We start from the raw sequence: 127468 nt of genomic DNA on the forward strand, positions 1-127468 counted from the left end.
ATTAGAAAGCCCTAATCTGAGTCAAATATGAACAGACAAAAATGCCCCTCTTTATCAAGGGGGATAAAATTTTTAGTGGGGGTATTTTGGGTATTTACAGAAGCAAAACAAGTTGGGTGTTCACAATTCCCATTTGGATTGCAGACTCCAATGAGGTGGAGATAAGAGTTGTTTATCAAAGAATCAGGTTGATTGATCATAATATTCTTGATCAAGTTACAGTGGGAGGGGATTTCCTTAATTTCATAAATCGGTTGAAGGGAAGTCTCCCTCTTTCTTGGCGGTTTACAAAATGGGTTGATGAGATTTTGGATCGTGTAGAGGGATCCTCCATATCTTTCCATCACGTGAGAAGATTAACGACCAGTGAGGCAGATTGGCTAGCGAGTGAAGGGAGCCTTTAGGGCGACATTGGAAATGTCTGATTTCCTCCTTCCTTGATATGTGTTGTCTTGTATACTTTGTTTTTCTTTTCTATTTTTTGATTGTGGGTTGATCATCTCGGGCTAATCCCCTGGTTCTCTTTTCATTATAATATAATTTGTTTTCATTCAAAAAAACTTGACTTATAGGTGACGTGGGGGTGATAAAAAGTTACGTAAGTGCTCTTATTAAGTTTATAAATTAAATTATGGAAATCAGAGTAGCTCCTTTTCAACTAGGCTGGTATAAACCTGACGCACTTGCACAATCAGGGTGTGGAGGTCTCAATTCTTATCGAAACAACATCCCACCACACCAACATCCTAAACTACAACCATGCATACAATAGAACAAAATTGAATAAATGAAAACGTGTATTTTTTTTTCTGAGTTTTTATTTCATTTTTCTACTTTGACATTCATCAATTATATTAATTACAACTAGCATGGTAGGCCTCATATTCAATCAAAATTGCCATGTTGGGGTGGAACATTGTTGGCTTAGGCAAAATGGGAAAGATTCTATGGGGGCCCTTGTTCCTTTCGCAAGTCATTTGGGAGATTTGGCTTGAAAGAAATGCTCGAATTTTTTAGGAAAAATGTTCTTCCTTCTACCTTCTAGCTTGGAAGATCAAATACAATGTGACTATGTGGGCTAGTCATCATCTAGATTTTTGGGGTTACTCCGTTGAGTGCATTCTTAGGAATTGGAAGATGATCTCATCAGGCACCGTCACAAAGAAAAAGGCATCAGCTTTTTGGAAACGTCCTTCCCCCAATACTCTTAAACTCAATGTCGATGGTTGCTCCTTTGGCAACCCTGGCGAACAAGGAAATGGAGGCATGTTTAGAGATTACAATGGCGTCATCCTTCTTGTGTTTTCAGGTCTGATTGGTTCAATAGATTCCATGGAGGCTGAGGTTCGGGTTATCCACCTTGGCATGCGCATATTTAGGGAACAAATGGAAGGTAAAATAGAGGTGGAAAGCGATTCGTCTAATGTTATTTCTTGAGTTCAAGGTAAGAGTGTAGGTCCTTGGAGATTAGCTAACTTTTTGGATGAAATCTCTACATTGCATGAAGATGGATTTATATCTTTTGTCCATATTCCTAGAAGTGCCAACGATCTTGCAGATTGATTGGCCAAATCAGGGGCCTTACAGGATTCCTTGTATGTTGGGCAATGTTTGCCCGCTGACGTGAACCTGTAATCTCCTGTGTCTAATAGTAGAGTTATCTTTTACTAAAAAAAACCATGGTAGGGCCCACCTACCCAAATACTTATTGACGCAGGGAGCGTGAGAGGCAGTAACACAAGATGAAGATCAACACAAGAAGTAAACTCGTGGGGGTTTGAAAACCCATGCCATGGTTTGGAGAAAAGCTCCAATATAACAGATGACAGGAGCGAAGCTCCTTCACCCATGTGAACGAGCCAATGCTCTTAACAAAAGATATCCCAAAAATAAACTTTATTCAAATCTATCTTTTTTTCCTCATGCCATTACATTATATAAAAAGCCAAAATCTAAGAATAACAATCCTAAATTCTTGCCTAACTATTATTCTCAATCTTTTAACTAAAGCAAGACAAATAAAAAGAAAAAACATGACTAAAACTTTCCTAAAATAGTAATCCCATAATATAACTATACCATATCCTAAAACTGCCTATAACTTAGCCAAATCAACTCCAAATAGCGTAATCTTGGGCTCTTTAAGTAGGTAATCGAAAAACTTTTCTAAAAACACCAAAATCATGCTAAAAGAACAAGATTTGACGTCCCAAAAAAATACCACAAATAAAATGACGAAAATAAGAATTTAAAAATAAAAGATTTGATCCACGTCGCACGTTCTGCATCACTTATCGAGGTCCGAAATCAGAGATAGTTAGCTCGTTGAAAGAATAAGTGCTACCACCTGTCGAAGATTGATCCGATAGGAGGACTCTCCCTGGAGTGAAATTTGGAGGTTGTGCAGGTTGTGGAAGTGAAATGGATTCACTTCCTAACATGAGAACAACAAATGATATGGTGGGTCTATCTGCTGCATTTTCCTGGACACATAACAAGTTAATATGGATGCATCTTATCACTTCACTTGTTGAACATGATTCCATCAGCAATGGATCAATCAACTCCAAGCTTTTGCCTTCACTCCAAAGCCTCCATGCCTAATTATGTAAAATTGGAACAAAATGTTTTAAACCCATATTCTTTAAATAAAAAAATGGTGCATAAAACTTAATTTAAGAGAGAACATACGTATACAAGAAGGCTTTGACGATATTCTGTGAGAAACAAACGACTATTCCTTTTCCCGCTTACTATCTCTAGCAAGAGAACTCCGAAGCTGAAAACATCGGACTTCACAGAAAATAAGCCCTCCATAGAATATTCTGGAGCCATATATCCACTGTTGGAATTCAAAAAAACAAAAGAAAGAAGATTAGAAGCGCCAGAAATAGAAACTAATTGCCTCTTTGGAAAGCAGTTAACTAGATCATTCCTAAAACCATTACAATCATTATTTGCAAATAATCATATTTATGCCAAAACCATTTGCATATAAGACCGCATTCAAATAATTCATAGCAAGACAAATTTTCATTTGTGTAGATGCTCTTTTGTTCAAAAGGGAAACAAATGCAACCTTTATGAGAAAAGATTAATGTCCAATTGCAATTTTTCCATAGCCCAACATGTAATCATTATTTGAGAATAATCATATTTATGCCAAAACTATTTGCAAGACAAATTTCAATTAAGTAGACGCTCTTTTGTTCAAAAGAAAAAAAAATGAAACCTTCACGAGAAAAGATTGATGTCCAATTGCAGTTTTCTCTATAGCCCAATATGTATTTGTCATTGTTGAATATAATCTTATTGCTTTTATTTCTACACATAATAATAACGCACTTACATTGTTCCAACAACTCTTATGGTATTATCTGGACTAAATTGATTTCCTCTGAAAACCCTGGCCATTCCAAAATCAGATATTTTTGGATTCATCTCATGGTCCAACAAGATATTTTTTTTTGAAAAGGGCAACAGATTATATATATATATATATATATGTAAAAACAGAACCGAGGTGGTCCTGAAGGAACAAAGATAATACAAAGATAGCAGTACAATAATTCAAGGAGGTAGATAGTCAAAGCACTCAAACGCGGCCCGAAAGACTCCTTTCTTGGCAAGGGAGTCTGCTTCCGCATTGGCTGATCTCCTGACATGGCGAAAAACTATTGAGGAGCCCTTAGCCCTGTCCTCTATTTCCTCTAAGAGAGGCAAAAATCGCCAAGGGGGAGAAGCGTTACCCGAAAGCCAGCGAATAACATTTAAGGAATCCCCTTCGACGATAATTTTGTCGCACTCTAGACGAGGCATCGAGAGAAGCCCGCTATGAACGGCTCGTACCTCTGCCTCGTTTGAGTCTGCCACTCCGATAGGTCCCGAGTAGACCCAGAGGACTTCCCCTTTGTGGTTTCTACATAACCCCCCTACTCCTGCCATTCCTGGATTGCCGATAGACGATCCGTCAAAGTTAAGTTTCAGGGATCCCGGAGGAGGAGGAATCCAGGAGGGGAGGATTTTCACTTTGGTAGCCGATTCCAAGCATATGATTGACCATCCTTCCCAGAGGTCGAAAGCTGAAACAAAACGAAACAGAGGAAGGCTTCGAGCCCAGGATATGACCGCAGCTATCAACTGAATATAAATCCAATAGGGAGATCTAGCCTTCCCTTCAAAGATACGAGCATTCCTCTCTTTCCACAAGAACCACCATGAGGCCAGGAGACACATCTTCCACAGCGTTCTGCCTTTCCTTTTCCAAGGAGTCCAGGCCCAACTCTGAATGAATTCAGCCATAGAGTTGGAGGGGACCCAACTGATTCCAAAACGAGAAAAAATAAGACCCCAAATATGGCGAGCAACCTTACAGTGTATGAAAAGGTGGTCAATGGATTCCCCAGCGGATAAACATAGAGGACAGTGATCTACCAACCACATTCCTCGTTTCCTCAAAAAATCCATAGTTTGAATGCGGCCCCAGCTAACCGACCACCCAAAGAAAGCAACTCTCGGAGGGCAAGATTGTCTCCAAAACGAGGAGGACACATGCTCCACTGAAGAAGGGATCAGATGGTTATAAAAAGATTTGACTGAAAATATCCCCGAAGGATTCCAAATCCAAATCCGACGATCTACGCCCGAAGACTTGATGAAGCAAGAATCCAATAAGGAGAGGAGGGCGTTGTAAGAGTTTAACTCCCTAACAAAGAAGTCTCTGCGAAACTTAAGAGACCAAGCCACCTTCCCATGTTCCCTTACAAAACATTCCGACACCCAGACCTCTTTCTGAGATGAAACGATGAATAAGTCAGGAAACATCACTTGAAGAGGATCGTCCGAACACCAAGGATCCTGCCAGAACCGAATCTGATCCCCCCTATATACTCTGAATCGGACGCCAGGAGCAAATAACGACTTCAACTTCAAGATGTCCCTCCAAGCCGTGAGACCTTTGAGTTTAAAATTATCAACAGAGTCCCAATGCCCATGATCTGAACCATACTTACTTCCAATGACCCGGACCCACAAAGAGGATTGTTCTTCGCCAAATCTCCACAGCCACTTGCCCATAAGGGCCTGGTTAAAACTCTGAACCCTCCTGATACCCAAACCTCCATTTTTAGTAGGCAAGCAGACCATACTCCATTTAATCAGGGAGACCCCCTTGGAAGACCCTGATCCGCCCCACAGGAAGCGTCTCTGAATTTGTTCGATGCGTTTAGCAACCGAGGCGGGACATTGAAAAAGAGATAGAAAATATATCGGCATATTGGATAGAACGGCCTTTATAAGCACCAATCTACCTCCTTTGGAAACCAACCGGCGCTTCCAGGTGGCCAAACGTCGCTCAATCCTTTGAATAATAGGAGCCCATAGGTTGTGTTTCGGTCGACCCACACCAAGAGGAAGACCCAGATAGGTTGCTGGAAAGACATCTAAATCACACCCCATAATTCCGGCGAAAAAGGATGCATCGTTCTCAGAAACGTTGATCGCGAACAACCGAGATTTTGCGAAATTAGATCTTTGACCCGAAACCATCTCATAACAACGAAGCATAGCTTTAAGGTTAAGAATCTGGGATATGACCGGAGAACAGAACAGAAGAGTGTCATCCGCAAACTGAAGAAGCGATACTTCCACCTTGCTCTCGCCAATAAGGAACCCTTGATATAGCCCCAACTCACTTCCTTTTTTCAGCAGTCTGCACAGTGATTCGGCCACAATCAGGAAAAGAAAAGGAGAGAGAGGATCGCCCTGCCGCAATCCTCTAGAAGATTTGAAGAATCCTTTTGCTGATCCGTTGATGAGGACAGAAAACCAGGCGGACGATAAGCAGTTCCGGATCCACCCTCTCCACCTTCCCCCAAAGCCCATACGACCCATGAGAAAATCTAATGCTGCCCAATCCACTCGGTCATATGCCTTCTCCATGTCAAGCTTGCATAGAATGCCGCCTTCCCCCTTCCTCCGATAATAGTCAATGGCTTCATTGGCTGTTAAAGAACAATCAAGAATTTGCCGGTTGCTTATGAAGGCACTTTGACAGACCGATATAATTGAAGGAAGAACCACTTTGATACGATCCGCCAGAACCTTTGCGAGGACTTTGTAAAGGCTGCCCACCAAGCTAATCGGGCGAAAATCCGAGCTTTTTGTTGCTCCTTCAATTTTTGGAATGAGGACAAGAAAAGTTGCACCTGTCCCTTTGTCAAGGATGGCTCCCTCAAAAAATTCTATGAAGAATCGAAGAATATCCGATTTTACTGTTTCCCAGCAAGTTTGAAAGAAAGCCAAACAAAAACCATCGGGTCCAGGGGCTTTATCTTTTGCCAGAGAAAATAGTGCTGATCGGATTTCCACCTCAGAGAAAGGGATTTCCAATCCGGCTGAGGCTTCCAGGCTTAAGCTAGCAAAACAAATGTCTTGAGGAATTGGGCGTAACATCCCATCAGCTGAGTATAAAGATCTGTAGAATTCAATAATTTCTTCAATAATTCGCTCCTTGTCAGATACAATCTCCCCCTCCACTTCTAAGGATTCAATTCTGTTCCTTCTTCTGCGAGCACTAGCCATGGCATGGAAGAAGGCTGTGTTTTTATCTCCCTCCAACAACCACTTGACTCGAGATCTTTGGCGCCAAGAGATTTCTTTAAGCATCAACAACTCTTTATGCTCTTGAATTAATCTTCCTTGTTGCTCATAATCCTCCGCCGAGGCCAAACCACTCTCTGCCAATGTATTTATCTCCATCAATCTGTCCTCAAGAATCCTCTTCCTGCCTTGGTCCACTTCTTTCTGCTCCTTATCCCACTCTTTTAATTTCCCCTTAATGAAGCGTAATTTTTTGCCTATAACTACGTCCCCTGGACCTTCAAAGACGCTTTCAGACCACCATCGGACTAAGAGAGCCTCCATTTGGGGATTTTCCAGCCAAGCTAATTCAAATCTGAAGGGGGGCGGGCCCCAGAACTCCATTTTAGGAGACAAAAGGAGAGGGCAATGGTCGGAAACTGAATGGGGTAAAGCCTGCTGATAGACTTCAGAAAGAATTGCCAACCAGTCACCCGAGAGAAGAAATCGGTCAAGCCGACTCCGGTTCGAACCTCTGGCCCAGGTGAAAGAGGAGCCACCCAAAGGTAAATCTGCGAGCTCGTTGATTGCGATGAAATCAGCGAAAGATCTCATGCCCGCAGTGACTCGCTGACCCCCAAGTCGATCTCTTGATCCTAGAACTTCATTGAAATCCCCCCCGATACACCAAGGAGCGGAACATAGGCGACGCGTCTGATTTAATTCTTCCCAAAAAAGACACTTCTCAGAGGATGACAAAGGACCATAGACACCTGAGAAGAACCAGACTGAATTATCATTGCATTTACGGAAAGCAACGGAGAGAGAGAAAACTCCACGCCAAACATCTGTGCTGGCCCACAAGACTGAATCCCAAGCCACCAAGATGCCCCCTGAAGCTCCTTTGGATGCTAAGAAAGCAAAATTCCAGTCAGTATTGAACCCCATGCTTCTCATATCTATGTTACGGATTTGCTCCATCTTTGTTTCCTGGAGACAAACAACCTCAGGGCGCCGATGTTTAACTAATGCTTTGATTTGAATTCTTTTCTCCAGAGAGCCCAAGCCGTTTATATTCCAGGATAAAATCTTCATTAACAACTATATTCCGATGAATTCCTCCCCGCCCTGATACCAGACTTTCTTCCTTTTTTCTGGGATGTGAGACCTTTGCTATGCGATCCAGAATCATAATTGATATCCGATTGAAGTCTCACCAATTCGCGCTCCGTGCGTTTCAGGTTTACTTCGGATATGGAGACTGGAGATGACACTCCAGCGACCTCTCGTAGTTCTGCCTCCTTTATGCTAGACCTATATTCCTCAACGGGACCCGGAAATATTAGACCCAGATGAGAACTAATGTGCATGGTATGATCCACCATCAATTCAAGCACCTGTTGGGAAGAAACCAAGCCCGAGTCATTCCGTGGAGGGACATAAGATAGTTCTGAGTCACAAGGCAGGAGCTGAAAATCCGCCTTGCTACACCATCTCAGTGGACAAAGATGGGAGAAACTTCCAAGCGATACCCTGACGAGCGAGCGAAAAGACCACTCCCTAACTTCACCAGAGAATAAATGCTTTATACCTCCCAAACCACTATAATCAATGATCACCTTCCTTTGCCCCACCCGGCACTGAATGAAGAAACGGTCATCACGAGAGATAAGGATACATCTACTCTTGTGACTTTGCAGACTATGCCCCCACACCCGGTTGTCACCGAGCTCCTCCTCAGTCTCAGAATACGTGAGAGTAGCGCCCATTGTGCTTGAGTCGTGGATGAGGCTCTCCTCCTGGTTCCCAGGACTCGCCAGTGGAGAAGCCCAAAGGTCCTCTGAAGCAACTTCTCTTTCAGAAAATTCCATTGGACCCGAATCGGGCACGTAGATTACATCTACTCGAGGAGAGTCGCTGTGGTGCGGAGGGGATAAGGCTGAGATAATATCTTCAAAGCTGTTGACCTTAGAGTAAGGAGTAGCTGTTGCTGATGAGTCTTGAATAGGACCAGCTCCACTGGACCACCTGTATGCATGTGAGGGACCCTCTTTTTGAAATTCAGCATTTTTGCCAGGTGAGATGCTGCTAACCGGTGCCGCTTTCTGCGCACAATAGGCTGAATGTGAAGGAATCTCCGACTCCACCAACCCGACGACCCCAGCATTTATCTCCGGCACCGACAGCAATGATGAGGTTTCATTGATGGCATTGAAGACATCATAGATTGCAGTTATGGGATGGTGAACTACTTCAGCTTCACTTACCCCTTCAGTAGGAATATTTAAAGGAAGACCCAACTCTTCTTCGGAAACCATCTGCCCAGCCGGAGAAGGAGAGGAGATTTTTGCAAAGTCGTCGTCAACTCTTTCCCGGGAGGCTAGAATCCAACGAATTGTGCCATCGATAGAGCTTTGGAGAGATAGTTCACTTCCGGGGCGTCCTTCAGACATGATCAGCATCCTACCCACTTCATATCCGAAACCCGCATAACACGACAAATCTACCTCCACCACCTGGCCTATTTTCCTCCCTATACGCTGAAAATTATCGGCGCACCATGCTTCAGGCGGAACTCCTTCTATTTTCCACCAGGAAGGCTTCCCCGCCTTAGGAAATTTTGTATCCCACTTCTGTAGATCTTCCAGAGGAGAATGGGATGGAGAGCACCAATCTCTGATTAAGTGGGATCGATTAGCGCCCGCTGGGATGGAAATTTGGATTTCTAAAGGAGCAATTTTATACACCACAGCTTTAGTCCTGCTATTGCGAGAGAGCCAGTCTTCCAGCGCATCCAGATCACCATCCCACCCTTCCTTCATCTTCCCCCATAAGCCTAAGTCTGCATTACTAATAGACTTAAGGGGGACTACTTCAAGGTTGAAAGCTACACCTTCCGAAGTTGCAGGAAGCAACGGCTCCATTCTAACATTCTCTGCTTGAGGCGCTGTTGGTTTAGGAACAAGCCCCCTCCTCACCATCGGATCCGCTGACTGTTCTTGGTGCCCTGGAAAATTGAAGTCCGAACTGGACCAGACTTTATGACACTTCCAACATCTAACCCTCCTTCGAAAATTCCTGAAAGCACATCTGCAACATCTCCAATCTCCCAGTTCTCTATTCTTTCTTTTGTGGAAGGCACTCTCCATTCGTCTTCCCTTCTTGCTTCGGACGGGTAGCCACTCCTCCTCTTCATATCGGTGAGGCCAATTTCTCTGCCCAACTGCCGGCTCAGAGCCAAACTTCTTCCAACCTCCTACAGAATCGCCCAAAAGGCCTGCTTCGGGGTTGATCCGCCGGACCCCAAGAGGGATCAAATTCGCCCCACTGGCCCATCTAGGGCGATCTCCCCCAACACCTCTCACCCCGACGGAGGTCATAATTGTCACGGAATCCTCCTCCGCTCTGCAAAATGTGCCGACCACCGAGCCGTGAGAATCCACCGGATTCTGGATCGGAAACCCACGCGGAGACCGAGATGGAGGAAGACACCGAATCTGAAGGAGCTGAAGAAGAAGAGGTAGAGGATACAGATGAGAAGAAGATCCCTCTCCCTGCAAAATTATCCTTGTGCGAGAATCTTTCTGTAGATGGCGACCAGATTTAATGTCGTGAGGTCCACCTGGCCGGGTGCATAGTTACTTGTATGCTGTGACTATCGTCCAGCATACGAACTATGTCCGTTTTACACACAAGGTGTCCAGGTGTTGAGATACTAACGGTGCGGTGGCACTAGAAGGCGGGTATAGCCCTCACGGCTCCTACTTATAGTATCTCTCCGAGAGTAACTTGTATTGATTGATTCCTGAATGACCGTCGACAATCCGTGGTGCAATCGGCTGAGATTGGTGATGATGAATGGGCTATATAAAGACCGAAAATGGAAGAGATTATATGGGTTTACGCTATGCCCCTTCGCAATATAGTTCGCATAGACGTTTCTTCAAACACCCGGTGGGCATCACTGCTGGAATGTCCCTGTTCCCAAACTCCAAAAGGGCAAGAAATAAAGCTATCCTTCAAAAACCCCCAAAACCCATCTCAACCGATCTGGTGTTGCAATTGAAATATCTTTGAGCGGAGAAAACTGAACATTCTGTACATCTCCTTTTGGGGCTTCAAGAAACTATCTAGAGAAGAAGGGTACTTCTTTTTTCAAGAAACTATCTAGAGAAGAAGGGTACTTCTTTTTTCGGATAAGATTGTGCCATCGTATTTCTCAATATTCAACCCAATTGGAGTCAGATCTTCCTTCCACTGCAACCAGATCTCCCTTTTCACAAATCGATCATCATCGTCACTGGTTCTGCTGTGAGAAACGGGAACTAGAAGAAACGCAGATCGATGCCCCTGAAACGGCAGCCATTAAAGATCTGATAAAATTCGAAACCCTAAAACAGATCTGGAGAGAGCTGAGGCTCCCACTTCTATATGGAAGAAGAGATGAATCGTCCACAACAACTTTCGTCAAAGTCGCCACTAGACCTCCATAATTAAGGAGGCCGAAAGGTGCAAACCCAGTTCGTTATTGGGTTCTAAACGCACCAAGACCTTGAAGGTTGTGGAGAACACTTGCTCTTGTGATCGAACTTTGCGCATGTATCCTCTTCTAGATACTGCAATCTGAAAAGTCCAAATTGCTTCAAGGTTCCCTGTTTCTTGGATCTTTCTCTTTCCTCTTACCTTTGTTCTTGGATAAAATACTGCCACGATGAAATTGGGGAAAAGTAGACAAGATAATTTCAAGATAAAATCATACTGCCACAACTGCAAATGTGAGAAAATCCCCAGAGACCCAAATATTAAAAACCCAAAAAACCCAGAGCATTTGCGTCTAAGCCATAGAAGCTCTTTTCAAAAGAAGTCGAAAGCAGGTTGGTCCAACAAGATATTGCTAGCTTTCAAATCTCTGTGAATGATTCTGATTCGAGAATCCTCATGAAGATAGAGAAGGCCCCGTGAAATTCCGACTATAATGTGAAGACGTCTTGTCCAGTCTAGTTGCGCACGTTTGCTTTGATCTGGGATGATAAAAAAAACAAACTTTGTGCGTTAGGTTATGCTTGTAGGGTCTCATATGTTCAAACGGTCCATCTTGATGAAAAATAAAATAAATAAATAACATGTAAGATACCCAAAATTGTCATGTGAATGAATTCTGTCTAAGAGACATTGGATTGTTATAAATTTGTAATATTTTAATAGGCAGTATTGTCCATCTAAATACTTTCACTAACCATAGAGGAAGCCATCAAGGCTGGTGTTGGGCATGTATTCATAGACGAGAATCATTTCTTCTGTTTCCATGCAGCAACCCAAGAGCCTCACTAGATTCCTGTGTTGGAGTTTTGCAATTAATTTAACCTCATTGTTGAACTCCCCCATACCTTGCTCCGAACCTCTCGAAAGTCTTTTCACTGCTACTTCATTCCCATCCGGTAGAATACCCTGACAGATTTTTCATACAAAATTAGGCCTATTTTTGCAAGGGTATATTTAACCGACCCAGATTAGAAAATCTCATTACCTTATAAACAGGGCCAAATCCACCTTGTCCCAGCTTATAGTCATCTGAGAAGTTATTGGTAGCTTGTTGTATGATACTGAAATCGATCAATGGCAGTTCTTGAGATTCGTTATCATTTTCTCCAAATCCATTTACCTCTAAGAAGTTAGTGCTAGTCGAAGGGCCAAAATTTTGGAATATAACTCCATGGTCACTTTCTAATGTACCTGGATGAGCAACGAAAGAATTTACTCAACGTCTTAGCAGCATCACTAATGGCTGAAAAGGAAGACAGGGGTTTACCTTCTCTTTCTCTGTGTGGTCTCCTCTGGCATAGATAGTAGACGCAAGAAGTTAACAACATAGCCCCAACAAATTCTGCTACTACACTGGAGTAGATTACAGCTCTCGATGGTTTCGTTTCTTTACCTGCATTTAGAAGTAAATATTTTTAATTTTGAGTTAAAATGCGGAGTCACGGTCCATTAATATGTAAAATTAATTTAACTAGTTAGACTGTGTACATAAGCCATATTTGTGTGCGTGTGGATGGAAATTGAAGTATTACTAAGCTACGTAGGTGTTGTGTAGATGTCTTGTGTTCTAGCAGTGATTCATAGTGCTGACAGGCAAATGTGGACTACGTAGATGATGGTCAACCCTAAGAGATTGGCTCGCTGAAGATGCAGAGGATAGCGCCCTGCTGGAGTTTCCAGAGTAGTGCCTGGAAGAAAATTTTAACATTAGGATTGTACTAGGGGTATTTTAGTTATTCTTGATGTAGTGGCATCAGTATGTATAAGTTGCATATTAGAATTACAGGTAATAGAGTTTTGACTTAGCTGAGAGAAATGGTACGAGAGTTTGCACTCCTAATATCAAAATAGTGAAAGTCTATTCTCCCGTGGACACACTATTGAATCACACAACTCTTATGTTTTTTTGCTTTGTATTTCTTGCATGCCATGTTATTAGAGATCTCTCATTCTACCACAAGATGATCTCAAGTAAGGAGTTCATTGTTTTCTAAAACTTTTCATAGAGACAAAAGGTTGTAGGAATGTTTTCATAGGGTTAATAGTGTTTTCTAAGGTGACTTTGTATTGTATTCACACCCCTATGATAACAAGAGACGTGCTAATATTAGTTTCTACAGGTTTTAGTGATCAAATCAATAGGATCCTATCACCAATGTATTATCATGTGGTCCCTTAGTCATGGACACCAACTTAGGATTGCACATGGCCAAATATTAATATAATTACACGACCCCAGTCTACTTATCAAGCATAGGGCCAGATAATACTAGAGATTTTATATGATGTGTGGCCGTGTAAATCTGTATTTTTGCAAATGTACGGTATGGGCCACATTATAGGATGATCCAAACCGTCCATTTGTTGGCCCACAACATAAATAGGTTGTGCCTCAAAAATCATTTCCATAGGATAATCATAACCCTCCGATCTATAGAAGTTTCTATAATGTGCAGTCCCTCTATAGATTGGAGTGTTAGGATCATCCTATTCCTATGGAGATGATTTTGGGGGCACAACCTATTTACGTTGTGACCCAACAAAGGATGGTTGCATCACCCTATGGTTTGGGCTGTATCGTACTTTTTGATTGTCCACACATCATATAAAACCTCAATGTTACTATAAGGTGCGTTCGGTGTGTTTTGTGTCCCACTACTGAATGGGATGCATCGCAAATCATAGCGTGACATGTATTTGGGCTCAAATTTTATTGGTTCATAAAAGGTGCACTAATCTACAAGCTTTTTCTTGAACTGTAAAGAAAGTGTACCAAGTTGAAAGATGAATAAAGGAAGCGAGGACTCACCTTGTGTAGATGTTGGATGGGGAGGGAAAATCTGCGGTGCAGAGGTGTTGTAGAACGGGAAGTTATCGTACCTGATGGTGCAACTTGCTGTATAATAACGATATGAGGTTCTCATGGCGCAGCAGTTCGAGAGATTGGTTGTTAGAATTCTCAAGCACTTTCGGCAGTCATCAGCACTGAGCTCCCTTGTGCACTGCACCAGACCATATCTCATCTCAGACTTGCTAATCCTAACTCTGTCTGCTGCAAACATCGATGTCCGATTTGGGGCCTTTTCTTGCAATTCTGTAAACAAAGTTAGTGGGTTGAAGTCTGCACTATCGGGTCGAGAGATATTGTTGAAGCTGGTCCTGACTAATCCTTTTTTAGTGCTATCCAAGACACCGGTGAAGCTTTGATTGGAGTAGCGCAACATGCACCCATCAAACCATATAATACCATTTGCCTTATTGGGGCAATTATATTTAATGTCATCTCTTGCAATTTGGAGGCAAATCAGGCAATTATCAGAGCTAACATCACCTCTGCAGAGAACAAGGCCGTAGACAAGGTCTGGGTTTTCACCCACAGAAAGAACGCTAAAACCCAAGGGAGGAGCCTTGGTGGTTATATCAGAAAGGAGTTGATTCAGGTTTGTAATAAATAATTGGGAGTCTTGAATTTCATGTCGACACTTGTACTCCAAATAAAGGGGATACGGTTTTGAGCCATTAAAGAAAGAGTATGCCTCGTACCTGATATTGCAACTTGCAGACAAATATCTCCAACCTTTGCTCCATAAGCAACACGACTCTATCTGATTGATCACTTCATTCAAGCATTTCCCGCAGTCATCACTGCTAAGATCTTTGGTGCACTGTGCAAGGCCGTATATACTCTGGCCAATACTCTGGACCCATGATGTGCTCGTCCCAAACATCGACGGCCAAGTTTGAACTTCTTTCGTAAGATTAGAGATAAAAGCTAGCGATATAATTGGGGAAGTTGTATTTTCACTGTTGTAAAGGAAGAACCCAGTACTTGTGTCGATGAGTCCGAAAAAGTTCCTATCAGAGTAGCGTAACTGGCAAGATTCATACCATACAATAGCTTGTTTTGAGTTTTGGCAATATGGAATGATGTCCTTGCTTGCAGTTTGGATGCATTTCTGGCATTTATCTGTGGTGATGTCTCCTTTGCAGAGGAAGAGGCCGTAGACGAGGTTGGGCTTTCCTCCCTTGGTGTCGTTGCCGTAGAATCTCAAAGCAGCTTTGGATGTTAGAGAAGAAAGGAGGTTATTGAGGTTTGTTTCAAACGTGCTTTGATTAGCGTAATCATCGCCTGTACAATTGAATTTGAAAGGATTGGCGCTAACGGTGGTAAGGAAAAGGAGCATGTATGATATGGAGAGGAGGCAATTGAAGGCTTTTGAATGGAAGCTATCCATATTGATTCTCTGATGGGTTCCACTAGAATGATAAGAGAATACGTACAAAGAGATGCTGCTTTTGATGTTCAATTAGAAAGAGATGGGAAACTGGTGGAGAAAATGCCTACTGTTTCAGTTGTGGGGATCTGTTGTTTGTTGTTTGTTTTTCTGATGTTTTTTGTTTTTGTCTTGATCTTATATATCTTCCAGGTCTTCCCCGTTCTTTCTTTCATCGTTAATTTCATGCATTGCAATTAAAAAAACGTGGTCGGACAAATATAACCTGAATAAAAAATAGATGCCACTTAATGGATTGTCCACACAAGAGGCCGGTAAAAGTTTAACCAAAATATAAAAAAAACACCACTCACTTTTCCCAAACCAGTTTGTCGACTTCAGCCACGGTAAGCGTTGCAATATTGTGGATGACTGGAGGCTGGAGCCATTAATGCAATCCAGCATGGAATGTTTTTAGCCTCTGGGCCCACACCAAATGGAAATCCTATTGCTTTAATCAAAACCCTGATTTGTTTGGTTGCCCGGGGTGGCTTGGAGAGTAGTAGAATATGAAGTCAAAAGAAGTCAAAAGGGAGGAAACAACCATTTTGATTTGTCTCGAATTACCTCGGAGAATAGTGTAAGCAGTGTTTGGTTACACGGCATATACTAGGGGAGTATTTAGGAGAATAACTAGGGGTGTCATTACCAATATCGGGAGAGATGAGAGAGAGAGAAGGAAGAGAGAAAGAGAGAGAGCACCATTCCCTAGAAAATTCAACCGAAAGTCATAAAGAGGGGACATGGAGTTAATATCATTAGCGAAGCAATTATTACACGTGAGACATCGAAAGGAGTAAAAGGGAAGTCAATGCTATTTTGGCAACCAAACAAGGAATTTGTCCTACATGGCAGCTATTCTCCAACAAAGTAAGGGTTAAGATTTTGAATTCAGTTCGATAAAAAAAGGTGCTTATTGTGAAACAACCAGTTACTCCAAAAGCTTAAGCTGTTGCAGAAGGGGTTATTTAATCTTTTATACTTTAACACTCCCCTTCACGTGTGGCCCCTCAATTAGGGAGGGTTGGCCTACACGTGGCACCTGTGGCCCCTCTTTTCGGTTGGCCATTAGATCGGTATGGATTTTTAATATCAAGGAAGTTTGAACTCAGGACCTTTGCTCTGATAGTTATTCCAAAAGCTTAAGCTGTTGGAGAAGGGGCTATTTATTTAATCTTTTATACTTTAGGGTTATTTAGTGTTACACGTTGAAGTCTTGAAAAAATTACGTGAAAATTCCATTTCTTGAAAAAATAGCATTTATAAGAGTTTTTTCACGAAGTGGCATTTTTTTTTTCAGGACGTCAACGTATAATAGTAAATAACCCCACATTGTAACACTTATTTGACACACATGCCATCTGTATAGGGGCCTGATTGGACTCAGGAGAGTGAAAAACAAACAGACCACAAGATGAACACCGAGATTTACATGGTTCGGCAGGCGAGAACACTATCTTCTTCTACGCGAAAATAATATAAGGATTACGATGGATTAACCCAAATTCACAAACATGGAACCCATTCCTTGCTACTTAAACCAAGACCATATGCAAGAGAACCTCGAGAAAAATCCATGAGAGAAAAACTGAGAAAACCCCCAAGAGGAAACTCTCTCTCTCTCTCTCTCTCTCTCTCTAACCTTGAGGTCACTTTCTCTAACCTTGAGGTAGCTGTCAGTCTGTCACACACTAAGGTAGCAGTCAGTCTCTCTAACCTTGAGGTCACTTTCTCTAACCTTGAGGTAGCTGTCAGTCTATCACACACTGAGGTAGCAGTCAGTCTCTCTAACCTTGAGGTCACTTTCTCTAACTTTTGTCTAAGTTTTCCAAAACTCTAAAAATATTGCTTTCTCCTTTTGCATTCTCTTCTTTTTTTTTCTTTTTTTTTTTTGGTAACATAGGGTGTTCCCACCCCCTTTGGAAGTAGGACTATTCCCTACAGATGCGTGCAATCGCCCATAAACCACGCGCATCAGGTAATCCCGGGTGGGATTCGATCACAAGTCTCCGGGAGCAAACCCGTGACTTATACCGAAGAGCCAACACCCTTTTGCATTCGGGGAGCAAACCCGTGACTTATACCGAAGAGCCAACACCCTTTTGCATTCTTACAACAGCCCACAATCCAAATTAAATTAAGAATGTTGGGGTAGTGGGAAACAACTTTGCCACCGATTTTGACAACGGTTTAATAAAAAAAAAAAAAAACCGTTCTTATCCAAAACACAAAATCATAAAAAAGTGCTTTCTCGTTTTGCCTTCATACCACAACCCACAATCCTAATTAAATTAGAAAATGGTGAGGGTGGGAAACAACTTTCCCTACAATTTTGACTTCAGTTTAATGAAAACAGGTATTCTAAATGCGTCCTTGAAGAAATGGGATGAAAGGGCGCCCCCACACAACCGTCCATTTCAGCCAATGGGGGCGCCCTTTCAGCCCATTTTTGAAACGGCGCCCTTGACTTTAGAATACCTCTAATAAAAATTTGTTCTTATTCAACACACATTTTTTGGGTAGTTACAAGGAGAGCGGAAGGAGAACTCCGTTTCTTTTGACGTAGGCAGAACAAATTTTATTTTCTGGTCATAGTCTAAAAATGGGTGTCAAAACATTTTACTTCCATTCTACATGGGCAGAAAGGGAGGCTAATGGAAATGGTTTCCTACCACCCTGCAGGTGGGAAATATCACAAATAATCAAATCCATTGAAAGATTCAATCCTTTTGCCAATCTATTTCTTCATTGTTGACCGTTGTGATTAGTTAGCAAAACCTGATTCACAAAAAAAAAAACCCAACCCATTTAAGAGTCCATTACTCGTGATCATAGCAAAACGTGATTCAGAAAATTAAAGAAAAAAAAAGACAGTCTCACTTTTGAGTAGATTTTGTACTTTTCATTTAATTCATCTCAGGTGGCTGTTCTAACTTGTAAAAGCTAGCCGCAAAATGCCTTTCCGCTGTGGTCCCTAGCAAATTCCTTTACAAAAACATAAGCTCACATTTTTTTTTGTAGGTTTTCTTGGTTTTTTACACAAAGGGACTTGGAAGCACCTTCAGTCTGTGTTTGGATTGCTCCTGTATATTCCGAATCTCCTTTAAATGGAGTAGTTAGAAAATAATTAAAATAAAATTTTAATTCAAAAAGTTTCTAATAAAAATTTCATTTAAATTTTAATTCAAATGGTTTCTAATAAAAATTTCATTATGGCCGGGTCAGGATCGAAATACCACCTCTTGGGGTGGGAAAGACTACGGCATTTGCCACCTCTAACTACGGCCCGGTGTCAATTCTGCCCTTGATTCCGTGCTTTTTTTCCCACTAAATGTCAGAATCGGTGGAGTTGGAATCTGATTCTGATTCCAATGCATGACTCCGACAATCCCACATCGGAAAAGTGTTACGATGTGGATGGGCTTATAAGGAAATGGGTTCCCTCCCCTTAACAGCTAGCTTTTAGAGGCGAGTTCTACCTTGTTTAGAGTCCCAACACAGCCGACTTGTAATACCAAGAGTTAGCAAAACACCATTTAAAATAGCATTTCTTTTTGCAAAAAAGTGGATTAATTTGTTGTTTGTCATGCCCGACCCGAGATCCAGATAGGGCATGCAATAATGCCACACACCTGCAAGGTGAACCTTACAAGTGTGTGCGGCATTCGATATCATATGCCACTTAGTCGTTCATCCAAAATAAAACTAGGCATATGTAAATGTGCTAAAGTCATTACATCAATAATAAGAGGAATGTGTAAATACCCGAATTCGCACTCCCTTTAAAATTCATCCCCCTTATGAATCGAGGGTAATTTTGTCATTAGAAGTTGGATTAGAATTAGGACTTCTCTAGAAAAGCCTATAAATATAACTTTAAGAGAGATTAAGTAACCCTAAACCATTTCTGAAGCCCTAAGAGAAGATCTACGTGAAGAAAGAGAGGAAGAGCATGATTTGGAATGAGAGAACGCAAATCGAGGTAAGATCTACATTCTACATAAGATTTAGCATGTTAAGAACACTAAAAACAAGGATTTAAAGTACTTAAAAAGTATGATTTGTGATCGATATGACTTAGAATAAGAACCCTTTGATTGATCTTAGATTCCTTAGGTTTGGTATCGCTCTTCGATCCACAACGAACCCAAGATCTGGTCGTTATGTCATAGAATTTTAGTTTTAGGAATCTTAACCTAAAAGATTATATTATGTTACAATAATTATTTGTACCGATTCGGAGGGTGGAATTGATTTAGATGGATTCCTCTCGTCGATACGAGTCCAACGGGTCTGACCATATGCGAATCGGAGCTAAAACGAAAAAGTTATGGTCCGTTGAAGTTTTGGTAAAATCGGGACGAATCTGAAATTTTTTTAGAAAACCAGTCCGATGAATAGTGTCAGGCGTCCGATGAATAGTGAACCGAGAACCCGAGAGTGTGATTTTCCTTCAGAAGTCTCAGAGACGCCCGAATGAATAGTGTCGGGTGTCCGATGAACAGTGTCGGACTTCCGAACCCAGTGAAAATTTTGTAGTATTTTTCTTAATTTTGGGAGGTTTTAACCACTGCTTTGGCCACTATCTTAGGCCTATTTATTGATATGAATGCCATTGTTTGGGATAGGTATTGTGCCCTAGAAATTGTTGAAGGGGTATATATTCGTCATTCGAGGTACGTAATTTCGTAATACTTTAATGCTGCGATTTACCTTTCGAACACTATGCCATTGTTGATTGTGAATCCCAAACTTTCTAAATCTTTAGAGCCATTGATAAACTTTAGACTAGACTTGGGTCTTGCATGCTAATTCCGTTATTGTTTGAAATCTATTGAATCTTATGGCAAAGAGACTTACATTGAATGCTTTTCCCAATATACAAAACTTTTGTGAAAACCCATTTGTGATTCCTTCACACTTACGAACTTTGACCACTGTGTGACCATCTACATTGGCAACCTTATAAAAAATTCATGTGAATTACTATCTTTGAATGTCGTATGAACTCTATTGAACCCTGTTATTTAGTACATATTTCAGATGGAATAATTTGAATTTGTAAAACCCCTTTCAATTCTCTAGTTATATGAATCCATTGTGGAAATTCATGTGAAATACTCATTTTGAACTTTGAACACCTTCTTTTGAACTGTGTGAACTTTGAACACCTATTGAGAGGCTTAGGTTATGTGAACTTAGAAAAGACCCTCGTTAGTGGGGCATATGCATTAGCCTATATGTGAACATAAGAACTGTGATCCCGCCAATGGGGGATAAACGTTGGCCCTGTCGACAGGTATGTGAACCTAGGAACTAGTTCCGACACCGTGGGTAGTCGGTGTAAGCAATAACTCGCTTTGTGGACTCGTGGGCAGTCGGGGTGAAAATAACTTGCTTTTTGGACTAAGCCGATGATCTCGGGGTGGTATCATACCTATAAGAGTTTCCCTTCTGTGACCCTCAGAACCAGTGACTCCCTTTGTTGTGACATTATGAGTAAGGGTGTCAATTTTGGCTCGGGCTTGAAAGCTTGCTCGAGCTCGGCTCGAATCCTTAACGAGCCGAGCCGAGCCGGCTGGCCAGGCTCGTTAAGCTTAACGAGCCGAGCCCGAGCTAGGCCAGGCTCAGCTCGGCTCGGCTCGTTAAGGCTCGTTAAGAATTTAATATATTTAAATATATATATTATATATTAATATATACACTAAAAGGGTTGTCCAGGAAGTGAAAGGAGGAGGCAAAATATGTCACTTCATTTTTGGAACCCCATTTGTTACTTGGATTACTTGGACCACCCCCCGTAGTGTAAAAAGAGTAGTCAAATTACACTAGATAGGGCTGTCCAGGGAAGATGAGGAGTGTGAACTTAATATAACCCGAGCTCGATAAGGCTCGCGAGCCTGACCGAGCCGAGACTAGCCGAGCGCGGTTCGAGCCCGAGCCGAGCCCGGTTCGAGCCCGAGCCGAGCCCAGTTCGAGCTTAACGAGCTGAGCCGAGCCTGGCCAAGCTCGGCTCGGCTTGGCTCGTTTACACCCCTAATTATGAGACATCTTTTACGAACTTTACTTCTTTCTCAAGAGAAAGGCAGAGGTATTGAGTGCTGTGCATGTCCTTGGTTGTGTTTTATCTGTAGACTCAGCTAGCTCGAACTACACAAGAAGACATATCATTATATTTGAAATGTAAAAAGCAGAGGATATTCATAAAAAAGAACAGTCATAACTTCAAGTAGGAAGGGAAAAAATCAATATAAAGCCAAGATTAGGGACCCATATAGGCGCATGTGAGACCCTAATCAGTACCATTTAAATTCTAGGATTTCTCTTAGAATGATTGCTTTTGACTCTCACGAGTTCTTCCTTATAAACAATCTGCTGCCATATGAGATATAGATCAGGAGAAAATACTCTGATAGTCCTTTTATAAGAGTTCTTTCAAAGGGAAAGGAATAAGTAGTGAGCTTTGATGTCTTTGGTTGTGTTTATAGGTAAATTCAGCTATGTAGAATTCCCAACGACAAAGTCAATCAGTTGTTCATAACATATAGTAGCTTCCTCTATTTAGAGATATGCTTTAAGATACATCTCATCTCAAAATACACTCTAATTCACACTTCATGAATCAAACAAAAAACAGGGGAAATTTCATGAAAAGTGTAGTAATTAGAACTTATATTAACAGATACGGAAAAAAAATGACTCAAAGAACAATGATAGATACAGAAGGATGAAGAATCAATGGTCAATAATGAAAATTGAAAAAAAGAATTGGCAAGATATCATGAACTTACAAGCAGTTGGAGAGGGAATCGTCATATTCACCTGGGACACCGGAGGATCTGAGTAATTGGCAGGGGATAACAGGAAGAACGGATAAAGCTCATACCTCACATAACAGCTCCCCCTTAGAATTCTCCCACCTTGTCTTTAATCCAACAAATCGGAATATCAGATATAGCAGCTTGCAAGCATATGTTGCAATCCTCTCTAGATAAATCTCTAGTACTTTGAACCAAACCATAAATTTTCTGAAATACTATATGTGTAACTTCCCCGGTGGCAAACATGCGCTTAGACGGATTGAACGCAGCTTGGGATGATTGATTGTTCAACAATTCGCCCACAAGCTTGTTAAACTGTTCTGGGTCAGATACATTATTTGGGTTCCATAGAAAATACTTATCCGAAGAATCTAAGTCCAGAGAAGAGAAGAAGTTTTTATTTGAGTAGTGCAGTAGGCAGTAATCATACCATATAATTGTGGTTTCTCTTTTGGGACATAGCTGCATAATTTCTCTGCTTGCTGTGTCAATACAATTCTGGCAATCATTGTTTGAGACATCATCCCTACAGAGTACAAGGCCATAAATCTGGTTGGGGTCTTCGCCGAAAGACGCATTATAGAAGCCATCAAGAGGACCATTAGTACTTAGAGAATGTAAGATGCTATTGAGGTTAGAATTGAATGTGCTGTTAGCTGTGTAGTTTGAAGTATCTGAACATACAGAGACGGGAGTTTGGTTGTTCACAGCACTGTGGACAAATGTAACAAAAGAAACTAAGGTAGTAAGAAATACAAAACTTTCTTCTTGTCCTAGAAAATGCATCATGTCTTGAATATCTGAAAAGGGAGGATAAGAGACTTGGAAGAGATGGTTAAAGTGGTTCTTGTTTCTGTATTTCTTGCACTGTTTGATTTTGTTGTTCGACTCTAATTCCAAGTGCCAATGAGATAACAAGACTGCATCTTCTTTTTTTAACAAAATGTTGTGACTATCACCAAATCTTGTGCATTTGTTGAAACGTTAAAACCAATCTCTTGCTTGTTTTGAGAAAAATAATTGGTTAAATTGATAGGACACATATAATTCCATTCCCCCATCAATGAGGAAGGGGACTGCAGACCTGCTATTTCACACTTCCCATAACACCTCCCATAACAGGCCCAATCCATATCATCGATTCCATAGAAGCTGACGTTAGTGCACTCCACCAAGGATTGGCCATTTTCATCAGGCAGATGGAGGGTAGTTTGGAAGTAGAAGGTGATCCCTCTAACTAAATTTTGTGGGCTAAAGGAATTTGTGGCGGGCCGTGGAGACTACCCAATCTAGTAGACGAGATTAAAGATTTGAGTTTGTATGATACTATCTTTTTTTTTCTCTCATTCCTAGAAGTGCCAAGGATTTGGCTGATTGTCTAGCCATATTAGGACCATCTGGTGCCTCATTTTATATGGGGGAATCTTTACCGACTTAAGTGCACTTGTAATCATTTCTACATTTCTTAATAAAATTGTTATCTTTTATCAAAAGAAAAGAGCACAAAACAAAACAAAAAGTTACCAACAATGCCATAGGCACAACTGTTGATGTAGAGAAAGATAATGGTCTCACTCTGTTCGGTACCTAACCAATACCCCAAAAGCTCGAGAGAGCTGATGGAATACGCCAGGTCCTCTAAACATGTCCCATACCAAGCTGGGTCCCACCTAGTCCCACACCCAGGCAGGCCCCCACTCAGAACCATAATGTCTGCATCGGCCATCCTTGGCGGCCTTCGCTGTGACGACTATTGGCCTTTTTTCCCAGTAGCCCTTTCCACATGTTGCCCCCTTTCGCAGCTGCCTACTCCACTCTGGCAGCTTTTAATTCGGCTTTTTATGAGATAGACCTTTTCAGGTAGTCCTCGTAGAAAACTGCTACAAGGGCTGCACCATTAGAGCCATGTCATTTGCTTCTACTGCTATCAGTGCCATTATAAATGAACTTAGGATGATGTGGCTCCAATGGTGCAGCCCTTGTAGCCGTTTTCTACGAGGGCTCCTGTGAGTTTAGCATCCCTCAACAAATTATTGTATTTCCTACAAGACTCTTTTTAACACAACCTTGTACAGTAGAGAACATACAAGGATATTCCTTTTTCTGAGACATCATAAATTTTGAATGAGAAATTCCAACACAATTAGATCCTAAACCAACTTCGTCTCCCTCCTCACCTCCATGCCCCCTTTTATAAATTTATGAAAGGGACCGTATACATGATATATAGTCAACATTAAGAAATCTATTGTGTCATCATTACATGATCGCTCATAAATCCAACTAGACATATTTGAATTTAAGTAAATTTACAAACCTCCACATGATTTTTTTTTTTAAAATACTCCTTATCCACAAAACTATAGAGGGTATAACTCAGTAATCGACATCTCATTTACGGACAATGGTGTTTCTTCTCTTTCAATTTGATGCATCTCCCTTAACTGCAAACCATTTGTGGCTCCAACCACCAACGTCGTTTCGCTACCGACGAAATATGCAGGTTGCATTGGTGATGAAAGTGTGATAGAGTAAATGCTCATCATGAGAACCACTGAAGACATGGTTGGTCTATCAGCTACATTTTCTTGAACACATAATAATGCAATGTGGATACATCTCATGATTTCATTTGTCGGAGAACACTCCCTCAAAGATGAATCTATCATCTCCAAAATCGTTCCATCATTCCAATGTCTCCATGCCTATGCCAATTCATAGATACATTCATCTGAATTTAGATACGCTTTTCGAAAATTTGTACCAATGCTTGGTGTTCAAATTCATGATATTACAAAATGAGATGCTAATTTTGAGGTCAACTATAGAATAGGAAATGAGAAAATTTCTACTTACATAGCTTGGAAGGTTCATAGCATTATCAGACTGATAGATACTAGTGCTCCTCTGACCAGTCACAATCTCCAAAACTAAAATGCCAAAGCTATACACATCTGATTTAACTGAAAATAGCCCTTGCATCACGTATTCTGGGGCCATGTATCCGCTGTGAGTTGGCATCAATAATACCATCTCAGTTTCAACTTTAGATAGCAACTTTTATGAATTTATTCATTTTGGATTCCATTTATTAATATTCAAGGGAATTAGAGAGTTATTATATTAGTTAATAAAATAAATAAGAAAGGGAATCGTGGTTCCAAAACATACAAAGTCCCAGCAACTCTGTTTGTATTTCCTTGAGTTTGGTCCAGCTCAAAAATCCTTGCCATGCCAAAATCAGAGATTTAGGCGTTCATCTCCTCATCTAGCAAAACATTGCTAGCTTTGAGATCCCGATGGATAATCCTAAGCCGAGAATCTTCATGAAGGTAAAGAAGGCCTCGAGCAATTCCTTCAATGATTTTGTAACGCCTTTGCCAATCCAGTTGCACCCTTTTAATAGGATCTGTACATATCCACATAAAAAGGTCATGTTAAGATGCAAATATGCTTAGCAAGTAATTCAGAAAACTGAAAGACACATAGATTGCAATTACATTTATCTGGTTTCCACTATTCACATTCTTGGGCAAAGGGAGAGTTCTTATTCCTACGGGACCATTGTTGTATCTCTAGCTTTCCCATAACTTTTACTAAAGTTCTTGTTTAACTAGCGAAAGAGAAAATAATAATAACAGGAAGGGGAAAAGTCATTATTTCTAACCAATCTCAGAGGTTTTTTAAGTAATTTATAAGATGCACAAGCCATAAAAAACTAGTTGTGTGGAAAAGGTTGAAAAGTCATGGGTTTCTTTGTGTTTTTTCCCGTCGAAATTAGAAGACGACAGTCACTGTGCACATGATTTCAATGCAACATGAGTGTGAAACAACCAATTACTCAAAAAGCTTAAGCCGTTGGAGAAGGCATTATTTAATCTTTTTTACTTTAACACTCCCCCTCACGTGTGGCCCCTCTTCTTTAGGATTGGCCTACACATGGCACATGTGGCTCCTCTTTTGGGCTGGCCATTACATGTGGATTTTTAATATCAATGAGTTTTGAACTCAGGACCTTTGCTCTGATACCATGTGAAACAACCAATTACTCCAAAAGCTTAAGCCGTTGGGGAAGGCATTATTTAATCTTTTATACTTCAACTCAACTCAACTCAACTCAACAAAGCCTTTGTCCCAAACTAGTTGGGGTCGGCTAAATGAATCCTTTAGAAAAAATTCATGAAGAAGGTAAAAGGAATCTACCCGGCTCTAATCGTGGTTCTAGTTGGGTTCTTCTACGTGGATCATTTTCTTCCATTCTATCATATCCAAGGTCATGTTCTCTGTTATGTTCCTAGCTATCAAGTCTTTCCTCACTGTTTCTACCCAAGTTGTTTTCGGTCTGCCCCTACTTCTTTTATACTTCAACGATGAGAAAGATATAATTTTAAAAAAACAGAGTAGGAGAGTTGTATGTGCAAAACAGGGCCGAACCAAATAGAAAGTTGTCAAAGCTTTTGTTGGGGACATATTCGTAGAGAAGTATCTTTTCTTCTCCTTCCACACAGCAACCCAACAACCTTACGAGATTCCTGTGTTGAAGCTTAGCTACTAATGCTACCTCGTTCATGAACTCTTCCACACCCTGCCTTGAACTCCTTGACAGCCTCTTGACAGCTATTTCCTGCCCATCCAACAACTTACCCTGCAAATTGATAAGAACCTACTGAGAAAAACGACAAAAAAAATATAAACCTCTAACCTTTATAAATTATAGTTTAAAAATCTGTTGTAGTTAATACCTTATAAAGAGAACCAAATCCACATCGTCCAAGCATATTAGCGACAGAGAAGTTGTCAGTGGCAGATATAATTACATCCAATGAAAACTGCAAGAACTCCACACTCCTAGTTTGATGCCCACCTACACGAAGTAAAAAAAATGGTAGAAATTCAATTCAAGATAATTTTCTTGGGAATGTTTCCATTTCTCCCATCACCTGAAATAAATAAAAGCCAACCTCCATGAAAACATTTTTTAGCGAATTAGAGGCCCGAAGGAGTAGTATCTTATCTTCTCAAATTCATGGAGGCATGAAATATTTCAATTATATATGACAAAAATTAGTTCTTAATTTGAAAAGTCATGTAAAACCATGCGTACATACCAATCAAACTTTTCTTTGCCTTCCTTCTTAGTAAATAACTGCAGATTAGCACCACCACAACAATAGGAATTGTGATAGCAACAATGGTTCGAGACGACTTTCGCTTGCTATCTGCACAACCAAGATATTTTTCTCATATTTAGTCATGTTTTCTTCCTGATAAAAAAATCTACCACAGATTAAAAAATCAATAAAAAGCTGAGCATGATATGATGATATGCTAGATATTAGTAAAATAAAAGATTAATGACGATCATATAAGACATTCATACAATTTACCCTATAGCTTCATGTTGATAATGAAAGCTTATGAGTTTTCCACCAATGAGGCATGTTCGAAATATTTCGAAAAGATAGAGAACCATGGTTTAAGAGGCATTATGGAAGAAGTTAAAGCACCGTTATTAATGAAACACATTCGTAATAATAGATAAATGCATCGTTTGAAGAAGTTTCGTGGTCATAATGGTTAAAGCTCAACACTAATGGCTCATCCACCATCAGCCGGAGGTGTGGTGTAGGTGGGTGCCCTTTAGGAACTCATTCTCTTAAGTTTTTTGATGGGGTATTGCCAAAAATTCAGATCTGTTTCTAATTCATTCCCTTAACTGTAAGGCCATTATCTATGGTCTTCAACTGCGTAATAGTCATTTCTCGCAATCACCAATCTGAATTTTCTCTCACCATTCTGAATTGAAACTGATTCATCATTTGTAGTAGATATTATCACAGTAAATCCTCAATTAACAGGGAAATCTGGATTTGGTGGGAAAGACCTGTGTGTGGTCTTTTTAAGCTTAACATCGACGGGGCGACAAAGGGAAACCCGGGAGAATCAGGAGGCGGCGGAGTCGTGCGCGACTCTAAAGCAAAAGTTATCTTTGCCTTCGCCTATTTCTATGGGATATCCACCAACATGGTGGCAGAAGCAAGGGCGCTCTTGGACGGTCTTAGGCTATGCAAAGCTTTCGGAATAGTAAACCTCATTGTAGAATCGGATAGCAAGGTGTTGATGGATCTCATTTCAAAGAAAGAGCTACCCGTGGTCCATCTCCTCTTTCTGGACGGAAATGATGTTACTCATGGATCAACTTTGCCTCTCCCATCAACACCAATTCAGAGAAGGAAATAAAGTTGCGGACGCTCTTGCAAATGAAGCTGTTATTACCAAATCGAACCGAATTTATCAAGGCTGGTCAGAAATGCCAACCACGGCCTGTGGGGCTGCAAGATGTGATGCCTTAGGTCTTCCAAATCTCCGGTTGAGGATGATCTAGGTGGTGGGCGGTATTAAGGGAATGTGTTGTTTTTGGTTTTTCCCCTATTGGTTTCTGATTTAGAGGCGAGTCGATTAGCCCTCTTCTTGTAATTTTGCAAATTCTATATAACATTTTGAGGTCCTCCCCGGGGCCGCATTCTGTTCCGGGTTTTTTTTTTTTTTTTTTAAATCCTTAATTCCTTCCTACTTGATACATTATTGGCGGGATACATCATATCCTCGACAAGCATGGATATAAATTTTATCATAGGCGAACAAGGTCACTTCTGCAAACACAAAAACACTGTCTCAATCCCATAGTCCAAATCATGTAATCTTTTATTAATCTGCTATCCTTTGGTATAGTGCAGAGCACAAAAACACTGTCTCAATCCCATAGTCCAAATCATGTCTCTTGAAGCAACCCACTGTTGCTTGAGAGTACTAAATCTGAATACAAGAGATTGTGAATATGGCTGCCGAAATCACTTGGTTGCAGTCCCTTCTCTTTGAACTTGGACCTCAGCTCCGACAATTGCCTATCCTATGGTGTGATAATATCGGAGCTTTGTATCGCACGAGGCATGTTGAAGTGAATTTCCACTTTGTTCATGACAAGGTGACGAGACAGGATCTCAACATGCTATTTACCACAGGTACTAAGCAAATTGCTAATGTTCTCACTAAATTACTTAGCCCAAAGAGCTTTCTTCTTTTAAGAGACAAGCTCACATTGTTGCCTGGACCACTTTGCTTGCAAGGGAGTGTGTAAAGGAATCGGTAATGGAGACCAAAGACCCTGAGACAACAACCTCAATTACAAGAGTTTCCCGAAAAAACCACAAGTGCTAAGCAAATTGCTAATGTTCTCACAAAATTATTTGGAGTCTATGTTGACCTGTGGTAGGTGTTTTGCCTAACTTGTATTTGGTGACCTCTGAGGCTGACATTAGGCTTCAGATGCCTATGAGTATTGCATCCAACTGCTCACTGATGTAACAAATCTCATTAAGATCCAACTATCACAGGCGTGCTAATCCTTATTGTCAGGGCCATGCGGCACTTGTGCAATGCCGTGACATTACTCTGAGTCAGTCCCACCAAAGTGACAGTCTTGAACCTAAGGCAAGAATTACATTTAGACTCTCACAATGAGACAAGGAGGGACACCAGTAATGGAAAGAATACTTGTATTTCTTTTAAGCAAGAATTCTTATAAGTTTTGAAGTTCAGAAATGATTTGCAAATGAGGATCTCACCATTATATATAGGTTCAATTGTCTTACATCAAATATGTTGATCATGCCATATTGAAATCATCCAAAGGTCAAGGACCATCTTAGAAACATCTCGATTAACTAAAACTCTGTATTTCTCTTTACCATGGTTCCACAAGAATACTCGAGGGACTTCTACATCAACACAAATATCTACATACTTACATGTCAACAGTTCACTAATATGTACACTATCCACACAAATATCTCTTACAAGACAAGATCAAGTGAGACCAATTCTCACTATGTGACAAGGCGCTCTTGTTTATACTGTCCTAGCAGCTGAAGCTTCTTTCTATTTGTCATTCTCATTCTTTTATGTCCAGAGTGCGACTGTTTATTTTATTGTTCCAATGTTTCCTGTCTGTATAGGTTATTTTTACGCGTAACTAAGAAAAGAGAACCAAGGAAAGTAGCATTCTTCTTCATACAATTTGCAACAAGCTTTTTCTAGAGTTCTGACACACATTTGTGTCTTGCTCTTATTGGGTTTTCTCCTCATTTACTTCCCTTCTCTTTTGTGTAACAAGTAGTACTATAGAATACAGATTAGGCTTTACATAGATTTGTTTAATTTACTATGCTACAGATTAGGCGCTACATAGATTTGATTAACTAAGGCAAACTTCTATGGTTGGGAGCTAGAGTTTTTGTGGCATGATATCAATTTTAGAGAGAAGTAGATGCATTAATATGCCCAACACAAGCAAATCACGGGTTCGAGCTACCCTGCTTTTATGAATTTAGGTTGCACAATTACAGGGTTTTACTATGTGTTTTGACTGGCATTGGCTGCCACATCATCTACTGGTAGTGTTTGGTTGCATGTTTTCTATTCATATTGCTAGGAGACTTCTTGCCTTCTCTCTCCCTTGTCTGCCCATGTGACATGATTTTTGCCCCCCTCCAAACTACTCAAAGAAAGATGGTTTGTTGCTAGTAGAATCTTAGGATTTAGCACTTTTCGCTCTTTTTCTCTTTTTTCCCTATAATGATAATGACACCCCTACTATCACTTATTTTGGTAATGACGTTGCACCAGGAAACTACTAGAGTTTACAACCAAACACTACGTACCACTATTCTACAAGGAGATAGCTACTACAATTCTAATTCAGCACTAATCTGCAAGGGAACTATGTGCAACCAAACCGACCCTAAGTTATTCCGAAAGATGATAATAGAAAATTTTCACCATTAACTTTCTTTTTTTTTTGGCTGGTTTGACCCAATGTTTCCGATTTAACCCGATTTCGCCGATTTCACTCAATTTCCATCTTGCCTTCTTATTCTTCTTTTTTCTTCTTCCTCCTCATTTTCTTCTTCCTCTTCCTCTTCCTCTTCCTCCTCCTCTTCAATCAGATGATGATGGTGTAGTGGTGTGATGAATACAGTTGCCGGCGGACATGGAAAAAAAAAAGGAAAAATAAGAGAAAGAGATATAGAGGGCAAAATGGGCTTTTGGACTACGCAGTGGATGTCCCAGCTCACACAGAGAGAGAGAGAGAGAGAGAGAGAGAGAGAGAGAGAGAGAGAGAGAGTACCGGTGGTATTTCGTGGTGCATCAAGGCGTGAGGCCTCATAGAAACGAGACACATCAAATCTCAAATAACAATTGGGCCCAACAACTCTTCCCCCTTCCTTTGCTTGGCAACAACTAGGAATTTGACCAATAGCATCTGTAGGCATCTCTGGCAATCAACTCCACTTAAATATTGGGCGCACTGCGCAAGCCCATATATGTTTTGCAACTCTGAAAATTTGACATCTTGAGTCGCAAACATGCGAGTGGAAGGATCAAATGCAGCTATGGAAGTCAGATTATCCATCATATTTCCCAACAATAGATTAAACTCATCTGGGTCAGCACTATTCTGTGTATTATTCAAGTAATAAGTCGGGGAATTGCTCGATGAGGGGTTGATAGTGAGGCTGGAGTAGCGTAACATACAGTTGTCATACCATACAATTGCAGTTTTCGTGTAGGGGCATACTTGTATGATATCTTGGCTTGCGGTGTCTACGCAACTTGGCACTCTGTAGGGGTAACGTCGCCTCTACAGAGGACAACAGCCTAGACTCTGTCTGGAATTTGCCTAATGGTTGTGTTGTAGAAACCTGTGCGCATTGTGTTAGAGGAGAGAGAAGGTAGGAGGCGGTTAAGGTTAGTCTGGTACGTGCTGTTAGATGTGTAATTACCTGTATGAAGGCAAGAATTGAAGAGAGGGGAGGTAGTCGTGTGGGGTGGGAGCATGAGTAGTAGTGAAGAAAGTAAGAGCAATTGAAGGGTCTTTGAAATGAGAAAGCACAACATTTTCTGGTGGGCACTTTGGCTATTCTTTTGAATGGTAAACAGAAATTTATCGGAAGAGGTAAATTATACAACATAGAACAAGCCCCTAAACAGAAGGAGATTGGAAGCAATTCTGAAGATGGAAATGAATGAAATTAGACAAACCAAAATTGTAAAAATCGAACATCCTCATCGAAATATCTTCTGTGGGAGGAGAACTAAAGCATAACATGAATAACTGAACTTGTTATTGGCAAACTAATCAAAGATAAAGTCACCTTCTCTGAAGATATGAGATGTTTCAGCAGTTATATCTTCTCTAAATGACATGAAGTTAAACAAATACTGATTGGGAACTTTGGCTTTAATGGGTATGGGCTTTTGAGAGAGAGGAATCGTGGCAGTAGCTTAGCCATGTATGGTAAACTGACTTTGGGGTGTTTGGAAGTCTTCAGTGGGAGGAGAGTCTTAAACTAATCAATGCACAAAGGTGTATGAAGATTTTTATTTTTTATTTTTTTGAAAAAGTAACAATTGATTAAATAAGAGAAGATTGCATATGCACTTCAGAGGATAGAGACTCCCCATTTGGCAAGTTGATATAAGCCAAATCGTTTGCACTTTTAGGAATAAGAGAAATACAACAAGCACCGTGCATACAAAAATCTTTGATCTCATCCAATAGATTAGCGAGTCTCTGTCTGATGTGTACAAGCCACACTGCATTTGTTCAAGTTTCTTGAGGTTTTGCCGTAGTGAAATTACATACAATGACAAAGCCAGTAATTATCTAAGAAAAAGAACAATAAAAGTGATACAGATGCAAGTGAGACATTCAAAAAGTGTGACATTTAATAGAGTAAAGGATGGGTGGTTTCAACGAGCCAGCATTGGCCGTCATTTTAGAAATGGGCGAGGGAGCACATTTTTGCTCCTGTGAAACTGATCAAGATGGTCTGGTCTACTAGGGCTGCACAACAAAACCGCTCAAACCGATAAACCGAACCGAATGGGATGGGTGGTTTCAACGAACCAGCATTGGCCGTCATTTTAGAAATGGGCGAGGGAGCACATTTTTGCTCCTGTGAAACTGATCAAGATGGTCTGGTCTACTAGGGCTGCACAACAAAACCGCTCAAACCAATAAACCGAACCGAACCGGGCCATTCGGTTCGGTTCGGTTTTTATATCTACTGGTTCGGTCGCGGTTACGATTTTCACAAAACCGATCCAATCGGTTCGGTTCACGGTTCAGAAAATATTAATCCACAAAATCGAACCGAACCAGCAATTAATATGAAAACCGAACCGAACTGAACCGGTTCAGATATCTCTTTTTAGTATTTTTTACCGTTCAACTTCAAACTTCAAACGGTTCGTCCATTATCCCCAAAATCAAATGGTCCAAAGTTGTCCATTATCCCCAAAATCAAACGGTTCGTCCAATATTAATCCATTATGTCTTTTTCTATTTATGACTGCCCATTACCTATAGGTAAAATACAAATAAACCGTGAACTGAACCAAACCGAACCGGTCAAAACCGGTTCGGTTTGGTTCGGTTCAACTGCCAATCGGTTCGGTTACGGTTTGGAAAATATCCAAACTGATGGGATCGGTTCAGTTTAAGAAATTCCCTTAAACCGAACCGGACCGAACCATGTGCAGCCCTATGGTCTACGGTCAAATTTATACGTAAATAAGGGTCCAAGATCCAATATTATTTTGGATCATCCCAAGGTCCGAAATTATTTTGGATCATTTGTAACCAAACGTAGTCCAAAAATCCAATGGGGCGCCATAGTTGCAATAGGAGAGTGCCGAAGTATCAAAATATACTTCATATTTTTCTTCTTTTTTGTTTATTCATGTGGGATATTTTCTTAAGATTACAAAATTTGAGATTCATGGTGGCCAGCATGTGGGCGCTACAACCCTTGATATTTGATCCAATCGGCAGATCACTTTTTAAGAGTCTGCTGGATCAAGGGGTACTTTTATGGTACCACGCACATTGGACTTCACAGTTGGGCACTGTATAATTTCTCACAAAATTTTACTCAAATTAAAGAGAGGAGTTCTAAAGTGAAGGGCACCCTTACAAAATAGGGATGAAAGGACGCCCCTATTGGTTGTAAATCACTAATGTCCATTTAATGGGATGAAAAGTCAAAGAACAACAACCAATGGGCTTCCCTTTCATCCCTATTTTTCAAGGGCGCCCTCACCTTAGAACTCCTCAATTAAAGAACAAACATTTCATTTTTCCTCTTTTCGTTTGAATGATGATGATCTTACCTCTAGACACCCAGGGGCGCTGTTATAAGGGGGGCGAATGCGTACTGTAGGGGGTGAAAATATCATCGCCCCTTTTTATCGGAAAAGGCATATGGGGTAGAAACTGATGGCTCCGTCAATTATCCGTATACTAAAAACGAATGGTGGCCGTTTCATCTTCATTAATGTTAGGTACCTTATCGATATGCCAAAAGCTCCAGAGCTGACGGAACGCGTTAGGCAAGGCCCTTTAAACCTATCCCATAGCTGGGTCCAGTACTGATGCAGGAGCATTTGGTCATTTGATCAAACACGTGAAGGTGCCTCTTTACGACTTCCTATTTGGAGAGGGCATTCTATTTACAACTTGCTATTTGGAGAGGACATGATATCTTGAAGCATTTATTGATGTTAAAAACAGCAACTGGACTGGAATATAATAAAAGAAAAGACAAGCCGCAAGGTTGCTAATTTGAAAAGGTCTCTTGGATTGGCAAGCTATGGCTCAAAACAGCAACTAATTGACTTGGCCAGATTATTTGCAGGGAGCATCTCCAATTTGTTATGAGGAATGCTAGCATCACGCGGTTAGAGAGCTGCTTGAAGTTACTGGCGTACCTATTGGTGATAAAATCGTCATGCTGGCATTCTTTAATTAAGTATATACTAGCTACGATTAAATAAGAATCCCTAGATATTCAGTTTTCCAATTTAATGAGATACCTCTAACGTGGGTATAACTGCACTTTTTTGGGGAAATGATATTTACGCCCCTTTTATCACAGGACACCCATTTGCCAGTGTACTTTGCAATCAAAGCCTCTGGATTTTTCTGACATAAAGTACATGAGCCCCTTTTTGCCGTGATACATTGACGCTGGGTGTCCTTGGTGATGAAAAGGGGCGTAAATATCACTTCCCCTTTTTTGGCTTTAATGTTTCTCATGGCTCTTTTCTTAGTTTACCAAAAACACCCTTACAACAGCCGTCAATATTACGCCCATCTGGGATTGAGCCTCTAGCTCAATGGTAAAGGCTTTGGCCTTCGACCTTGAGGTTGGAGGTTCGATCCAAGCTTACCTACCAAAAAAAAAAAAAAATTACACCCATCACCATCTCTCTCTCTTCTAATATCTTTCTGTGTGGTCACATTAATGCTCGAGGGCTTCTCTATCTTCATGAAGATTCTCGACTAAGGATTATTCATCGGGATTTGAAAGCCAGCAATATTTTGCTGGATGGGGACATGAATGCTAAAATTTCAGGCTTTGGTTTGGCAAAGCTTTTTGATGAAGATTAAGCCCACAATAGCACAAGTCGCATTGCTGGAACATAGTAAGTTAAAAATTGGAATGCCTTTCTCATTTTATTTTTAGACTAAAATCTAAAGTATCGCAACAACTAGAGGATCCCACAGTTCCTTAAGGCCATGTTTGACAACCATGAAAATTTATTCCACGGAATATTCATGCGCCCAATTATGTGAGAGGTTGGAGAAGGGAGGAAGAGAATTGAGTGGGTTGGGGTGGAGTGAGCATCCAACATTCATAAAAACTAGTGAAAAAATACCTATTTAAATTTGAATTTTTGTTTTTGGCTTTTTGGAGGTTTTCATCCTCCCCTTACTCCCACCCTCTCGAGTTTTTGAAAATAAACAGAAATTATATTGAAAAAAAGAGGGGGGACAAGATGTCCCAGTACATGGGTGTAATTAGCTATACAGCAAAGCTATGCCTGCAGAGAGGCCAAAGATTCAGAAAGGATTACATTAGTTGACACTAAGTTGACTCACTCTTTTGCCAACTTGTCTGCCGAGGAGTTTGCAGTTCTCCTTCGATGCGTAAGTATAGCACGAATGGTCCTGACAAGGTCCCGGATTTCATCTAGGATGTTATGTAATCCATGGCCCTCCACCGTTGTTAGTCGCCCAGGCTATGACATTGGAGGAGTCCCCCTCCACCACTAAAGGCCCCAAGTTGTTAGTCGCCCAGGCTATGACATTCATCTCTCACAATTGGCCCCACAAATATTCCATGGAAATTTTTTTTTGTCCTTACCGAACATGAAATCCCTCCAACCATATTTCGTTTTACATAATTCTATATAGATTAAAAATTTATCTTACTAGTACTTTTGAATTTAAAGAGGAAGCAAACATCATTTGATTGTTGACACCTTCAGTGGATATATGTCTCCTGAATACGTATATCATGGGCAGTTTTCAACCAGATCAGATGTATTTAGCTTTGGTGTTTTAGTTCGAGAGATCATAACTGGCCGAAGGAATGCTGGTTTCCTTGAGTCATGTGGGGCTACAAACCTTCTAAGCTATGTAAGTATGAATTTATGGATGGTATGTTTCTACGGATAATCTAATTATGTAGCTTTAGACAAAGATTTACAATTTTCATGGACCCAACAGACATCGCAACATTGGATGGAAGGAACTGTGTTAGACGCAGTGGATCGAACGCTTGGGGAACAACACCAGAGAGACAAGGTGTTTCCATGCATTCATATTGGATTACTATTTGTTCAAAAAAATGCAGCTCAAAGACCCACAATGTCGTCAGTTGTTCTCATGCTCAATAGAAACTCTATAACTCTTCCAACACCTTTGACGCCTGCATTTTGTGCTGAGAGCAGGGTGAGACCGGATATACTCTCAAGCGTGACTACAAGTGAATCTGATCAATCGGAATTACTAATCAGACCTCTAAGAGATACAAGATAAAAATATACAAGTGTAGGTTAGTAATTTGGATAATGGTTTAGTTTTCAATTTTGTTGAAGTTGTTGATCGTATAATGATAGTAGGTTGGAATTTTTGGTACATATAAACTCAAATTCAATGTATAATCTCAGAATGCTAAGATGTCATTAGCAATACCGCAAGAAACCAATTGTTGTAATCCGAATCACATGAAAGATGATCTGATAATTATTTATAATTTATTCTGAACACTGTAAATGAAATCAAACAAGTTTGATCACTTTTCTAGTTGAAGCACAGGTCAAAACTTGTTGTCCTTAGACAAAATCGACCCCACTCGAACAAATAGAAGATGCAAATGGGTTGATGACGGTTGATTCTAGGATAAAACAACTCATGTGCTGGTAATGTGCACTCACGAAACCAGTGGCCTAGCGAACATGCCTTATGTGCCTTGATTACTTGTAAGAACAAAGAAAGGGGATATGGAGAATGGCGAGAGAAAACAGTTCTAAAAAATCCTGTTCGAAGTGGGAATTAGCTCAGAGAGAGCTTTAGCCTGGATCAGTGTGCGAGACATCAGCATTTGGCTTTAGCTCAGAGGGAGCCAGTTTGATGATCCAGTAGTAGGGAAGAGGGCGTATTGGAAGTTGCCAAGGATCGCTCTATTCATGGCATTGTCTATTACTTTATTGTTGAGAACATATAGAAAGCTAGATAAATCTCTGCAGATTATAGATTTGTGGAGGACTTGCTTGTGTGTTAATTTGGCTTCAAATATCCTGCAATTTCATTCACATTAGATGTAGCTTGTAGCTGATGCAAAAGCACAGTTGATTGCGGTGGAGAATTTTCCTTCTCCATGGAAGTGCTTTAAGTATATGATTACCTTCTTGGAATGGTCCTTCAAGGGGTTTTCCCCGGAATCAATATCTCCAATGGATGGAACTCCAAATCCAAGAAGAGTTAGCACATTTAAAAATATTTGGTCGTTAGTTTCGGGCGAAAAAAATGGAAGTAAAATTTGTTTTATGCCCATTTTATGTCAAAAGAAACAGAGCAAAACAAGTGTTGTTGGCTCTGAGGCCTAAATCTGTGAGGGTGCTCGAAGTATATATTTTTCCCTGGATCACTTGCCAAGCCTTGATGGTGTGATGTGGGACGTGCCCCTTGTACCAAATAAGGTTGTACCATGTTATTGGCTAACCAATCAAAGATACAGTCACCTTCTCTGAAGAGAGATGTTTCAACAGTGAAACCTTCTCTAAAAGACATAAAATTAGACAAATTCAAAATGGGAACTTGGAAAAGGACGGAGTACCGGGCTCTGTGAGAGAGAGGAATCGTGGTAGTAACTTAGCCAATCTTGGTCAATGGACATTGGCGTGTTTAAAAGTCTTAAATGGGGGAAGAGTCTTTAGTTTAGACTAATCAATGCGTAACAGGCGACTGAATATCAAGGATGGATGACTAATCTAATCATCTCTATCTGCTATGATTGGTGAAGAAAAATAACAATAAGGGCCCGTTTGGATACCTCATATTGTATTTGGATTTGGAACTGAGTTTTGAATACAAAATGAATAGATCTGGCAGCTCATGTTGAGGGAGAGAGAGGGGGAAGAGGGTACTTCCTATTAGAGGGGAGAGGTTGAGAAGCAAAGAGGGTGAAGGAAACTGCCACATCTGTGGATTTCTAATTTCTTATTTGCACAGCTTATTTGGAAATCTGATTTTTTCACTGTCAGTTGCTAAATTGGAAATCCAAGCATTTGATTGGATCCAAATTACAATGCAAAAAGGGCTGCAGATGTGAGAAATCCAAATCAAAATCTTCTCTGCATCCAAACGGGCCCTAAAGGTGAGAGCTACGTAAGTGAAACGCGTTGAAAAGTGTGACATTTAATAGAGTTAAAGCTGGTTAGTTCCAATCTCACTCATTTGCGAAGAGGGCAAAGTGATAATGGAGCACATTTCTGCTCTGAAAAAAAAAGATTAATATGGTCTGGTCTACGGTCCACTTTATACTCAAATTCGGGTGCAAGTTGTTGACACTCTTCACCTAGGCTAACACAAATTTTGCTCCTACTTTTCATATTTTTCTTCTTATATTTTGAATCGTGGATGCTACATATTTATACGATATTTGCTAGGGACCATCGCAAAAAAGCATTTCATGGCTGGGCTGTTGCATGAGAGAGCAGCCACACAGGCTAACTTTTTGTCTAACGCATTTAATTCATCTGAGGTGGCTGCTCTCTCATGCAACAGCCCGGGCGCGAAATGCCTTCTGCAATGGTCCCTAGCAAATCCCTTTTTAGTGACACAGAAAACCCTGAAACTCTTCAACCCTCTTCTTTTCCGAAGTATCGATTAAAGAACTTATTGTATTTCCTACAAGACTCTTCGATAATACAACCTTGTAATAATGATACTCAAGAGAACATGCAACGACATTCCTCTTTCCAAGACATTCAAATTCCAACACAGTTGGACAATAAACCAACTCTTCATCCCCATTCTCACCTCCCCACCCCCTCTTATAAATATATGAAAGGAAATGCATACATGATATATATTCAGAATTACGATCTATATTGTGTCATCATTACATGATAGCCAATAAGTCCAATGAGACATATTTGAATTTAAGTAAATTCACTCCACATGATTTTAAATACTCCTTATCCACTAAACTATCGAGGGTATAACTCAGTAACTGACATCTCATTTACAGACAATGGCGTTTCTCCCCTTTCAGTTGTATCCGTCTCCGTTATCTGCGAACCATTTTTCGCTCCAAACACATCTGACGTAGTTCGACTACCAACAAAATATGCAGGTTGTATTGGTGATGAAAGAGTGAGAGAATAACTGCTTAGCATGAGAATCACTGAAGACATTGTTGGTCTATCAGCTACCTCTTCTTGAACACATAATAATGCAATGTGGATACATCTCATGATTTCATTTGTTGGAGCATGCTCCCTCAAAGATGGATCTATCATATCCAAAATCGTTCCATCATTCCATTGTCTCCATGCCTATGCCAATTCACAGATACATTCATCTGAATTTAGATCAGTTCTTCGAAAATTTGTATGAAAGACTGGTGTTCAAAATCATGAGAGAACTTACAAGATGAGATGCTAATTTTGAGTCCAACTATAGAATACGAAAAGAGAAAATTAGTACTTACATAGCTTGGGAGGTCCATAGCTTGATCAGACTGATAGATACTGGTGCTCTTCTGACCAGTCACAATCTCCAAAACTAAAATACCAAAGCTATACACATCTGATTTAACTGAAAATAGCCCTTGCATTGCGTATTCTGGGGCCATGTATCCACTGTAAGTTGGTAACAATAAAAAAAATCTCAGTTTCAGCTTTAAATTGATAATTTTGTGATCATATTCAAATTAGATTCCATTTGTTAATATTCAAGGGAGTTAGAGAGTTATTGAATCAGTTAATAAAATAAATAAGCAAGGGAATCGTGGTTCCAAAACATACAAGGTCCCAGCAATTCTGTTTGTATTTCCTTGAGTTTGGTCCACACCAAAAATCCTTGCCATGCCAAAATCAGAGATTTTGGCGTTCATATCCCCATCTAGCAAAATATTGCCGGCTTTGAGATCTCGATGAATAATCCTAAGCCGAGAATCTTCATGAAGGTAAAGAAGGCCTCGAGCAATCCCTTCAATGATTTTGTAACGTCTTTGCCAATCTAGTTGCTCCCTTTTAAGAGGATCTGTAAATTTCCACATAAAAGATCATGTTAAAATGCAAAATATGCTTACAAGTAATTCAAAAAACTGAAAGGTGCATGGGTTCAAAAGTCATGGGCATCATTTTTGTTTTATCGAAATTAGAGGATGTCAGTCAGTGCACACTTGATTTCAATTCAACATGAGAAAGAACAGAGTAGGAGAGTTGTTTGTGCAAACGGTGTCTAACCAAATAGAAAGTTGTCAAGGCTTTTATTTGGGACGTATTCGTAGATGAGTATCCTTTCTTCTCCTTCCACACAGAAACCCAACAACCTAACGAGATTCCTGTGCTGAAGCTTAGCAATTAATGCTACCTCGTTCCTGAACTCTTCCAAACCCTGCCCTGAATCCCTTGACAGCCTCTTGACAGCTATTTCTAGCCCATCCGTCAACTTGCCCTGCAAATTGATAAGAACCTACTGATAAAGAAATGACAAAAAATATGAACCTAAGTATCTAGCATTTACAAATTATAGTTTAATATGTACTGTAGTTATTACCTTATAAACAGAACCAAATCCACCTCGTCCAAGCATATTAGCGTCAGAGAAGTTGTTAGTGGCAGATATAATTATACTCAAGGGAAACTGCAAGGACTCAACACTCCTAGTTTCATGCTCACCTGCACGAAGTTAAAAAAAATGATAGAAATTCAATTCAAGATAATTTTCTAGGGACGTAAAGCTTTCCATTTCCAATTTCCTGAAATAAATAATAGGGCAACCTCCATAAAAGCATGTTTTAGGGAATAAGAAGCCCAAAGGAGTAGCATTTTATCTTCTCAAATTCATGGAGACATGAAATATATTGATTATATATTTCAAAGTGATGTAAAACGATGCCACTTACCAATTAAACTTTTCTTTGCCTTTCTTCTTAGTAAATAACAGCAGATTGTGCCAAGTAGCACCACCACAACAACTGTGGGAATGGTGATAGCAGCAATGGTTCGAGATGAGTTTTTCTTGCTATCTGCAAAAACAAGATATTTTCTCATAATTAGTCATGCTTTTTCTGGAAGATTTCTTAATTATGATGCTATTTGATTTAATCAATTACGATTTATGTAATTTTTATTGGGATGCTATCCTTTTGGCATAGTGGAGAGCACAAAAAACACAGGGAAGAAGATCGTCTTCAACATCAAACAATCACCATTAATCCAATTCTGAATGAAAACTCGAACTATATTCCAAAAAACTGAATTTGTGCTTGCTAAAATTCCATCTATAAACCTGAGACTCCAAAACCTTAACATATCCAAAATAGTAAAATTGCCAAAAATATTAAATAAATCCTGATTCACTTAAAACTTCCCAATTGACTGTAATTTACTTAATTATGCTCCCCTAAAAAAATCTAGGCTCAAAAGCTTCAAAATCAGCTAATATAAAAATTGGGATTTGACCACATAAGCATCCTTTTCATGTGATTGTATGGAGACAAAATGGATCTTCTTTCAATTAGGTGAATGATGGTGCTCATCGAGCAGGATTTAATGAGTACTTATGGACCCGATCCGATGGCTGGATCAAAATTTATGCCCATTTGAAGTTTTGGTCCTTTATTTTGCTCAAATTACTCAATGCCAATGAGAAGATCCTCTCCCACAACCATATGTGCATCAACATCCCAATCATTCTTAAAAAAAACACAACAAAAGAGCTTTGATTATGGCATGATGAGATCGGTTTGAAATGGACCTGTCTCAACCCTTGATGACAACATACAAAATTGTGACTAATCGAAAGACGAAAAGAAGAGAAAAGAGAGGGTGAAGGAAAAAGAAAAAAAGACGAGAGAGGGGAGATGAATGTCGAAAAGTCATGCGCAAGATCTCATTTTTCACCAGCTAGCCAATGCCTAACCTACATCCGTGAGGACAAGGTTGATTTCAAGGGGGGTGGAATGTTACGTGCCTAGATGAGTCTCACTTAAGGTAGAATAAACCAGTTTATATTTTGTGGAATTTTCTCTCTAGTTGTTTGGTATGGATAGTCTCACAAATAAGGGTAATCTAGATTGGCTTGGGTTTAGAGGAAGTGGTCAAGTGGGTTTTCTATAAATAACATGTAAGTAATCTTTTTCAAATTAATGAAGAAATTATCCTAGAAATTGTGTCTTCGAGCACAAAGGAGGACTGGCCCCTTCCTCAAAGTGGGTCAAGAGGCTGATATTCCCTTTAAGAAGATCAATCACGTTACAAATCGATTTGGGTTCATAACAATTAGTGTCAGAGCAGCATGATTCGGCCTCGTGCAAAAGCAAATCAGAAGAACAATGGATCAATGGGACGAGACTATGAGAGAGATCAAAAGACATCTAGTTTCTATGAATGCTAAGTTCAACAAGATAGCATTGTCGTTTAGCATGAAGTTAGAAGAACCTCTATGTCTGTAGAAGCTAAGTAAAGAGTTCATCGAGAGCACCGTCGAGAACGTCTACACGTTGAAAAAGAAAACATGAAACAAAAAGAGGGCGAAAGAAAAGATGAGAGAAAGAAATCAGATAGAAGAAAGAGTAAAGATAAAAGGCCACAAAAGAAAGGCGTCGATAATTATTAGCGTTGTCAATTCTGATATGGTTGTTGTCAAAACATCTGTCGTTTTACTCAAATTGGTCAATTGCATGGAGAAGATCCCCACCCAATACCCATTTGTGCATCAACATCCCAATCATTCCAAAGAAACACATCGAAAGTGCTTTGATGAACTTCATGATGAGATCGATTTGAAAATGGAATTGCCTCAACCCTTGATGACAACATACGAAATGATGACTAATCACAAGGTGAAAAGAAGAAGAGATAAGAAAAAGAAAAGGAGAAGAGAGAAGAATTTTGGAAAGTCCTCTAGAAGATCTCATTTTTCACCAATTGACTGGAATTGAATCCTCAACCTTGAAGACAAGTTGATTTTAAGGCGGGTGGAATGTTAAGTGTCTAGATGGGTCCACTTAGGGTAGAATAGATTACTTTACATTTTTTATAGCTTGTGAAATTTTCTCTCTAGTTGTTTGGTATGGATAGGAGTCTTAGAGATAAGGGTTATTTAGATTGGCTTGGGTAGGAGTTTTAGAGGGAGTGGTCAAGTGGGCTTTTTATAAACATGTAAGTAGTCTTTTTGAAATTAATGAAGAAATTACCCTAGAAATTGTGTCTTTAAGCATAAAGGAGGGCCGACCCTTCCGTCAAAGTGGGTCAAGAGGTTGATCTTCCCTCTAGGAAGATCAATCACGTTACGAACCGATTTGGGTTCGTAGCACATAATCATTCTAATTTTTAGGTCAAAATTCTTGCCTTAGTAGATAGAGAAGATTAGGAAAAGTCTTTCACGATATTCTCTTATTTTTATTTTTGTGGGTTATTGTTGAATGCTGATATATAACTATGGTAGAAATTTGTGCTAAAACGGCGATGCATAATCACTTTAGTTATTATTTTCTTTTCTTTTCTTTTTTTTGCTTCTTTCTTGGAGTGGGTCCCACTTGGTCTTTAAGTGGGGTGTGTATTTGTATATAGAAGCAAGAAAGGGTTGTAAAGAGTCTTAGAACTTGAGAGAGTGAGGCTTTGAGAAGAGTAGAGAGGAGGAGAAAGTCTAGGGCAAGAATAGGGGTTTCCTCTTGGGGCTCTAGGAAGGGCTTTTGTTGTGAAGCAAAAGCAAGGATCTCTACTTGGTTACTCAAGGTGTTGAGAAGAGAAGAGAGGAGAAAAAGGTTGGAGCAAAAATAGGGGTTTTGTCTTGGGCTCTTGGAAGGTTTTTTGTGATGAAGTAAAAAGGGTATTTCCTCATCTTCTTGTTTACTCAATGTGTGTTCTTCTTCCATTGTTCTTCTTCCCCATAGAGTTTTCTTATTTGCAAGAGAAGCATTGTATTGGAGGGTTTTCCAAAGGGCTTTTCCTCATACTCTGTGTAAAAATTTGAGGGTTGCTTCGGGGTTTCATAGAAGGTTGGAGAGAAGGATTTTATCAGTGGATTTTACCCGTGGAGGTAACATTGTACTATTGGTTCTAAATAGTGGATTTTTTGTGTTGCCTTGTCCATGGAGTAGCCCACTGTGGTGAACCACGTATATTCGTGTCTTCTTGTGATTGCTTGTGATTTCCCTTTGTGGTTGTGGTTTGTTGGCATGATTTTCTGCATCTTGCAGTGCAAGATATTGGGTATTTCTGTGTGTTCGCCGGTGGTAGATTGACGGGTGTTATTGGCGGTGGGTTTTGGCCCTCCCTAACAAATATTTTTTTAACCGGGTAGAACTCACTCCTAAAAGCTAGCCGTTAGAGAGAGGGTGCCCATTCCCTTATAGCCCATCCCCATCCATTTCACTTATCCGATGTGGGACTATTTGCTTTTGTGTGGAACCCCAATGATTTGTGCCCTACACAAGAACTATTTCTCTCTGGAGCGATCAGAATTTGTTTTCCAAAACCCAAGTTTCTTCTTGTTCAGTTCTTGGTTTCCCTTTCCCTTTCCTGAATCAATATGCTTGGATCAGTAGATTTCTGTCCAAGACTTGATTTATGTCTAGACTCCAGACTCCAGACACAGCTCTGGAAATTGAAATTGAAATGATTTATGTCCAATACTTAAATTTTAGGTGTTTACAATATGTTAATGTTGCATAGATGATAAATATATAGTGTTTAGATATTGTTTCCAGTAGTCTCTGTTATCTAGGCTGGTCAGATAGGGTTTAGACTTGGTGCTGATTACGAGATACTGTCCAGCAGTTTCTGTCCCTAATGCAACGCTTAATATTCTTTGGGAGGGGCCGGGAAAAATTCCTTTTGGTGGGATTTTCCTGCAAAATTCTTACACAGGTGGGGCGCCTTGTCCCCGTGTTTGTAATAAGATTACACTTATCAATAAAATTATTACCTTTCAAAAGAAAAATATCTGCTGTGTTTCTGTCTCTGAGGACTGTGTATTCTTTGTTGATCTCTTTAGTTTTTTTGCATGGATTTATTTACCTTTTTAAAGCCTTATTGAGTTTTGGGAATGATGGTGCTTGCCCTCAAGTTACAAAAGAATAAGAAGCCTTTTGAAAAAAAAAATTCCTCAAAATTATGCAGTGGATTCAGAGAGTGATACTCCCAGGTTCTTTTATCATAAACCTATAAGCAAAGAACCCAAGAATCTATCACTATTTAGGATGAATTTGAAAGCATCTACATGAATTCCTCTGCTTTGTTCCAGAGTTCCAAGGCCCAGCTGTCTGTACTGTATACAAGTATTCAAACTGAATGTAAGAGCAGACTATCTATACCTAATCCTGGCTGTTTCAGATTTGAATACAGCTGCAGAACTTTGCTGGAAAAAAAAGTCATGTCTCAATTGCAGAAGAGGTCTCTTGAGAGTTGATCAGATCTCTTGCAAAAACCAAAAAAAGAAAACACACAAAAAACTCTCCACAAGGGGAGTTCTTAAGTGACACAACCTTCTCCAACAGGGTAGTTCTTCTGTTCTCTCGATCGTGTTTCCAAAGTAGACTGCCGGTGGGTAATTTACTTAGTTCATAATCAAATTCCAGATATAGATTGAGGCTTCAATATCGATTCTTTCGATCAAGAACTTGCGGGATGTGAACCTGTCCAGATGAGTTTTTGTTTTTCAAATTATTTTATTATACTATTTAATAATCTTATGGCTACATACATGGTTATACTTTTTTAGGTTAGATTCATTAAGATCTATGCATCTCAATTTTGAGATTGAGTAAGACTTGGTTGAAAATCTACATGTTTGAAGGTCGGCAAATAGCGAGGCAGATAAGTTAGCTAGGAAGAGAGCTTCTAGGCCATCATTGGAAAAAATCTTTTTTTTTTTTGAAGAAAGCAACAGAATATATATTTATATATATGAATAAGCAGAACCGAGATGATCCTGTCGGAACAATGAGCAAATAAAATAGCAAGACAATGACTCAAGGGGGGAGATAGTCAAAACACTCCAATTCGGCCCGGGAAACACCACTCTTAGCCAGAGAGTCGGCTGCCACATTGGCCGATCTCCGGACATGCTGAAAGACCATGGAGTAGCCCTTTCCTCTATCCTCTATCTCCTCAAAGAAATGCACAAATCTCCAAGGGGGAGAAGCGTCTCCCGAAAGCCAGCGAATAACATTTACGGAATCGCCTTCGACTATCAGACTGTCACACTCCAAGCGAGGCATGGAAAGAATCCCACTGTGAACGGCTCGAACCTCCGCCTCAGACGAGTCGGCAAATCCAAGAGGCCCCGAATAGGCCCAAATGACTTCCCCTTTATGGTTCCGACATAACCCCCCCACTCCAGCCGCTCCTGGGTTACCGATAGAGGAACCGTCAAAATTGAGCTTCAGAGACCCCGGTGGCGGGGGGGGACCAGGAGGGTCGAGATTTCACTTTGGTAACCGATTCCATGCATATGGTTGACCACCCTTCCCAAAGGGCATACGCAGAAACAAACCGAAAAAGAGGAAGGGAACGGGCCCAGGAGATGACCGCTGCTACCACCTGTATATAAATCCAATATGGGGACCTGACCTTCCCTTCAAAGACCCGCGCATTCCGCTCTTTCCACAAGAACCAACCAGGAGGCTAAGAGACACATCTTCCACAAAATTCGACCTTTCCTCTTCCACGGAGCCCAGTCCCAACTCGTAATAAATTCGGCCATAGAATTGGAAGCAACCCAACTGACTCCAAATCTAGAAAAGAGATGACCCCAAATATATGAAGCAACCTGGCAATGTATAAATAAGTGGTCGATGGATTCCCCGGCGGATAGACATAGTGGGCAGTGATCCACCAGCCACATTCCTCTCTTCCGTAAGAAATCTATCGTCTGAATTCGTCCCCAGCTAACCGACCACCCAAAGAAAGCAACTCTTGGAGGGCATGCGAGGCGCCAAACCGCGGAGGACGCATGCTCCACTAGAGTGGGGATCAGATGGAGATAAAAAGATTTAACAGAGAAAATCCCCGACGGATTCCAAATCCAAATACGACGATCTAAGCCCGAAGACTTGATGAAGCAAGAGTCCAATAAGGAGATGAGGGCGCTGTAATCGCTTAACTCCCGAACAAAAAAGGCTCGACGGAACTTGGGAATCCACTCCACTTGCCCTTGGACCCGTTCGAAACATTCCGATACCCAAGCTTCTTTCTGAGAAGATACAATATATAAGTCAGGAAACAAAACTTGAAGAGAATGGGACGAACACCAAGGGTCCTGCCAAAACCGAATTCGATCCCCCCTATAGACTCTGAAGCGAACTCCAGGGGCAAAAAAGAACTTCAAACGCAATATGTCCCTCCATACTGTGATTCCTTTGATTTTGAAAGTATCAACGGAGTCCCAATTCCCAGGAGATGAACCATACTTACTGTCAATGACCCGAACCCACAAAGAGGAGTGTTCTTCTCCGTATCTCCACAACCACTTGCCCATAAGGGCCTGATTAAAGAGTTGAACTCTCCTGATACCCAAACCTCCGTTTTTAATTGGAGAGCAGACTAGACTCCATTTAAGAAGGGAGACCCCCTTGGAAGTCCTTGAATCACCCCACAGAAATCGTCTCTGAATTTGCTCTATGCGCTTAGCAACAGAAGCTGGACAATGAAAAAGGGATAGAAAATAAATAGGCATATTAGATAGAACAGCCTTTATAAGCACCAATCTACCTCCTTTGGAAACCAAACGGCGCTTCCATGTGGCCAATCGACGCTCAATCCTTTGTATAATAGGAGCCCATAGGTTGTGTCTCGGACGGCCCACCCCGAGAGGTAGACCCAAATAGGTAGCGGGAAAGACATCTAGACCGCACCCCATAATTCCGGCGAAGGATGAAGCCTCGCTCTCAGATACATTAATCGCATACAACCGAGATTTGCCAAAATTGGATCGTTGACCTGAGACCATCTCATAACACCGAAGCATGGCTTTAAGGTTGAGAAGCTGGGAGAGGACCGGTGAACAGAACAGGAGGGTATCATCCGCAAACTGAAGCAGCGAGACTTCCACCTTACTGGTCCCAATTAGGAATCCTCTATATAGCCCCATGTCACTACCCTTTTTCAGTATACTGCATAAGGATTCGGCCACTATCAAGAAAAGAAATGGAGAGAGAGGGTCGCCCTGCCGCAATCCTCTAGAGGATTTGAAGAATCCTTTTGCTGAACCATTGAGTAGAACAGAAAACCATGCAGATGATAAGCAATTCCGGATCCACCCTCTCCACCTTTCCCCAAAACCCATACGACCCATAAGATAATCTAAAGCGGCCCAATCCACTCGGTCATATGCTTTCTCCATATCAAGCTTACATAAGATGCCGCCTTCCCCTGACCGCCGGTAATAGTCAATTGCCTCATTTGCTGTTAAGGAACAATCAAGAATTTGACGCTTGCTTAGAAAAGCACTCTGATTTACCGAGATAATGGATGGAAGAACTACTTTGATACGGTCCGCCAGCACCTTCGCAAGTACCTTGTATAGGCTGCCCACCAAGCTAATCGGACGAAAATCTGATACTTTGGATGCTCCATCAATTTTGGGAATAAGGACTAGAAAAGTCGCCCCCGTCCCCTTGTCGAGAATAGCACCCTCAAAAAACTCTAGGAAGAAACGAATAAGATCCGATTTGACTGTGTCCCAACACGTCTGAAAGAAAGCCAAGCAGAATCCATCAGGACCAGGGGCTTTATCCTGAGCTAGAGAGAATAGAGCGATTCTGATTTCCTCCTCAGAGAATGGGATTTCCAATCCAGCAGAAGCTTCCAGACTCAAATTTGAGAAACAGATGTCTTGGGGTATTGGGCGAACAAGGCCGTCATCGGAGTACAAAGATCGGTAGAATGCAATAGTTTCCGCAATAATCCTCTCCCGGTCCGAGACAACAGCCCCTTCCACCTCTAAAGATTCAATTCGGTTCCTTCTTCTGCGAGCACTGGCTATGGCATGGAAGAAGGCTGTATTTTTATCCCCCTCCATCAACCACTTGACTCGGGATTTTTGCCGCCATGAGATTTCTTCAAGCCTTAACAACTCTTTATGTTCTTGGATGAGCCTTCCTTGTTGCTCAAAATCCTCCGCCGTTGCCGATCCGCGATCAGCCAATGAATGGATCTCCAACAATCGGTCCTCAAGGACCCTCTTCCTGCCGAGGGCAATCTCTTTCTGCTCCTTAGCCCATGCTTTTAATTTCCCTTTGATGAACCTTAATTTTTTGCCAATGACAACATCACTGGGTCCCGAGAAGGCACAGTCCGCCCACCATCGAACTAATTGAGCCTCCAAGAGGGGATTTTCCAGCCAAGCTAATTCAAATCGGAATGGAGGGGCGCCCCAGGACTCCATTTTAGGGGACAAAAGAAGAGGGCAATGATCGGAAACAGAATGGGGTAATGCCTGCTGGTAAACTTCTGAGATGCCTGTCAACCAGTCGCCCGATAAAAGAAACCTATCAAGGCGACTCCGGTTCGTACCTCTTGCCCATGTGAAAGATGCACCGCCCAACGGTAAATCGACTAGCTCGTTGTTTGCGATAAAATCAGCAAAATTTCTCATACCCACAGTAATGCGCTGACCCCCAATTCGATCTCGTGAATCTAGAACTTCATTGAAATCCCCCCCAATACACCAAGGAGCAGAACATAGGCCACGCCTCTGATTTAATTCTTCCCAAAAAGAACACTTGTCGGAAGCGGACAAAGGACCATAGACGCCTGTGAATAACCATTCTGATTGATCATTACATTTGAGGAAGGCTACAGATAGTGAGAAGACCCCTCGCCAAACATCCGAGCTGGCCCACAAGACTGTATCCCATGCCACCAAGATACCCCCTGAAGCTCCTTTGGATGCTACGAAAGCAAAATTCCAATCAGAGTTGAACCCCATGCTACTCATATCTATGGAACTGATTTGCTCCATCTTAGTTTCCTGTAGACACACCACCTCGGGTCGCCGGTGTTTAACTATTGCTTTTATTTGAATTCGTTTCTCCCGAGAGCCCAAACCATTGATATTCCAGGATAGAATCTTCATCAACAACTAGAGTGCGGTGAGATCCTCCCCTCCCCAACTCCATTTTTTCTTCCTTTTGTCTTACGCTTGAGACCACTGCTATGCGATCCAGAGTCATAATTGATATCTGAGTGGAGTCGTATCAATTCTCTCTCCGTACGTTTCAGATTTGCATCGGATATAGGAGCAGGAGATGACACTCCATCGACCTCCCTCAATTCTGCCGCCTTTATGTTGGATCGGTAATCTTCAGCCGGCCCCGGATAAACTAGGCCCAAGTGTGAGCTGAGAGACACTGTATGATCCACCATCAATTCAATCACCTGATGGATAGTAACTGGACCAGATTCAACCCGAGAAGAAGAGAGTGATGGGGCACAAAGCAGGGGCTGGAGGACTGCCTTGCTACACCATCTTGGAGAAGGAGGATGGGAGTAGTTGCCGAGTGAAACCTGGACTAGTGAACAAAAGGGCCGCCCTCTAGGGGTACAGTAGAATATAGAACGCATATCACCCCAGCAACGATTGTCAAATAGCACCATCCTTAGCCCCACCCGGCACTGAAGGGAAAAACAGTCTTCTCTAGGTAAAAAGAAACCTCTGCTGGTGGGATTTATTGTCTTAGGTCCTCTCAACTGGCTGACCCCAGTCTCCTCTGCTGTCACATAATAATAAGATCGATTGTTACCCGAGATACTGTTATTGGAAATAAGACTCTTCTGGGTAGAGCTCAAAACTGCCGAAGAGGAGGGGGTGATTGAGCCAGGACATACGTGATGAGGCTCGAAATCCCTCTCCCCTTCCTGGGACCCAAGATCCGCCAGCGAAGAATCCCATCTGACTTTATCGCCAACCCCTTGTGCATCAATTTCCTCGCGCTCCGAAGCGAGCACGAGACTGACACCCACTCGAGAGGAGTCTCTTTGATACGGAGAAGATAAGATAGATATAATATCTGCATAGCTGTTGACCTGGGAGTACGGAGAATCGGAATAGGGAAGTCCCTGAATAGGCCGATCGGAACTGTGCCACCTGAGTTCCTGTGTGGGACCCTCTGTTTGAATTTGAACATTTGCCTCAGAGTTAAGGTTGAGATCCGGCAACTCCTGCTGATCCCGAATAGAGGCGATTGGTGGGAGCGCAGATTCCACCATTCCGGGGTTGGCGACATTGAAGGCCGACTCTGAGAGGATCTCTGGGACGACAATGGATGCATTAACTGCATGCTGGACTTCATTGATGGACGGCATCATCTCATTGATATCACTCATGTTGTTAGTAATGAGATGATGATTTACCTCCTCCTCCTCAACCAGCATCCCATTTGAATCAATAGCTGATAAATTGACACAGTGCTTTTTTCCTTCGTCAATTTCCCGGGAGGCGAGAATCCAGCGAATGGTGCCATCGATAGAGCTCTGGATAGAGAGTTCATTTCCAGGGCGACCTCCAGTTACGATCTTCAACCTACCCACCCCATATCCGGAACCAGCATAGCATGAGACATCCACCTCCACCACTTGGCCTAATTTTTTACCGATGCGCCGAAAATTGTCTGCACACCAAGCATCAGGCGGAACGCCTTCTATTTTCCACCAGGACGATTTCCCCCCCTTAGGAAATTTTAGATCCCAATTTTGCAGGTCTGCCAAAGGAGAATCGAATGAAGAACTCCAGTCTCTGATCAAAATCGAACGATTAGCACCTGCAGGGATGGCAATGTGTAGTTCAAGAGGAGCAATTTTATACACCACTGCGTGACTCCCTTGTCTGCTATTCTGAACAAGCCATATCTCCAAGGCATCCAGATCACCATCCCAACCCTCCTTCATCTTCCCCCATAGCCCCAAGTCTGCATTACTGATAGATTTAAGGGGGACTACATCAATGCTGAAAGCTACCCCTTCTGAAGTCGCAGGAAGCAAAGCCTCCGATCTAACTGTCTCAGCAGGGAGCTCCTGTGGTTGAGGAGGAAGCGGACGACTCACCACCGAAGCCGCTCTCTGTAAGTGTCGACTGGGAAAATTGAAGTCCAAACTGGACCAAGCTTTGTGACATTTCAAGCAGCTGGCCCTCCTGCTAAAATTCCGAAAAGTACACCTGTGGCATCTCCAGTCTCCCAAAGCTCGACTTTGTCTTCGGTGGAAGGCATTCTCCAGACGTCTGTTCTTCCTGGTTCGGACGGGAATCCAAGCCGCCTCTTCAGCTTGGCGATTCCGGAGGCTCACCTCATCGGTAGGCCCAGACCGTAACGGATGCCCACAGGCCGTCCGGGCGCCCAAATGACTAGGTTCATGTTGGATTCGCCGAAATCCAAGCGGGGTTAAATTCGCCCCAGTTGCCCATCTAGAGTTCGCCCCCACTACACGGCTGATCCCGCCGGAGTTCATATAAAGCACCAAAGGTTCCACCACCCAGCAAAATGTGTCGTTCTCCCAATATTGTGAACGGATCCTTGACGGAACTCCGATCCCGGAATCTAAAGCAAATTCCGGAGATCCGCCCAGCGTCTTGAGTACTGCTGCCGTCTGGAAGTCGTCGGGGTCGGATCTCTGGTGCCGGATTCGGAAACAGGGACCGGATCGGGATGGAATCGATCCGCCGGTGAGCACCCGCCGGATTCCGTCGCCGGTGCTCGGAGTAACAAGGCTGGATCTCTCGGTAACCGGAATCCGATCCGATCTTGTGAAGCCGATTCAGATCTGAGAAGATGACCCGTTTCAGATCTGAGAAGATGACCCAGATCTGAGAAGAAGATGACCCAGATCTTGAGAAGGAGAAGAATCCGATCCGATCTTGAGAAGCCGAGTCAGATCTGAGAAGATGACCCGTTTCAGATCTGAGAAGATGACCCAGATCTGAGAAGAAGATGACCCAGATCTTGGTTCATGGCAATCTGTTCAGAGAAAGAAGGATAAGAAAGGGATTCAAGCATGTTCCAAGTCCTTAAGAAGAACCCCCAAAACCCTCTTTCATCTGAAAATAACAGGCCAAGATCCTTTTCGTTAAGCTACAAAAAGGAAAAAATCTTCAGGGCAGCTTCTTCATCTGATTTCATGGCAGAGAGAGGGTTTGAAAACCCATGGCTCGTGACTCAGTCCAGCTCGCTCTGTTCCAAAACCCATGGCAAGAAGAAGAGATACCTGCTACTCCGACCACATGGCAATAAAAAAAATCATTCTAAGCTGCTACCCCGACCACACACGCACGCAGAGAGAGAGAGAGAGAGAGCAGGTAATGTTGGATCTTCAATGGCTTCTTTTCCAACACTCTGTTTCCTTATTCAGAGGAGAGTCGAGCAGGCGGAGGTGAGCGGATCCCAGATGCCCTAGGGTTTTGATTTGCCAAAAACCCAACTATGTAGCAACGGGTATTGACGACGGATTCTATGGTAATAGGATAACTGAAACATTTTTGAAAACAATACACTTGTATAACAAAAACTTATCAATTTATTGGAAAAAATCTTTATTGCTTTTGGTTTGACATTGTTTTATTTAATTCTTTTTCTCTTCGGACTGCTTTGTCTTTTATCAGCTCGATGGCCAGGTTTCTGCCTATGTTCCTTTATTCATTAATTTAATTATTTGCCATTAAAAAAACTAATGGATATATGGAAGAAAGCTATCTATGAGAATTAAATAGAAAGAGAAGGAAAAATAAACACTTACTGGGAGGCTCTTGAGGAGGAGGAGGAGGAGATGGAGGAGGAGATGGTGGAGGAGGCATGGCTGGAGGAGGCGGTGGGGCTTCAACGAAACTATATGGATCGTACCTTATATTACAACTCACACTATAAATATTCCCTCCAGTTAGATTAGAACAACTACTCGGAATTGCACCGATCATTGTTTCAAGACACGAACCACAGTCTGTCTGTGACAAATCTCTTGTGCACTGTCCCATTCCATAAATGATTCCGAAGTCTCCCCATCTGGTATCCTCTGTGGCAAACTTAGAAGGGTCTGAAGAAGCAAGGGACGAAATATTTGTCATCAGACCCCCTAATCTCTCATTAAAAAGCTCTGGGTTGGAAGCATTCTCTATGCGACATATAGAAACCCTTAGCCCAGTAGAGAGTTGGGAGAGGAAAGGCTGGTCCGAGTAACGTAAGATACAGTTATAATAACGAACAGACACTTGTGTTCGGTTTGGACAGCGTTGGAGGTTCTGTACTGTTGCATTGGTGAGGCATTCCCGGCAAACATCGGCCGAAGCAGCAGACATGCATTGGGCAAAACCGTAGACCCGATTTGTGTCATTGCCCGAAGTGGTGTAGTAGAAGGAGCTGATGTTTTGAACACCGCCTGAAGCCAGAGAAGGGAGGAGGGCATTGAGATTTCTCTCGAACGGGCTTCCTGAACTATAATTGGAATTGGGAGAGCCACATTCAGTGACTATCTGATCTTCGGCTTTAATGGGGCTTTGAAGGAGGAATAACAGAAGGATAAAAAAAGAAAGTAAATCAATGGGTTTTGATACAAAAAGATGCATCGTATCCAAAGATGCCAGGTACTCAAAGCAGAACAATGTTTATGTGATGAAGGATGGGGAAAGCGCTTAATAGTAGAGAGATTGGAATATTCTAATCTGCCACCTTCGGAGGAAAAGGATAGTCAAAAGGAAACTTTCACTCCAGCTCTGCCAAGGTCTTCTGGTAGTGGCGTGCTTAGCAAATGATATTTCCACCCCTTACCTGAAAATGGGAAAGGAAGCAATGTCCTGACTTTATTACATGAAGAGATTGGAAAATTTAGAGGTGCAACCCGGGTCGAGTTGGGTCGGTTGAGGCCAACCCGAACCCGACCCAAGAAACCATTTATTCAACTTGAACCCGACCCTACCCGATTTTCCAACCCGATGAGGTTCAACCCGACCCGACCCAAGGAACCCTTTTTCCCAACCTAAATCTCAACCCAATGTGAGTTTTTAACTTTTCAAAAAAAATAATAAAAAAAAATGTCGAGTCAGCCCGAACCTGACCCAAACTTAACCCGGGTCGGCAAAACTCAACCTTTCTTCATATAGATAGATATAGGATCTATGGGGCAATTACTTAAAAGTACATTTTGTGAAGCCGACCCGAATTCAACATGAACCCACCCGACCTTTTTTCGGGTTGAACCCGACCCGAGCTGCACCCCTAAATGGAAATGCAGCCATTTGTTGGAAAAGAAAGATCAAGGTGGAAATGATGGAAAAGAGGGTGGAGATGTCATTTTACCCGCGAAACAAAAAGTTATATGTGTGGTAATACCAGCACGCATGTAAGAATTGTACACGCCAATTTCCGTATGGAATGCGCAGAGGACCAGGCCATGTTAATCAATTTTATTCAGAGCAGAAATGTGGTCCATTGTGGCGTTGCGGCAAATGATCGGGATTGAAACCAACCATATTAAATGTAAAACTTTTCAACGTGTTTAATCACTAGTTCATTTTCTTCATCATATAGAGATGATTATAGATTATTCATCCCCCCTTGATATCCAGTCGTCTGTTATGCATTGACTAGTCTAAACTAAATACTCTCTTCTCACACCGAAGACTTTTAAGCACGCCAAAGTCTCTTACCGTTGGTTCATTTTGCATTTTTTGTTGAAGTTGCCTCCTTGAAATTGGAGATTTTTATTTTCCTAAGGTCGGTTTAGTTGGCATATTTTGTATAAGTTGCCCTCCTAAATTTTGGGGTTTTTGTACTTTCTATCCATGTAGTTAGCATTTTTCTTAAAGTTACCCAAAGCAGAACATTGTGATGATGGAAGGGGAACGCGCTTAATGGTACAGAGATTGGAAAAATCTAATTTAGCACCCTCGGAGGATAAGGATGGTCGAAAGAGAACTTTGACTCCAGCTCTGCCAAGGTCTTCTGGTCCTGACGTGCTAAGCAAATGATATTTCCACCCCATTTCCTGAAGATGGGAAATGAAGCAATTTCCTGACTTTATTACATGAAAAGATTGGAAAATAATTAGGGGTGCAACTCGGCCGGGTTGACCCGAACCCGACCCGAGAGACCTTTTATTCGACCTGAACCCAACCCGACAAGGTTCAACCCGACCCGAGTAACCCTTTTTTCCCAACCCGAACCCGACCCGACCCGAGTTCAACCCCGACCCAAGTTTTTAATCTCACAAAAAAAATTTTAAAAAATGTTGGGTTTCACTCGGGACGGTTTGCCCAAGCCCTCAACCTGAACGCGACCCGAGATGCACCCCTATAATGGAAATGCAGCCATTTGTTGGAAAAGATCAACGATTTGCGGTGGAAATGATGGAAAAGAGGGCGGAAATATCATTTTACCCACGAAACAAAAATTGATATGTGTGGTAATACCAGCACCCATGTAAGAATTGTACACGAAGTAGACCAGACTATGTTAATCAATTTTTTTTTAGAGCAGAAATGTGGTCCATTGTGCAACTGACAGGGATTGAAACCAACCGACTTTAACTCTATTAAATGTTACACTTTTTTCAACGCCCTTCATCACTTGGGTCGCAATCACCTAGTTCGTTTTCTTCATCTATCACAGGAGATAGAGATGATTAGATTATTCATCCCCCCTTGATATCCGTCGTCTGTTACGCATTGGTTAATCTAAACTAAAGACTCTTCTCACACCGGAGACTTCTAAACACGCCAAAGTCTCTTACCGTTGGTTCAGTTTGCATTTTTCCTAAAGTTGCCTCCTTGAAATTGGAGATTTTTTCTTTCCCCTAGTCGGTTTAGTTAGCATATTTTGTAAAGTCTGCCCCCCTAAATTTTGGGGTTTTTGTTCTTTCCACCCGTATAGTTTGCATTTTTCTTCAAGTTACACACTAAAACTCTTGATTTTTTCTTTCCCACAAGTTGGTTGAGTTTGTAAGTCCTTCTCAACAAGCCTCAATCTCTATCTCTCATTGGTAATTCGGTGAGGAGGGCTAAGGGAATGACACATTAGCTAGATCGGTGATTATGAGATTTTATATGTTGTATGCATGAAAATTCAAGTATTTTTCAAAGAAGTACTTTGAACATCATAGGATGATCCAGACTGTTCATTTGTTGGGCCACAACTTAAATAGGCTGCACCCCATGAGTCATCTCCATAGGCTGAACCTAATCCTCCAATCTATAAAGGTTTTTATAACGAGCAACCAATCTACAATGGGATTGCTCGTTATAAAACCTTCTATACATAAAGCAGAGGGTAAGGTTCATCCTATGGAGTTGATTTACGTGGTGCAACCTATTTACATTCTTGCCCAACAAAAGAATGGTTTGGATCATCTTATGAAGTAAGCCCTATAGCCCTTTTTCTGTTGATTTACGCAGTGCAACCTATTTACATTCTGGCCCAACAAAAGAATGGTTTGGATCATCTTATGAAGTGAGCCCTATAGCCTTTTTTTTGTTGATTTACACAGTGCAACCTATTTACATTCTGGCCCAACAAAAGAATGGTTTGGATCATCTTATGAAGTGAGTGTAGCGGAATTGGGGCTCAAATCAGCCTTCCGCGGTGACCCGTTAACAATCCGAACACGGACGTGTGTTTCCGGTATTATGTACTAACACTAGGCAATGTATCTTAAGTAAATTTGCAAGAACAAAATAATAAAGCGCAAGCCAAACCACGACACAAGAACACCAAGATTTAACGTGGTTCACCACACGACGTGTGTGGCTACGTCCACGGGAGAAGACTTCAAAAGATTTCACTATGTGGAAAATAATTGGGTTACAAGAAGCACTCACCGGATTCCAAAAGCCCAAGCTGGATTACAAAAGAATTAATCTCTATGCCCTCTAGGATCCAAGCACCAATGCTCCCTAGAATAGCCTTGCTTCTTCTTCTTCCTCATCAAAGAGAGACCCCAAGAAACCACACCCTTAAACTTTTGTGAGTGCCTTAGAAAACCTACACATTCTATATTCTCTTTCTTCAAGTCGGATATGCCCTCTTTTCTTGGTTCACCAAGCCGTGAAGAACACCAACTCAACTCACGTTTTTTTTTTCTCGTTGGAGTATATCTCCACCGTTTTCCAGATTACCCATTGAAGATAGGATATCCGGTTTCAAGAGAACCCACTAGATGGGACTCTTAATAAGAATCGTGTGATTCTCAACCTCCTTGAGATATTCAAGGCAACTTCCAACATTCTCCACCTTGGCTTGAATTTGATTTCTTCACCATATGTAAAGATCTTTCATAACAAAGTCTTCTCAACCACACCCCAAGGGATGCTAGTTCGACCCAACATGTCGAATGTTAATTAAGTCCAAGCAATGATTGAACTTCTCCGTTGTCACAGGCTTAGTCAACATATCCGCAGCATTGTTCCTTGTATTGACCTTTTCCAAAAAAAATTCATCTCCTTCAATGACCTCTCGAATAAAATGGTACCTCACGTCTATGTGTTTTGTCCTCGCATGAAAAACCTAATTCTTTGCCAAGTCCAATGCACTTTGGTTGTCGCAAAACACACAAGTGTTTGGTTGCTCAACCCCAAACTCACTTACGAGTCCTCTCAGCCATATGGCTTCTTTCACTGCTTCCGTTGCTGCCATATACTCTGCATATATAGTAGACAAGGCTATAGTCGACTGTAAAGTGGACCTCCAATTGACAGATCCTCCAGCAAGCGTAAAAGCATTACTTGTAGTGGACCTTCTCTTGTCCAAATCTCCAGCATAATCGAAATCCACATAGCCCATAATATTTTCTTTTCCAACACTGCTCCTGTAAAACAAAATCCCAAGGGACGACGTACCCTTCAAATATCGAAGTATCCATTTGACTGCCTGCCAGTGTTCTTTTCCTGGGTCTACCATGTACCTACTAACAACGCCCACTGCCTATGCAATATCCGGTCTAGTACAGAGCATAGCTCATGCTGCCAACTACATTCACATATGGTACCCGAGACATGTACCTCCTTTCTTCATCTGTAGTAGGTGACAACTTAGAGGAAAGTTTTAAATGAGCCCCAAGAGGGGTAGCTACTGGCTTTGATTTATCCATCTCATACCTTGAGAGCATCTTCTCAATATACTTCTTTCGAGATAGCCACAACTTTCCTTTTTCCCTGTCTCGACGAATCTCCATACCCAAAATCTTCCTTGCAGTGCCTAGGTCCTTCATTTCAAACTCCTTGCTGAACCTGGCTTTCAACTTATTGATTTCCAACATACTTTTAGCAGCTATAAGCATGTCATCAACATATAAGATCAAAATAATGATAGAGTGATCACCAAGGTTTTTAAAATAAACACATGAGTCATACTCACTTCTGTAGAAACCATGCCCAATCATGAAAGTATCGAACCTCTTGTACCACTGCCTAGGAGATTGCTTCAAGCCATAGAATGACTTCTTCAACTTGCAAACATGGTCTTCTTTTCCTTCTACGTTGAAACCTTTCAGTTGATGCATGTAGATTTTATCTTCTAGATTCCCGTGCAAAAATGTTGTTTTCACATCAAGTTGCTCAAGTTCAAGATCAAATAGTGATGTCATGGCAAGTAATACTCTTATCGAAGTATGCTTCACTACTGGTGAAAATATCTCATTGTAGTCCACTTCTTCCTTCTGAGCATACCCTTTGCCACCAAACGTACTTTGTATTTTTCTCCACCATTTTTTGAGCTTCCTTCATTTTTTCTGTGAAGCCACTTGCACCAAATCGTTCTTTTGCCCTATGGTAACTCCACCAAATCTCAAGTCTGGTTCTTCTAAAGAGATTCCATTTCTTCATCCATTGCATCCTCCCAACACCTAGAGTTTTCGCATGCAACTACTTCTTGAAATGTACCTGGATCTCCACTTTCTGTTACCAATATAAAAGCCAACATATCCTCATAGCCATATCGTACATGTGCATTTGTTGATCCTGCTCAGTTAGTCTTGCTTCAGGAAATTCAACTTGAATATTTTCTTTTTGCACTTCTCTTGGAGTGTCAACCTCCACCTCTATGGTCTCACATGTGTCCTGTTTTCCTTCTTCACCAATCTGCTTATGTGACTTTAACAAAGAAGATTCATCGAAAATAACATCTCGACTAATGGTTAGCTTGTTAGAAAAAGGATCCGATACTTTAAATTCCTTGACCCCACTTGCATATCCAAGAAAGATACACTTTTTGGATTTTGGGTCAAGTTTAGAGCGTTGATCATTTTTAACATGAATATAAGCAGGACAACCAAATATTCTCAAAATAGAATAATCACTAGGTTTACTAGACCATACCTCTTCTAATCCATCATTGCTCAACATACTGCGAGCCCTCTCTAGAAGAGTAATGTTAAGTCGTTCTGCAACTTCATTCTACTGTGGAGTTTCAGATGTAGTAAAGTGGCGAACTATGCCTTCGGCCTTGCAGAACTCAATAAACTCAGACGACTTGTATTATCCTCCATTGTCTGTCCTCAAACACTTCACCTTCTTGCCAGTTTGCTTTTCAATCATGGTTTTCCATTGCTTGAATGTAGAAAACACCTCAGATTTTCTCTGTAGAAAGTAAAACCATACTTTTTTAGAGTAATCAACAACGAACATCACAAAATAGAGAGCACTGTCCTTTGAAGCAACATGGACTTGTCCCCACACATCTGAGTTCACATAGTCTAACTTGCCCTTGCTTCGATGAACTGAAGTTTTAAAACTCACCTTGCACTGCTTTCTGAATACGGAATGCTCATAGAAGTCTAACTTACAACTTTTAACACCCTTAAGTAGATTCCTTTTACTGAGCTTTCTCAAACCTTGCTGACTCATATGCCCCAACCGCATATGCCGTAGCTGTGTTAAGTCAGTCACACCATCTTCTTTTGTAGAAACGATTGCTCCACCTACAACTGTATTTTCCATCAACTCGTAAAGATTATTTTTGACCATCTTTGCCTTCATGACAACAAGAGAACCCTTTACAACCTCAGAGTTCTACCATTTCCAGCAAACCGACAACTACTGATATCTAAAGCTCCCAAAGAAATTAAATTTTTCTTCAGCTCTGGAACATGTCTAACTCCTGTCAAGGTTCAAATGGTTCCATCATACATCTTTATATTCACTGTACCCATCCCAACTGTCTTGCAAGAATTGTCATTCCTCATCAAAATCGAGCCACCATTCAATTGCTCATATGTAGAGAACCAATGTCTATGTGGGCACATATGAAAAGAACATCATGTATCAATGATCCATGCGTCATGATAACGATCAATACCTGATGATGCGATGAGCACCTTGTCGTAGTCTTCATCTGAGTTTTCCTCTGCCACACTTGCCTGGTCAGAAGCCTCTCCATGCTTCTTCTCCAAATCTTCCTTGTGTTTTCGGCAATCTTTCTTTATATCCCAATTTTATGGCAATGAAAACACTTATATCTTGCCTCTCCCTGCTTTGGATTTTGACCTAGACCTGCCTCGATTATTTTCATTCTCTTTTTCCAGTGGTCTACCTCTGGCAACCAAACCTTCTGCTTGCTTCTCACCCGTAGGTCTCTTTCTCATCTCATTAGAAAGTAAAGCAGCAGTAACCTCATCTAATTCTATGGTATCCTTACCATAGAGTAGTGATGTAACCAAATGTTCATACGATGGAGGTAGAGAACTCAACAAAATCAAGGCATTATCTCCGTCGTCAATTTTCACATCAATATTCGATAATTGACAAATAATCTTATTATAGGCATTCAAGTGATCCATCACTTCAGTCCATTCCTTCATCTTCAAGGTGTATAATTGTTGTTTCAAATACAACCTGGTTGTGAGAGACTTTGTCATGTATAAACTCTCAAGTTTCAACCACATATCCCCCGCAAATTTCTTATACATAACATGGTATTTGACATTGTTTCCCAATGACAAGCGAATAGAGCTCTTAGCCTTCAAATCCATGTCATCCCAATCACCATCTGACATATCTGCAGGTTTCTTCACCTTTCCTAACAGTGATTTCTGTAATCCTTGTTGAACCAACGGATCACGAACATTGATTTGCCACAAATTAAAACTATTTTTCCCGTCAAACCTTTCCACTTCAAACTTTGCGCTAGAAACAGTCACCACGATTATAGAACCAAAGCTTTGATATCACTTGTTGCGGAATTGGGGCTCAAATCAGCCCTCCACGGTGACCCGTTAACAATCCGAACACGAAAGTGTGTTTCCGGTATTACGTACTAACACTAGGCAATGTATCCGAGTAAATTTGTAAAAACAAAATAATAATGCGCAAGCCAAACCACAAGAAACACACACAAGAACACCAAGATTTAACGTGGTTCACCACACTATGTGTGTGGCTACGTCGAAGAAGACTTCAAAAGATTTCACTATGTGGAAAATAATTGGGTTACAAGAAGCACTCACCGGATTACAAATGCCCAAGCTTTATCCGGATTACAAAAGAATTAATCTCTATGCCCTCTAGGATCCAATCACCAATGCTCCCTAGAATAGCCTTGCTTCTTCTTCTTCCTCGTCAAAGAGAGACCCCAAGAAACCACACCCTTAAAATTTTGCAAGAGTGCCTTAGAAAACCCACACATTCTATATTCTCTTCCTTCAAGTTGGATATGCCCTCTTTTCTTGGTTCACCAAGCCGTGAAGAACTCCAACTCAACTCATGTTTTTTTTTCCTCGTTGGAGTATATCTTCACCGTTTTCCGGATTACCTATTGAAGATAGGATATCCGGTTTCAAGAGAACCCACTAGATGGGACTCTTAATAAGAATCGTGTGATTCTCAACCTCCTTGAGAAATTCAAGGCAAATTCCAACATTTGGTATCAAAGCAGGTCAATTGTTGGGGTTCCGCACAAAAGCAAATAGTCCCACATCGGAAAAGTGAAATGGATGGGGATGGGTTAAAAGGGAATGGGCACCCTCCCTCTAACAGCTAGCTTTTAGGGGTGAGTTCTATCCCGTTTGATTCCCTACAAGTTGTATCAGAGTCGGGGTGTGGTAACCCCGATTTGCCTCCGAGGGCGGGAATGTCCCTCGGGGAAGATCTCGGAAACCCCGGTGTAGTTATCTCGTGGTTCCCATGTTGCCGCAGCGTGGAGGGGCGAGATGATCCACGTTGCTTCCGCGTGGAGGGGGAGATTGTTGGGGTTCCACACAAAAGCAAATAGTCCCACATCGGAAAAGTGAAAACGGATGGGGATGGGGATGGGTTACAAGGGAATGCGCACCCTCCCTCTAACAGCTAGCTTTTAGGGGCGAGGTCTACCTGAGTTGATTCCCTACAGTGAGCCCCATAGCATATTTTTTTTGGAAAAATAGTGGACTTCACACACAACATATAAAATCTTGTTCAAAAGTAGAAAGCAATCTTTTTTTCCCCGCTGCGCGCCGCGCGGGGGGGGGGGGGGGGGGGGGGGGGGGGTGCAGTTAGAATCATCATGTGAAGCATGCCCATGCTACTTTTTGAAAAATACGATACAAAATCTCAAGAATTATTAGGATTTTTAAAACATAAAGTGACTTTCTTTTTGGGGCTTGAAATTTATTAAATCACTAGCATTCTTGACCGAGGTAAAATAGTGAGGTCCACCTAGCCGTGCCGTGTAAAATTGTGAGCCCCAACATGCATAGCATGTGATTTAAAATGGTTGGTCGCACCGCATCAAAACATTAGGTTTAAAACGGTGGGCTTCACCTTATGCATGAGTTTAAGTGGACCTTGGTGGGCCTCACCTTAACCATTAGCTATCCTCGTGGAGCAAATTTCTTGCTGAGCCCATACTTGAGTGCGTAGATTGTGGCGTGTACACTTCTTACATGGGTGCAGGTATTACCTATATCACTTTTTTCGTGGGTAAAACTATTACTAAGACGATAATTCCACCCACTTTCCATCATTTCCAGTTTCCACTACAAATCGTTTAGGCCCGTTTGGATACCTGATATTTTGTATTTGGATTTGTAATTGAGTTTTGAATACAAAACGAATAGATAAGCGAGCTCATGTTGAGGGAGACTGAGAGGGAAGGGAGTACTTCCTAGTAGAGGGGAGAGGTTGGGAGAGGTTGAGGAGCAAAGAGGCCAGAGGATTTCCAATTACTTATTTCTACAGCATATTTGGAAATTTGATTTTTTTTCACTTTTAGTCGCTGATTTGGAAATCTAAGGGTTTGATCCGGATCCAAATCACAAAGCAAAATGGGCTGCAAATGTGAGAAATCCAAATCAAAATCTTCTCGCATCCAAACGGGCCCTTATCGTTTCCAACAAATGGTTGCATTTGCTATCTTTTCCTGTAGGGGTGTAAATGGATATTCGGAAATTCGATTACTGTCCGCATCCGAATCCGTTTAAAGCGAATGTTATCGGAATCCGTTTCAAGCGGATATTATCCGAATTCGTTTATGAGATATCCGGCTCTTAGCGGATGCGAATCTGGTAAATGGTATATCCGATCCGTTTAACATCCGAATTCGAGAAGTAAATCTTTTTATTTATTATTAATAATATCATTAATGTTTATTTTTAGTAATGACACACTATCTTTTGTTTCTAAAAGAAAAGTGAATTTTCTTTTTAGAAAAAAAAACAAAAACAAAAATAGCCCAAACCCATTCCATCGTATACCAAAAAAAAAGGAAGAATCCAAAGACCACTACCAACTCTATCAACCATCCCCACCGCCTCTCTCTCTCTCTGCCTTTGTTTTAAAAGGAAGAAGAGGATCTCATATATTTTAGGGTTTGAGAGTTTATTTTTTGAAGAGAATGTAGAGGTCTAGTTTTAGGGTTTGGAAAATTCATGGAGTAAGAAGGAGAAAAAAGATAATGTGCTGCAATAAAATGTTCGAATTTACGGATAAATGGATATGGATAATATCCGAATTCGAACAATATCCGGTGGATACGAATTCGGTAATAGATATTATCCGTCGAATCCGAATCCGAATCCGAATTCGGATGGTGTATACTGTAATCGAATTTGGATATAGCCATATCCGCTCCGAATTCGATCCGTTTACACCCCTATTTTCCTGTAATAAAGTCATGCATTTGCTTCATTTCAGGACGAGACAAAACAACCTCAGGTGGAAATGATGGGAAAAGGGAGTGGAAATATCATTTGCTAAATAACAATAATAAGTCAAGTTGGTCAAACTGGGTGGAAGGGCCTAAATTTAAAAGCTCGAATTGAAGCGAATCACGACCAGACGACACGTTTTTAAGTGGAGTTGTCAAAGTTTTCGTTTGACTGTCGTTTTCTCCGTGGGTGTTACCAGAATTTTCCAATCTCTTCAACTAAAAACACTTTCGGCTCCAAAACAGTTCCACTTTCCCTTTCTTCGCATTCCGTGTTCTGCTTTCTCTCGCAGAGTAAGTACCAGACATCTACCGATAAGATGCATCTTTTTGTATCAAAACCCATTGATTTACTTTCTTTTATCCTTCTGTTCTTGCTCCTTCAAAGCCCTATTAAAGCCGAAGATCAGGTCCTCACTGAATGTGGCTCCTCCAACTCCAATTATAGTTCAGGGAGCCAGTTCGAGAGAAACCTCAATGCCCTCCTCCCTTCTCTAGCTTCGGGCGGTGTTCAAAACATCAGCTCCTTCTACTACACCACTTCGGGCGGTGTTCAAAACATCAGCTCCTTCTACTACACCACTTCGGGCAATGACCCAAATCGGGTCTACGGTTTTGCCCAATGCATGTCTGCTGCTTCGGCTGATGTTTGCAGGGAATACCTCACCAATGCCACAGTACAGAACCTCCAACGCTGTCCAAACAGAACACAAGTGGCTGTTCGCTATTATAACTGTATCTTACGTTACTCGGACCAACCTTTTCTCTCCCAACTCTCTATTGGGCTAAAGGTTTATGTATGTCGCCTAGAGAATGCTTCCAACCCAGAGCTTTTTAATGAGAGATTAAGAGGTCTGATGACAAATATTTCGTCCCTTGCTTCTTCAGACCCTTCTAAGTATGCCACAGAGGATACCAGATGGGGAAACTTTGGAATCATTTACGGAATGGGACAGTGCACAAGAGATTTGTCACAGACAGACTGTGGTTCGTGTCTTGAACAATGATCGGTGCAATTCTGAGTAGCTGGTGTTCTAATCTAACTGGAGGGAATATTTATAGTGTGAGTTGTAATATAAGGCACGATCAATATAGTTTCGTTGAAGCCCCACCGCCTCCTCCAGCAGTGCCTCCTCCACCATCTCCTCTTCTTCGATCTCCTCCTCCTCAAGAGCCTCCCAGTAAGTGTTTATTTTTCCTTCTCTTTCTATTTTTATTCTCATAGATAACTTTCTTCCATATATCCATTAGTTTTTTTAATGGCAAATAATTAAATTAATGAATAAAGGAACATAGGCAGAAACCTGGCCATCGAGCTGATAAAAGACAGAGCAATCCGAAGAGAAAAAGAATTAAATAAAACAATGTCAAACCAAAAGCAATAAAGATTTTTTCCGATGATGGCCTAGAAGCTCCCTTCCAGGCTATTTGCCTACCTTCAAACATGTAGATTTTCAACCAAGTCTTACTCAATCTCAAAATCGAGATGCACAAATCTTAAATGAATCTAACCTAAAAAAACCATGTCTGTAGCCATAAGATTATTAAATAGTATAATAAAATAATTTGTAAAATAAAAACTCATCTGGATAGGTTCACATCCCGCAAGTTCTTGATAGAAAGAATAGATACTGAAGCCTTTCCTATATCTGGAATTTGATTATGAACTAAATAGATTACCCACCGGCAGTCTACTTTGGAAACACGATGAGAGAACAGAAGAACTACCCTTTTGGAGAAGGTTGTGTCACTTAAGAACTACCCTTGTGGGGAGTTTTTTGTTTTGATTAAGAACTACCTTTGTGGGGAGTTTTTTGTTTTGATTTTTGCAAGAGATCTGATCAACTCTCAAGAGACCTCTTCTGCAATTGAGACATAAGACTTTTTTTTTCAGCGAAGTTCTGCAGCTGTATTCAAATCTGCAGTCCTGCTCTTACATTCAGTTTGAATGTATACACTACATACAGCTTGGGCCTTAGGACTCTGGGACAAAGCAGAGGAATTCATGTAGATGCTTTCAAATTCATCCTAAATAGTGATAGATTCGTGGGTTCTTCACTTATAGGTTTATAATTAAAAAAACCTGGGAGTATCACTCTCCGACTCCACCACATAGTTTTGGGGAAAATCAAAAGGTTTTTTTTTTTTTTTCGATTGTTAAATCAAAAGGCTTCTTATTCTTTTGTAACTAGTTGGCTAGCACAACTATTCCCAAAACTAAATAAGGCTAAAAAAAGCTAAATAAATCCATGCAAAAAATTAAAGAGATCAACAAAGAAAACACAGTCTTCAGAGAAACTCAAACACAATAAATATTTGCCTTTTGAAAGGTGATAATTTTATTGATAAGTGTAATCTTTTTTTTTTTTTGAATGGTCTAAGTGTAATCTTATTACAAGCACCGAGACAAGACACCCCACCCCTTTTTTTTTGGAATGGTGAAATACTTCGTTAATGAAAAAGGAGACCGAGACGGTCCGATACAGAACAAAACGTAAGAGAAATTTACATGAAGCACGGCAATATGAAACAAGACGAAGCTAAAAAGAAAGATTAGAGTCACGGAGGTAGAAATCAAACTACTTTAAAGACTCCATCCGAACCCCCACCTTGGCAAGCCCATCAGCTTCCTCCTTGGCGGATCTTCTAACACGCCAAAAAACAATACTCGAAGAGCCCACTATATCCTCGATCTCGTCAAAAAGATGAGAAAAATGCCATGGGTAAGGAAGTGAACCTCTCAACCACCAGATGACAATGAGGGAATCCCCCTCAACCATAACTCTATCCAAATTAGACCCGTCTAGGAGCTTAATACCTCTATGGGCGGCACAGACCTCTGCCTCGCTAGAGTCTGCAGCCCCTAAGAGTCCTGCAAAAGACCAAAGCACCTCCCTCGTCTCTCAGACCAAAGCACTACTCCGGGTTCCCCATGCTCGATCCATCAAAATTATAGAGATTGTGACTCTTGTCTTCAAACAATGATCGGTTTCATTCCGGGAAGTAGTTGTTATAATGTAAGTGTAGGGGTATTTTTAGTGTGAGTTGTAATATAAGGTACGACCCATCTCGTTTCTTTGAAGCCTCACCACCTCCTCCAGTGACAGTTGCAGTGCCTCCTCCATCGCCTCCTCCCCCTTCTCCTCCTCCTCAAGAGCCTCCCAGTGAGTATTGTCCGTTTGTTGCTTTTCTTTTATGTATCTATTTATATGTTTTTCTTTTTAGTTTGATAATTGTCAAACTTCTAATTTTAAGAGAACTCAAGAATAATGGAAAGTAATATCAAATTATCAGAATAGATCAGTAAAGATGACCAAAAAAATAAGGTGAAGACGAAGAAGAGATATGTGGAAAAAAGGTATCTATGAGTAAAAAGAAAAGATAATTAACAAAAAAAATAGAAAACACCCTTAAAAAGAAGATGACTGTGGAAGGATTTCTCAGTAGTTCTTAGCTATTTTATTAATTCAAGGGTTACTGCCATCTATCTCTACAAAGAAATCAACAAAACATGGTGAAAACACCCTTCAAAGTGGAAAGTAGGGGTGCTTGTGTAATGAAGTTTTTCTCATTTTGACCAATGTTGCTATTTAACTTTCCTAATTTCTTTTAGGGGAGTGGTCAATATATCCCAATAGTTTGTAACATTCCAATTAAGTTTAACTAGAAAACTACTATTGTTTTCCCTTCCAGTAATTTACATGACAGGGAAGAAGTCTAATTAGTGTGCTCAAAGATGCCCAAACTATGCTTATCAATGGAATCTGTTCACTGTTTATGCAGAAAATAGGCATGAATCAAGAATGGCTCTTATTATCGTCACAGTTGTGGTTTCTACATTGGTTCTGATCTTCATCATTTGGGCTTGGTTATGGAAGGGGAAGCAAGTGAAAAGAGCTGGTAGTAAGTAGCCTGTAATTTGATTGTCAGTAATTCCTATCAATTATTTTTTGTACAAGTCAGTGTTTTATAATGAGAAGAGAAACAAAAAATTATAAGTAGCAGCCTAGTCGCTAAGTAAAAATGAAAGGGAAACCTAGAGACAAAGCGCATGTGTGGCTGTTCTCTCATGCAAAAGTCCATCGCGAAATGGCTTTCCTTATAAATTCCCTAGAAAATACCGTATTCTGGTTATTATCTAAAAGTTTGTTTCTTGTCAGATTTTGGAGATCAAGTGCAGCTTCCACGTTCAAAATCGCTTTTATTTGACTTGGCTACACTTAGAGCTGCCACAGATGATTTCTCTGATGCAAATAAACTTGGAGAAGGCAGATTTGGTCCTGTTTACAAGGTAACAAATAAGCAGCCTAATTAGGCTATGCCATTTTGCCGACCCCAACTAGTTTGGGACAAAGGCTTAGTTGAGTTGAGTTGAGTTGAGTATTAAGCTATGCCATTTTACAGCTAGATGGTATTTAATTGAACAATTTCAAATAATAGAAAATAGTCTTCTTTAAAAAGTTCCTAATTAAATTACAGAGGTTCCTCAAATCAGTCTGAAATTTTTTATAGGGTAAGCTAATAGATGGTGAGGAAATTGCTGTCAAAAGGCTTTCAAGGAGATCAACACAAGGAATAGAAGAGCTGAAAAATGAGATCTTGACAGTTGCTAAACTTCAGCACAAGAACCTTGTAAGGTTGTTGGGTTTCTGCTTAGAGGAGCAAGAGAAGATACTTGTTTATGAGTACTTGCCTAACACCAGCCTTGACGCCTTTTTGTTTGGTTTGTCACCTCCTCACATGTATCTATATCTTGCTTAGGAGTTGGCCACATTCTGTTTAGTTTCTGCTTAGAAGAGCAAGGTTTCCCTTGTTGACTCTGCATTTTGTATTTTTGAGGTAGATCCCGCCAAACGTGTACAACTAGACTGGGAAAGACGATACAAGATCATCGAAGGAATTGCTCGAGGGCTTCTCTATCTTCATGAAGATTCTCGACTTAGGATTATTCATCGAGATTTGAAAGCCGGCAATATTTTGATGGATGGAGACATGAATGCTAAAATTACAGACTTTGGTTTGGCAAAGCTTTTTGGTGAAGATCAAACCCACGGTATCACAAATCACATTGCTGGAACATAGTAAGTTAAAAACTGGAATGCCTTTCTCATTTTATTTTTAGACTAAAATCTAAAGTATCAAAATTATCTTACTAGTACTTTTGAATTTGAAGACGAAGCAAATATCTTAATATTACTTTTGAATTTGAAAAGCAAACATCATTTGATTGTTGACACATGCAGTGGATATATGCCACCTGAATACGCCTATCGTGGGCAGTTTTTAACCAGATCAGATGTCTTTAGCTTCGGTGTTCTAGTTCTAGAGATCATAACTGGCCGGCAGAATGCTGGTTTCCTCGAGTCCGATGGTGCTACAAACCTTCTAAGCTATGTAAGTATTAATTTATAAATTTAATAAGGCCCTGTTCATTTAAGATTATTACAACTGATCCCGGGTGCTAAACTGATTATTAGGCTCAAATATAAACGTAATTTTGAGTCCGAGACAAGGATTTACAATTTTCATGGACCCAACAGACATGGAAACATTGGACAGAAGGATCAGTATTAGACGTAGTGGATCGAACACTTGGTGAACAAAGACGGAGAGACAAGGTGTTTCGATGCATTCATATGGGATTGCTATGTGTTCAAGAAGATGCAGCTGAACGACCCACGATGTCGTCAGTTGTTCTCATGCTCAATAGCAACTCTATAAGTCTTCCAACGCCTTTGACACCTGCATTTTGTGACCAGAGCAGGACGAGATCAGATGTGCTCTCAAACCTGACTGCAAGCGAGTCTTATCAATCAGGATTACTAACCAGATCTCGAAGAGATCGAAGATACTAATAAAAAAAGTGTAGGATAGTAATTTGGACAATGATTTAGATGAGGTCATTTTTATTGAAGCTGTTGACCGTATAATGTAAAGAGGCTGGAATCTCAGGTTCATAAATCTCAAAATCAATGTATAACAATCAGAATGCTATGATGTAAGTAGCAATAGCGCAAGAAACCAATTGTACCCAATTCGTGTAATCTGAATCCAATTCAAGCTGATGATAATTATATAATCTGAACACTAAATGAAATCAAAGAAGTTTGACTACTTTTCGAGTTGAGTCACAGGTCAAAACCTGTTGTCCTTAGGCAAAATTACCCCCATCTGTACGAATTGAAGATGCAAATGAGTTGATGATGGTTGCTTCTAGGATAAAACAAGTAGCTGTTAATGTGTACTCACGAAACCAGTGCCCTAGCGAAGACCTGTAAGACGAAGAAAGGAGATGTGGAGAATGAAGAGAATACAGTTCTAAAAAATCCATGTTCAGAAGGGAACAACTTCTTAAATCGAAAATAATATCAATGTTCACTAATGCAACTGTTCACAAAATGATCTGTTCAAAATTGTGGTCATTGAGAAAATGATCATTTGACTTAAATGTGTTCACTCAGTAAAACGATGCACATATTTGCAGTTGCAAATAACAGACTTGCTTTCACATTTGACTTTGAGATCGCTGTCTTTGAAAATAAAATAAAGATGAAGAAAAATAGTAAACAAAACAATTTGGGTCGGAAAGACACACACCACATTGACACTAGAATTTGATTCGATCCACGGATTTTTCTTGCCCGAGGCTGGAGGCAGGGTGGTTGCTGGTCCTAATGGCCTCCATTACAAGTTTGACTATATCAGTGAGCGAGACATTAACATTGAGGGCATGTTCGGCAACACTTCTCATTCTCGCCCAAAGAATCGGGCGGAAACGGAGTGATGAGAAACTTTAGAAACGGTTATTTATCGCTTCATGGAATCCTATTTTTTAGGCAAAAAGTAGCAGAAGTTTTCGAAACGGACTTTAGTGGGTCATGCAGCCGAACGAGATTTTTGAGATTTTTTTTGGCTTTCGTCATTCTTCACCCCTAAAAAAGGGGAAAATCCCGTAAAAGAATAGTTACCGAATACGCCTTAAGCTTTAACTCAGAGGGAGCCAGTTTGATCCAGAAGTAGGGTGTTGGTTTTGTAATATTAGGGAAGAGGGCGCATTGGATGTTGCCAAGGATCTCTCTATTCATGGCATTGTCTACTACTTTATCGTTAAGAACAGATAGAAAGCTAGATTAATCTCTGATTATAGATTTGAGGCCTTGCTTGTGTTGTTGATTTAGCTTCAAATATCCTGCAATTTAATTCACACCAGATGTTGTGTATATAGAGAAAGACTGATTTCACAACACCGAAAAATCCTCTTCTCAAATAGTGAAAACAAAGTTTACACTAGCCCAAGATGAACAACCAAGTAGAAGAAGAACAATGCCCAAAAGAGATGTGCTTCAATATATGATAGAAAGAACAACACTACAAGATAAATAACAATAAAAAGAAGAAAGCTTGCACACAAGAGAGCTTTAATGATGCTTCAATGGAGGTCTAGGTAGATAGTGAAGAATCTCTACGAAAATGAAGTTATTTAGAATAGGCTTAGTCAATGGAAAGTAAAGAGAAAATAGCTTAGGTAAGTGGTAGTGGGTATGGTAAAGTGGTGTCTTAAATGCTTAGGGAAGTGGTGGGTTTGGAGTTCCAAGTAAGGGATTGAATTTGAAATAGGTAGGTAGTGGGAAAAGATGGAGCAAACATGTGTGGCTCACACATGTGCAAGCTAGGCAAAAAAGACCAACATGCCCATGGACACAAAAGTACATATTTGCCCTCACTACATCTCTCAAAATAAAAATAAAATAAAGCAACCCAAAAAATACATTTTAAAAATTAACAGTGTAGCTGATGCAAAAGCGCATTTGAATGCGGTGGTGATATTTTCCTTCTCCGTGGAAGTTCTTCAAATTACTTTCTTCGAATGGACCTTCAAGGTGTTTGCACGTGAAGAAAATATGCGGCTGTTAGTTTCAGGATCAAAATTACAGAGCAACCAAGTGGTGTTGAGTCTAAGGCCTACAACTGTGAGGGCCTTGGAAGTATTTATTTTTCCCTTGATCCTTTGAGTCTTGTTAAAAACATGGTGTCCTTGAGATAAGGCTTGATTTTGGCAAGGGATGGCCTAGTGAAGCAGTTTAAATTCCAACAGTGCTTGACCATAAGATCTTTGATATAAATGTTATTATGTGGAAAATGAAGTGGAGTTTCCTGAAGGATACCGGCTTTGAGAGAGTCTACCTAATCCAGAATAGAATAGATCTTTAATAGCTATTAAGAAACTTGTTTATCAGATCAATCCTGCTTTTGTTTTTTTGGTTAAATCTTGATGCACATGGCTGGTTAATTATAATTTTTTTTGGTAGATAAGCTGGGATTGAACTTTAGACCTCTCGGTGGAAGAACAAAGCCTTGACCATTGAGCTAAAGGCTCAATCCCGTTGGTCGACTATCCCTTCGATGGAAATTATGAATAAAGCAGTTAGAGAGAATACAGCCCGAATTAAGGTGGCCCTTTGTGAAATTTGATTGCACTGGGACTAATGAGACTTGCAATCTCAATTTTCAACTTGTTCATCAGCAACTTCGAGATAAATTACACCTAAACATGCCAGGGGAGTAGGCATTGGAATTAGGTCAAGGAATGTCGCATTTAAATATATTCTGGTCTATTGAATGTTCCCCAATGGCGGGAGCTTCGTGCACTGGGCCGCCCTTTTTTCCTAATGAATGTTCTGCATTTGTTATATGTAGATTTCTACCACCTTTCATAAGGGTTTTGCGCCCTTAGGGCACTCGTTAGCAGTACACATATTATGTTAGGTAGATTGTTTTTCTCTCTACATGCCCAAAAGGATATACCTACAATTTTACTTCTAAGACTAAGATAGCCATCATATATATATATATATATATATATATATATATATATATATATATATATAGAGAGAGAGAGAGAGAGAGAGAGAGAGAGAACGGTTCCTACACATATGTGTAGATAAGTTATCTACACACTAGCTTAAAATACAGTGGGGGCCACATTATTTGGGTGATCCAAACCATTCATTTTTAAGGCCCTCACATAGATAGGGTGTCCACAAAAAATCAGATCCATAGGATCATCCTAACCATTCGAACTGTGGAGGCAAAAAATGGATTAATTTGTGAAGGTTTAAAGACATCCAATTTACCTCCACAAATCGTAGGGTTGGGATGATCCTATGGATCTGATTTTTTGTAGACACGCTATCTATGTGAGGGCCTTTAAAATGGATGGCTTGGATCACCCAAACAATGTGGGCCCCCACTATATTTTAAGCTAGTGTGTAGAGAACTCTCTACACATATGTGTAGGAACCGTTTTCTCATATGTGTATATATATATATATATATATATATATATATATATATATATATATATATATATTTTTTTTTTTTTTCTGAAAAGTAAGATAGCCATCATATTAATATTATACATCGATGCAAACCCTGATGATATAGGGAAGTGACCATTCTAGAAATCATTTCTTGCTACATATTATGCTAGCTAGGTATCTAACCAATAAGCAAAAAGCTCCAACGGTGATGGAACTCGTTAGTCTGGGTCCCACCTAATCCCATACCCATGCAGGCCCCATTTAGGACTAACATTCCACCACTCTTCTGCATCCCTCATCGACGACAACTCACTGTTATGGCTTTCACTCTAGCATTTCTTTTAGGTAATCCCTTCCGCAGGTTGCCCCTTACACGGTGGCCCACTCTGTGGTAACTTTACTCTGGCTTTTTTTAACAAATAGCCATTTCCAAGTAGTCATCTCCACAGGTAACCTCTTCCGTGACTCGAACACCGAACATGGTGGTTGCTATGATATCAAATGTTAGGTACCTAATTAATACGCCAAAAGCTCCATAGCTAATGGAAAGCGTTAGGCCAGGCCCTTTAAACCTGTCACATATCAAGCTGAGTGCCACCTAGTCTCATACGTAGGCAGGCCCCACTCAAACCGTAACATAATACCATGGCACATAGGCCAACATGATCATTGATAGTGGCGTGGAATGCTTTTGTCCCACATAGTATCATAGCGCATAGGGCAACAATCAATACGCCATAGATCTTGACGTTGAATCGGACACACTGCTGGCTGTCAATGTTATTCAGAGGATTATTCCTTGCCCATGGAGAAAAGTTCATGTGTCAGAGCAAATCCGAGATATGTTCTTTTGTCCGTCGCCTTTCCTCTGCTTATCACCCCAGAGTTGCCTTTCTTCCCAGAACTTGTTTCGGTTTTCATACTCTTGTTTTTGTCTTCTTGATTTACATCTTCTGATAGATAATACTGGAGCTAATGCACCCGATTCCAGCAAAACACAGCAATTAAACTTTCTTAGGCTAGATTGGTTGACCTACTAGGAATTTCACCTAATGAACTCTTCTTTAAACAATACCCATATAAATTAATTTGGACGACAAATATGACCTTGTTTCACATCTAGAAATGTCGCAAGTTATTGTGGGTTCCATGAGTCATCCATTGCTGCCACCACACAATATAGGATAATCCTAGCCCTTGATTTCATAGTGTATTTTTTTGGACATTTTCATTAAATAGTTGAGCCATTGATTTTCTCAGCCTTCCTCTAATTGATAATATCTCAGATCTCCTTTAAGCGTTGGACTAAATCAATAGTAGACCGCATTTTCCCTTCCAACTAGGGGTGTCATTGGACCCCGATGATCTGATGGTTCCAAAAGATCTGAACGTTAATGGACATGATTTAGGAACATTAGTTAGATCCAACGGTGTCCATTTGATCCATATCCGAACGTCCAAAATTATTTCCACACCTAGCTGTAAGTAGGGGTGTAAACGGATCGAATTCGGAGCGGATATGGCTATATCCGAATTTGATTACAGTATAAACTATCCGAATTCGGATTCGGATTCGGATTCGATGGATATTTAATATCTATTACCGAATTCGTATCCGCCGGATATTGTTCGAATTCGGATATTATCCGTATCCGTTTCTCCGATAAATTTGAACATTTTATTGCAGCACTTTATCTTTTTTCTCCTTACTTGAATGAATTTTCCAAATCCTAAAACTAGACCTCTACATTCTCTTCACAAAATTAGCTCCCAAACCCTAAAATATATGATATCCTCTTCTTCCTTTTAAAACAAAGGCAGAGAGAGGGAGGCGGTGGGGATGGATGATAGTGTTGGTAGTGGTCTTTGGGTTTTTCCCTTTTTTTTGTATATGATGGAATGGGTTTGGGCTATTTTATTTTATTTTTATTGTTTTTTTTTCTAAAAAGAAAATTCACTTTTGTTTTAGAAACAAAAGATAGTGTGTCATTACTAAAAATAAATATTAATGATATTATTAATAATAAATAAAAAGGATTTACTTCTCGGATTCGGATGTTAAACGGATCGGATATACCATTTACCAGATTCGCATCCGCTAAGAGCCGGATATCTCATAAACGGATTCGGATAATATCCGCTTGAAATGGATTCGGATAATATTCGTTTTAAACGGATTCGGATGCAGACGGTAATCGAATTTTCCAGTTACACCCCTAGCTGTAAGCGCAAAATCCAATGGAGCACCCTAGATCCGAATGGAATGCGCCAAATGTACAAAAATATCCTTCAAATTTTTATTTCAATGATGTATATTCAAGAGGGGTATTTTTATAACATTGGAAAATCCCACTCGTAGTCCGACAAGAATGTGACTGATAAGGCTATGTTTGTTTTGTATTTTGAGAACTACTTACTAGTTCAAAACTGATTATTGGACTCAAATTTACGTTTAATTGTGAGTCCAATAATCAGTTTTGGACTTGGACGGAATCTGAGCTGATCATGACAAAGGCATAGGTGGATCCATGGCCTCCCCGGAGTTTTGACTGTCATAAAGAACATGTATCTAACAAAGGGCCTTTGACACGGTAAACAGAGAAGGCATTAAAGGCCGTGGGGAAATTTCTTAGCTTGTGGAGACCGTCGTTAAGAAAATTATTTCTTCTCTTCTGGAAACCCTTGAAAGAAAGTTTCAAGGGGGATGTCTTTCAAAAGGCAGCAAAGTTGGACATCGTGAATATCGGTTCCCACTTCATTCGTAATTCCTACGCAGGGTAGACTTTGTTTGCTGTGGTAAGCTTAACCCAAAAATCATCTCATGGATGCATATCGGGTTGAGGCCAACCCTAACCCAACCCGAGAGAGCATTCCCTCAACCCAACCCAACCTGAGCCTCGGGTTGAGGATGGTCAACCCTAACCCAACCCATCTAACCTGAAATTGGGTTGGATGAGTCGGGTTGAGTTCGGGTTAAAACCAAACAGAAAAATACAATAACCCAAATAAAATCAAGATAAAATTAGAGGATAGATGTCGAGTTCAGTTCGGTTCGGGGCAGGTTTCCAAGGCTTCAAACCTAACCCAACTGGAAATTAAATCGGGTTGACTTTCCCCACCCTAACATTTCCCTTATTTATTTATTTTTAGTTTTTAGTTTGTACATTTAAAGCTTAAAAACTTGGGTTGGGTCAGGTCGGGTCGGGTCCGATTCAGGTTGAAAAAATGGTTCCTTGAGTTAGTTCGGTTGAATTTCATAGGGTTGGAACTCAGGTCGGGTTGGGTCGTGTTGAGTAAATGGTTCCTCGAGTCCCGACTCGAGTTGCACCCCTACCTCAGATTGGGTTGAGTTAGGGTTAGAAAATGTCTACACAACTTAAATTTCAGTTGGGTTAGTGTATAGGTCTTTGGAAAACAAAAGCCAACCGACCCGATTGGAAAGTCGGGTTAGATTGGCTGGGTTAATGTTGAGAGATTTAGAGGCTGGTTGGCTTAGGTATGACCCTCCTCTGCACAAGTCCGGGGTTAAGTCATGTTAGGGTTGAAAGATTTAAAGGCGGTGGGGTTAGGGTTGACCCTTTCCAACCCAAGGCATGAGTTGAATCGGGTTAGGGTTATCTAGGGATCGGCTCAAACCGAGCCAACCCAAACCAAGTTGCACCCCTAGTTTCCTTCATGAGGTAGTTCCACCTCCCTAGCGACCAAGTGTATTACCCACAAATCACCCATTCACTTTTTTGGGAAGGGTTGAGATCAGTTTCTCCAAGGACCTGTTCGTTTAAGATTATGACAACCGATTGTGTCAGTCCAAAACCTATTATTGGACTCAAAATTAATTTTGAGTCCATTAAGATTATCACAACCGTTTGTCACAATCTTTTTTTTTTGAAATAGGTAAGCTAGGGTTAGGCGGACCCCGACCAGATATATTAAAAAGATCAATAAAGATACTACAAGAAAACAGAAAAGCAAGCCCCTCGCACATCAGAAGAAGGGCAAACAAACTATCAAAAGGGAGCCAAAGGCCACCCAACAAAACGGCAAAGACAAAAACCTAACCGCTTCAGCAAAATGAAAACAACAGCCACAACACTGCCAGAATTCGAACAGCTACCACAAAAACAAACAGCACCAGAGCTAACAGCAGAACCAAAAACACCAGCACCAAAAGCAGACCCCAATTCTCAGCCTCCCGGAATGAGCCCACGAAATGGGGACCTTATTCCAGTAGAGGGGATCGGGGAGATAGATGGCGGCTTAAGGAGGGAAGCAGCTGACTTTCCCTTTTTATTCTTCTTGCTCTGAACTAAATTCCAAGGACCTTCAGACGATGGGGACGATAAAGAGAGAGAAAGGTCCGGAGAACACATTTTTTTAATCTCTACTGGTGAATAAGACACCAGTTCGAGATAATATTATGAAAAACGATTATCTTTATCAACAATTTAGAAACATTGGCTGCTGTGGTGGATGTTGACACTGAGATTGATGCAAACTACAATTATCTAACTATCAGTTGCTGTTGAATTACAACAAGAATAATTTCCAACATGATGCATAGCTCTCAGGTAATCAAAAGCTGGATGGGGAGGTGTACATACAAATGAGAATGGAGGCAAGAGTTGTTACTATTCCTGTGACATATTTCTTTTGATTTTATTTTATTATTAAAAGACTGTTTATATGAATCCTGATGTAGGATTTTTTATAAGTACCTCAGATTTGAAGAAATTTTATTTTAATATCTAAATTAGTTGACGATGGGTGGATACTCTTTTTTAGTTAGTGTACTCTGGGTGGACCTTTGTATAAGTAAGCCAAAAATACCTTCATATATTCATTTATTGACAGAAATGAAATAATAACACAAATATATTAATGTGAAGGAGCATACCCCAATCACAATTATTAAAACCATATTACAATAACTCCATTCTACAAAAGGACATGAAGGAGAAACATAAGACATGCATTACAAAGTATATATTATTTGTAGAGACCGTAACTCTGTAAGATCTGCAGAAAGCTGAGGGACAACAGAGATTACTTTATTAATAACACTAAACTTCTGTTAAAAGTTGAGTGTAGATCTCTGGGTTCGATAATCGTGGGGTTGGGATCGCAACAATTGGGTTCAATTTCTTTATAACCCCACCAAACTTGTCGGCGAGATCAATTTTTGTCTCCTTTGGTAATTGCCAGTTGAATGAATGCAAGAGCGAACCCAATACATAGTTTAGCGACCTTTCAGCCAAAGGTATCCCTGGACATATCCTCCTCCCTGACCCAAATGGGAAATAACGGAAATCGTTGCCCCTATAATCCCATTTGTTTCCTGTGGTATTCAAGAACCTATCTGGATCAAACTCCAAAGGGTTGTCCCAAACTGAAGGATCCCTTTGTATTGCCCATACATTGACGTAGATACCGGAACCTTTGGGGATTGTGTACCCACCGACGATACATGACTCACTAGGAGTGTGTGGGATCAAGAACACATTGGGTGGGTGCAAACGGAGTGTTTCTTTCACCACTGCATCTAGATAAGGCAAATTCGCAGCATGATAATCTTCTAGGATGTTATCCTTCCCCACCACCGCATCTAATTCCTCTTGAACTTTCTTCATTGTCTCCGGCCTGTGCATCATCTCAGCCATGGCCCATTCCAATGTGGTTGAGCTAGTGTCGACCCCACCCGCTACCATGTCCTGCGCCAACAAACAGAATCATAAGCTTAAACTTAAGTAGGTGGTGAATTACATGCATGTTTAACAGTGAATTCATGTGAATTGTAGTTGTATCAAGAGGAACTATATGTTATTGGGACCTACTTCAACAAAACAAGGTTGGGAAATAATTGAACTAGTTATCACTTATTAAATAATCCAAACCATTCATTTGTTTGTTCCCACCCATACTTGGGCGGGAGACACCCTAAAAGTCTTTCGAATTGCAAAAATCCTAATTAAGACTTGCGGCCTATAAAATGGACTGTTCAAAAAATAAGTCATACTTGTCAAAAAAACCTATAGATCAGTGTTAAGATTGTCCTGTAGAAAGACACAATATAATTCCTCTAAACCATAGAGGGTGTCAGCATTTTCTACAGGAAATTACCAGCAAAAGGGCCTTGACATGGGTCATGGTCAAGGGAGTTTTGGGATCTGCTTTCTCCTTGAGCTTCAGTAGGATATCCAGGAAATCCTTAACTTCATTCTCCTCGCCTGGCGCTGCATCCAATTTCATCCGTTTCTCTAAGATCGACACGAAGATACGATCAAACCATGACATTAGCCTTCTTGTTTGGCGTTGCACGCCTTGTACATCGAAGCGAGTTAGAATAGGAAAAAGATCAGAAATATTGGGTTGGCCTACAACGACAGTCATTTCACCCATCACCTGCCGAAATTCCGATGCAACCTTAGAGGCTTCTTCCCCCTTGAGGGAAGCACCCCATAGCGTGCTCGTCATAGTGTTGAAAATTGTTTCAGTTATCTTCTCGCCGATATCTACCTGGGTTCCAATTCTAGCATACAAGTCCCCCAATGTCTGGAGAACTTGCTTTCGTCTAAGGGCACGGCCCGCGTCAAGGCTCGCATTGTTAAGAAGCTCTTGGATGCATACCCTACGGAGCATGCGCCAAACGGGCCCATACGGGCTCCACACGATGTCCGAGCCACCGTAGGTGGCAATGAGTGCACTAACTATCACATCATGGTTAGCAAATGTTGTGTCATGGTCCTTAAGGACCTCTTTTGCCATTGATGGGGAACTCAATATGACCATGACTTTGCGTCCGAGTCGGAGCTTGAAGATGGGGCCATAGATCCCTGATAATTTGACAAAATAACGGTGAAGATCGGGTTGAAGAAACGGAAGATTACCGAGCAAGGGCAATCCTCTTGGTCCCGGCGGCAATTGCACCGAACCCTTTCTCGATTTCTTAATCACCCAAATGAACCAAGAAATTATAACGATTGCAACCGTGAACACGATGACTGCGTTTTTCTGATTGCTCCCTTCCATAGTTTTTTTACTGATAAATCAAAATATCAATGCAACTTCAAAACTTCGTTCTGGTTGAGTATGATTATGTAGATAGATGGCCCCTATTTGTACTGCCAGCCACCTAAATAAACACAATATGCTTTGCAAAACTAGAAGCTAAGGAAAGTCTGGTGTGAGTTTATGACCATACCAAAAAATGAACAGCATTCAATATTAGTCTACTGGTCAAAATAACTACGCCACTCCAAGAAATTAATCACGGTTGAATCTGTCAAGAGTCCCATTATCAATCCTTGTTCTTCTTACTGTTGGAGAACGTTCATACATGAAAATTATCTCCCTTGTGCTTCTTACCCTTCTCTTTCATGTACTACTCATCTACTTTTAAACCACATGATAAAAAAAAATGAGTATAGTTTCAAAGTTTCTCGTTGTGGAATACTTCTTTTATTTCCATGGTGGAAGAGCATTTATCTGACCATTACGCCTATGAAATATGAACAAAAGATCAAAACTTAGACGTATTCAATGGCCAAAAACACACTGTAGATTTGATTTTATATGCCTTCCAACACCGGTTCTATGGGTGGACGATTAAGATAGAAAAGGTCGGGCCCTATATGTAAAAGTGGACTTGCCTTTTTTGTAACAATCAAGTTTCGAACATATTTATATGAGGAATGCTAAATTTACAGTGGGACTCCCTTGCCAAGATCTGCTGAAAGGGAGCCCCCATTGGCTGCTTTCAGCTGATTTTGGCAAGGGCGCCCTTGAATTTAGCATGCCTCTATTTATACTTATAAATGGAGGCTAGAGTAGGTTATAACCTTAATCATAATTCAACAAGGCATCCACATCATTCAAAGTAGGCTCCTCATGGATTCCATATCTCAATAGTAGGGGTGTCAATGGTTTTCGGACCCGGGACCCGGGTAGAACTCACCCTTAAAAGCTAACCGTTAAGGGGATGTGCCTAGAGTCCTTACATGGACTCCACATTAGTTACATCAGTTTCTCTTTTCAGATGTAGGATCGTTGGTTCCGCATGGAAACCCAACAATCTCCTCCTCCATGTGGGGGCAACATAGGAACTAAGAGAATTTCCCCGAGGGTTTTTTTGTCACGCCCCGACCCCACTGTGTAAATATTGTCTGATTCTAGGTCTTACATCCGCCTCGGCCTTCTTTTCCAACAGCACTAACTATGCCCGACTCACTCCGTAGGGACCTGCCCCTTGGAGATGTTGAAAACGAATCTACACGGGTAGGAGAGTTCACATATATAGCGTAGGAAAACTCTCTCCCTCTCCGATGTGAGATCTTACAATCCATCCTCCTTAGGGCCCAACGTCCTCGCTGGCACACCACACTGCGGGAGGTACAAATTTGATACCATTCTATCACGCCCTGACCCCACTGTGTAAATATTGTTTGGTTGGTCTTCCCACCCTCCTCGGTTTTGTTTTCCAACAGCACTAACTGTGCCTGACCCAATCCGCAGGGCCCACCCCTTGGAGATGCTAAAAACACGTTTACACTGGGAGAAGAAGAGTTCGCATATATAGCACATGAACTTTCTCTCTCTTTCCCATGTGGGATCATCTGGACTAGGGGCATTTGGCTTTGGCTGAGAGCTAACCGTGCTGGTATGGGACGGTACGGTGAGCTCGCATGCACCAAAAGCATTCGGTCCAACACGTGAGTTAGTTTTGCTAGTATGAGACATCAGAGTATGCTCATGTAGACTCAAAGCATCTGGTTTAACATGTGAGCTTGTCGTGCCGGTGTGAGATAATATGATTAGTTCGTGTGTTCTAAGGAAGGAACTCGAAAGTTTAGAGTGGGAGTTCTTGGAGACGTATTGTATTTCACATTTGATTTATGTTCTTATCCATACGTGTATATTTATCAATAAGAAAAAGAGGAGAGGGTTCAATTGATCAGAGTAGTGCAGTGGAAACCTGAACAATCAAGTTTAGACAGGCAAACCGTTCATTTGTTGAGATTGATCAGTAGGGTAGCCATTGCGAGAGGGAAGAGGGAAGGCACTAGGTATGTATATTTCGAGGACAAGGGGAGGATGTAATACCCGGCCCCACAGGGTCCACACACTCACATAAAAAGTTGGTGTCTTTATTAAAATGCAAGCATGTGACTTTAAATGTTTCTTCATAAATGTGCAAAATACTTTGATTTTTAACCAAAAGTAAAGGAGAAAGAGGGGAATTCCTGGAAGATGGTAAAGAAAAGGGGATAAGATAGAATTATAGAAAGAGGAAAAAATAGAAAGAAGAGAGATATTTGGTGTATCGGCACACAATTTTTAAAAGATGTAAATCGGTTTTTGCGTTGAGAATTAGAGGTAGATTATATTTTTCCACACAAGGGTAGAAACTTTAGAATTTTAACCAATGAGATGAGGAATTGGCAAGGGAATAAGAGAGAAAAGTTTGGAGATCGAAACTAAATGAGAGGGAGAAGTTCAAGGAAATAAATGCTATTTAATAGGGAAGGAGATTTCTTTCCCTCTTAAATTCGTTAGAGAGAGAGACTGGTTGGACGTTTTTGGAGAGAGAGATTTTAGGGGGCAACACATTTTAGGACAAAATGTGTGAAGTGAACCCAATTTTCTTTCCCGCTTAACCTGATGACGGTTTCTTGTGGGATAAAACAACTCATGCGCGGCTAATGTGAACTCTCGAAACCAGTGGCCTAGTAAACATGCCTGATGTGTCATGATTACTTGTAAGAACGAAAAAAGGAGAAATGGAGAATGATGAGAGAAACTATTGGAGAGAAAGGTACATTTGGTGGTGAGAAAAAAAGAAATTGATTTGCTGCAAGGCGTGATATCACTCTCCTTAAGACAAATTTCGCCCCCACCAGAAGTGTGCAAAGGGGATCCGCGAATTGCATCCATGATACAATAAAACATTGTAGGAAAATCTTTCAAACATTTGACGATGCTTCGCACAAGCGGAATCAAACCCGAAAAGCCCTTTGAGAACTTCAAGCCTTAGATAAATTTCTAATTACTGTTTCTGCATAATAACAGTAACCATAACTAAAATAATTAACAGAATGTGAACACGACTGTTGGGATCATTGAATGAGAGTAGAAGTAATCTAGAATTGTTTTAATAATTTCAGAGTAGAGTAATTTTTCTTCTATATCTAGAAAAAAAATTTATGCTCTTTCTATAGAGCCTCCGGTGAGTTTTTCCTCTACAAAGCACCTTTCCAGATTGGTTTGAATTACGACCGTCAGATCACACCAATTCGCGATTCAACAGTTCAGATCAATCCTGAAGTGATTGTTAGGTTGTGAAAATATCTGTGACCGTTGGCCGGGGGGGGGGGGGGGGGGCAAAACGAGAAGGAAAAACCTAAAAAATTGGCTACAGAAAAGCTAGTTGTTTGAGTCCCAACGGCTCTTTTTTCGAGGAGACACGGTCGACAGGGTGAGTCGGTTGACCACCCCATATTGCTGGAACCTTTTAATTATGTTTATCTTCTTTCTTTCTTTTTGGTTTTCGATGAACCGCGGCCGACCGGCCCTACCATGTTGGAAATTATGGAATTTTCAGAACCAATCAGCAGTTCTGGAATTTTCAGAACCAATTTGATCGGTCGGCCCATGATTGCTGAACTTTTCCTTTTTCGAAACACTTTGAGAAAACATTTTCAAAACACTATTTGTGATTTGACCCAAAACACCAGATTTTTATTAATCTCTAAGAGAAGCCAATTCTTAAAAAAATCCATGTTCAGAAAAGGAGAACTTAAATTGAAAATAATGTAAATATTCGCTAATTCGACAGTTCACAGAATGAAAGGTTCAAAATTGTGTTCAATAAGACAATGATCGTTTGACTTAAACGTGTTCTCTCAGTAAAACGATGTGAATATTTGCGATTGCAAATAACGGTCATTGTCACTTGAATTTGATTCGATGCACAGATTTTTCTTACCCAAGGCTAGCAGAAGGGCGGTTGCCGGTCCTAATGGCCTCCATTTCGAGTTTGAGTACATTAGTTTGGGTTCGAGGTTGGAGAGGCAGTAATAACAGTTCCATTACAGTCCCTAAATAGATCCACAAGATTAGTGAGCAAGACATCAACATTGGGCTTTAGCTTCGAGGGAGACAGTTTGATCCAGTAGGGTGTTGGTTTCTTAATATTAGGGAAGAGGGTGCATTGGAAGTTGCCAAGGATCTCTCTATTCATGGCATATTCTACTACTTTATTCTGAAGAACAGATAGAAAGATAGATAAATCTCTGCTGATTATAGATTTGAGGAGGACTTGCTTACGTTTTGGTTTGGCTTCAAATATCCTGCGATTTCATTCACACCAGATGTAGTTTGGAGCTGATGCAAAAGCACATTTGATTTTGGTGGAGATTTTTCCTTCTCCATGGAAGTTGTTCTTGTTGGAAAATATACTGTTGTGGAGATGGGAAGAATAGAGAAGAAAAGAGATGCTTCAAGGCGCGATGTCGCTTTCCTTTAGACAAGTTTCGCCCCCACCAGTTGTGTACAAAGGGAATCCGTGAATTTCCTCCAAGATACAATGAAGCCTTGTAGGAATATCCTACAAATGTTTGATGACATTTTGCACAAGCGGAATCAAACCCAAAACACCTTCCAAGAACTTCAAGCCTTACAGAAAATCACCAAAACTGTGTCTTGCAGTTTTTAGTGTACTGTTTAATGAACAAATTAAGTAGAAAATAAGAGAGTGAGAGATTGCTAGAGAGAGAAGAAAGTACAGCAATAACTGTTTTTCCATTATTGAGAAGACAGATTTCTTCTCTTTTTGTAGAGCACTAGATGTCTATTCACTAAGAGAAGCATTTCTTCAAGACATCTCTTGGATTGGTTTGAATAATGATCATTCGATTACAACTATTGATAATTTAAATGTTTTGGATCATCCACGAAGTGTCCCTTGTGTTTGAAAAACATCCATGACTGTTGGGAAGCAAAAGACATAAAGAAAGGTTGAAAAACGGAAGTGAAAAGCCATGTCTATTTTCTCCCAACGGATAGTTTTTCGAACATCCACGGTCGACCGGGCTACCGCGGTCGCCCGCCGACATGCTTCTGTTCATTTTATTTTTTACAATCCAAAGAACCGCGGTCGACTGGGCTACCGCGGTCGCCCGCCCACACCTTTCTGGAAACTGTCTACAGTTCCAGAAACCAATCCGTGCTCACCCGGGAACCCCCGATCGACCGGCCCTGTCTGAAATTTGTTTTTATATTTAAAATATAACTTGATAAAATCACTTTAACTTTACAATACCATTTTGAAAATCTCTAACAGTTCTTAAAGTATATGATTAGCTTCTTGGAATTGGCCCTCAAGGGGTTTTCACGTGAAGGGGACTCTCCAAAGGAGAAACTCCAAATCCAAGAAGAGTGGGAATATTTAAAAAGTTACAGAACAAACAAGGGTGTAAACTCTAAGGCCTAAAACTGTGAGGGTGTTTGATGTAGTTATTTTTCCCTTGATCCTTTGTGTTGGGTAAAAACATAGCGTCCGTGAAATAAGTTTTGGTTTCTCTAGGTGATCCCGACTGTAGTGGTGGTGATACGCGTTGAGAGTATCAATTAATACATCGTAAACATGCAATCTGCCTATGTAAGTCTGAAAAGGCATGAACTTGGATGTGCCTTTGAGGATCTAACGATTCTAACCATTACTTGTAGTTTTAGAAACAAATGAAAGAAATAAGTAGGTTCGAAGGACCTACGAATCAATTAAGCAAAGATGAGCCTCTGACTATAACAGTCAGAACTTGTGAAACAAATGCTTCTTATTATACTGAGTTACAGGGTAACTTTAGATCAATAGATTTAGCTCCAATCTTTACAACACCTCTCTGGTTCTAGAAATGCTATGGCATATTAGATCAAAATTGTAGGCCTAAAGGCAAAGATCCTACAGGAGATAATGCTTATTGGCAAATATTAAGCAAACTCCACTCACAGTACAACTTAGTGCAAAGGAAAAATATTCACTGTTATTTCTCCTCGTGCTCTACTCCTGACAGTTGATAAGTTGAATTTGAATTTTGATTGGTTCTGAGTTTGAATCGGATCTGAATTTCTTAAACCAAGTGTTTGTTCAAGCCTCTGTTTCTGGAGCAAATTCAGCGTATAGGATTCATAAAATTCCAAGCTTTTAGGTTAACTGGTCTTGCTGTTTGGAACAGTATCCTGATGTTTCGAAATAAATTCTGTGTTCTCTGAGTTCAACTAGTCCAATCAAGACAGATATTAGTGGCATTCATAAAATTCTGTACTGACGCTAGAACTGGTATGCATCAACAAGCCCTTAGATGATTTCACCAATTATAGGCATGTTTGTAAGTGTTTTCTAAGGCCCTGTTTGTTTTGGATTGTGAGAACAGATTGTGAGTCCAAAACTGATTATGCACTCAAATTTACTTTTAATCAGTTTTGAACTCACAATCAGTACTCAAAATTCAAAAGAAACATGGTCTTAATTTTGAGTCTAATAATCAGTTTTGTGCTTGCAATCAGTTCTCAAAATCCAAAACAAAAAAAAATTAAATAGCTACCCATGAGAGAGTAGTCATTTTCTCCTACGCAGCATTTCCACGAACACTAGCAATGAAAGGGTAGGGTCAGTTTCACCTAAGCAGCACTCCAATGCGGACTACTAATGAGAGAGCAATAATCTCCTAATGGCCACTCACATGAGCACCAGCAATAGACAGAGATTGTCATCATCGCCAGGATATGTAGGAGCCTCTTTTTCTTGCATCAATTGATTACTAAGCTGAAGTGCCCTTCTAGTGAATTAATGGCTTGGTTTAAGTGCCCTCTAGTGCGCACTTATGAAACATACGGGATTATGTAATGGTGAGTTTTTTTTTAAATGAGGTCAAAAATGAGGCCCACCTTGTTTGAAGATCTAAACCACTCATGGTTTTGGCCCCAACTTAAATAGGTCATGCCCCAAAAATGATTGCCATCGGATGTTCCTAACTATAGGATCTGTAGAAAGACAACACATTATAGAAATATCAACACATAAACGAATATCTCCTCTAGATGGGAGAAGATCCCCTTTGAAAAGCAGTTTGGTCCCTGGTCCCATCCGCTAGAGCTTGAAGAATTCCAAAGGGACGAAAACCATGCACCACCTCTGTCCGCATTCCCGAAGGCACCCCTCTCTTTCAAGAGTATTCATGGCATGTCAAGAGATATATTTTACATCCCAAAGGGGCTATAATTGGAGATACCATTGTTTCTGCCGATAAACTCAGATTTTCAGTTAGCCCGGCTCCAACTCTTCGATATATTTCTTGCCGATCTGTGGAGGGATGGCAGATTAAAGAAACCTCTAGATATCGGAGGGTTAGAATCACCCTATGACGATGATTTTTTGGGTACAACTAATTTATGTTGGGGCCCAATAAATAAATGGTTTGAATCTTCAAACTAGGTCGTCCCTACAAGTTGTTTTGAAGATACGTGCAGCTATATAAGAATATAATATAAAAACTCTGAAAATGTTGACGTCCAAAAGAGAGGTATTTCCTATGTGAGGAATGCTAAACTCAGGGCGCGCTTGTGAAAGGGGGATGAAAGGTCGTCCCCAATAGTTGCACCTCACTAAAATGCAATTACAGTTGCAGCTCTTATATTTAATATTCCCGGTGGCATTCTTCTATATAAAATACTAGACCATAATAACTAGAAAATAAGTCTACCATCCGATTTTTCTTGCGATCTCATTATCCCTTAAATTACATTTCTTTTAGGGAGAGAGAGTGGGAAGAGAGAGATGAATGGTCCTGCACTTCTTATCACTTGAGGGAGATGAATTGATTGTCTTGCACCCTTTTGGTAAGAAACATACTTGGTAAGATTTCTTCGCTCTCTTCTCTCAAAGCTCTGCAAAGGAAGCACGTTTTTGGTCTAATTTTTAGAGATACGATAGTTATCCATGATAGCCTCAATTCCGCGTAAGTGAAATTCCATCTTCCCCCTGGAATTTCAGTTGCTTTAGTTTTTGAGAATAAAATGACTAATAAGGATTGTTAAGATCTGGGACAAGAGTCCACCAAATATTGGATAAGTGTTTATTTGGGGTATAACTTTATCCAGGATAAGTTAATTATAACAAGAACAGTTCAGGATAAGAACTTATTTGGGATAAATCCTATCCTAAAATCAAAACAAGCCCTTAGAGGCTGTTTGAATGTATGGAAAAAATTTCCAATAAATCTTCTTTCCATATATAGAAAATGAATTTTCCAGTATTTGGTAAACTTATTTTCCATGGAATTTTTTCCAAAATAAAAACTTCTTCCTGTTTTCAAGGAAAAATTCAAATCTAATAGACTGAAATTTTTTCCACAATTTTTCCCTATATCCAAGCACCCCATTAAAGAATGACTGTCATTCAAATAGTTTATTTGTCTTTTTCTTCATTTTCATTGAAAAGACCAGTAGAGGAGGGGTGAAGATGGAGACAAAATGGGTGGAAATGTCATTTCAATGAACTCTCTGTGGAAAATCATTTCACTAAACTTTCTATTGGATTAAAATTAGATTAGCATTTATCATGGTATAACCGTTTAGCATTGTTTGGCACAAAGGCAGAATACTGGGCTGCGCTAAAGAAGAACTCGCGTAAAGATATCATCATCTGCCACCCATTTTAGAAGATCAAGATGCACACCTTTCTTTCGTTTTCCACCATCAAACTGATGGCTGCTTAAAATCAAAGCCTATACTTTATATTATAGAATTTCATATAGAAAGAAACATGAAGAACCCGCGTTTTTCCGAATGTAAAGACTAAAAAAGAGTCACGCGTTGTCTAGAAGAGGGGTGGTATGCAACTCGATGAATTGGTCTGATCAATTTCCTATTTCATGTCCTATTCATTTTATTTTTTTGAAATGGTGAATCATATTAGAATGGAAAGGGAAGCCCGATGTGGGACAACCCAATAGAACATATTACAAGATAAGAAAGCAGAAGCATAAAGTACACAACATCACCAGAACAAGACATGGCTGATCAAGGGGGAAGATAATCAAACCATTGTAAAGAGTCACTATTCACACCCCTCTTAGCTAACAGATCAGCCTTCTCATTGGCCGCCCTCCTCACATGCTTCAAGACAGCCGATGACCCTGATATAATCTCGTGGATCTCATCTATAAACGGCAAGAATCTCCAAGGAGGCGCCACTCCCCCCTTAAGCCACCGGATAACATTTAAGGAATCCCCTTCAATAATAACCTTGTCAAGATAATCACCACTTATTTTCTTGACACCGTAGAATACTGCCTTAACTTCCGCCTCCGAAGCATCGCATACACCAATCGGACCAAAGAAGGCCCATTGAACAACGCCCTCACCATTACGGCTTAACCCTCCCACCCTGGCCGGCCCAGGATTACCAAAAGAAGCACCATCAAAATTAAGTTTGAACTTACCAAGAGGAGGCGGTTCCCATCTTTGGACGATGCTAGGCAATCTTTTACTACTAAAACACACTTCCCTCCTACCTTCCCAGAGGTCAAAAGCCGAAACAAATTGAAATGATGGAAGACATCTCGTCCATGAAATCACCAAGGCGATAATGGGCATGTACAGAAAATACGGAGACTTCGCCTTATCCTCAAAGATCCTAGAATTTCTTTCCTTCCATACAACCCACCAAGTAGCAAGCAACCAAACTTCCCACAAGATTTTTCCTTTTTTTCTCCAAGGCATGGCGCCCCACTAATGTAACAACATCCGAATAGACCTTGGAAAAACATCCGATGTCCTATTCATTGTGTAATTAGTTTTTTTATTTTTTGTTCTGTAACTTTGGGTATTCCCTTTCGGGTGTCCCTTCTGATTCTTTTATAATATTTGCCATTTCAAAAAAAAAAAGAAAAAAAGAGTCACGCGTAGTGGAAAACGATATTCATGCTTCCATGTATATAGTGTGAAAGAGAAGACTTCCATGACTACATATAGGGTTTAGTTAGTGGGAATTAAGACTTCAAGAAATGATAGAATGAAGGGTTCCCTTACAAAAATAAGCTTCAAGGGCGCTCCTATTGGTTAATTTTTGAAAAGTGTGGACCGAAAAAAGTAGATGGCACCTAAAAGAGAGGAAACCATGGGGACTTTGCATAAATCAACTAGTAAGGGCGCCCTTGAAGCTAATTTTTGCAAGGGCGCCCTTCATTCTATCATTCCTCTAAGACGTCAAACTAGTTTCAACACCGTGGACTGTCGTTGTATAAGCAACTTGTCTTCTGGACCATGCCGATGACCCTGAAGTGCATTTGAACTCTGAAAACATTTGACTTTGATCCGAACTTAGACATTAAACTGCCTTGTTGCACTATTGATTTAGAACCATGTTTGATATATACTTTATTTGCTTTGTGCCTATTGATTTAGTTAAGAACTCAGGATTCAGCTTTGATTCTGTTATCTGAACCATATGAAGTCTTTGTATGCCTAGAACTGTACTTAGAGTAGTGCTTTATTATGTACTGAGCTTTTTAGCTGACTGTGGTTATATAATATTTTCAGGTTTTGATCCTCGTGAGGTTAACGAGGAGCAGGACGCTTAATTTTGGAATTAGACTTTGATTTGGAGATTAGTTTAATTGTTGTCAGTTCATTAGGAAGTGAGTATTTTGAATAAGATGTAAAGACTTTACAATTTTATTTTGCTTTGACTCAGGGGAGAGCTGAGATTTAATTTGACTGTAATGGGTCCACAGTTATTGAAACTTTTATATTTTAAATATGAAAAGCCAGGTTATTTCTGTTATTACTTTGTAGCCTTGTACATTTGTGGGACTTGTCTTACAGGTGTACGGCGCTGTCATGTCCTACGCCCAGGGTGGGGTTTGGGGCATGACAGAAGTTATTGCTTTGTAGCCTTGTACATTTGTGGGACTTGTCTTACAGGTGTACGGCGCTGTCATGTCCTAAGCCTAGGGTGGGGTTTGGGGCATGATAGGTCTACTGTCCACTTTATACTCAAATTCAGGACTCGATACTCTTCACCTAGGCTATAACACAAATTTTGCTCCCACTTTTCACACTTTTCTTCTTATATTTGGACTCGTGGATGCTACATATTTATAGAGGATTTGCTAGGGACCATCGTAAAAAAGCATTTCGTGGCTGGGCTGTTGCATGAGAGAGCAGCCACACGGGCTCACTTTTTGTCTTACGCATTTAATTCATCTGAGGTGGCTGCTCTCTCATGCAACAGCCCGGGCGCGAAATGCCTTCTGCAATGGTCCCTAGCAAATCCCTTTTTATTGACACAGAAAACTCTTAAACTCTTCAACCCTCCTCTTTTCCAAAGTATCGATTAAAGAACTTATTGTATTTCCTACAAGACTCTTCGATAATACAACCTTGTAATAATGATACTCAAGAGAACATGCAACGACATTCCTCTTTCCAAGACATTACAAATTCCAACACACTTGTACAATAAACCAACTCTTCATCCCCATTCTCACCTCCCCACCCCCTCTTATAAATTTATGAAAGGAAATGCATACATGATATTTAGGGCTGCAACTCGGGTCGGGTGGGTCGGGTTTTGAACAACCCAACCCTACCCGAGAAATATCTTGGGTCGGGTCAGGTTGGGTTTTTTTTCCGGAAAACCCACGATTCCCAAACCCGGCCCTACCCATGATAAATCTCGGGTCGGGTCGGGTCGGGCTTTTTTACGTTAACACAATCTTTTAAGGAAAACTCTTGTTTGGCAAGGCAACTCAACTAGTAGAAGTAGAAAAACTCAAGCATGACAAACTCTTTAGTGCATTAACTAATAACTAGTCCAAAGAGAATAAATTGATGCATTACCAAATGAAAATGATTATACTCATATGAGATAAACAACTAGGCCTGTAAATGGATATTCGAAAATCCGATTATCGTCCGCAACCGAATCCGTTTAAAGCGAATATTATCCGAATCCGTTTGAAGCGGATATTATCCGAATCCGTTTATGAGATATCCGGCTCTTAGCGGATACGAATCTGGTAAATGGTACATCCGATCCGTTTAACATCCGAATCCGAGAAGTACATCCGTTTATCCTGAATATCCGGATCCGGATCCGTATATCCGAATCCGTATCCGTATATCCGAATCCGTATCCGAATACCCGGATCCGAATCTGTATCCGAATATCCGGATCCGAATCCGTATCCGAATATCCGAATCCGAATATCCGAATCCGTATCCGAATATCCGTATCCGTATATCCGAATCCGTATCCGTGTATCCGAATCCGTGAAAATAATTTTCTTAGAAATAAATCCAAAATAACTACAATAGAAACAATTTTCTTGAAAATTATTTTCTCTCCACATTCTAGAGGGAAATTAAATGAATATGGTTACTTGCTTGGAGCCTTGGAGGTAGGGGTGTTCATTATTCGGTTAAAACCGAATAACCGAACCGAACCGAATTGGTTCGGTCGGTTCGGTTCGGTTTTTTTCCGTTTCGGTTCGGTTTCGGTTTTTTTATTTGGCAATTCGGTTATTCGGTTTCGGTTATCTAAAAAAAAATTCGGTTAACCGAAATAATGATAAAAATCATTATTTTTTCAAAAAAAAAGTGTGATATGGGCACTCCAAAGGATGATCAAAACCATCCATTTGATTGATCACAACTTAATTAGGTTGTGCTTCAAAAATCATTTCGATTGGATGATCCTAGCCCTCCGATCGAAACCAAGATTTTGCTTTTTTCCCCTCTTTATTAGAATTAATTTAAGAGAAAGTCAACTTGAAATACCAGAGAAATTATCTGATGCCCGACCGTGATGTCACGTCAAGGTGGTACGCCAGAGGTATCACCCTTGATATTTGATCCAACAGCAGCATCTTAAAAAGTGATCTGCTGTTGGATCAAATATCAAGGGTGGCACCGTGATACATTCATCTGAATTTAGATAAGTTTTTCGAAAATTTGTACCAAAGACTGGTGTTGAAAAGTCATGAAAGAACTTACAAAATGAGATGCTCATTTTGAGGTTAACTATAGAACAAGAAAAAAGCCATTCAAAAAAAAAGAAAAAACTACTGAATAAGAAAAGAGAAAAATCCCTACTTACATAGCTTGGAAGGTCCATAGCTTGAGTAGATTGATAGATACTAGTGCTCTTCTGACCAGTCACAATCTCCAAAACTAAAATGCCAAAGCTATACGCATCTGACTTAACTGAAAATAGACCGTGCATAGCGTATTCTGGGGCCATGTATCCACTGTAAGTTGGCATCAATAAAACAATCTCAGTTTCAACTTTAGATTGAAACTTTTGTGATCATATTCTAATTATGTTCCATTTGATAATGTTCAAGGGAGTTAGAGAGTTACTGGATTAGTTAATAAAATAAATAAGCAAGGGAAGGTTCCAAAACATACAAGGTCCCAGCGATTCTGCTCGTATTTCCTTGAGTTTGGTCCACCATAAAAATCCTTGCCATGCCAAAATCAGAGATTTTTGGGTTCATCTCCTCATCTAGCAAAATATTGCTTGCTTTGAGATCTCGATGGATAATCCTAAGCCGAGAATCTTCATGCAGGTAAAGAAGGCCTCGAGCAATCCCTTCAATGATTTTGTAACGTCTTTGCCAATCCAGTTGCACCCTTTTAAGAGGATCTGTACATATCCACACAAAAGGTCATGTTAAGATCCAAATATGCTTACAAAAAAGATCCAAATATTCTTACAAATAATTCAGAAAACTGAAGGATGCATACATGGGTTGAAAATTCTTGGGTTTCATTTTTGCTTGGTCAAAATTAGAGGGCGTTAGTCATTGTCCACTTGATTTCAGTGAAACATGAGAGAGAATTTCAGAAAACAGAGTAGGAGAGTTGTCTGTGCAAACCAAATAGAAAGTTGTCAAGGCTTTTGTTTGGGATGTATTCGTAGACAAGTATCTTTTCTTCGCCTTCCACACAGCAACCCAACAACCTAACGAGATTCCTGTGTTGAAGCTTAGCAACTAATGCTACCTCATTCATGAACTCTTCCACCCCCTGCCTTGAATTCCTTGACAGCCTCTTTACAGCTATTTCTTGCCCATCCGACAACTTACCCTGCAAATTGATAAGAAGCTATTCAGAAGGGAATGATAAAAGAATTTGAACTAAATGGCAAAAGAACCGGAACCATTATAAATCACTAAATTCAATAGTTATTACCTTATAAACCGAACCGAATCCACCTAGTCCAAGCATATTAGCGTCAGCGAAGTTGTCAGTGGCAGATATAATTATACCCAATGGAAATCGCAAGGACTCCGCACTCCTAGTTTCATTTCTAGCTACAAGAAGTTAAAAATGGTGGAAATTCAATTTAAGATGATTTTCTGGGGAAGGAAAGCTGTCCATTTCTCATCACCTTAAATAAATAAAAGGACAATCTCAATAAAAGCATGTTCAGGGAATTAGAAGCACAAAGGAATAGTATTTTTATCTTCTCAAATTTATTCAGCATGAGGTATTTCGATTACAAATATGACACAAATTAGTTCTTAACTCAAAAAATTATGTAAAACCATCCCTACATACCAATCAAACTTTTCTCTGGTTTCCTTCTTAGTAAGCAACTGCAGATTATGGCGAGTAGCACCGCCACCACAACTGTAGGAATGGTGATAGCAACAATGGTTCGAGATGAGCTTCGCTTGCTATCTGCACAAACAAGATAAAATATCTCATATTTAGTCTAGTTTTTGCTGGAAAAAAATCTATCACAAAGATTGAAAAAAGCAATGAAATCAAGATTTGCTAGATGTTAGTAAAATAAATGATCAATGACCATCATCAAAGACATTCATGCAATTTCCTTGTAACTTCATGTCGATAATGGAAGTTGTGAAGTTTCCATCAATGAAGCATGTTTGACGTATTTCAACAATTTTCGTTGAAAAGGTTAGAAAAACCATGGTTTACGAAGCATTCTGGAAAAAAGTTACAAGTACCATTATTAATGAAGCACATTCTTAGTGCTCGATAAGTGCATCATTCGAAGAACCTTCGTGATCATGATGGCTAAACCTTAACACTGATGGCTCATCCATTAGCAAGCCAAGGTGTGTGATGTAGGTGGGGGTCTTTTTAGGAACTCATACTCTAATTTTTTGATGGGATATTGCCGTAAATTTAGATCAGTTTCTAATTCATCGATCAAACTCTAGGCCATTGTGTGTTGTTTTCAACTTCATAATAGTCATGTCTCCTTCCCCAATCTGAATTTTCTAACACTCACCCTGCTTCAGAAATATTATTAGCCTGAAATATTAGCCAATGCCTATGCATGGACGGAAATCCTAGGGAACTCCTAGGATTTCCTTTGATCCACAAGAAAAACATGTGGTAGATGATCATCATCTTCAACCTCAAACAATCTCCTTTGATCCACAAGAAAAACATAGGGAACTCCTAAAGAAAACTCAAGTATATTCTGGATGAATTGTGCTTGCTACAATGCCATCTACATGATCTCGAGACTCCAAAACCATACCTTATACGAAATAGTAAAATTACCAAAAATAATAAATAAATCCTAATTCACTTGAAGCTTCCCCATTGACAGTAATTTACTTAATTACAGCCTCCTAAACAAAATAATTAGGATCAAAAGCCACATTTACCAAAACGCCAAAAGCTCCATAGCCGATGGAACGCATCAGGCAAGGCCGTTTAAACATGTCCCATACCAGGCAGGGTCCCACCTGGTCCCATACTGTAAATACCCGAAATACCCTCCCTTCAAAATTCGTCCCCCTCCATTAGTGAGGGGCATTTTTGTCTTTAAGAGTTAGAATTTGATTAGGACTTCTTAGTAGATAGGGCCTCTTTAGAAAATCCTATAAATACATCATTAAGGGAGATTAAGAAACCCTAACACATTTTTGTAGCCTTAAGATGAGATCTTAAAGGAGAAAGAGAGGAAAAACGCGATTCAAGAAGAGAGATCGCGAACCGAGGTAAGATTTATAATCTTTAATGGTTAAACGAATGAAAAGAACCCTAAACTAGGGATTTGATGTGAAAAGAGATGTGATTAGAGCCTTGATTTTAATCTATGACGAACTTCATGGTAGATCTTGGATTCCTTGGGATTCGTTTCGTGTTGAATCCCCAAAGAACTCAATCAATCGTTTATGTTCATAGAAACCCCGATGTTGGAGGATTTAACTTAAAGTTGAAGTTATGATTGTTAGAAATTGACCATAGTGATTCGGAGCGTGAAATCGGGTTCAGTGAGTTCCTTTTGTCGATACGAATCCATCGGCCGACCTCGCGCAATTTGGAGTCCAGATGAAAAAGATATGATGCGCTAAAGTTATGTGAAATCGGGTAAAACCGATTTTTTCAGGGGCAGTCGACTGGTTCGACCAGTCGATTGGCGCACCCAAAAACTGTGTTTTACATCGAAACAGTAGTTAAGGGGCAGTCGACTGGAACGCCCAAAACTATGTTTCGCCAAGAAACAGTAATGGAGGGGCAGTCGACTGGTGGTTACCAGTCGACTGGAGAGCCTAAGAGGGATTTTTTTATGGGGACAGTAGCCTTCGGCCAGTCGACTGCCAATGACTTGAAAATTGTAAATTATTTTGGGAATTTCCAATTTATCTTGTGTTTTTTGCCTTAGCTATTAGGCCCTTATGTGATGTGAATGAACTATTTGAAATAGGTATTTGACCTCTAAGGAAAGGGATAAAGAAAGTGATTCGGTATTGAGGTACGTAATTTCGTACTACCTTAGTACTGTGATTTACTTTTGAATACTTGACATTGTTGATTGTGAACTCCAAACTTTTTGAATTATGAAGCTATTGATAAACTTTGGATCTTGCATGCTCTCCCCTTTTGTTTTCTCAAACATATGAACCCTTGGAATATTGATTTATCTTTATTGTGAAAACTATTTTGGAATCAAGTTGAAACACTTGCCTTGAACTTTGAACACCTTCTTTCAAACTTTGAACATCTATTGAGAGGCTTAGGTTATGTGAACTCAGAAAAGACCCCCGCCAGTGGGGCATAGGCATTAGCCTATATGTGAACTGTGATCCCGCCAATGGGGGACAAACGTTGGCCCAGTCGGCAGGTATGTGAACCTAGGAACTAGTTCCGACACCGTGGGCGGTCGGTGTAAGCAATAACTCGCTTTGTGGACCCGTTGGCAGTCGGGGTGAAAATAACTTGCTTTTTGGACTAAGCCGATGATCTCAGGGTGGTATCGTACCCATATCGATTACCTTCAGTGACCCTTTGAATACTGTGATCTTCGATGTGATACTAGACTTGTACCCTTATGAACCATTGCTCCCTCCTTATTAAACTTGTGATAATCACTTTACTTGTGGCTTATACCCTCTCTATTCAGCTGTGAACCTTTCTTTTGTAGCATGTAATTAGGGGTGTCAATTTTGGCTCGGGCTCGGAAGCTCACTCGAGCTCGGCTCGAATCCTTAACGAGCTGAGCCGAGCCGGCTTGCCATGCTCGTTAAGCTTAACGAGCCGAGCCCGATTTAGGCCAGGCTCGGCCCTCGGCTCGGCTCTTCCGTAATTGTAATAGTAATAAATATAATTTAAATATAATACAGTAAGTAGGAAACAGACAGCTGTAGCATAATCATGAGTTTTTTCCGTAATTGTCATAATTTCTAAACTTTTGTTGGTATTTTTTTAGTAATTGTCATAACTTGCCAACTTTTATTCGTAATTTTTCATTTAAAACTTTGCCTTTCAGCTATTTTACTTTTTCCCCGTAATGATTACTTTTTTTCTTTTTTCCTTTTTTGCTAGCGACCTTTGCGAGACAACTTTTTCTTTTTAAAATAACCCAACCAGTTTTTTCTTTTTGCTAGCGACCTTTGCCAGACATCTTTTTCTTTTTAAAATAGCCAACCAGCCAAGCTCGATAAGGCTCGCGAGCCTAACCGAGCATGACCGAGGCGAGCCGAGCCGAGCCTGGTTCGAGCCCGAGCCTAACCTTTTAGCTTAACGAGCCGAGCCGAGCCTGGCCAAGCTCGGCTCGGCTCGGCTCGTTTACACCCCTACATGTAATGATCCCACTTTTGTAGTGCGTTATTATGTAATGAGCTTTTTAGCTGAGTGTGGTTATATTAATATTTTCAGAGTTTGATCCTCGTGGAACCAGCGAGGAGGCGCAGGAGTGATCCTGATTTCTGACCATCTCTACTCATTAGTACTTTTTATTTTTTAGACAGTGAGTATTGTTTAGGACTATTGAGACTATGTCATTTGATTGCATACTTTGATTTTATGGGATTATGGGTTAGGTGAAAGATTTGGAAAGTGATTGAGATTTGATTATTGGGTTAATGTAAGACATTTAAACTTCAATTAATTGGATTATTGCAGATGGTTTTGGTATTTGCATTGCTAGCCTTGTATGCTTGTGAAGCTTGCTTTGCAAATGTAAGGCGTTGTCGCACCCCTAAGCCTTGTGTATTGATTCTGTGTGTATGTGTATGGCTTGAGGGTGTGACACATACCTAGGTGGGCCCCCACTCATGACCATAACACATAGTCTCCCTAGATTTCAATGCTATATTAGTAATCGATTTTTAATAGAAGAGAAATTATATGATGAACGAGCTGACAATCTCGTGTACCAGCTAATAAATCAAGGGAACTAGCCTGTGCGAACGGGATGTTGAGATCTATTTAAAAAGAGAACAAGGGCTACTTGTTCCCCCTGCATGCATGTGGGCGTGTTGCAGGCCCAAGCAATATGATTTGAGGAGCCAGGGCTCTGCTCGTGGGCCCGGCCTCGTTAATGGAGTAGAAAAATGAAAATCAATGACTTGGAGAGAGAGAGAGAGAGAGAGAGAGAGAGATCTTACCGGTGGTATTTCTGTCAGTTGAACTTGGAAGAGGAGGAGGAGGAGCTAAAGGAGGAGAAGGTGGTGGTGGTGCTACACTTGAGGCCTCATAGAAACGAGACACCTCGAATCTCAAATTACAATTGGGCCCAACAACTCTTCCCCCATCCTTTCCTTGGCAACATGTTGGAATTTGACCAATAGCACCTTCTAGGCATGTCTTGCAATCACCTCCGCTTAAATATTGAGCGCACTGCATAAGCCCATATATGTTTTGGAAGTCTGTAAATTTAGCTTGTCGAGTCGCAAACATGCGGGTGGAGGAATCAAATGCAGCCGTGGAAGTCAAATTATTCATCAAATCTCCCAACACTTGATTAAACTCATCTTGATTAGTGTTATTCCGCGGACTCCACATGTAGAAAGTGGGGGAATTATCGGACGAGGGGGTGATAGCAAGGTTGGAGTAGCGCAAGAGACAGTTGTCATAGAATACAACTGCACTTTTCCTGTTGGGGCATATTTGTATGATATCTTGGTTTGCTGTGTCTAAGCAACTTTGGCAGTCGGCGGGCGAAACATCGCCTCTACAGAGGACGACCGCGTAGACTCTGTCCGGAGTTTGTCCAATGGTTGTGTTGTAGAAACCTGTGCGTGTTGCGTTAGAGGAGAGAGAGGGTAGGAGGCTGTTAAGGTTGGTGTGATACGTGCTGTTTGCAGTGTAATTACCTGTGTCAATGCAAAAATTGTAGAGACGGGTGGCTATGGTATGGGATGGGAACATGAGGAGTAGAGTAGAAAGTAAGAGCAATTGAAGGGTCTTTGAAAGGAGAAAGCACAGCATTGTGTGTGGGGCAGTTTGGCTATTTTTTTGCTAGGTAAGCAGAACTTATTGGAAGAGGAAAATTTTAGAACATAGAACAAGCCCCAAACGAGGAAATTAGAGGTACTCCTAGAGATGGAAATGCATGAAATTAGACAAACCAAAATTGGGAAAATCATATAACATCCTCATTCAAATATCCTATGAAGGTGGGGAACTAAAACATAACATCAGTAACTAAACCAATCAAAGATACAGTCACCTTCTTTGAAGACATGAGATGTTTCAGCAGTGATAACTTCTCTAATAGACATGAAATTAGACGAATCCAAAATGGAAACTTCGGCTTTAAACAAAGGAAACAGGAGGGGACGGGGTTGCTTTTGTGAGAGAGAGGAATCGTGGGAGAGTAGCTAAGCCATCTCTAGTCAATTGACTTTGGGTGTTTAAAAGTCTTCAGAGGGGGAAGAGTCTTTGGTTTTGATTAATCAATGCGTAACAGAGGAGTGGATATGAATAATCTAGTCATCTCTATCCGTTGTGATGGGTAAAGAAAGCTAACAATAAACGTGAGTGCCACACAAGTGGAACGCCTTGAAAAGAGTGACATTTAGTTAAAGTTGGTTTCAATCCCACTCCTTTGCGAAAAGGGGAAGGCGTTGATGGAGCATGTTTCTGCTCTGAAAAAACTGATTGAGAGAGTCTGGTCTACTGCCCCTTTCATACGCAAATTGGGGTGCCCTGAGAAATGTCTAACGCGCCTACATTTTGGCTTGTACAATTCTTATATGGGTGTGCGGGCATTACCACTCATTAGGACTGTCAATTGGGCCGAGCTTGGGCGGGCCTGAGGTGCTCAAGCTCAGCCCATGTCAATACAACGGGCTTCGGGCCGAGCTCGGGCCTGACTAAATTAGAAATTTGCTTGCCCAAACTCAGCCCAAACTCCACAACGGGCTTCGGCCGAGTTCGGGCTTGCCCATCACCTCTTATTTTCTGCCCGAGAAAAGACTAAGCCAAGCACAGAAAAGTCAATTTCATAGAAAGCCATTAAACTTGTTGGCTTTGGCATGTGAGAAAAGCCACACCGATTGATTTTTTGCCAGATTTTGTCTTATTCATTTAATAAATCCGAGGTCAAACTATAGCCTATAGGATATGATGATCCAAACCGTTCATATGGAGTGAGCTGAAGAGGGGCAAAATTAAGAAAGAAAAAAACCTATTTAATGTCGAACTATAGCCTATAGGATAATAATGTTTCAGTAACCTATTTAATTAATATCTACTGATTTTTAAGGGCATAAAAAATCTTGAAAAATTATATAGTAAATATATTATCGGGCCCGAGCCTATAATGGACTGGACGACCCTTGATCAAGCTCAGTACAAATTAGAGTTCGGGTTTCAACTTTTGACCAAGCTTGGTTTCGCTTGTTCTCCTTTAAATTATGGGCGGGCTTTTAGCGGGCTGAACGGGCGGGCTTCGAGCTTGCCCATCCCGAGTGACAGTCCTACCACTCATATCCCTTAGTTTTGTGGGTAAAACCGTAAAATAATTGCTAAAATGATATTTCCACACCCTTTCCATCATTTCAACCATAAATCGTTCATCTTTTTCAACAAATGGCTGCATTTGCAGTCTTTTTGTCTGATTTTTCCTGTATTCATTTTCAGGAAGAGAGAAACAACCCCCGGCGGAAATGCAGGGAAAGGAGTGGAAATATCATTTGCTAATTAACAATAGCATGTGAAGTAGGTCAAACTGGATGGAAGGGCCTAAATTTAAAAGGTCGAAATCAAACGAATTCCAACCCACGCGAGTCAATGGTCTCTTTTGACTATGCTTTTCCTGAGGTTTGTAAAGTAGAATCTACTCTATGCCCCAAAACATTTCCACTTTCCCCTTTCCCCTTCTTTGCATTCCGGACATCTATCGATATGATGCATCTTTTTGTATCAAAACCCATTGATTTCCTTCCTCTTATCCTCCTATTAATCCTCCTTGAAAGCCCCATTAAAGCCGAAGATCAGATCCTCACTCAATGTGGCTCTCCCAATTCCAATTATAGTTCAGGGAGCCAGTTCGAGAGAAACCTCAATACCCTCCTCCCTTCTCTGGCCTACGGTGGTGTTCAAAACATCAGCTCCTTCTACTACACCACCTCGGGCAATGACCCAAATAGAGTCTACGGTTTTGCCCAATGCATGTCTGCTGCTTCGGCCGATGTCTGCCGGGAATGCCTCACCAATGCCACAGTACAGAACCTCCAACGCTGTCCAAACAGAACACAAGTGGCTGTTCGCTATTATAACTGTATCTTACGTTACTCGGACCAACCTTTTCTCTCCCAACTCACTAGTGGGCCACTAATGGTTACTTTTTGTGCCCAACTGAAGGCTTCCAACCCAGATCTTTTTAATGAGAGATTAGGAATTCTGCTGAGAACTATTTCGTCCCGTGCTTCTTCAGACCCTTCTAAGTTTGCTACAGATGTTACCAGATTGGGGAACTTTGAAAACATTTTTGGAATGGGCCAGTGCACAAGAGATTTGTCTCAAAGAGATTGTGACTCTTGTCTTGAAACAATGATCGGTTTCATTCCGGGAAGTAGTTGCTCTAATGTAACTGTAGGGGGTATTTATAGTGTGAGTTGTAATATAAAGTACGACCCATCTCGTTTCTTTGAAGCCTCACCACCTCCTCCAGTCACAGTTGCAGTGCCTCCTCCATCGCCTCCTCTCCCTTTTCCTCCTCCTCAAGAGCCTCCCAGTGAGTATTGTCCGTTTGTTGCTTTTATATATCTATTTACCTAATTTTAAGAGAAATCAAGAATAATAGCAAGTAATCACAAAGTATCAGAATAGATCAGCAAAGATGAACTGATGCAGTGCCAACATGGCAGCCATGTCATGCCTAGGTGGTTTTGGTGGAGTTCCAAGGTGCAGTCCCTCATTAATGTTGCTGGCCCTTTTTGAACTTGATGTTTGAGCTTCTAAATGGAAGAATCATGGAAAGTGGTAAACTACAAAGTTGTAGGTCTATTTGAGATCTTTCCAACAAGTATTTGTGCTTGAAAATTGGACAAGAGGGTAGAAAGTTATGGCAGTTTTTGTGGACTGTGTCTGTGGGTTCCCAAAACAGTCAAAGTTTGTGAGTTCCTTTGCAATTAATGTTATGTTAGTCCCTAAGCTTGCTAGTGGATGAGCTTGAACGAATTTGCTTTGGTTTTCTTTTATTTAAAGAGTTAGAAACTATCTTAAGAGAGGATTTGGATGTTGAGAAACTTATGTAATTGATGGAATATCAATTGGGTTGAGCATTGCTCCTATTTTCTTCTTCTTCTCTTATTGTGTTCTTGATTTCTATTTTTCTTCTTCTTCCCTCTTAAGCACCCGTATTATCTGGTATCAGAGCCAACGTTACTCTCTTGGGCTAGCTTCGATTTGATTTTCATGGTGGCACGAAGAGGTAGAGGAAGGCGTGGTAACCAAATGATGGAAGATTTGAGAGATGAAAGAGATGATGAACTTCAATCACTTCGAAGACAAGTTGAGCAACTTACCATGCGACTTGAACGCCAAGAGACTCGTAGTGGTAGATCAAGCCATGGAGGTTCTAATTATGAATCCGATGTGAATCCCTTCGCCAATACTCGTGAAGAGGCTAGGTTGGGAAAGTTCTATCGTGATTTCGATACCGTCAAAATTGACTTGCCGGAGTTCTATTGTCGTCTACAACCCGAAGAGTTTCTTGAATGGCTTAGTGCCATTGAGAAGTTCTTTGATTACAAGGAGACACCCGAAAGCCAACGTGTGAAGCTTGTGGCGACAAGGCTTCGTGGCTACTCTTCAACATGGTGGGATAAGGTTCAAGAGATGAGAATCCGCAAAGGAAAGCGTAAGATCTCTTCTTGGGAGAAAATGAAGTCAAGGCTTAAGGAGAAATTTCTTCCGTTGGATTTTTCCCAAATTATCTTTTCTCAATTCAACAACCTACGCAAAGAATCCAAGAGTGTGTTGGACTACACCGAAGAATTCTGCAAACTCATGGCTCGTAATGATATTCAAGAGGGTGAAGATCAACTTGTGGCAAGGTATGTTGATGGTTTGAAGTTTTCCATTCGTGATGATGTGGAAATGCACCGATCATTGAGCGTCAATGATCCTTATCAACTAGCCTTGAAGGTGGAGGCTAAGCTTTCTCGTCGTGGTGCTAAAAAGTATGTGAATGTTCGTAGTCTCTATCCTTCTTTCGAAGGTGAATCTTCACATGGTGGAGGTACAAAGTCAAGGTCCGAATATTTCAACAAAAATTCTACAAAATCAGCCCCTACACATCAAGTTGTAAATCAGCCCAATCGTCCCAACAATTCAAATGCTTGTTTCAAGTGTGGTCAAGTTGGCCATCGTTTCAAAGATTGTCCAAAGAGGCAAGTAGTTGCCTTCGGTGATGAAGAAAATGATAATAATTTTGTTGATGATTCAAATCAGCCCATATATGATGAGGATCTTATTGACTATTCAAATCAACCCATATATGATGAGGAAGATGGCATACAAAATGAAGAAATCGAACCCGAAGAAGGAGAAAGTTTGGTGATCCAAAGAGCACTTGCTACACCAAAGGTTGAATCCGATAATGATTGGCTTCGTTTCGATATTTTCAAGACTCGATGCGAATCTCATGACAAGGTTTGCTCCATTGTGATCGATGGTGGGAGTTGTGAGAACATCGTATCTCATAAAATGGTGAACAAGCACAAGCTCAAAACCGAACAACATCCAAAGCCGTATCGGATTGCATGGTTCAAGAAAGGGTATGGGAGTAACTTTTTTATTTCCAATAACGAATTTGATCAAGAGACCAATGATAATGGTAAATTCAATGATCTACTTGTTGTTGAAACTAACGAGGAGTACGAGAAACTTCAACGACAATTCAATGAATTCATCACCAAAGAAATTAGATCCGATTGCATATTAGGTGAACCGATGGATATTGAAGTGATGGGTGAATGGAAAAATATTACATCGATTTTTTCATCCAATTACATCGATCTATTTTTATTCGATCCTACATTGAAGCTCACAGTTGATATTTATATATTCAAACATGTTCAAAATCTAGACAAATTATCACTTTTTCATGGAGATTATGAAGCGGAGTTTGATCTTGGGAAGTTTCAATTGATGATCATTCTTCGATACTTCAAGGTTCGAGGGCGAGTTTTCTCGAACCAAAGAAGTTTAGCAAATTTCAAGATCGTGTGGATGCCCATTTTCAAGTGCTTAAGAAAATTGGGGATAATGCATTCAAGGTTGAGCTCCCTCCAAATATCAATACTCACCCAACTTCAATGTTACAAACTTGACAACTTATCATGAAGAGCTTGATGAGAACTTGTGGGTGAGTTCTTTCTCACCCCGAGATAATGATGCAGTGCCAACATGGCAGCCATGTCATGCCTAGGTGGTTTTGGTGGAGTTCCAAGGTGCAGTCCCTCATTAATGTTACTGGCCCGTTTTGAACTTGATTTTTGAGCTTCTAAATGGAAGAATCTTGGAAAGTGGTAAACTACAAAGTTGTAGGTCTCTTTGAGATCTTTCCAACAAGTATTTGTGCTTGAAAATTGGACAAGAGAGTAGAAAGTTATGGCAGTTTTGTGGACTGTGTCTGTGGGTTCCCAAAACAGTCAAAGTTAGTGAGTTCATTTGCAATTAATGTTATGTTAGTCCCTAAGCTAGCTAGTGGAGGAGCTTGAACGAATTTGCTTTGGTTTTCTTCTATTTAAAGAGTTAGAAACTATCTTGAGAGGGGATTTTGGATGTTGAGAAACTTATGTAATTGATGGAATATCAATTGGGTTGAGCATTGCTCCTATTTTCTTCTTTTTCTCTTGTTGTGTTCTTGATTTCTATTTTTCATCTTCTTCCCTCTTAAGCACCCGCATTATGAACATAAAAAAAAGGGTGAAGACGAAGAAGAAATATGTGGAAGAAAGGTATCTATGAAGAAAAATAAAAGAAAGATAAGTAACAAAAAATAGAAAACACCCTTAAAAAAGAAGTTGATTGTGGAAGGATTTCTCAGTAGTTCTTAGATATTTTATTAATTCAAGGGTTACTTCCATCTATCTCAACAAAAAATCAACAAAACATGGTGAAAACACCCTTCAAAGTGGAAAGTATGGGTAATTGTGAAATGAAAATTTCGTCATTTTGACCAACGCTGCTATTTAACTTTGCTAATTTCTTTTAGGGGAGTGCTCAATCTATCCCATTAATTTATTACATTCCATTTAAGTTTAACTAGAAAACTACTATTGACTATTGTGTTCGCTTCCAGTAATTTGCATGATTGGGAAGAAATTTCATTAGTGTACTCAAAGATAGCCAAAATATGCTTATAAATGGAATTTGTTCTCTGTTTATGCAGCAAATAGGAATAAATCGAGAATAGTTCTTATTATCGTCACAGTTGTGGTTTCTACATTGGTTCTGATCTCCATCATTTGGGCTTGGTTATGGAAGAGGAAGCAAGTGAAAAGAGCTAGTAGTAAGTAGCCTGTAATTTTATTGTCAGTAATTCCTATCAATTTTTTTTTTGTACAAGTTAGTGTTTTATAATGAGAAGAGAAACAAAAAATTATAAGTAGTAGCCTAGTCGCTAATGCTCTGTTTGGTTGCTTGTAGATGGCTGGGAGAATAGGAGAAAAATAAGTCAAAGAGAATTAGACAAGAATGGAAGAGAATGGAAGATGGGGAGAATATTAGGAGGGAGATTTGCGAGTAGTGTTTGGTTGCGCGAGGAATTAGCGGAAGATGTAGGTTGTCATTATCAAAATATAGGTGGAAGAGAGAGAAAAGTAAGAGAGAGAAAGAGAGAAAAAGAATAAGACAAGAATTTCTCCTAATTCCCCCGAACAAATTTCTCCATTTTGGTGAAAAAAGGGGGGAAGATTATGGGGGGGAACATCTCCGCCACGTAGGCGCCACCTAGGATAAAACCAATAATGATGTCTAGAAGTTGTCTAGTGGTCAAAGGTGTAATTGACAACCAAACATGCTTTGGGGAGATCTCATGCATTTGAAACTCCTACAATCCCCCCCAAACAAGCAACCAAACCGAGCATAAGTAAAAATGAAAGGGAAACCTAGAGACAAAGCGCATGTGTGGCTGTTCTCTCATGCTAAAGTCCATCGCGAAATGGCTTTCCTTAAAAATTGCCTAGAAAATACCTTATTCTGGTTATTATCTAAAAGTTTGTTTCTTGTTAGATTTTGAAGATCAAGTGCAGCTTCCACGTTCAAAATCGCTTTTATTTGACTTGGCTACACTTAGAGCCGCCACAGATGATTTCTCTGATGCAAACAAACTTGGAGAAGGCGGATTTGGTCCTGTTTACAAGGTAACAAATAAGCAGCCTAATTAAGCTATGCCATTTTGCCGACCCCAACTAGTTTGGGACAAAGGCTTAGTTGAGTTGAGTTGAGTATTCAGCTATGCCATTTTACAGCTAGATGGTATTTAATTGAACAATTTCAAATAATAGAAAGTAGTCTTCTTTAAAAAATTTCCTAATTAAATTAGAGAGGTTTCCTCAAATCAATCTGAAATTTTTTATAGGGTAAGCTAATAGATGGTGAGGAAATTGCTGTCAAAAGGCTTTCAAGGAGATCAACACAAGGAATAGAAGAGCTGAAAAATGAGATATTGACAGTTGCTAAACTTCAGCACAAGAACCTTGTAAGGTTGTTGGGTTTCTGCTTAGAGGAGCAAGAGAAGATACTTGTTTATGAGTACTTGCCTAACACCAGCCTTGACGCCTTTTTGTTTGGTTTGTCACCTTCTCACATATATCTATATCTTGCGTAGGAGTTGGCCACATTGTGTTTAGTTTCTGCTTAGAAGAGCAAGGTTTCCCTTGTTGACTCTGCATTTTGTATTTTTGAGGTAGATCCCGCCAAACGTGTACAACTAGACTGGGAAAGACGATACAAGATCATCGAAGGAATTGCTCGAGGGCTTCTCTATCTTCATGAAGATTCTCGACTTAGGATTATTCACCGAGATTTGAAAGCCAGCAATATTTTGATGGATGGAGACATGAATGCTAAAATTACTGACTTTGGTTTGGCAAAGCTTTTTGGTGAAGATCAAACCCACGGTATCACAAATCACATTGCTGGAACATAGTAAGTTAAAAACTGGAATGCCTTTCTCATTTTATTTTTAGACTAAAATCTAAAGTATCAAAATTATCTTACTAGTACTTTTGAATTTGAAGAAGAAGCAAATATCTTAATATTACTTTTGAATTTGAAAAGCAAACATCATTTGATTGTTGACACATGCAGTGGATATATGCCACCTGAATACGCCTATCATGGGCAGTTTTCAACCAGATCAGACGTCTTTAGCTTCGGTGTTTTAGTTCTAGAGATCATAACTGGCCGGCAAAATGCTGGTTTCCTCGAGTCCGATGGTGCTACAAACCTTCTAAGCTATGTAAGTATTAATTTATAAATTTTGTAAGGCCCTGTTCATTTAAGATTATTACAACTGATCGCGGGTGCTAAACTGATTATTAGGCTCAAATATAAACGTAATTATGAGTCCGAAAATCAGTTTGGCACTCACAATTGGTTTTCATAATCTTAAACAAACGGAGCCTAAGTTTCTTCAAATAATCTAATTATGTTATTTGAGATAAGGATTTACAATTTTCATGGACCCAACAGACATGGAAACATTGGACAGAAGGATCAGTATTAGACGTAGTGGATCGAACACTTGGTGAACAGAGACGGAGAGACAAGGTGTTTCGATGCATTCATATGGGATTGCTATGTGTTCAAGAAGATGCAGCTGAAAGACCCACGATGTCGTCAGTTGTTCTCATGCTCAATAGCAACTCTATAAGTCTTCCAACGCCTTTGACACCTGCATTTTGTGACCAGAGCAGGACGAGATCAGATGTGCTCTCAAACCTGACTGCAAGCGAGTCTTATCAATCAGGATTAGTAACCAGATCTCGAAGAGATCGAAGATACTAATAAGAAAGTGTAGGATAGTGATTTGGACAATGATTTAGATGAGGTCATTTTTATTGAAGCTGTTGACCGTATAATGTATCTAGGCTGGAATTTCAGGTACATAAATCTCAAAATCAATGTATAATAATCAGAATGCTATGATATAAGTAGCACTAGCGCAAGAAACCAATTGTACCTAATTCGTGTAATCTGAATCCAATTCAAGCTGATGATAATTATATAATCTGAACACTAAATGAAATCAAAGAAGTTTGACCACTTTTCAAGTTGAGTCACAGGTCAAAACCTGTTGTCTGACCACTTTTCGAGTTGAGTCAGAGGTCGAAACCTGTTGTCCTTGGACAAAATTGCCGCCATCTGTACGAATCGAAGATGCAAATGGGTTGATGATGGTTGCTTCTAGGATAAAACAACTAGCTGTTGATGTGTACTCTCATTCTGGGCAATGTGTTGACCCAGGTTAAAGCAAGGATTTTCCACCTAAACCTCAAAGAAGAGACAAGTCAAAGAAACACTGATATAACAAAGAATTTGGAGATCCCTTTTTTCAGTTCAATCAAAGATCCAAAGAGATGCTACTGGAACAAACCGGATCAAGGGTGGGTAAAACTCAATTCGGATGCATCTCTATCGGCGGAGGGGGCTGGTGTTCGAGGTTTACTCCGTAATCATGAGGGAAAGATTTTGGCATGTTCTCTCTCAATGTGCAGTGTGAACCCATCCATAACCTTGAGCTTGAGGCCATTTTCCAAGGGCTCAAACTTGCAAAGAGGAGAAATGTTCACAGAGTTTGGGTCGAATTGGACTCTATAATTGCTTTTAAGGTCATAAAAGGTGAATACAAATGTCCTTGGAAGAAGAAATGCACTTTAGAGAAAATCAGAGAGAATCTTGGTGATGCAGATACTAGGATTTATTTCCGCATTATTTAGTTTCTAGTATTTTTATTTCTATGTTATTAGTTTCTAGGATTTTATTTTCCATGTTATTTTTATGAATTCTTATTTTAGTAGGTTTCTATCTTGTAGGTAGTTTATTTGCCTATATATACGCCTCTTTACAGCTTATTTTGTAACTTTGATTGATATTGAATAAAGATTTTTCTCCCTCTAATTCTGGTTTTCTTCTTCCGTCTTCTGATTTCTTCTCTTCTCTCTCTAAATTCGTCTATTCTTCTCTTCTTCTTCTACTTCTCCCTAAATTCGTCTCTTCTTTAAGTTATTTTCGTCTCTTCTTTCTCTATTCTTCTAATTCTATCCCCTTTCGCCCATTTCTCTCCCCTTTCATCAAATTTCCCTTCACGGTCCTACATCACTTGGGGTCCTGGAAGAGTGGAAGTTAACCCATGTCTGGCGAGAAGCGAATAGTGCTGCTGATTATTTGTCAAAATGGACTTGTCCCATTAAAGGTGTGGACATTGGACTTCGACCACGACCCCCTTATGGAGATTACTTGTAATGATGCCAATGGCATTTGCTATACTCGTTTGTAATTCTTTATCCTGGTTTTAATTTCTGGTAAGAATCCCGCCTAACCCCAGCTTGCCCATAAAATAAAATAAAAACTAGCTGTTAATGTGTACTCATGAAACCAGTGCCCTAGCGAACACATGCCTAATGTTCCTTGATTACATGTACGAACGAAGAAAGGAGATGTGGAGAATGGCGAGAGAACACAGTTCTAAAAAATCCATGTTCAGACGGGAACAACTTCTTAAATCAAAAATAATATCAATGTTCACTAATGCAACTGTTCACAAAATGATCTGTTCAAAATTGTGTTCATTGAGAAACTGATCATTTGAGTTAAATGCGTTCTCTCAGCAAAACGATGCATGCATTTGCGGTTGCAAATAACAGTCTTGCCCAAGGCTAGAGGAAGGGTGGTTGCTGGTCCTAATGGCCTCCATTACAAGTTTGACTATATCAGTGAGCAAGACATCAACATTGAGCTTTAACTCAGAGGGAGCCAGTTTGATCCAGTAGTTGGGTGTTGGTTTCGTAATACAAGGGAAGAGGGCACATTGGATGTTGCCAAGGATCTCTCTATTCATGGCATTGTCTACTATTTCATCGTTAAGAACAGATAGAAAGCTAGATGAATCTCTGATTATAGATTTGAGGTCTTGCTTGTGTTGTTGATTTGGCTTCAAATATCCTGCAATTTCATTCACACCAGATGTTGTGTAGCTGATGCAAAAGCACATTTGACTGCGGTGGTGATTTTTTCCTTCTCCATGGATGTTCTTCAAATTATTTTCTTGGAATGGACCTTCAAGGTGTTTGCACGTGAAGCGAAATCTCCAAAGGATCAAACTCCAAATCAACAAGAGTAACAACATTTAAAAAAAAAATATGTGGCTGTTAGTTTCAGGCTCAAAATTACAGAGCAACCAGGTGGTGTTGACTGTAAGGCCTAAAACTGTGAGGGCCTTAGAAGTATTTATTTTTCCCTAGATCATTTGAGTCTTGTTAAAAACATGGTGGCCTTGAAAATAAGGCTTGATTTTGGCAAGGGAAGGCCTAGTGAAGCAGTTTCAATTCCAACAGTGCTTGACCATAAGATCTTTGATAAAAATGCTATTATGTGGAAAATGAATAGCTATTAATTTGTTTATCAGATCCATCCTGCTTTTTTCTTTTTTTTGGTTAAATCTTGATGCTCATGGCTGGTTAATTATATTTTTTCGGTAGATAAACTGGGATTGAAGTTCCGACCTCTGGGTGGAAGAACAAACCCTTGACTATTGAGCTAAAGGCTCAATCCCGTTGGTCGATTATCCCTTCGATGGATATTATGAATAAAGCAGTTAGAGAGAATACTGCCTGAATTAAGGCGGCCTTTGTGAAAGTTGATTGCACTGGGACTAATGAGACTTGCAATCTCAATTTTCAACTTGTTCATCGGCAACTTCGAGATAAAATTGTAGGAAATTTAATAGGGTAGAACTCACCCCTAAAAGCTAGCCATTAGAGCAAGGTTGCCCATTCCCTTATAACCCATCCCCTTATAACCCATCCCCATCCATTTCACTTATCCGATGTGGGACTATTTGCTTTTGTGTCACCCCAATAATCTCCCCCTTCACGCGGAAGCAACGTGGACAATCTCGCCCCTCCACGCGGTGGCAACGTGGGAACCACAGGATACTACACCGGGGTTTCCGAGATCTTCCCCGAGGGACATTCCCACCCTCGGAGGCAAACCGGGGTTACCACACCCTGAGCTCTGATACCATTCGTAGGGAATTTAACCAGGTAGAACTCACCCTTAAAAGCTAGCCATTAGAGGGAGGGTGCACATTCCCTTATAAACCATCCCCATACATTTCACTTATCCGATGTGGGACTATTGGAACCCCAACAAAATACTCCTAAACATGACAGGGGAGTATGCATTTGGAATGAGGTCAAGGAATGTGGCATTTAAATATATTCTGGTCTATTGAATGTTCAGCATTTGTTATATGTAGATTTCTACCACCTTTTCATACAAGGGTTTTGCGCCCTTAGGGCACTCGTTAGCAAAACCCTACACATATTACGTTAGGTAGATTGTTTTTCTCTCTACATGGCCAAAAGGTCTGACGGTGATGGAACTCATCCATGCCGGCCGCCATTTAGGACTAACATTCCACCTCTCTTCCGAATCCGTCATCCATGACGTCCCACCGTTATAGCTTTCACTCTAGCATTTTTTTTTCCATGTTGCCCCTTAAACGGTGGCCCACTCTGTGGTAACTTTACTCTGGCTTGTTTTAACAGGTAGCCATTTCCGAGTAGTCATCTTCACAGGTTGCGCCTTCCGTGACTCAAACACCGGACTTGGTGGTTGTTCTGATATCAAATGTTAGGTACCTAGTCAATAAGCCAAAAGCTCTAGAACTAATGAAACACATTAAGCCACTCCCTTTAAACCTGTCACATACGAAGCTGAGTTCCACCTGGTCTCATACATAGGCAGGCCCCCACTACGTAATATCATGGCACATAGGCTAACATGATCACTGATAGCAGCGTGGAGTGCTTTGGACCCACATAGTATCATATCACACAGGGCAACATGATCACTGATGGTAGCGTGGAATGCTTTTGTCCGTAGCCTTCCCTCCTTTGCTTGTCTCCCAAGAGTTGTCCATCTTCCCAAACTTGTTTTGGTCTTCATAATCTTGTTTTTGTCTTCTTGATTAACATCTCCTGATAGATTATACTGGAACTAATGCACCGGATTTCAGCAAAACACTACAATTAAACTTTCTTAGGCTAGATTGGTTGACCTACTAGGAATTTCACCTAATACACTCTTCTTCAAACAATACCCATAGAAATTAAGTTGGACGACAAATATGACCTAGTTTCACATCTAGAAATGTCGCAAGTTATGGTGGGTTCCATGAGTCATCCATTGCTGCCACCACACAATAGTGTATTTCATTGGTTCAGCCATTGATTTTCTCGGCCTTCATCTAATTGATAATATCTCAGATCTCCTTTAAGCGTTGGACTAAATCAATAGTAGACTACATTTTCGCTTCCAACTAGGGGTGTCAATGGACCCCGATGATCTGATGGTTCCAAAAGATCTGAACGTTAATGGACATGATTTGGGCACATCAGTTAGATCCGACCGCGCCCAGTTGATCCATATCCGAATGTCCAAAATTATTTCCACTTAGATGCAAGCGCAAAATCCAATGGAGCATCCTAGTTCCGAATGGAATGCGCCCATGTACAAAAATATCGTTCAAAGTTTTATTTTTGTAACATTGTAAAATCCCATTTATAGTCCGACAAGGATATGACTGATAAGGCTATGTTTGTTTTGGATTTTGAGAACTAATTCCAAGTCCGAAACTGATTATTGGACTCAAATTTACGTTTAATTGTGAGTCCAATAATCAGTTTTGGACTCACAATCGTCAATCAGTTCTCAATTCCACAGCAAAAATTGGGCAATCTGAGCGGATCATGACAAAGGCATAGGTGGATTCATGGCCTCCCCGAAGTTTTGACTGTCATAAAGAACATGTATCTAACAGAGGGCCTTTGAAACGGTAAACAGAGAAGGCATTAAAGGCCGTGGGGAAATTTCTTAGCTTGTGGAGACTGTCGTTAAGAAAAATATTTCTTCTCTTCTGGAAACCCTTGAAAGAAAGTCTTTCCAGGGGGGTGTCTTTCAAAAGGCAGCAAAGTTGGACATTGTGAATATCGATTCCCACTTCATTCGTAATTCCTACGCAAGGTGGACTTTGTTTGCTGTGGTAAGCTTCACCCAAAAATCATCTCATGGATGCGGATGGGTTGAGGCCAACCCTAACCCAACCAGAGAGAGCATTCCCTCAACCCAACCCGATCCTCGGGTTGAGGATGGTCAAACCTAACCCAACCCGCTAGGGTTGGCCTCAACCCTACCTCAGATTGGGTTGAGTTAGGGTAAGAAAATGTCTACACAACTTAAATTTCAGTTGGGTTAGTGTAGAGGTCTTGGGAAAACAAAAGCCAACAGACCCGATTTGGAAAGTCGGGTTAGATTGGCTGGGTTAATGTTGAGAGATTTTAGATGCTGGTTGGCTTAGGTATGACCCTCCTCTGCACAAGTCCGGGGTTAAGTCATGTTATGGTTGAAAGATTTAAAGGCGGTGGGGTTCGGGTTGACCCTTTCCAACCCAAGGCATGGGTTGAATCGGGTTAGGGTTATCTAGGGTTGGGCTCAAACCGAGCCAACCCAAACCAAGTTGCACCCCTAGTTTCCTTCATGAGGTAGTTCCACCTCCCTAGCGACCAAGTGTATTACCAACAAATCACCCATTCACTTTTTTGTGAAGGGTTGAGATCAGTTTCTCCGAAGAGCAGTTCGTTTAAGATTATGACAACCGATTGTGTGAGTCCAAAACCTATTATTGGACTCAAAATTAATTTTGAGTCCATTAAGATTATCACAACCGTTTGTCACAATCTTAAACTAAGAGGTTGTCCAAAAACAGTCATTGGACTCAAAATTACGGGTAATTTTGGGTCCAATAATTGGTTTTGGACTCACAATCAGTTGTCATAATATTAAACGAACAGGGCCTCAGAACATTTTTTTAATCTCAACTGGTGAATAAGACACCAGTTCGAGATCATGTTATGAAAAACGATTATCTTTATCAACAATTTAGAAACATTGGCTGCTGTGGTGGATGTTTGCACTGAGATTGATGCAAGCTACAATTATCTAACTATCAGTTGTTGTTGAATTACTACATGAATAATTTCCAACATGATGCATAGCTTTCAGGTAATCAAAAGCTGGATGGGGAGCTGTACATACAAATGGGAATGGAGGCAAGAGTAGCTACTATTCCTGTGACATATTTCTTTTGATTTTATTTTATTATTAAAAGACTGTTTATATGAATCCTGATGTAGGATTTTTTATAAGTACCTCAGATTTGAAGAAATTTTATTTTAATATCTAAATTAGTTGACGACGGATGGATACTCTTTTTTAGTTAGTGTACTCTGGGTGGACCTTTGTATAAGTAAGCCAAAAATACCTTCATATATTCATTTATTGACAGAAATGAAATAATAACACAAATATAATAATGTGAAGGAGCATACCCCAATCACAATTATTAAAACCATATTACAATAACTACGTTCTACAAAAGGACATGAAGGAGAAACATGAGACATGCATTACAAAGTAGATATTATTTGAAGAGACCTTAACTCGGTAAGATCTTCAGAAAGCAGAGAGACAACAGAGATTACTTTATTAATAACACTAAACTTCTGTTAAAAGTTGAGTGTAGATCTCTGGGTTCGATAATCGTGGGGTTGGGATCGCAACAATTGGGTTCAATTTCTTTATAACCCCACCAAACTTGTCGGCGAGATCAATTTTTGTCTCCTTTGGTAATTGCCAGTTGAATGAATGCAAGAGCGAACCCAATACATAGTTTAGCGACCTTTCAGCCAAAGGTATCCCTGGACATATCCTCCTCCCTGACCCAAATGGGAAATAACGGAAATCGTTGCCCCTATAATCCCATTTGTTTCCTGTGGTATTCAAGAACCTATCTGGATCAAACTCCAAAGGGTTGTCCCAAACTGAAGGATCCCTTTGTATTGCCCATACATTGACGTAGATACCGGAACCTTTGGGGATTGTGTACCCACCGACGATACATGACTCACTGGGAGTGTGTGGGATCAAGAACACATTGGGTGGGTGCAAACGGAGTGTTTCTTTCACCACTGCATCTAGATAAGGCAAATTCGCAGCATGATAATCTTCTAGGATGTTATCCTTCCCCACCACCGCATCTAATTCCTCTTGAACTTTCTTCATTGTCTCCGGCTTGTGCATCATCTCAGCCATGGCCCATTCCAATGTGGTTGAGCTAGTGTCGACCCCACCCGCTACCATGTCCTGCGCCAACAAACAGAATCATAAGCTTAAACTTAAGTAGGTGGTGAATTACATGCATGTTTAACAGTGAATTCATGTGAATTGTAGCTGTATCAAGAGGAACTATATGTTATTGGGACCTACTTCAACAAAACAAGGTTGGGAAATAATTGAACTAGTTATCACTTATTAAATAATCCAAACCATTCATTTGTTTGTTCCCACCCATACTTGGGCGGGAGACACCCTAAAAGTCTTTCGAATTGCAAAAAACCTAATTAAGACTTGCGGCCTATAAAATGGACTGTTCAAAAAATAAGTCATACTTGTCAAAAAAACCTATAGATCAGTGTTAAGATTGTCCTGTAGAAAGACACAATATAATTCCTCTAAACTATAGAGGGTGTCAGCATTTTCTACAGGAAATTACCAGCAAAAGGGCCTTGACATGGGTCATGGTCAAGGGAGTTTTGGGATCTGCTTTCTCCTTGAGCTTCAGTAGGATATCCAGGAAATCCTTAACTTCATTCTCCTCGCCTGGCGCTGCATCCAATTTCATCCGTTTCTCTAAGATCGACACGAAGATACGATCAAACCATGACATTAGCCTTCTTGTTTGGCGTTGCACGCCTTGTACATCGAAGCGAGTTAGAATAGGAAAAAAATCAGAAATATTGGGTTGGCCTACAACCACGGTCATTTCACCCATCACCTGCCGAAATTCCGATGCAACCTTAGAGGCTTCTTCCCCCTTGAGGGAAGCACCCCATAGCGTGCTCGTCATAGTGTTGAAAATTGTTTCAGTTATCTTCTCGCCGATATCCACCTGGGTTCCAATTCTAGCATACAAGTCCCCCAATGTCTGGAGAACTTGCTTTCGTCTAAGGGCACGGCCCGCGTCAAGGCTCGCATTGTTAAGAAGCTCTTGGATGCATACCCTACGGAGCATGCGCCAAACGGGCCCATACGGGCTCCACACGATGTCCGAGCCACCGTAGGTGGCAATGAGTGCACTAACTATCACATCATGGTTAGCAAATGTTGTGTCATGGTCCTTAAGGACCTCTTTTGCCATTGATGGGGAACTCAATATGACCATGACTTTGCGTCCGAGTCGGAGCTTGAAGATGGGGCCATAGATCCCTGATAATTTGACGAAATAACGGTGAAGATCAGGTTGAAGAAACGGAAGATTAAGATAGAAAAGGTCGGGCCCTATATGTAAAAGTGGACTTGCCTTTTTTGTAACAATGAAGTTTCGAACATATTTATATGAGGAATGCTAAATTTACAGTGGGACTCCCTTGCCAAGATCAGCTGAAAGGGCGCCCCCATTGGCTGCAGCCAATGCGGGCGCCCTTTCAGCTGATTTTGGCAAGGGCGCCCTTGAATTTAGCATGCCTCTATTTATACTTATAAATGGAGGCTAGAGTAGGTTATAACCTTAATCATAATTCAACAAGGCATCCACATCATTCAAAGTAGGTTCCTCATGGATTCCATATCTCAATAGTAGGGGTGTCAATGGTTTTCGGACCCGGGACCCGGGTAGAACTCACCCTTAAAAGCTAACCATTAAGGGGATGTGCCTAGAGTCCTTACATGGACTCCACATTAGTTACATCAGTTTCTCTTTTCAGATGTAGGATCGTTGGTTCCGCATGGAAACCCGACAATCTCCTCCTCCATGCGGGAGCAACATAGAAACTAAGAGAATTTTCCCGAGGGTTTTTTTGTCACGCCTCGACCCCACTGTGTAAATATTGTCTGATTCTAGGTCTTACACCTGCCTCGGCCTTCTTTTCCAACAGCACTAACTATGCCCGACTCACTCCGTAGGGACCTGCCCCTTGGAGATGTTGAAAACGCATCTACACGGGTAGGAGAGTTCACATATATAGCGTAGGAAAACTCTCTCCCTTTCCGATGTGAGATCTTACAATCCATCCTCCTTAGGGCCCAACGTCCTCGCTGGCACACCACACTGCGGGAGGTACAAATTTGATACCATTCTGTCACGCCCCGACCCGACTCTCTAAATATTGTTTGGTTCCGGTCTTCCCACCCTCCTCGGTTTAGTTTTCCAACAGCACTAACTGTGCCTGACCCAATCCGCAGGGCCCACCCCTTGGAGATGCTAAAAACACGTTTACACTGGGAGAAGAAAAGTTCGCATATATAGCACATGAACTTTCTCTCTCTTTCCCATGTGGGATCATCTGGACTAGGGGCATTTGGCTTTGGCTGAGAGCTAACCGTGCTGGTATGGGATGGTACGGTGAGCTCGCATGCACCAAAAGCATTCGGTCCAACACGTGAGTTAGTTTTGCTAGTATGAGACATCAGAGTATGCTCATGTAGACTCAAAGCATCTGGTTTAACATGTGAGCTTGTCGTGCCGGTGTGAGATAATATGATTAGTTTGTGTGTTCTAAGGAAGGAACTCGAAAGTTTAGAGTGGGAGTTCTTGGAGACGTATTGTATTTCACATTTGATTTATGTTCTTATCCATACTTGTATATTTATCAATAAGAAAAATAGGAGAGGGTTCAATTGATCAGAGTAGTGCAGTGGAAACTTGAACAATCAAGTTTAGACAAGCAAACCGTTCATTTGTTGAGATTGATCAGTAGGGTAGTCATTGCGAGAGGGAAGAGGGAAGGCACTAGGTATGTAAATTTCGAGGACAAGGGAAGGATGTAATACCCGGCCCCACAGGGTCCACACACTCACATAGAAATTTCAAATTTATAAGTTGGTGTCTTTACTAAAATGCAAGCATGTGACTTTATATGTTTCTTCATAAATGTGCCAAATACTTTGATTTTTAACCAAAAGTAAAGGAGAAAGAGGGGAATTCCTGGAAGATGGTAAAGAAAAGGGGATAAGATAGAATCATAGAAAGAGGAAAAAATAGAAAGAAGAGAGATATTTGGTGTATCGGCACACAATTTTTAAAAGATGTAAATCGGTTTTTGCGTTGAGAATTAGAGGTAGAATATATTTTTCCACACAAGGGTAGAAACTTTAGAATTTTAACCAATGAGGTGAGGAATTGGCAAGGGAATAAGAGAGAAAAGTTTGGAGATCGAAACTAAATGAGAGGGAGAAGTTCAAGGAAATAAATGCTATTTAATAGGGAAGGAGATTTCTTTCCCTCTTAAATTCGTTAGAGAGAGAGACTGGTTGGACGTTTTTGGAGCGAGAGATTTTAGGGGGCAACACATTTTAGGACAAAATGTGCGAAGTCAACCCAATTTTCTTTCCCGCTTAACCTGATGACGGTTTCTTGTGGGATAAAACAACTCATGCGCGGCTAATGTGAACTCTCGAAACCAGTGGCCTAGTAAACATGCCTGATGTGTCATGATTACTTGTAAGAATGAAAAAAGGAGAAATGGAGAATGATGAGAGAAACTGTTGGAGAGAAAGGTACATTTGGTGGTGAGAAAAAAAGAAATTGATTTGCTTCAAGGCGTGATATCACTCTCCTTAAGACAAATTTCGCCCCCACCAGAAGTGTGCAAAGGGGATCCGCGAATTGCATCCATGATACAATAAAACATTATAGGAAAATCTTTCAAACATTTGACGATGCTTCGCACAAGTGGAATCAAACCCGAAAAGCCATTTGAGAACTTCAAGCCTTAGATAAATTTCTAATTACTGTTTCTGCATAATAACCGTAACCAGAACTAAAATAATTAACAGAATGTGAAAACGACTGTTGGGATCTTTGAATGAGAGTAGAAGTAATCTAGAATTGTTTTAATAATTTCAAAGTAGAGTAATTTTGCTTCTATATCTAGAAAAAAAATTTATGCTCTTTCTATAGAGCCTCTGGTGAGTTTTTCCTCTACAAAGTACCTTTCCAGATGTGTTTGAATTACGACCGTCAGATCACACCAATTCGCGATTCAACGGTTCAGATCAATCCTGAAGTGATTGTTAGGTTGTGAAAATATCTGTGATCGTTGGCCGGGGGGGCGCAAAACGAGAAGGAAAAACCTAAAAATTGGCTAAAGAAAAGCTAGTTGGCTGAGTTCGGGTTAAAACCAAACAGAAAAATACAATAACCCAAATAAAATCAAGATAAAATTAGAGGGCAGATGTCGAGTTCGGTTCGGTTCGGGGCAGGTTTCCAAGGCTTCAAACCTAACCCAACTGGAAATTAAATCGGGTTGACTTTCCCCACCCTAACATTTCCCTTATTTATTTATTTTTAGTTTTTAGTTTGTACATTTAAAGCTTAAAAACTTGGGTTGGGTCAGGTCGGGTCGGGTCGGATTCAGGTTGAAAAAATGGTTCCTTGAGTTAGTTCGGTTGAATTTCATAGGGTTGGAACTCAGGTCGGGTTGGGTCGTGTTGAGTAAATGGTTCCTCGAGTTGGGTTGGCCTCAACCAGACCCAACCCGACTCGAGTTGCACCCCTACCTCAGATTGGGTTGAGTTAGGGTTAGAAAATGTCTACACAACTTAAATTTTAGTTGGGTTAGTGTATAGGTCTTGGGAAAACAAAAGCCAACCAACCCGATTGGAAAGTCGGGTTAGATTGGCTAGGTTAATGTTGAGAGATTTAGAGGCTGGTTGGCTTAGGTATGACCCTCCTCTGCACAAGTTCGGGGTTAAGTCATGTTCGGGTTAGGGTTATCTGGGGTTGGGCTCAAACCGAGCCAACCCAAACCAAGTTGCACCCCTAGTTTCCTTCATGAGGTAGTTCCACCTCCCTAGCGACCAAGTGTATTACCAACAAATCACCCATTCACTTTTTTGTGAAGGGTTGAGATCAGTTTCTTCAAGGACTAGTTCATTTAAGATTATGACAACCAATTGTGTGAGTCCCAAACCTATTATTGGACTCAAAATTAATTTTGAGTCCATTAAGATTATCACAACCGTTTGTCACAATCTTAAACTAAGAGGTTGTCCAAAAGCAGTTATTGGACTCAAAATTACGAATGATTTTGGGTCCAATAATTGGTTTTGGACTCACAATCAGTTGTCATAATATTAAACGAACAGGGCCGAAGAACGCATTTTTTTAATCTCTACTGGTGAATAAGACACCAGTTCGAGATAATGTTATGAAAAACGATTATCTTTATCAACAATTTAGAAACATTGGCTGCTGTGGTGGATGTTGACACTGAGATTGATGCAAGCTACAATTATCTAACTATCAGTTGTTGTTGAATTACTACATGAATAATTTCCAACATGATGCATAGCTCTCAGGTAATCAAAAGCTGAATGGGGAGGTGTACATACAAATATGAATGGAGGCAAGAGTTGCTACTATTCCTGTGACATATTTCTTTTGATTTTATTTTATTATTAAAAGACTGTTTATATGAATCCTGATGTAGGATTTTTTATAAGTACCTGTGGACCCCGATCCGAGAAAGAGGTGAGGGAAACGGGTCCTTAACACCCTCTGGATCATCCACGTAAATGGAGAGCTCTAACAGGGAACTCTCAAAATGGATGCCACCCTCATAGCATAGCACGAGTGGCGATGTAAAAAGAAAGAGATATGTCTTGATCCGGAGCCAAGGCTCGAAACCGAGATATACCTGAAATAAACTCAGAGTCGCCATCCATGGATATGCCATGGAATCCTAAAATTAAATCCTTTGTACAATGGATAACCAGAAATATATATGGGTTCGTGCCTGGTTACGAATGGAGAAGGTCTGAGAGCACCCCCAATTCGTCCGAGTGCAAGCACTTGGTCTCTTATGCCATTTTCATTAACTCCAAAGAAGTTTGGGTAAAAATCATGTGAAATGGGAACAATCCTCAGGAGTCGTCTACCTAAGCATGCATTTCCTGAGAATACAAATAATAAGCACACATAAAATAAAATGAAAGATGTGTCACCTAAGCATAGCTAGGTTATGAGTGACATGCCTAATAGGTGTCTAAGTTCTGATGTGCAAACACATGCAAGCTATAGCTAAATGTATAGGATCAGTACAAGAAAGTAAGAAAACACATCAAAACATACAATAACAACACAATAAATCCTAAGACTCTAAAACATTAGCCCGAGTCTTTGGATGGTCTGATATTCATCCAAAGAAGCCTACGTATCCCCGCCTCCACGAGAATCAAAGCAACGTAGTTCTTCGTGCATATTCTAAACTAGGATGCCTAAGACACCTAGCCCTCTATCCTAGACTCGATCTAAAAGACCGGACCAGTTATTAAAGTTTCTTGTACGATTATTTAAATTCCAGTGAATTATGGATTTTAGGACACCCTATATGCCCTAACTAAATGCAGATTAGCCCTAAGCTAATGCAGGTGATTCCTACAACCTATGTGTAACTAGGCTGTATTTCCTAAGGAAAACAAAGGGTAGACTAACGTATCCTGCTCTAGTCATCACTCGGCGATGTGGATCACCGACTGACCGGACGAAGGCGCTCCTATAACTCTAGGACAAACCCCTAACTTTAAAACAATCACAAGCAAGCACACAACAAAACAAAGATCAAACCCTAACTCTAAACTCTCTATCTAGGACAAAGTCCTAACTCTAAAGGAAGAGCTTTTCGAAATCAAATGCTGTTTATTCAAAAAGGTTTAAAATGCTATTTACAAAAGTTTGGCTGGACTTGGGATATAAATCCCAAGCTGCACTACGTACCTCGTGGAAGAGGATCAAGCCAACGTAGTTCGAAATGAACTCTCCTAATTGCTAATTCTAAAACACTCAACACTTTAGATTATTTTAAGGTTTTTAAATATTTTTGATGTTTTAAATTTTCTAATATTTTTGAGTTTTAAATGTATTTAATTTTTTTGGGTTTTAAAGCTTTTCAAATGTTTTTTTGAAGTTTAAAGAGTTTTCACTCTTTTGGTCAAAGACCTAAGGGAATACACAAAGCAACACCCTAGGGCCAAACCCTAGGGTCAAAATAGGAGAAACTCCTAAACCAGGCAAACTAACGCGAAAGACGAGGGAATGTCACAAATAAGAAAAGCTCTAATGAGACTGTGCTAGTCTCTAACAAATAAGAATGACAACTCTAAAAGTGAAACTCCTAAAAACAACTAAAGAAATAGGAGAAATGAGTCAAAGACTCTCTAATACCGCTATCAAAGGACGAGGGAGTCAACGACTCTCTAACAATGCCATCCAAAGGACGAGCGAGCCAACAAATCTCTAATAAAAATCACTAACGAAGATAAGTGAGCCAAAGGCTCTCTAATACTACAACTTTAACGGAAGAATGAGTCAAAGACTCTTTAAAAGAAGCTGCTCTAATATAAGGCTGGGTAAGCCTTCTAAAAATGGAAATCCTCTAAATGAGACAATGTTTGTCTCCAAATAGGGGCTCTATAAATGAGGCAAGGCATGCCTCCTATGGGTATACTCCCTACCAAACTAAAGCGACCTCCCTAAGGGTAGGTCCAAAATGAGGCTTGTCTCCAAAAGAGAACTACTTAAAGGAGACAGAGTGTGTCTCTTAGCACGGAACTAACTAATAAGACCACAATGGTCTCCTAAATGAGGAAGAGAAACTACCACTTAAAGGTTTCTAAAAGACTAGAGAAGTCTCTAAATAAAATAGGGGAAGCTCTACTAAGACTGAGCAAGTCCCCTAAAATAATGGGCTTGGGCTAGCGCCTTCATCGCCCTCTCAACCATAAGAGGAATAAGATACTCCAAAGATTCAACAAGCCTTCTAAAAAAATGATATAAGAATTCCTCCGGAAGAAGAAAGAAAATCAACACCCTTCTCTCTCTATATATCCATCATTGCAAAAAATTACTTCTCTCTAGATAACATCTTATACATATACGGGCAAATAAATTCCTTTTCAAATGCTGGAAATCATTCAGAAATCATTGAACCGGAACACATGGCTAAATGAAAATTTTAAACTTTAACAATCAAATAATGGATGGTAAAGCGCCTGTAACTATCACTTTTAGAACATGATTACCACAGACCATGGAACCCATCCATTCCAACATATATGGAGAGATAAAGCATCATATGGTAACCGCTTAGCATGAGAGAGCAGTTATGTAACCCGAACAACCATGAAACACAATCGCCACAGCCAAGTAAAACTACCTCAGTGAACTGATTACCCATCTAATAGAAGCCTGGACTACAAAATATAGAAGCTACACCACCATATAAGCATAAAAAACTGCTATGAAAAATATAATCAAAATGTCATTTAGAGTCTGATTTGGCTCATCAATTTCATCCACATAGAACACCGAAATAATAGAGCTCCATTACCCTTCCAACAAATTGCTTGGATTAGCCCAGGGCACTAAAATAGGCCTCAACTGAACATCAAGACACCCATTGGTATCAAGGAATCACGAAATTAAAGAAATTCATACTAAAAAAAATTGGCATCAGAATCCTTTAGACCAATGGATAATTCCTCAAATCTCCTAGAAATTCAATGAATATTCTGATGATGGGAAAATAATGGGCAAAGAAAAGAACAGGTGTAATCTCCATGCTATTCGCTAATTAAAGTCAAAGAAAGGAAGAATTACCTAAGTTATTGCTCGGAATTGTGCCGGAGAATGACTCGCTGATGTCGTGAAGAATCGCTGATTCTGAGATTATCCTCTTCACATTTTGCGGCCACCCAAGAATCCAAAGCTATAGCAGGGAGAATTTAAAATTGTCGGGGAAGACAATCGGATCCGGCAGGTTATGGCCGGAGCTAATTTTTGCCGGCCTTCCTCTTCTTTTTATTCTCTGCAATTTCCCCGAAATGAGAGCCATAAATCCCATTTTCTAACTCAGATTTACTGCAATTTCACTCTATTGAAACCCTAAAACCCAATCCTCTTATTCTTCTCTCTACCTCTTCCAATCTCTATGCCCAATCCTACTTCTTCTATCTCCTTCTTCCTCTTAAAATCGGTGGTGGGATGGATCTACTGGAGGTTGGAGGCGAAAAGGTGGAGAAGATGATTGCCGGAAGGAGTGGGTTAATCGGAGATCGATCGGAGAAGA

General features: G+C 40.5%; 5 protein-coding genes and 2 pseudogenes across 7 annotated transcripts; 2 read left to right on the forward strand and 5 right to left on the reverse strand.

Moving 5' to 3' along the window:
* Positions 1-2291: 2291 nt before the first annotated feature.
* On the reverse strand, positions 2292-32664 carry LOC143854786 (uncharacterized; annotated as a pseudogene).
* A 7056-nt stretch (positions 32665-39720) lies between these two features.
* On the reverse strand, positions 39721-55727 carry LOC143854212 (cysteine-rich receptor-like protein kinase 10). Of its 2 annotated transcripts, none has more exons than XM_077364061.1 (7): positions 54593-55727; positions 41764-41886; positions 41415-41536; positions 41102-41312; positions 40658-40895; positions 40342-40492; positions 39721-40186 (listed from the first exon to the last, which is right to left on the reverse strand). In XM_077364061.1, the coding sequence occupies exons 1-7, from the start codon at positions 55413-55415 to the stop codon at positions 39839-39841; spliced, it is 2016 nt and encodes a 671-aa protein (XP_077220176.1). In that variant the 5' UTR covers positions 55416-55727; the 3' UTR covers positions 39721-39838. The 2 variants fall into 2 exon arrangements, with proteins under 2 accessions (XP_077220176.1, XP_077220177.1); XM_077364062.1 differs by lacking the exon at positions 54593-55727 and adding an exon at positions 46180-46399.
* A 10467-nt stretch (positions 55728-66194) lies between these two features.
* On the forward strand, positions 66195-72034 carry LOC143854211 (cysteine-rich receptor-like protein kinase 25; annotated as a pseudogene). The gene is made up of 7 exons (XR_013237459.1): positions 66195-67136; positions 69739-69858; positions 70116-70246; positions 70468-70678; positions 70799-71036; positions 71199-71349; positions 71496-72034. The product of XR_013237459.1 is annotated as a cysteine-rich receptor-like protein kinase 25 (transcript).
* Positions 72035-80131: 8097 nt separating this feature from the next.
* Positions 80132-82397, reverse strand: LOC143854213 (cytochrome P450 monooxygenase 76AD131-like). The gene is made up of 2 exons (XM_077364063.1): positions 81393-82397; positions 80132-80983 (listed from the first exon to the last, which is right to left on the reverse strand). The coding sequence occupies exons 1-2, from the start codon at positions 82299-82301 to the stop codon at positions 80336-80338; spliced, it is 1557 nt and encodes a 518-aa protein (XP_077220178.1). The 5' UTR covers positions 82302-82397; the 3' UTR covers positions 80132-80335.
* A 13440-nt stretch (positions 82398-95837) lies between these two features.
* On the reverse strand, positions 95838-102687 carry LOC143854214 (cysteine-rich receptor-like protein kinase 25). Its single transcript, XM_077364064.1, has 5 exons — positions 101207-102687; positions 96894-97016; positions 96525-96646; positions 96078-96419; positions 95838-95976 (listed from the first exon to the last, which is right to left on the reverse strand). Exons 1-4 carry the CDS (start codon positions 102027-102029, stop codon positions 96174-96176), a joined length of 1314 nt encoding a protein of 437 aa, XP_077220179.1. The 5' UTR covers positions 102030-102687; the 3' UTR covers positions 95838-95976; positions 96078-96173.
* A 1003-nt stretch (positions 102688-103690) lies between these two features.
* On the forward strand, positions 103691-111233 carry LOC143854210 (cysteine-rich receptor-like protein kinase 10). The gene is made up of 7 exons (XM_077364060.1): positions 103691-104781; positions 108448-108567; positions 109290-109420; positions 109639-109849; positions 109970-110207; positions 110370-110520; positions 110754-111233. Exons 1-7 carry the CDS (start codon positions 103836-103838, stop codon positions 111066-111068), a joined length of 2112 nt encoding a protein of 703 aa, XP_077220175.1. The 5' UTR covers positions 103691-103835; the 3' UTR covers positions 111069-111233.
* A 6359-nt stretch (positions 111234-117592) lies between these two features.
* Positions 117593-119652, reverse strand: LOC143854800 (flavonoid 3',5'-hydroxylase-like). Its single transcript, XM_077364909.1, has 2 exons — positions 118897-119652; positions 117593-118487 (listed from the first exon to the last, which is right to left on the reverse strand). The coding sequence occupies exons 1-2, from the start codon at positions 119563-119565 to the stop codon at positions 117840-117842; spliced, it is 1317 nt and encodes a 438-aa protein (XP_077221024.1). The 5' UTR covers positions 119566-119652; the 3' UTR covers positions 117593-117839.
* Between the last annotated feature and the right edge of the window lie 7816 nt (positions 119653-127468).

The sequence above is a fragment of the Tasmannia lanceolata genome, unplaced genomic scaffold (assembly GCF_043159265.1).
Source record: "Tasmannia lanceolata isolate RefF3 unplaced genomic scaffold, GAP_Taslan_0.1 ptg000020l, whole genome shotgun sequence".
NCBI lineage: Eukaryota > Viridiplantae > Streptophyta > Magnoliopsida > Canellales > Winteraceae > Tasmannia > Tasmannia lanceolata.

What these genes read in the sequence shown, in the direction of transcription:
- LOC143854800 (XM_077364909.1), bottom strand. Translation starts at nt 119,565, where the DNA reads ATGGTCATATTGAGTTCCCCATCAATGGCAAAAGAGGTCCTTAAGGAC. An exon ending in ATGTCAAGGCCCTTTTGCTG is followed by an intron (nt 118,488 to 118,896) that starts GTAATTTCCTGT and finishes TTGTTGGCGCAG; the next exon opens with GACATGGTAGCGGGTGGGGT.
- LOC143854212 (XM_077364061.1), bottom strand. Translation starts at nt 55,415, where the DNA reads ATGCATCTTTTTGTATCAAAACCCATTGATTTACTTTCTTTTTTTATC. An exon ending in GGCAAAGAAAAGTTTAATTG is followed by an intron (nt 41,537 to 41,763) that starts GTAAGTGGCATC and finishes AACTTCGTGCAG; the next exon opens with GTGAGCATGAAACTAGGAGT. An exon ending in AACAGAATTGCTGGGACCTT is followed by an intron (nt 40,493 to 40,657) that starts GTATGTTTTGGA and finishes ACCAACTTACAG; the next exon opens with TGGATACATGGCCCCAGAAT.
- LOC143854213 (XM_077364063.1), bottom strand. Translation starts at nt 82,301, where the DNA reads ATGGAAGGGAGCAATCAGAAAAACGCAGTCATCGTGTTCACGGTTGCA. An exon ending in ATGTCAAGGCCCTTTTGCTG is followed by an intron (nt 80,984 to 81,392) that starts GTAATTTCCTGT and finishes TTGTTGGCGCAG; the next exon opens with GACATGGTAGCGGGTGGGGT.
- LOC143854214 (XM_077364064.1), bottom strand. Translation starts at nt 102,029, where the DNA reads ATGCTGTGCTTTCTCCTTTCAAAGACCCTTCAATTGCTCTTACTTTCT. An exon ending in AACTGACAGAAATACCACCG is followed by an intron (nt 97,017 to 101,206) that starts GTAAGATCTCTC and finishes TTGTTTGTGCAG; the next exon opens with ATAGCAAGCGAAGCTCATCT. An exon ending in ACCAGAGAAAAGTTTGATTG is followed by an intron (nt 96,647 to 96,893) that starts GTATGTAGGGAT and finishes AACTTCTTGTAG; the next exon opens with CTAGAAATGAAACTAGGAGT.
- LOC143854210 (XM_077364060.1), top strand. Translation starts at nt 103,836, where the DNA reads ATGGTCTCTTTTGACTATGCTTTTCCTGAGGTTTGTAAAGTAGAATCT. An exon ending in TCCTCCTCAAGAGCCTCCCA is followed by an intron (nt 104,782 to 108,447) that starts GTGAGTATTGTC and finishes CTGTTTATGCAG; the next exon opens with CAAATAGGAATAAATCGAGA. An exon ending in CTACAAACCTTCTAAGCTAT is followed by an intron (nt 110,521 to 110,753) that starts GTAAGTATTAAT and finishes TGGACCCAACAG; the next exon opens with ACATGGAAACATTGGACAGA.